At 33.3% G+C, this 144179-nt stretch overlaps 3 protein-coding genes, 1 long non-coding RNA gene and 1 pseudogene across 7 annotated transcripts; 2 read left to right on the top strand and 3 right to left on the bottom strand.

Moving 5' to 3' along the window:
- The first annotated feature begins 59598 nt into the window (after window positions 1–59598).
- Window positions 59599–69206, top strand: LOC108486329 (CBL-interacting serine/threonine-protein kinase 24). 4 transcript variants are annotated; one of them, XM_017790329.2, is made up of 16 exons: window positions 59599–59900; window positions 60164–60371; window positions 61554–61616; window positions 61700–61771; window positions 61915–62022; window positions 62119–62193; window positions 62280–62333; window positions 63312–63437; window positions 65648–65737; window positions 66276–66395; window positions 66605–66724; window positions 67138–67254; window positions 67796–67852; window positions 67960–68034; window positions 68235–68263; window positions 68708–69206. In XM_017790329.2, the coding sequence occupies exons 2-15, from the start codon at window positions 60207–60209 to the stop codon at window positions 68250–68252; spliced, it is 1260 nt and encodes a 419-aa protein (XP_017645818.1). In that variant the 5' UTR covers window positions 59599–59900; window positions 60164–60206; the 3' UTR covers window positions 68253–68263; window positions 68708–69206. The 4 variants fall into 4 exon arrangements, with proteins under 4 accessions (XP_017645818.1, XP_017645817.1, XP_017645815.1 ...); XM_017790328.2 differs by lacking the exon at window positions 68235–68263; XM_017790326.2 differs by lacking the exon at window positions 68235–68263 and having other exon boundaries at window positions 68705–69206.
- Window positions 69207–94818: 25612 nt separating this feature from the next.
- On the bottom strand, window positions 94819–96361 carry LOC108484855 (flavonoid 3-O-glucosyltransferase-like). Its single transcript, XM_017788746.1, has 2 exons — window positions 95881–96361; window positions 94819–95687 (listed from the first exon to the last, which is right to left on the bottom strand). Exons 1-2 carry the CDS (start codon window positions 96359–96361, stop codon window positions 94819–94821), a joined length of 1350 nt encoding a protein of 449 aa, XP_017644235.1.
- Window positions 96362–107214: 10853 nt separating this feature from the next.
- On the bottom strand, window positions 107215–109949 carry LOC128294099 (uncharacterized). The gene is made up of 2 exons (XR_008284355.1): window positions 109919–109949; window positions 107215–107816 (listed from the first exon to the last, which is right to left on the bottom strand). It is a non-coding gene; the product is annotated as an uncharacterized LOC128294099 (long non-coding RNA).
- Window positions 109950–110793: 844 nt separating this feature from the next.
- On the bottom strand, window positions 110794–113197 carry LOC108484853 (uncharacterized). The gene is made up of 3 exons (XM_017788745.2): window positions 113058–113197; window positions 112498–112657; window positions 110794–111126 (listed from the first exon to the last, which is right to left on the bottom strand). Exons 2-3 carry the CDS (start codon window positions 112647–112649, stop codon window positions 110973–110975), a joined length of 306 nt encoding a protein of 101 aa, XP_017644234.1. The 5' UTR covers window positions 112650–112657; window positions 113058–113197; the 3' UTR covers window positions 110794–110972.
- Window positions 113198–128246: 15049 nt separating this feature from the next.
- LOC108484852 (DExH-box ATP-dependent RNA helicase DExH17-like) lies at window positions 128247–136847 on the top strand (annotated as a pseudogene).
- The last annotated feature ends 7332 nt before the right edge of the window (window positions 136848–144179 follow it).

The raw sequence follows: 144179 nt of genomic DNA, 5'->3' as shown, positions 1-144179 counted from the left end.
CTTCTGTCAATCAGAAGCCGCCTTTAGACGATCCCAAATTAGTCTAACATCATCTTCGATCTCAAAAACCAATTCAAGACCCAAAATATGACGCTCACCCAACTCAGTTCAACATAGCAGAGTACGAAACTTACGACCATACAAAGCCTCGTAAGGTGCCATCTAGATGCTAGACTGGAAACTGTTATTGTAGGCGAACTCAGCTAGCACAAGATAATCCTCCTAACTACCATGAAAATAAATTACACAACTTCGAAACATATCTTCAAGTATTTGAATCACCCTATCAGATTGACCATCGGTCTAAGGATGGAACGCAGTATTGAAGTCCAATCTCAAACCTAAAGCCTCATGTAATTTTTTCCAAAACCGAGAAGTGAAGCGAGAATCTCTATCAGAAATAAACGAAACAGGAACGCCATACAGTCTTACAATCTTAGAGATATAAAGCTTAGCTAGCTTCTGCAGAAACTAATTCGTCTGAACCGGAATGAAATGAGTGAACTTGGTCAATTGATCTACGATGACCCAAACAGAATCCTTCTTAGTGGGTGTCAAGGAAAACCTACTAACGAAGTCCATCGTTATTCGTTCTCATTTCCACAAGGGAATCTTAACGGGTTGTAGCAAACCTGAAAGCAACTGGTGCTCAGCCTTAACTTGCTGGCACGTCAGACATCAAGCAACAAAATCCGTAACCTCACGCTTCAAACCCGGCCACTAGTACAATTCACGAAGTTCGCGATATATTTTATTACCACTGGGATGCATAACATAAGGGCTACTATGCGCTTCCCTCAGAATCGACCGCCTCAAATTAAAATCATTCAACATACAGATCAGACCTTGAAAACACAGAACTCTTTCGTTATTCAACCCAAAATTCGAAGTAATGTCACTCTCAATCTGATGAAACTGCAAACCCAGAGACTCATCCCTCAACTGCGTATCCTGAATCTGATCAATCCAAGTCGGCTTAACTTGGAACTCGGCTAATAGACCCCCATCATCAAACAGACTAAGACGAGCGAACATCACCCTCAAATTAGTCATCGTTTTACGACTTAGAGTACTGGCTAGCACATTGGCCTTACCAGGATGATAATTTATCGTACAGTCATAATCTTTGAGCAGCTCAATCCATCGCTGCTGCCTAAGATTCAACTCCTTCTAAGTAATGAGGTACTTGAGGCTCTTGTGATCATTGTAGATAATACACCTCTCACCATACAAATAGTGCCTCTAGATTTTTAACCCAAAAACCATTGCAGCTAACTCGAGATCATGCGTCGCATAATTCCCTTCATGTGTTTTCAACTGATGTGACACATAAGCCACAAATTTTCCATCTTGCATCAATATACATCCCAAACTAGCATGTGACGTACCACTGTACACCACAAACTCCTTACCAGATACAGGTTGTATCAGAACAGGAGCCTGAGTCAGAACAGACTTGAGCTTCTCAAAGCTCGATTGCTGCGTATCAGTCCAAACAAAAGATACACCATTATGCATAAGCTTAGTCAAAGGAGCTGCAATTAGAGACAACCTCTAAACAAAACGCTGATAATACTTCGTAAGACCTAGAAAATTGCGAATCTCTAATATATTCTTAGGCTGTTTCCAATCAAGCACAACCTCAATCTTCCTAGGATCAACTCAGATCCCTTCAGCAAAAACCATGTGTCCTAGAAAATTTACCTCACTCAACCAGAACTCATACTTGTTTAACTTAGCGTAGAGTTGTTTCTCTCGGAGTATTTGAAGCAGTACTCTAAGATGTTCATCATGCTCATCCTCGGTCTTAGAGTGAAGCAAAATATCGTCAATGAAATCCACGACGAACTGATCCAGATATGGTTGAAAGACTCAGTTCATCAGATCCATGAATGCAGCTGAAATATTCGTCAGGCCAAAAGGCATAACTAAGAACTCGTAATGCCCATAACGAGTCCTAAATGCAGTCTTATGAATATCAACTTCCTTAGCTTTAAGCAGATGGTACCTAGATCAGAGATCAATTTTTGAAAACACTGAAGTCCATCGGAACTGATCAAATAAATCGTCAGTCTTCGGAAGTGGATACTTTTTTTCACAGTCATATTCAAATGATGATAATCGATGCACATTTTCATGGTGCCATCCTTTTTATTCACAAACAGAATCGGTGCCCCCCACGGATACATACTAGGGCGGATAAAACCACGATCCAAAAGCTCTTGAAGTTGAGCCTTAAGCTCTATAAGTTCCTTCAACACCATTCGGTAGGGGGCGATGGATACCGAAACTGTACTCGGTAGAAGCTCAATGTCGAACTCAACTTCTTGATTCGGAGGTAGACCCGGTAGCTCCTCAAGAAAGACATCTGAAAAATCCCTTACTATTCTGATATATAGAAGAGTCTCCAGAAACAAAACATTAACGTAAACTAAATACACCTTATACTCTTTCTGAACTAGTTTCTCAGCCATAAGAGGGTCGATCACATTGGACAGATAATCTCAACGCTCATCGATCACAACCACTTATTTACCATCCTTAGTTCTTAAAACGACACTCTTAGTCACACAATTCAAACTGACTCGGGGCTCAACCAGCCAACCCGTACCCAGAATCAGATCGAACTCCCTAAATGGTAACTCCATCAGATTTTTCAGAAATATAGCCCCTTGCACCTCTAACAGAACATGCCTATAAAGTTTACTAACCCGGACAGACTACCCCAATGGACTCAGTACAGTGATCTCACTAGAAGTGCTCTCAACAGAAATCCCCAGGTTTTCAAAAATAGAACTAGCTACATAAGAGTGCATAAAACCTATGTCTATCAAAGCAGTATAATGAACATAAAAAATTAAGAACATACCGGTGATAACATCTGGAGCATCTCTATTTTCTCGGCGTTGAGTAGTATAAACCAACGCAAGCTGCCTCGCCTCAGTCTGACTAGCACCCCTGCCCAGTGCTCTCTATCCACAACCTATGCCATTACCACCCCTAGTCGGTCCACGTCCCCTAGGTGGCTGCTGAATTACCCTTTAAGGCTGTACAAAACCTGATTTTGAAGCTTGTATCTAATCAGCCCACTGTGGACACTCTCTAATACGGTGCTCAAAGGATCCACACCTCAAACAAGCTTCTAACCTCCTCCAACACTCGTCCGGATGGCGACTACCATAATCACCACATGACTGAATCCCAGTAGGAGCAATAGGAACCCCCACTCTAATCGGCCCATCAGGTCTGGCCCTTTTTTTAGGCTTCTGAATAGAACTAGAGGATTCCAACTTCCTCTTATTATTTCTTCTTTCTCGGTCCCGATTCTCGCGCTCTATGCGTTTAACTTCCTTGGTGATCTTTTCCTTATCCACAAGAATAGAAAATTTGCGCTCTCTCTGCAGAGCAATTAATAGTCTCAGATTATCTCTCAGACCATCTTCAAAGCGGACACATTTATCATATTCGGATACCACCATGCCTCGAGTATAGCGGCTCAACCTTAGAAACTCGACCTCATATTTGGCCACAGATCTATCACCTTGTGTGAGATTCATGAACGTGGCCTTCGAGCATTCACATAGCTTGCTCCCACATATTTTTCCTGAAAAACAGTTTTAAAGAAGTTCCAGTTCAGACGATCCGACTAAGTACCTTCCTTAATCGATAACCACCACTAATAAGCCTCATCGCAAAGCAAAGAGACTGAACGGCTTAAGTTTCTGCTCAGGAGTATAGTCTATATCATTCATGATCCTCTAGGTGGCCTCCAACCAACACTCGGCTACAAAAGAGGCGACTCCAGTGATACCCCTAAACAGTTCAGCACTATTGGACCAGAGTCGTTCAGTTACCGACCCATGGCTACTAGATCTCGAATGGGGTCTAACGACCTTCTCTAATATCCTCAACATAGCCTAGGACAGTACATCGTCCCCAACTGAACGGCTTTAAGACCGAGTTTCAGTAGCAGGCGAAACTGGTGTCTCACCTGTATCTAAGTGTGGCATACTGCCTAGAGAGGAAGACTTAGCTCGAGCCCCCTACGGCCTATACCATGGCCCAGAATACCACGTCCACATGTTCCACGAGCACTCATTGTAAATTTCAAATTTTATCTGCATTATAAAATTTTATGTATCAGTTCCAATTTTTATTAGCAAATATTTTATGCATAAATTATCAGAAGTTCAGAAATATTTTTAGAAGTTTCAGTCTCTAGCTATTTCAGTACAGTTTTAGAAAATACTAGCTACAGTGTTTTCAGAATATACTATCTAAGCTTCAAAATTACTTACAGGATTGACGTCGGAGACTTAGTGTACCACATGCCTTCTCAAATTATTCAAATTGTTTGAAAACTAATTCTTTTGAAACAAAATTTTGGAACCTAAAATTCACAACACGAGTTTTATAACCTGGCTCTGATACCACTAAATGTAACACTCTAAACCTGGGCCAAATGTAATGGCCAAATCCGGAGGTGTCATAGGGTATAATTTCAAAAATAAAGTCGTCTCGTCAAATCATTCGCATTTCACAATTCGTATTCATGTATTGCCAAAATGTAATTTGTAGCTGAAGTCTTAAAAAACTGTTATAACCGAAAAGTGCAGTTTGTGCTTTTAGAAAACCTTTACTTTAATAAAACCGTGTTTTTAGCGAGTTATCCAAACAAAATATTAAACAAAAATCCAAATCTCAAGAATTAAATCAAGTTTCTGGAGAGTCTAATTAATACAAAACTCCCAAAAATAATCTTTTAAAAAATAAAACCTTTAATTAAATTCAGTTCATAGACTAGTGGTCATCGCAAGACTCCGCCGCACCGATCCATCTAAGTCTGTGGATTACTTGAATAGAACAGACAAACAGAAGTGAGTTCACGTAAACTAAGTGTGTAACCCAATAGAATTGGACATTCAATACATACAGTAGTTTCATAACAGTTAGATACAGATTCGGACTTAAGTCATTTTTCAGATACAGATTTCAGAAACAAATATACAGAACAGATAAATAGAATCCTACCCCATCCTCTACACGCAAACTCAGACTATCCCATCACATCATGTGGGGTAAAAACATACACACCCCCATCCCTACGTACCATATCGTTCCATTACGACACATATAAGATAAAGTGCAGCCAAACTACCAGAATAGAGGCGAAGATCGCCTTTTAGATTACTTCCTCCACATATAAAAATCCCCCCAATAACAGATGAAGAAGTCAAATACAAAAATAACAAAGTAAACATGTTTAACATGCTTATATTCAAATAACATATATACGTAAAGCAGAATAGTCAGACATGCATAACAGTATGATACTTAGAAAAGAATTTCAGACTATCAAATCACATAGCTTTAGGGTTTGGTTAGTCTTTACCGACCCTACGGTAGGCTCACAGTAAAACGTAACGACCCGTGCAACCCAAGAGAAAATTTCAGAAATATAGGCTCACTTGCCCGTGTGGGCCCACACGCCCAAATTGGCCTTACTTGGGTGGCTCACATGGCTTGGCCCATAATCCACACGCTCAATTTTTCCGATCCCGTGTGGCTCACACGACCACGCCCATACCATCACACGATCGTGTCTTATGCATGACCTTACCTTCGTCAGACACACTGCCGTGTCTTACACACGGCTAACCACACGGGCGACCACATGCCTGTGTATCGTTAACAAAATAGCTTTTTGACTTTCGTCGAAGCTCAATTTTTCGTGATTCAGGTACACACCTGGTAAGAATTCGATGCAATAACACTTTCGAGGCTACCAAAACCTAAAATTGTCATAAAAAACTTACCAAATCAATCTAAATTCTCAATTAAACCAAAATATCGAAACCGAAAATGGTAAAATCCAAGTGTTTAATGCTTACTCGAATTCCTAAACTAAACCACCTACAATTTTGCAAGAGAAGCACTCCGTACCTCTTGATTTCTGCTGTCATAAACATACATTTAATACTATCGGAAAAGTAACCCATTCTAAACGACTTTAAACGAAACTTCTCCCTAAACTCAAGCAAAAACACATTACTACCACTTACTAACCTGTACGAACATAGTGAAACGAAATAAGAATTTTGGAAGAATAGAAGAGAGCACAAATTGAAAAAGAAGAATCACAGGAGAGAAGAATAGGGAAGAAAAGCAAAAACCACGTCAGAATTTTGGGAAAGAAATTGAATTTTTGAAAAAAAAGAAAAATAATAGATATGATAACATATCCCTTAATTTTCCCACACTAACCCACTAACTCACAACCTCGTCAGACTTTTAGTTCAACCAAAACTCTAACCGATAACAGAGTAAAAATAACATCTGCGCTCGTGTAGGGATTCGAACACAAACCTCTAACATACAATCCGAAAACTTAGCCACTGAAGCAGATACTTATTTATGTAAGATATTTACAGAAATAGAAATAAATTATTCAGGGCGTTACAAGTATAGTGATTAAATTGAAAAAATTAATAATTAGGTGACAAAAATAGAACATAAGGCATGGTTGAGTGACCATTTTTTTTATAATTTATCCTTAAAATTTTAAGTGCTTAATATGTTATTTAATAACACTTGTAACACCCCGATACCCAATCGATGGTCGGGCCCAAGCTACATTGTGCTACATTAATTACCAAAGTAATTGCGGTCAAAATATATCTGATATGTGTGATTAAACAAATAATTTCAAGCAAGATATGCATACAATATGATATACATTTATTTTAGGGTATTATACGAGCTTACCAAAGCTTTAAAACTAACCCAAAAAGTTTTCAAAGTATGATAGGTGGGTGTCATGAAAAAAAAATAGTAGCCAAACTTCCTAACCTAAGGACCAATTTGTAAAATTTTCAAAATAAAAAAATGCCAGTGTTGCTGCATTCAGGGTGTAAAGTCTCGACATCCATGGCAGAATACAAATCCTCTATTTTTTTTCAAAGTTGTCAATTTAACATAAATCAATAAGATTTGGCCCTAATTCCTCATTCATCCTTCGAACACATATAGACATGATTATTATGCTAGTTTCAAATCATTCATACCTAGTTCATACATGATCAAAATCATTTTCATAACTTCACTAATCATGCTCCAAAACCAATCAAAATTCTTTTAATTGCATAACCACTAACCTTAAGACTCGAAACCAACCATAAGAACACATTCAAGTACTAACAAAGAGTCATATCATGTACAATTTAACCATTTGAAACATTTAGCCAATAGACCCTAGGTACATGCCATACAACCAAAATGAAACATAGTATACAAACTTTGTTGAGTTAGAAACGATAGTCTGGATGCTGACTTCAAATCACGGGGCTTTAAGAAATACCTAAACCTGCGACGGAGAAAACAAACCGTACACTAAGTAATAGAACTCAATGTCACATTTATAATCCAATGTATATAACATAAGCGTAAATCAATCAATTCCAAAATAAACATGTATATATACATATCAACACCTACTTACACTTTGGAATTACCAAGCTTTGCATTAAAAATCTAAGCGTATTATGTGTATAATACAAACACCAAATCCTTCCAATCCAATACAACATTTCAAACATACCAATTTCAAAACCATCAATTTCAATTTTTTTCCTGATATGCCACTTATAATATCACACATTTTATTCGATCTTAGAGTTTACTAACTTATTTGTACTCATTTTGGCCCCCAGGGTTCGATTTCATCGGATTTACATACTCAACTATATGATTATAACATTTTATTTGAATTTAATCATAAATCATTCTAAACATTCAAATTTATAACATATTCATTTAAAATTTCAAGTTTTCATTTTGTAACCCTATTAACTTGACTCGGACTCAGATGAATATTTAGATTGTCCAACCAACACAACAAACTGGCACTGAAGTGCATCATTGGATAACCAAAGTGAGGGAAACTAGTACATAAAATGCATATTGACACATGAAGTGCATTACTTTCACACAAAGTGCATCTTGACACACAAGGTGCATCGTGGCACATGAGGTGCATCCTGGTGGATAAGCGCATAACTGGTATACAAATCAATCCTATGACATGCCAACTATATTCGACTCAGCCTGACTTCTTAATAGGGTATCAATATTCAATTGTTTTTTACAAATTGGTATACATATCATATCTTAATCATTTTCACTATCACTGTCACAGTCCAATTCAATAACATATCATACATAAATTCCATATTATTCCATAGTTTCCTACACAATTTCCATAGCACATATCATATTTAGCGCAATTCACGCTATTTTACATTTTATTTAATTTAATCTTATATTCCAAAAATTCACATTCAAGCTCGATTCAATAACTTATATCATCACTATATACTTACATTTGTACTTTCATATGCAAGTAATGTAACAACCCGTTTTTAGGGTTAATTAGAACACTGGTTTCGAGACCACAATCAAAGTCAAAATATTTATTTTATTATTTTATTAAGGTTTACAGTATGATAGAATGTTTGTGTGAAAATTTCGTAAAAAAATTTTACCGTTTGAGTGGTTAATTTGGTAAAAAGGACTCAATAGCGTGAAGCATAAAATATGAGTTCTCTAAGTTAAATGAACCAAATAGCTATAGAAATAAAATGAATGAGTACTTGCATGGTAAATATGCCATTTTTAGAATGAGTGGACATATTTAGACATGTTTTAAATGATTATTTATGTTTTATTAAAGGTTAAAGTTGTAATTAGTAAATTAAGTTAAGTTAAAATAAAACAAAAACAATTTAAAGCTTATTTTCTTATCGCTTTCACTGAAATTGAAAGAAAAAGAACGCCATGGAATCATTTTGAGGTTCGACTACTTTGGTTGCTTGATTAGGTATGATTTTGATCTCGATTTTTAATGATTTTTACGTTTTTGTGATAGTTGCAACTAGTACTAGCTAGCCTGTGTCTTTGATTTCAAAACTGTTAAAGATTTTGATAGTTTCCATTGATGAACTAGTTCTTTGATTTTTAATGGTGAAATATGAATATTTGATGTTAGATTGTCATATTTTATAAAGTGATTTTTGATGAAAATGCAAATTAAGGATTAAATTGTGAAATATTAAAATTATATGGTTAAAAGTGTGATTATTTGGAAAATGTGGGCTTCTAAGGTAATAAGAAGAATTTAGCTAAGCATGGGTAGGATAAATTGCATGAAATTGTGATTTTATGTGATAAGGACTAAATTACAAAAATGTAAAATAATAGGAGCAAAAGTGTAATTTTGCAAAAATGTGTAAATTGTGTTAAATTGATTGAATTAATGATTAAATAAGTAAATTTTTTTATTATATAGATTGAGAAAAATGAGATTCGGATCTAGAACGGGGGAAAACAAAGTATCGGATTAGTTGACCTAATTCGTTGTTACAACGAACGAGGTAAGTTCGTATGTTAATAAATGCTATTAAATTGTGCTATAAATTTATTATTATTGTTAAATTGAATTATAATGCTGATTGGAAATTAGTACGAGCACAATTGACGAAGTTATGATATTCAAAAGTTCCGTACGAACCTTAGGAATAGTATAGGATGCAAATGTCATGACATTAGAATTACCGAGATGTGATTACATGTAAGACTATGTCCGAGACATTGGCATTGTATTGTGATTACATGTAAGACCATGTCTGGGACATTGGCATCGTTATATGATTTTGCATAAGACCCTGTCTGGGACAGTGGCACTGATATATGATAACATGTAAGACCATATTAGGGATATGGCATTGTACAAGCTATATGTGATTTTCGAGTATCCTTAACGATTCTGAAAGGTTTAACGGGCAAAATCGAGTCGAGAAAGAATGTGTGAATGAGTTAAGTGACTCAGGTGTGTACGAGATTCATATATGTATTGAAAAGGGAAGTATTTGATGAATTCAATTATGATATTGAATATGTATATAAAATGAAAAAGATTTGTGTGTAAGTATGTTTTATGCCAAAATGGGTTCATTTGGCTATATGAAGGTATAAATTGGATGTTAAATAAGGCATGAATTATGTTTGTTTTAATTATATATACATAAGGTATATAACGTGCGAAATACTGTTACTTGATGATAATTAACACGATTCTCCTTGGCTAAAGAAAATGTGAGGAATGTTGGTTTGAATAAAGTTATATAGTTAGTTGATTATGTATATGTAAATGTGATCAAATTGATAAGAATGTTTATAATCTGTATGAACAGAGAAATAAATAAACTTGTGAAGCTTTGATAATTATGTTATTGGAATTATGGTATAAAGGTGAAGTCAAATGAATTTATATTATAGTATATGTAAATGCTTAATATGTGTTTATTCAATAAGATAAGTTTAATAGCATACGAGTTTACTAAGCTTTATAGCTTACTTTGTGTTATTTTTATATGTTTTATAGTGATTCAGACGTTCGCTCAGGTTGGAAATCGACAGAGATTGCATCACACTATCCGATTTTTGATTTCGATATTTATACACTTGTGACTTGGTTATATGGCATGTATAGGCTTGAGTTATGTAGAAGTGTGTTTGGTAGTGTTAAATGTGAGTTTGGCTTGTATATGATGTAAATGTTGGTGTGTATTTGGCCATTTAAATTGGCTTAATTCATGAGTTTGATAAGTGATATATGATGTATATATGGCCTTGTGTTTTGGCATGATTTGTATGGTTTTTGTGATGGTTATATGTTTGCTCAATTAGCTACTTGTCAATTGATATTTGTTTGGAAAATGGCATGTTGTGGATTGGCTTGTTGATGATGACATGGTATATTTTTATGGTATGAAATAGATGATAAGAAGGTGAGATTATGCATATGAAAGTTAGGTGAAAAATATTGGTTATGACATATTAATGTGGTATGTTTTGGATATGATTTGATTAGTGAAATGGATGATTTATATATGGCATGATATGTGTATGGAATAGCATGTTTTAGTTGTTTTTGAATGTATTAAAATGGTATGAAAAGATGTGATTTAGGTATGCTTGAGGATGGTGAGAAATGTGGCTTAAATCAAGCTTAATTTCACCCCACACGGTTGAGCACACGGGCATGTGCTTTGACCGTGTGCCTGCTGTAACTTAGTTAAAACAAGTTAGAGAGTTACACGGCTTAAACACACGGGCGTGTCTATTAGCCGTTTATAATACACGGGCTGGCACATGGGCGTGTGGCCGGCCGTATAATCCAAGTCAGTATACCCTCCAGATTTCCCACGGCCATGGCACACGGGCGTGTCTCCGGCCATGTGGTGCAAGTCAGTACATATGCCCTGTTTTCACATGGCTTGAGACACGGGCGTATTTGGTGGCCATGTGAGGCACACGACCTGTTCACACGGGCGTGTGACCCTTGAATGCTTGAAAATTTATGTGTTTCCTAGAGTTTGCAAATGTTATCGGTTTAGTCTCGAACCTCTTCCAAGCATGTTTTAAGGTCTTATAGAGCCTTATAAGGGACAATGTAAATATGTTGGATGGATTTTAATTATGAATGTATAAATGTATGTGTTATGTATGTGATGATGTGTGTTGATTGGTAATGCCTCGTAATCATATTCTGGCAACGGATGCGGGTTAGGGGTGTTACAAGTAACATGAAAAAGCAATCAATTTACGGGGCTTAAATTATAAATGTACAAACTAGAACTTTTGACTACTTGTTGACTACTTTTGCTTTTCCTCTCTTTCTCGAAGGATCCACGTCAATGTTAGCTACGAATAATCATAAAACATATCATGCTATCATTATCCAACAATTTCACAATCAATTATCAATCTACACATATTTTATAAATTATTCAATTTAGTCCCTAAAACTGAAACAAGTATAACTTTGAATCTAGAGCTTCAAATTAAAATCCGATTTCACCTATATTCATTAAGGACCCTCTACTTTTTTTTTACCAAAATTTCATAAAAATTTCATATTTTTTTCATTTTGGTCCCTAATGTACAAAACTCACTATTAAGCTTTACAATTTAGTCATTTTCTTAAACTAAGCCAATTTTCTATCAATTTAACACCTAAATCATTCACTTCTCGATAATGGAAACTTTAAAAACTTTAACATATTTATAAATTGGTACATGAGTTAGTTAAATCAAACTACTATGATTAAAAATCTATAAAAATTACAAGAAAAAGACTTGAAATTCTTACCACATTGATGGCTAAATGCATAAACCAAGCTTTTTTTTCTCCTATGGTGGACGGTTAAGAAAGGAAGAAGCTGATTGATTTTATCATCTTTTTACACTAACACATGCTTTATATACTTTAATTAATGTTTAATTAAACTTAATTAATTAACAAAATCACATTTAATTTGTTGTAATCACATTTTAATCAAGCTTAATAATATCCACCATCATCATCCACTATCCACCAATTAAAAATGGCATATTAGTCATTTTGAGTCCTATAATTGCTATTTAAGTCCCCAAGTCATTTCCTAATTAAAAATCTATAGCTATTAATTTTTTATAATTTAGTCTCTAGACCTTAATTAATTACAATTTCAGCTAAATTATTAATCCAAATTTCAATTGTTTATACACTAACTCCGTAATTATTCCTAATTAATATTTACGAAATGGGTCCCAAAACCGTATTTTTCAACACACTAGAAACCGAGTCGTTACAATAGTAGTATTATATTAAACTTAATAATTGACCATTTTATTCATTATTTTCATTATATTAGGTAATGATATTATTATGTAATAATTTAAAAAATACTTATTACAAAAATAAGCTAAATTATTATTTTTATTCTTTATTAGGGCAATAAATAAATGGGAACAACAATTTGTTTTCCATTATAAAGTAGGGATTGATTTTGATATTTTCAAGATTTTCAAAACCATAGATTATTATGCGACATTTTTTATTGTCAAAAGGTTAAAATTATAATCACTACATTTCAATAATTTCAATTAGAATCAACATGATAAATAAGATGAACTTCATAATTAAAATATATTCAAATGTTATTAATTTTATTTCTAAATCTAAAACCCACCTATGGAGAACAAAAATATAGCACATAAATAAGATAAAAGGCCCTTATACTATGAGTCAAATTGTATTTTGCTCCATCTACTCAAAAAATGGGCAAACTAATATCTATACGTTAGATGAATAAGTAAATTGGTCATTTTGTTAAAAATTTCATCAATAAAAATTGGTCTCTATACATCAGCATTAGGTACATATGGCACGGAATTTGTCACCGTTTGGTTATTCTATTAGTCACACCAATTTTTAACAATAGAAATGCATGAATTTTTTAACAGAAATGATTGGTTGCTCTTTGATTTAATGTATAGGGGTTAATTTACCAATTTTTTTTAATAAATGAGACAAAATACAATCTGACGTTTAATACAATGGCCTCATGATATTTTAACCATGATTAATCTAACATTAAGATGAAGTAATTAGAACCATTTGAAACAAATAGCTGTTGGATTTTTTAGGTATGATAGAAAAGAAACGATTCATAGCATCTAACCTCAAATTCGGATGGTGAGAAATTGTATAACAAACTCAAAATATTAGAGCTCTTTGGCAATGTTGAATGAAGTCAACAATATGAAGCTCAATTATAATTTGGTTTAAAGATAATTATGTATCTAATAACTTAAACTTAAAGTAGTCTAATTAACAGCTATAAATCTTCACATACAAACACATGACACCAATCTGAAAAAGAAAATGTCCATATTATCTTACAAGCTGCCTTTCGGCTTCTACTGTGTTTTCTTAGATTGGATAACCACATTGTATTTGTGAAAAATAAAATAAAATAAAATGAAATAAAAAAGAAAAAGAACACACAAATTTTACATGGAAACCCTTTCGGGAAAAAACCACGGGCAGAGGAGAAGAAAATTCACTATGTCGAAAATTTGAATCAATACAAGAGGAATAGACTATGTCTATTTATAGGCTTGTAAAGCCATATTCTAGTAGGATTGAAACACCCTATCCTAATCAATATAAAATAGATGGAGTTTAATAAGGTTTAAAAAACCTTATTCTAAAATAAAATAAAAGAAGTCTAGTTCTATATGAATTTTACTTTTATTTTATTTTCCATCGTATTTTATTTAAATAAGAATTTGGGTCACTTAATTCTAACAATCTCCACCTTGACACAAATTCTCAATGAACAAGTTCTTCATCGCGAACTTTCAATAAACAAGTTCTCCACCTCTTCCATAAAACTCCTTAAGGGTTTAACTTCAACAATGAACACCAACCAAGTCTAAGCAATGCTCAAACTTGGTTATAGGAAGTGACTTAGTCATCATATCTATAGGATTTTCATGAGTACTAATTTTGCTCATAACAATATCACCACGAGCAATAATATCACGAACAAAATGATACCGAACATCAATGTGTTTTGTTCTCTCATGAAACATTTGATCTTTTGTAATAGATATGACACTTTGACTGTCACAAAATACTGTACTGATTTGAAGGTCTTTATTGAGTTCACTAAAAACTCTCTTCAACCAAATAGCTTCTTTACAAGCCTCAGTAATCACCATGTACTCAGCTTCAATGGTAGACAAAGCGACTGTAGTTTGCAAAGTGGCTTTCCAACTAATTGCACAACCTCCGATTCTAAAGACGTAACCTGTAAGAGATCTTCTTCTATCAAGGTCTCCAGCAAAATCAGCATCAACATACCCTATGACTCCATCTTTAGTCCTTCCAAACTGTAAGCAAACATCAGTAGTGCCTCGTAAGTATCTTAAAATCCACTGAACTACTTTCCAATGTTCTTTACCGGGATTTTACATATATCTGCTAACTACACTGACTGCATATGATAAATCTGGACGTGAACAAACCATAACATACATGAGAGATCCCACTGCACTAGAGTATGGAACATGTGACATGTACTCAATCTCATCATCTGATTGTGGAGACAAAGCTGATGAAAGTCTGAAATGGGCTGCTAAAGGAGTACTAACAGGCTTAGCACTCTGCATATTGAACCTGCAAAGAACTTTTTCAATATACCCCTTCTGACTTAGGTACAATTTACTTGCTTTTCTATCTCTGAGAATCTCCATACCAAGTATCTTCTTTGCTGGTCCTAAATCTTTCATCTCAAATTCTTCACTTAGTTGGGCTTTGACCTTTCTTATCTCTTCTTTATCTTTTGCTGCTATCAACATGTCATCAACATAAAGAAGTAGATACACAAAAGAACCATCACTGTTTTTCTTAAAGTAAACACAACTGTCTAAACTACTTCTTTTGAAATCATGAGAAGTTATAAAGGAATCAAACCTCTTGTACCATTGTCTTGGTGACTGTTTCAAACCATAAAGAGACTTTCTCAGCAAGCAAACATAGTCCTCTTTTTCTGAGACTATAAAACCCTCTGGTTGTTGCATGTAAATTCCTTTTCAAGTTTTCCATGCAGAAATGTAGTTTTTACTTCTAACTGCTCAAGCTCCAAATCATGCATGGCCACAATACTAAGCAAAGCTCGAATCGAACTATACTTAACAACTGGAGAGAACACATCTGTAAAGTCCACTCCTAGAATTTGACTGTAACCCTTTGCAATAAGCCTTGCTTTATATCTGGGTTCTTCAACTCCTGGAGTTCATTCTTTTTTTTTTAAACGCCCATTTACAACGGACAGTCTTTTTACCTTTAGGAAGTTTTACAAGGTCCCATGTTCTGTTTTTGTGGAGTGATTCCATCTCTTCTTGCATAGCAAACATCCACTTTTTGAGTCTTCACAGCTAACCACCTCAGAATAATTAGATGGCTCTTGATTCGCATCTCTATTGTAACGTCCCCCTACCCGAGACCGTTGCCGGAGTCAAGCAGGAGACATTACAAAACTTATCATAGCACTTAAACAGTTTTCGTAGTAAACTATCCATCTGCGTCACGGTCGCTAAAAAAATCATATCTCGAGTTACGAAACTCGAAATCCAATTCTGTAAATTTTCCTGAAACTAGACTCATATATCTACTTACTAATTTTTTCTAGAATTTTGGTCAGGCCAATTAGTACAGTTTATTAGAAGAAGTCTCCCTGTTTCAGGGTTCGCTACTCTGACCCTTGTGCACTACAAATCAAATTTCTTCCTGTACAGAAATCCAATGACTATGCCATTTGTTTCAATTAAAATAGACTCAATAAGGAATCCATAAAATAAAGTTTGAGTCCTAATTCTTAATACACAATTTATGGTGAATTTCTAAATTCATAACAGGGAATCCAGAAATTGTTCTAACCCTATTTCACCAAAATGTAAATATCTCATAAAACACAACTCTTTTACCTATTTTGTTTCTTCCATATAAAATAGATTCATTAAACTTCAATTACATATTTTATTCATCATCTAATTCACTTTATACTATTTTTGGTATATTTTCAAAGTTGGACTACTGTTACTGTCCAAATCTGTTTTAGTATAAAATGTTGATAACTAAGTTTATAACATCTTCATTTCTTCTCTCTACAACATTTACCAACAATTCCTCTTATTACTCTTCACTAACATATCAAAACATACCATACTTAAGGTTTTGGTAACATTTACAAAACATACCAAAATATCATTTAACAACTTAGATACTTTCAAAATAACTTAAAGACATCCTAGGTACAATGCCATTTTCCAAAAGATAGAAACTTCACCAATTTGAGTTTGGGGATCGGCTTGTATCTTTGAGTCCTTATACTTTCGACCTAGCCTCGCACGGAAACAAACCGTCGCTGAGAATACTCTCAGTGGTATTTCTATAAACAATAGCTTAATCAACTTTAAGACATGGTAATTCAAACACATTATTGCTATTATTCAATATCAATCAAGATCTGTAATAACCTTTACTTTATTTACCCTTATTAACATAACTCGGACACTAACGGATACACGGATCCAACCCACACTCCGGGATAAGCACATAGTGCTTCATCGAACAAATCCGAACTTTAACATTATAGTACACAAAGTACTTCATCGAACAAATCCGAACTTTAACGAGAGTCGACACATAGTGTCTCATCTACTCAATGTCGAATATCCCAATACTTCCAATTCCTATGACATGTCAACTATATCCGACTAGCCCGACACTGTTAATAGGGTATTCAAAATCACATTCATTTTAATATGGTAAAAATACTTACCTCATTCACATTTTCATACAATATAAATATCAAATATAGCAATAACGATTAAGCTCGGTTTATAGAAATACAAACCACTATTTATCGAATTTAATCGATATCTTCGCTTCACTTTCTTTTCCTTTCTTTGATGACGATCCGGTGCTACGTTTGCTATTAACAATCATACAATTAAAAATCATCAATATACTAATTCATAAAACACATTTTCACTTTCTATCAAACTTTTACAAAAATTCCAATTTCGTCCTTTTTCCATTACTAATCTTTTTTTCTTTAACTTAAGCTTCATATTCTCTTTTAATCAACTCATTAACAATTTCTAACTCATAAAATTCATTATAAAACATAAATTTTGAGCTCTATTCAACTTAATCCCTATTTAAACCTAACTTAGAATTCTTTTAATAAATCACTCAATTTTCACTTCTAACTTCAATTCCTATCAATTTAACCCATAAAACCTCAATTTATTCAACTAAATCAATATCTAAAATTTTCTATTTTTCTTCATTTTAACCTCATACATGTAGAACTTTGAATTAGACATCCATAAACATAAAAATCATAAGAAAATGAGCTAAAACAACTTACCAATTAAACTTTAGGGCCTTAATCCTCAAATTTCCCTTTTCTATTTCTTTCTTTCTTTCCTTCTTTCTTTCTCACGTTTGCTCTCTGTAACTCTTTCTATGTTTCTTTACTCATTATTCTTTATTCATTATACTATATTATATTATTATTAACCTATAATAAATATATAATTAACATGTGTAATAGCTATAACATAAAATATCTTATAGCTATTACACATATATACCAACTATTACACATGTTATATCATACATTCACACACATGGCACTTAGGGTCTAATTGCTAGATTAGTCCCTTTTACTAATCTTTAATCTATAATTAAACTTTTATACCGTATGCAATTTAGTCATTATTCTAAATTCAAGCTACTTAACTTAATCAAACATTAAATAACCATTCAACTATAATTCATAAATATTTCTAATAAATATTCATGAATAAATTTCACGGAAATAGTACTCAAGACTCAATTTCCGATACCATAACTTTCGGTTCATTACATCTATCTTCAGCCAAATTTAAAGCATAAGCAACTAGATCAGCCTCGGCATACTTCTTTGGAGGTTTAATTTCTCTTCTAGTTCTGTTTTTAGCGATAGAGTATATTGGTGAAGAAGCAACTCTATTCTCAATTTTTGTTCTGGCTTGAGGAGTTGACCTGTATTAATCTGATGCTCTACTTGCTTTTGATTTTCTTTATTGGAAGAGTCTTTAAGAGATAAGTTAGGTAGCATAGCAGTTTCATCAAAAACAACATCTCTGCTAATCACAACTTTTCTATTTTCAGGACACCATAACTTATATCCTTTTACACCAGCTTTATAACCAAGAAAAACGCATTTAATGGATCTCGGTTCTAATTTTCCATTAACAACATGAGTATACGAGGGACACCCAAAGATCTTTAAATCAGAATAATTAGCAGGATTACCAGACCATGCCTCTTGTGGAGTCTTTTTCTCAATGGCAATGGATGGAGATCGATTGATCAAAAAACATGCAGTAGAGGCTGCTTCTGCCCAAAATGACTTCGGTAAGTTGGCATTTGACAATATACATCGAACCTTCTCCATGATCGTTCTGTTCATTCGTTCTGCACTGCGATTTTGCTGTGGAGTATGACGAACTGTCAAGTGTCTCATGATTCCTTCTGACTTGCACAATCTATTAAACTCATCAGAACAGAACTCTAAGCTATTGTCTGTGCGGAGGTATTTTATCTGTTTTCCCGTCTGTTTTTCAATCATAATTTTCCAAACTTAAATGCGGAAAACACATCGCTTTTCTGCTTTAGGAAGAACGCCCAAACTTTTCTGGAAAAATGATCAATAAAGGTTAGCATATAATTAGCTCCACCTCTCAAAGGCAATCTGGATGACCCCCACAGATCAGAATGAATATACTCCAACGTTCCTTTCGTGTTATGGATTCCTCTAGTGAATTGAAATCTCTTTTGCTTCCCAAAAACACAGTGCTCACAGAAATTCAGTTTGCAAATTCCTTGCCCATCAAGAAGTCCTCTTTTGCTCAATTCTGCCATGCCATTCTCACTCATATGCCCTAGGCGCATATACCAAAGTTTAGTAATATCATCATCTGACAAGGAAGAGGAAGCGACAATGCATCACCATAGAATAGAGAGAACCGCAAAACATATAACTTAGCAATCTTTCTCTGCCCTTTCATCACAACAAGGGACCCTTTGGAAATCTTTAAAACCCCACTTTCAGCTGTGTATCTGTACCCTTTTGAATCAAGAGTACTTAACGAAATTAAATTTATTTGCAATTCTGGATCAAGTCGTACGTCACTAAGTGTTCTGACAACTTCATCAAACATCTTAACTTTAATTGTTCCAACACCTGCGATTTTACACGAAGCATTATTTCCCATCAAAACAACACCTTCAAACACTGTTTCGTAAGTTGTAAACCAATCCCGATTGGGACTTATGTGGAAGGTATAGCCTGAATCAAGTATCCACTCCTCACTTACTTTAGAATCATTGACAGAAGCGACTAGAAGTTCACCATCGCTGTAGTCTTCTACAACATCAGCTTTACCGGAGTTTTCTGGTTGTTTTCCCTTTTGATTCGCAGCCTCCCTTTTAATCTTATTTTGTAGCTTATAGCACTCAGATTTAATGTGCCCTTTCTTCTTACAGAAGTTACAAGTTTTACCTCTATTTGAAGACTTCGATCTACCCTTAGATTTACCACTAGGATTCCGTTCCTGTGTCCTACCACGATCATCATCAGCATTCCGATCTTGTCTCCCACGAATAATGAGACCTTCTCTCTGAGAGTCGGGTTTAACCACAAGATGCTTCATCTTATCATACGAGGTTAAAGAATCATAAACCTCATCAACTGTGAGAGACTCACGGCTATATAAAATCGTGTCTCTAAAGGTTGAATAAGACGGGGGCAATAAACAAAGTAGAATCAACCCTAGATCTTCCTTATCATACTGAACCTCCATGGCCTCCAAGTTTGAGAGAGTTTCTTTAAACACTGTTAAGTATTCGTGTACAGACGCACCTTCCTCCAAACGATGAGCATAAAGACGCTGCTTCATATGCAACTTGCTTGTTAGAGTTTTCGACATACATATTTGTTCTAGCCTCTTCCATAATACAGCGGCAGTCTTCTCTTTCATCACATCCTGTAAAATTTCGTTGGAAAAATGAAGATGTAATTGTGTTAACACCTTTCGATCCTTACGCTTCTTCTCTTCATCTGTTAATGTCGAAGGCATCTTATCTATCCCTAACAGGGCATCCTCCAGATCCATCTGTGCAAGAACTGCTTGCATCTTAATTTGTTACAACGCAAATCTAGTGTTGCGATCCAACAGCAGAATTTCATACTTCAAAGACGTCATTACCGTGATCGAGATGAATAACCCGGAAGCTTTGATACCAATTTTTGAAAAATAAAATAAAATAAAATAAAAAAAAAAGAACACACAAATTTTACGTGGAAGCCCTTTCGGGAAAAAACCAAGGGCAGGGGAGAAGAAAATTCACTATGTCGAAAATTTGAATCAATACAAGAGGAATAGACTATGTCTATTTATAGGCTTGTAAAGCCATATTCTAGTAGGATTGAAACACCCTATCCTAATCAATATAAAATAGATGGAGTTTAATAAGGTTTAAAAAACCTTATTTTAAAATAAAATAAAAGAAGTCTAGTTCTATATGGATTTTACTTATATTTTATTTTTCATCGTATTTTATTTAAATAAGAATTTGGGTCACTTTATTCTAACAGTATTGAATAAAACAATTACTTTCATTATGTTCTTAACGAATTTAATTTTATGATTACAACTTTTGGTTTGCTTCAAACAAGTCCAAAAATTCAGCTAACGCGAAGTTAGTTTAATGGTAAGGTTGAGGTTACGAGAATTTTGATATTTGAGGTTTGAATCTCATCATATATAAATCATGAATAGGTTTTTAGTGTAAGTTTATTCGGATTTAAGTTTTACTATGTGCAGATCCTATTTAGACTTATTTTGGTCTAGCTTTAGATATATTTTGATTATCAACCTGATTGTACTTTTGCAACGGTATATTCTAAAAAAATTATTGTTCAAATTTCAATATTTACAGGTATGCTTAGTTAGATCTTAGTTTAGTTGGCATTATTACTATTTCAATAATGAGGACGACGTTGGGTTAAGGAGAGATTATGAGTAGTAGGTATAAAAAAGTATGCTCTTTTTCCATCTTGGTTCTTAAAATTATTTTATCCACTTTAATCTCTAACATTTTCAAGTGGCCATTGATTTAGTCCTTTAGACATTAAAAAAAATTATAAATTTTTGAAATTTTTTTGAAAATTATTAAGAAATTATCATAGGCAATGCATGATCGAAATACTTCCATCTTTGGATGGTTTTACTTCAATAGTTGCATCTTGGGTTTGTGAAGCTTTTGTATTTTCTGTTGAAAATTATGTTGTAGTTCAAAGATAATTGCTTTCTAGCTATTGTGGGAGTTTGCTTCATATTCTTTGTTCATGAACCAGTTATTTGTCCATAGATTTTATCCTGCTTGACGCACACACATATATTCCTGTTATTTCTATGAAGAAATATTGCATTTTTAATTTTTTAAATTTTAAATAATTTGCTAACATTACATATAAGATAAAATAGTGCCATGTCAACCTTGTGTGTCAAATCCAGTAATTAAAAGATTAAAAGATTAAAAAATTAAGGACGCAATTGAAAAATAGAGAGTGAAATGTTAAATTTGCAATTAAGCCTAAACCTTACTTAAAAATATTGTAAATGAATGAAAATGATAAATTATTTTACAATTTTTCAACATAGAAGTTACAATGTTTGTACAAATTTCAAAGAAATTTCCTCCCACCAATTCGACAACAAGAAAAGAAAATCTTAATTCTCAATATTCAGGGTAATTTTACCTCTCCCATTTAATAAAATGGTTAATATTTGATATATTGAATGTATATTTTTATTTTATAAATAATTTTAAAAAATTATCATATATATTTATATGTATATTTTACCGAGACACTTATCAACTTTCTAATCCTACTTACAAAATTTAAAAACTCAACACAATAAAATTATTATACAAGTGTGATTGTTTCTTGTATTCCTATTTTTAAGCCATGTACACAATCAACATCATTCACTTTATTAACAAATTTGTTTTTAAATTTTACTTCAATTTTCATATTAGTATTTAAAGGTTTTTCACCAAAAAATTCCTTATCTAAATTTAAACTGTCACTTTTGTTTTAGTTTATCTAAAATCTAGAACTAAAAAAACCCTTCAAAAAAATTGCGAAAATTAATTGGACCATTGGATCAAAAGTGCAATTAATTAAATTTTTAATCTAAAAATAACAATTAATTGAACCATTTAAATTGTCATTTCCGCTAAGACCCTTGACGGATTGTTAAATGCTAACGTGACGGGTGACATGGGAGGTGATGTGGCAACTGACATGGAAGGTTTAATTGATTGTTTATTTCTTTTTATGATGGCTTAATTAATTTTTAGGGATTATAAAAAAATTTAAAAAAATAAAAGAAATTATAAAAAGAGAAGTAATTTTAAATTTTTATAACATTTAATAATTTTTAATAACTTATATATATTTTTATAATTTTCTAAAGAAATTATTATATTTTATTAATTTCTAATAATTTTTAATTTTTTTTTAAATTACTACTCTTTTTTTTTCCACACATGTTGCCCTACATCATATCATAAACCATCCTTATCAACATACATTGATCACCTCTCCTCAACCAAAATTATTATTCATCACTCACCTTAAACCACCAAATACTAAATCCATTATTTCTCATACCCTTTACTCGACATCCCATCCAAGTTTTATTACCGTCACACTTCAAATTCCTATTAAAATTTAATCCAAATCTTCAAAATAAATAAGAAAAACCTATAATTTTCTTATTTATATATTTTAATTTTACAACTTCTTATACTTTCAATAAGTTTTTTATTAATTTTATAGATTTTTATCATTTTAATTATTTTTATATAATCTTCTATCATTTCTAATTTTTATAATATTTATTTCATATTTTCATTATTTCATAACATATTAATAAATTTTATAATATTTAATAGTTTTATATTTTTAAAATTTTATGATATTTAATAATTTTGATAGATTTTTTAAAATTTCAAAATTTTAAATATTTTAATGAATTTTAGCTATAATTATTTTAATATTTTAGTTTTAATTTTATATAATTTTCCATAATTTCTAAAAAATTAATATTAAAAATTATAATTTCTTGAGAATTATTATATAATCTCTAAAAATCAATTAAACCGCATAAAATAAAATTAAAAAAATCAATTAAGCCCTCCATATCAACATATTCTCACATCAGTTACCATGCCAGCCATCACGTCATCAAAATTTTCATGTCATCCACACATCACCCACCACGTTAATACTTAACGATCCATAAAAGACTTTAACAGAAATGATAATTTAAAGGGTTCAATTGACTATACTTTTTCAACTAGGGGCCAAAAGATTTTTTTAATATTTTAATTTAAACTCTAATATCAATTAATAAAAACATGACACATGATATTCTTACGTAATACCTTATATTTTTTAGGGACAAAATGGGATAAAATGCCATAAGAATTATGGTATAATTTAAGGATGAATTTGTTAATAAAATTTTGTCCTTTTTTGGCATCAACTTTCCAAAGCATCTATCACCTTCAACTTTCAACTTTCAAGTAAGTGATGTGATATTTTCTAAGAAAAAAAAATTATTGTCTCTAAATATTATTTAGGAATAATTTTAGTTGGAGTTTTCAGATTTTTCAATTTGTGTAGTATAATTCCGTTTAGTTTAGTTTTAATTTTTCCATATTAAATTTTTATTTTGATAAAATAAGTTTTATTTTATCCCTTTTAGATATTATTTGATAAAGTTTTAACAACTTTTTTATAAGTATTTCTAAAAGTATAAATTTTCAAGCACAAATAATCAATAAATTTTGTATAGTATTTAAAAATAATAATTTTTAACTTTTTCTTTTTCATTGTTTTAAATACAAAATATTTTTTACATTATAAAAATAAAATAAAATAAAATGAAATTCGATATAATTTGGGTAACTGCACTTTTTTAACTTGTATTTTATAAACCATCCAAATGTATAATTCAAATTGATTTTAAATTTTTCAATATGGGTATGGATAAACACAAGGATTGCAAGAAAGAAGGAATTGTTGCAGGTATGCTATGCCAAAACTTAAACCCTTCATCCGCACGGGTTATTCAACAGGCACTGCCTTTTAGCAACAAAGCCTTAATTCAAGAGACATATGCTATCCATATCAATATAAGTATGGTTGATCAGAATTTCAATATTTCTGATGTGCAGGATCCATTATATGGCAAGCATAGAGCATACTCTATTATAAATTCTTTGTAAACTCATATGAAGTTTTCTGAGAGGAAAATGACTTAGAGAAAAGGAAAGATCTTTAGAAAGCCATAAGTAGAGAAAACACACTGGATTTTTATTTTTGAACTTCTTCGTGGTTTTTACAATGGGAATACATCCTCCTTTTATAGCTAAAGGAGATGCAATACAACAAAATAGTAAACAGTACTCTGGATAAGCATCAGACATTAAAGCATACAGTAAATAGTATATAAAGTAAAAGTAGGACTGATATGAGACATTATTTGACATAAAGCAAAATACTTTAATTATTTAAAGCAAGATTTCCGACAAGTGATTTTCAGCTGTTTGCATTTGAATGGGGAAGCTGAGCACTATCCATTGAATCTTCACTGCAGCAAGTCATTTCTTCGTCTTTTTCTTTTTCATCGTGCAATTCTATCTTGGCAAGACTGTTTTGACTGTACTGCCACGGGTAATCTTGAGACCATTCTGTGGGGTCAGGAATTCCTTCATGATATTCACGGAGAGCTTTTAGGACTGCTTCATGATAATGTGTGTATGTCCTTGGCCAGGTGTCTTATGGTGCATCAATATCTGGAGGTGGTCATATCTCAAATGGAATAATCCTATTGAGTTGGCAGAGAAACTTTTGTAATTCTCTATATTGAACATCATCATTGAAGATTTCATTTTCAAGAGATTTATGAATCCAGGAGGTAGGAAAGGAATTGAGCTGGGTTGCTTTTCCACATTTGACAAAGTTTTAAGGCTTATAGAAGATTATAATCATATAACTTCCATAATTACCTCTTGCCTGATTGCAATGTTGCTCAATAATCTGAAGCCATTGTGGGAGAGGATGGAACCAACTAAGGAAAGTAAAGAAATTTTGTTGTTCTGGTTCAATGTTTCCTCTGATAGCTTTTTTCAAGTAATAAAGGAGATCAGGGGTATCGAATTGTATGGCAATATGGTAGAGATGGGTGAAGTACCATAAAAACCATTTTAATTCATTTGGTTGTTCAACAAATCTAAACCTTATTGGGTGTATAAAAGGATAATCTGGATGAATACCTCAAGGTTTAAGAACAAGTCCCCCAAAATTCTTGAAAACTTGAATCTGATACTCAAACATCATGTCTCTAGCTTTCTGATGAAAACAGTTCTTTTCTACAAGAGTAAAAACTTCTGGTGGATATTCAGGGTGGAGATTGGGTGTAACAGTGTAAGAGGTAGGAGAGGTAGACGATGAGGAATAAGGTCGATACATCATGATGGGTCTAGGCCAAAAAACTCATTTGTAGGCGAAAACTTCTGGATTTTCTTTGGGTTTGGAAAGTAGATCAGCAAGAACATTTTGCTTTCCCGATATATGTCTCATATCAAATTTAAACTCAGAGAACTATTCTGCCCATCTTAAGAGTTGTGGGTGAGGGACAGTTTTCTGTTTAAACTTGAGCATTTGTGGAAATGAAGACATATCCATTTCTACCAGAAAGTGATAACCCAGAAGATGGAATTTGAATTTTGCCATACCTTTCTTGATTGCAAGGATCTCTTTGAATGTGGAGTGGTAATGAATTTCTACTTCTGAGAATCTTCCACTCTTGTATCCACAGAGTTGTCTTTTGCAATTTCTTTTTTCAAGTAAGATTGCTCCCCAGTATTTATCACTGGCATCTGTTTGTAGAATTCTTTCTCCATCTGAAGGGATTTGAAGTGGAGGCAAATCCTGAGTAATTTCCTTCAATTTTTGGAGAGCTTTTGTCTGAGAAGAAGACCATGGAGGAGGGTATTTTTTGAGTAGCTTTTGTAAGGGGTTAATATACTTAGAAACTTTAGGGATAAAAACTCTAAGATAATTAACAATCCCAATAAATTGTTGGACTTGTTTGAAAGACAAATCTTTTGAAGGAAATTTGAGAAGTTCTTGAGCAATGTGTGGCCCTGGAGAGTATTTTCCTTCTTTGATATCCATTCTGAGAAACTGAATTTCTGATTTGTTGATCTATATTTTTTTTTCTGACAGCATTATCCCATATTTGAAAATAAGGGATTTGAATTCTTCGAGGAGTTGTGCATGAGAATCTTCGTCTTTGCTGTAGAGTAGGATGTCATCAATGTATACTAAAGCATTTTCTATCAAAGGATGAAAAATCTTTATGATTGCTTTCTAGAATAGAGAAGGAGCAGTCTTTAGTCCAAACGGCATGACTTTCCATTGAAAGTGTCCATTAGGAATGCAAAATCCTGTTTTTGGTCTGTCATCAGGATGAATTCCTAATTGCCAAAAACCTGCATTGAGGTCAAACTTAGAGAAAACTCTTGCTTTGGCTAGACTTGAGAAGAGTAAGTCTTTCTTCAGAAGAGGGAATTTGTCATCTTGAAGGAAATGATTAAGAGGCTGATAATTAATTACCAATCTTAACTTTCCTCTGATCTGTTCAGATTTTTTATTTACATAAAAAGCTTCACATACCCATTGAGAATCTGAGGGTTCAATCAAATCTTGATACTGTAATTCTTTACATTTTTTTTCTGCTAGCATCAGATGATTTGGATTCATTCCCTGGTGGCTGGCCTTTGTTGGATTGATGTTTTCATTTTTCTTGAAAGGGAGTTTAATGAAGAAATCTGTGTTTTTCCAAAAAGGGTTTGAGCATTTATTCAGGAATTCAGAATGAGATTCTGCACAAGATTGGGCTTTTAATTCCTGGATAATGTGAAGGATTCTTTCAGGTTGGATGACAAAAAGTTTTGGGATTCTGACAAAAGGTTGGAAAAGATTTTTGAATCTTACTCCTTCAGGGAGTATTCTAAGATGCTGGGCTTTTTTGTAGAGGTCAAAGCCTACTACAATATCTTTTCCAGGGAGTTTTGATCCCAATACTGTGGTTTTTACACAACAACCTGGGAAGAATTGGATAGTAATTGGTTTGCTAATCAGATGAGTAGCAAAAGGAACATCAGCAGCAGAATCAAAATACCTTATGTGAGGTTTCCACCATTCTGAAGGTAAAACGTCTGGGTTCATGATAGTTTCTACTGCACCGGTATCTATGAAGGCAATTATAGTAATGAGCTTACTATATTTGTCTAAATAGATCTTGACAGGTACATGAGGAACTAGGACTGTGTCAATGGTTCTGTCAACAGTCTGAGCTTTAGCTTGTATCATTTGTATATCGGAATAGTCCGATTCTGGTTCTGAAGAATGACAAGCAGGGATGGCATAAATCGTCTTGTCTGATGGTTAATCTTCAATGGAGTAGACAGATTCAATATCATCATTTTCTTGAATCTTTACTCCTGATTGTTTTACTATCTGTGCAATCTTCTTGGCTTGTTTCTTGTTCTTTGGACAATTTTTTGAAAAATATCCCTTCTGGTTACAGATGTAGCAACGGTCAGATTTTGTTGACTTTCTTTTCTTCTTAAGATATCTCCATCGAGGCCTTACTTTCTTCCTTCTTCTTGAAGTTAGAAAAGAAGAATGTTTTTTGAAATATTTCTTTTTCTTTGTGCGGCAATCACACAGATGGTCTTTTGGGCATTTGTACTTCAAGTGGGAATCATCGTAGGCTCTATCAATTCTTTTGTCGCCGTGGAGATAATCTTTGAATATCATTCTTCTGTTGCAGATATCTTCTAAAGCAACAAAGACTTCTTGTTGGAGTTCTCCAATTGTGATCTGAAGAATATCTTTGTTCTGTGTCTGGAAGACTTTATTAACTGCAATTTGGATTGGATTTGGAAGAGATGAGAGGATAACTGGCTTGAGATTTGGATTTAGTCCCAAAGCACAATATAGCTTGGTTATTATTTTGAAATGTTTTTCCAAATCTCTCTTGACATACGAACAACATTTTCTTTTGTAGAATTCCCTTCTTTTTAGTGTCAGCAAATCTTGAGGGTTTCCCACAAAATGTTGATGTATGATTCTGATTGGTTGGGCCAGATCTTGAAGAACTAGAAACTGCATTTGGTCATACTGATTAATGGAATTCCACCAATCTCTCAACATTCCTGTAAATCTGGAGACAAACTCCATAAGAATGTCGTAATTGTTATCTTCAGTAAGCTTGCGAGTTTCTAACCAAGAATGAAATTCTTGAATTCTGTATGGCCATTTTGCTGGTGGCAAATCATCTATAGTGAAAGTGGTTCTTCCTATAGAAGATTTTGGCATTTGCCTCTGATGTGCAGAAGATGATTCTGGCATATCTTGCATTTCATCATCACTTGGTTCTTCAACTTTAGTTGTTTGGAATGCTTTCTACAATTCTTCATCTTCTAATTCTATTTTTTCGTCTGATGAGGATTCAAACTCTTCAGATGATTCATCTGATGATTCTGAACTTTGGATTCAAACTCTTCAGATGATTCATATGATGATTCTAAACTTTCTCCTGAATCATTTTCAGTATTTGATTCTGGGTTTTGTACAGTTGAGATCTTAGAAATAGAAGATTTTGTATAATCCTTTAAAAATTTTGTTAAAGGATTTTAATCTTCTTCTTGGATCATCAGAGATTTTGAGACTTCTTTTGGAGGAGGAGATTTTGGTGGAGACTCCTCTAAGACTGGTCTTTTTCCCAGTTTTTTCTCCATCTCATATGCTTCACTTTCACTATCTGTTTTGACTTCTTTAGTAGCCTTTTTCTTCTTTTCTGCTTCTTGTTTTTTTATTTCCAAAAAAATTTCATACGTACTTGGTTTAGTACGTTTTAGAACTTCTAAAAAGGTTATTCATACTCCTTCTGCTGAAAGTGGATTCTTCTGTCTGATAGAGGGAAACAATTCAATTGTTTCTGCTCTATGAGTTGGTTCAGGGATTTTCCCTGTTTCTTAAAGAGTCTTAATTTGATCTTTTCATTTTTGAATTTCTTTTTCTTTTTGTGCAAGATGAGAGAAGAAATCTTGTCCTGGTGCTGCCGGTTGCTTTGCTGCTGCGTCCAATCTTTTTTGTAAAAGTTGGATCAGATCTCTGACCATCTTGGTGTTGTCATCTATCTTGGTTTCAACAGATAAGATCTTTGAATCAATTCTTTTCAGAACATGATTCTGAGCAATAGCATTTTCTGTTTGCCAATTGAGAGTAGCTTCTGCAGCACTTATTTTAGATGGTGCACCCGAAATATCAGTCTGAATTTTTGAAGGGATTTTTGGTGCATGAGTATAACTCTTTTCAGAGTATTCTTCAAGAGGTGGGAAATCTTTGTCATATGATGTTGTAGGTTGCATCATACATACAGTGGAAATTGGTTTTTGTGGAGCAAGAAAATCTGGGTTCTTCTTAACCCATTTGTTTATTTTCTTGTAACAGGGCTGAGGAAAAGGTTTTGATTTCTTGGGAATGTTTACGGGAGACTGAGTGGATGATTTTGGAGGAGGAGGAGAGGGAGGTTTACAAGGTTCAGGTGGAACCTGTGTATTTGGTAAAGGTTTGTGGGATGAATAATCAACAAAGTAAACATATTTACCATTATCCTCTCCAAGTGGTCCAATGTCTGGATCTCCATCCATCCACCTTTTGTAAAACTCGTCCTGAGTTGAATTTTTCTTTTTTCTTTTTTCCTGGCTTTGATGCAGTCATGTCCATGCTATCAACCCAAGTGGCCAATCTGTCATCTGTGTATAATTCACATGAACAGTTTAAAGCCCAAGGACAATGTCCAGTTACAGGGTCTTTAAACATATATAAAGGTTTTCCATCTGCAGAAAAGCTTCCTATTAGGCTTCTTTCTGGGCCAGGTTCACACAACGGACAACAACAGTCTAGATCATCTTGATCATGAAGTTGTGTTGGTTTTTCATTTGGTTGCATCATCAACTGGGTTGGGAATGTAACGTCCCCTAACCCCATGCCGTCGCCAGAACAGGGTTACGAGACATTACCAACAAGACAAAGACAATACGTACATTAATTAAATATAAACGTTCAGACTCATCATAATTTTAAGATGTCGTCCCTTTAATGGGCCCTCGTGGTCTAATATGAACAGTAAAATCAATTTGGAACTAATTTTGAATTACTACGAATTTTTCTTTCAAATTTCAAATTCATACTATATACCATTGCCAACCGTAATTTACTTATTTTATCAATACTTTCACAACCTAAATGACTCTCATAAGACATCCTAGGTACATGCCATTACCAATACTCAACATACTTTACCTCATTGAATTCGAGATCAGCCTGGGATGCTGATTCAACAGTCTAACCTTAACTTGCGCACGGAAACAAACCGTACGCTGAGTATACACTCAGTGGTATTTCTATAATCCGAACACTTAAACAATTATAAAACATATTAATTTTTATATATTGAACTATTCAAACTCAATGAGTATTCAAACATTCACTTTCCAACCAATGTTTTGGTCTACTTTAAATTCAAAATCATTTATTATTTTTCAATAGCAATTAATCAATCAAGAATATTCATTAACAACCACCAATCGTAACGATTATTTATTCAAGAATAGTCGGTTATTCGGTAACAATCAATTATTCAATAATAATAAGTTATTCAGTAACAATTAAATTATTCAGTAACAGTCGATCTTTCCAGTTCCTTTATTTACCCCTATTAACATGACTCAGACTCAGACGGATACACGGATCCAACCAATACACCAAGACGGCATATAGTGCCTTATCGGTCAAAAAACAAAGAATAGAATAAAGAGTAATACGGTACACAGAGTACCTCATCGAACAAATCCGAATAAGAATAAAGACGGTACACAGAGTACCTCATCGAAACAAATCAGAAACAGTAACAATAACGGTAACAATAACAATATCCGACACACAAAGTGTTTGAATCAGAATAAGAATTGAATAAAGAATGAGAGTTGGCGCATAAGTGCCTGATCAGTAAGCCAGCAAAAACCCGTACTCTTTCATATCCTATGGCATGCCAACTATATCCGACTAGCCCGACTAGTTAATAGGTATTTAATTCACTTTTCGCTTTCAATTAATTCATATTTTAATTAATTAATTATTTTTTTCAATTCAATATAATTTCATTCACTTTTCACTAATAAATATTCAATTTCACAATAAACACATGTTCATAATTATTTCACCACATTTTCAAATCAAATCATTTCAATAAAAACACAATACCAATAATTCATACTTTAATTATTTACCATAGCATTCAATTAAAATACAACAATTATTAATTAAATTCATCTTTCAATTTCAATCAATATTCATTTTATTTCAAATAATTTAATCAATGCACCTACCATACATAATAAATAATAAATTCAATAATTAAATATTAAGTTCGGGTTATTGAAATACAAACCGTAATTTTTGAGCTAACTCCTGTTGACTTTCTCTTGTCCTTTCTTAGACGAGATTTCCGGTACCACATTGACTACGAAATTAATACAATTCATAATCATTAATACATTACTAATTTATATCTTGAGTTACAGAATTCTAAATTAAGATCCACTAATTTTTCCTGAAACTATACTCACAAGTCTTCTTACCATAAAATTTTTAGAATTTTCGGTTTAGCCATTAAGTACAGTTTATTCTTTAAATTCACCCCTATTCTGCTGTCTGACAGTTTCGATCCTTCTTCACTAAAAATTAAGTATCTCAGAGTACAGAACTCAGATAATATTCCCATTGATTTCTTCTAAAAATAGACTCATTAGGGATTCTAAACATATAACTTTAAGCCTCTAATTATTTTTCTCCAATTTTTGGTGATTTTCCAAAGTCAGAACAAAGGAACCCGAATTCATTCTGACCTTGTCTCACAAAATTCATTATATCTCATAATTTACAATTCAATTGCTTATGCCATTTCTTCTATAAGAAACTAGACTCAATAAGATTTAATTCCATATTTTATTCATCCTCTAATTCAATTTATACAATTTTTTGTGATTTTTCAAACTTAAACTACTGATGCTGTCCAAAATAGTCTTAGTGCAAAATGTTGATTTTCTACTTTTAATTTCATTTTAATCCTAACTAAATTCACTTACTTTTCTATCTTAATTCATACTTTATTTCTACTCAATTTTTAACCAAACTTAGACATAATTATCTATTTTTCATCATAAAACCATAATTTTGAAATTCTTTCAATTTAGTCCCTAAAGCATAAAACTTATGAATCACTTTACAATTCAATCCTTATTTCATTTCTAACTTGAATTTCTATCAATTTAGCCATTAATTCATCATTTTACTCAACATGAACATTATCTAGAAATCTAATAACTTTCAAAATATCAACTTAATTTCATCAAAATCTTGTTCCAAAGCTTCTAAAACATCAAAATTAAGTAAAAAGAGCTAAATTGACTGACCAATTAAACTTTCAAACCTTGAAATCTAAAATTTCCCTTTTCTCCCTTTCTTTCTTTTCTTTCCTTCCTTGCTCTCTGTTTCGTTTCATTCTGTTTCTTTTCTATTTTTTTTACATTTCTTTTCTTTTGTTTTACTTTATATATATATATATATATATATATATAATATGTTAACTTAATAAATATCTAATTAATATCAAATATTTATTTATTTTACATTTGTATCCATTTATTATCCACACACTTGTCATAATTTAATATATTTATTACATAAAATCTTATAATATAAATATTTAATTAATAAATATCTTTTATAAATAATAAATATCTATTAATAATTAAATATACATATTACAAATGTATGTATTCAATTTATTACACATGTATTTTATAATTATCACACATTTGTCACTATTTTAATTTATTTCATAATATAATATAATATTAATATTAATTAATAATTATAGCAATAATTTAATTTTTAAATAAATATCTATTTATTATCAAATACTTGTATTACAAATGTGTATATTTTATTTATACACTTATATCAAATTATTTTCATACACTTGTCTTTCTTTTATTTATTTATCATATAATATTAATTTAATAATAATAAATACATTAACACTTACTTAAATAATAAGTAAATACATACATGTATTGCAAATGTATGTACATTATTTATCACACATGTATTTTATTTTATCACACACTTGGCACTCACTTTGGCTTATTTGCTTATTTAATCCCCTCAATTTTCTTTATTCTATAATTAAACTTTCACACTTCATTCAATTTAATCATTTTATCCATTTATCCTTAATTAAGCTAAAATTTACTTCATTAAACTCTAATTAACCACTCGACTAACTTCATAAATATTTTTAATAATTATTTACTAATCCATTTTTTTCAGAAACGGAGACCCGAAAATACATTTTTCTGATAACCTTAAAATTCGGGTCGTTACAGGGAAAATGTTGGGATTTTGAGAACTGTGAAGATGACTATGATCAAACTTGATTTCAGTCGTTCCATCCCCTTTGGATGTAATCTGACTTGAAGTTGACTGGATCGGTTGGCTATGCTCATGAAATTTTTCATAGTTAGTGATCCATTTCTCTGGGAGTAGTTTGATCAATTCCCTTTTTGGGATCTGTCTCGGAACATGAACACAATGAGGTTGGTCATTTGTGTTCACTGAGATGAGTAAAGAGTCATCTGTTCCATGCCTTGAGAGATTGAAGGCATGATCTTGTATCCTGTAGACAATTTGATAATGAAGGGTGGCAGAGATAGCTGAAGCAACCTGTGGTGCTCCTGCTATTTGAATTTGAACTTTAAAAGCTTTGGTGAGGTTGGGATCTGCCAATGCCATTGTGAAATTTAGGAAAAGAGTGACCATTATGAGGCCAGAGTTTAATGTTGCTTCAATTGTAGCAATACATGCATTTTGGTATTCTAAATATCTAGAATCCAAAAGTGCAATTCTTGCGACTACTGGCTTTCCAGCTGTGCCATGGTAGTTTAAAGCAAGACGTATAGCTCCAAAATGGATGTGCGTATATCCTGCACGTTTCCATTCTGCTGGAAATTCTGCTGGAATTTTGAGGGTAACAAACTGCTCTGGGGATGCTGAATATATGGGAAAACTATCAAATCGTGAGGATTGAACATATTCCTTGACTTGTTTAGCAAACCCTTTGATCAAAGTTCTGATGGATTTAGAAAAAGCGGATTTTCTATAGGCGGAATAAGGATTTACAGTAGGAAGGTCTGTAAGTTGGACATTATCTTCTTCACTTAGATATTTTATTTCATACAAAGAGGAAATCTTTTTTGCAGAGTGAGATTTCATAGGAAAATCTAGTAAAGAGATAGGTGTAGAAGAAGTAGAAGAACGTGTTAACATATTTTCTGCCATGGATGAAAAGTTTTTTCTCCAAATCTATCTATCTCTTAGATCATAACAAATGAGTTTTGTTGAACCTGGTGGCTCTGATACCAATACGGATATGGATAAACACAGGGATTGCAAGAAAAAAAAAGTTGCACAAGCACTTGTATGTGCTCTTCAACTTTGAGTCAATTATAACTTACGAAGTTCAATATCCAAGAAAAAAAGTTGCACAAGCACTTGTATGTGCTCGTCAACTTTTAGTCAATTATAAGGATGAGGGTGAAAGAATTAAGGTGTTTCAAAGGTTTTTTTTTGTTTAATATGAAAAAAAAAAGAATGAGAGAAAAAAGAAAAAAATCAAGAGAGATAGTAAAGAGGAAAAAAAAAGAAAGAATAAAAGAAAATTTTGTATTTTTGTGTTGTGTTTATTTTTTTTGTAGTTATTGAATATATTAACGATAAAATATTTTTAACTTCACAAGTGAGATTAAAAAACCATCACGAGTTTTATTTGTTTATTTTATATTTTTAAATAACATTAAAGAACATGTGAATTTTTTTATGTTTAAGTTTATTTAAAATTTTTACATTAATAATTTATTTATGTGAATTGCATGGGGTTTGTTAGTGCCAATTACATGGGCCATCTAGGTATAGGATGGATAAATAGAGGATCAAGGTATTTTAAATGTGGTTTGGACCTCCATTTATTTATGTTAATTGAGAGGATTAGCGAATTACATGATCCCATCGAGTAATTTAGAAATTTAAACAGCCAAATTTCAATTAGTTGGACCCTAACTCTGAATCAGTTAGGATGGAATCGGCTGGTTCCAAAGTGGAAGACAAAATGATTAGGACTGGATGGTGGATACGGTCGATGAGGACCGTGTTTGAAGAGCATATATATAAGGCATGAATGGAGACAAAATTTTTTGAATTTTGTTGATAAATTTTCTCCTCTCCATAGCATCGTCTTTTTCAATCATTTTGAAAAAAAAGGGGATACGGACGAAGGAAGCTTTGCGTGTAGTAGCAGAAGTGTGAGTGTAAGGCTACTAATGGAGAATTGAGGAACTGGTAAGCTTCCTTATCTCCCTCTGTGTCTAGGAGCTGAAGAAAGAAGTAGATTAAGACTCTCAAAACTTTTGTATTATTTAAAGTTTTGGGTTTCTAAGAATTACCATCATTGGTTTAACCAAAATATAGTTGTCATGCTTAGTTGTTAAGATGAAGGAGGTTCTGGCATTTAACCACTCATGGAATGATGAATGCTCGTAGCTGATTTTACATACTATGCATGGGTAGGACTGTATGGTAAATCGGTGTTTGCCATCGTAGTTCAATGTGCATGAAACAATTAGGATCTCATGTCTTAATAGGTAGCGTACTCTATGATAGTATGTAAAAGAAATGCGTATAACGTATAATATTAACGGTGGGAATTATTGACTGGATTAGATGAAGTTAGGATGGGAATTAAAAAGGTTATCCTGTTAGATACAGCCACACAGTATTGCTATATGCAAACTGTGATGTACGAATCTCTGAGTCTTGCGAAGGAGACATTGCAGTGTTTTGAGCATCAATGTATAGGATGGAGAAATGGAGAAATGGGTGGAACAATAGGAGAAAAAGAAATTGAAATCCCATTATGATTCCGCCATCTAAGATTGCTGGGAGCAAACAGTGATGTGCGAAGCTCCGTGCCCTGTGGAAGGGACACTTCTGTGTTCAAACAACTAGGTAGATATAAGATATGATGATATTGATGGATATTAGGTCCCATAGAGCAACACCATGCTGACGGTCAACAGACTTTATGGGGCTACACCACGATAGCGGTAAGGTCCTTTACAACAATGCCTTAGAGGAAGTCTAAAGTGTAAGACCATACTTGGGCTATGGCAACTAGGGTAGTTTTTCGGGATGGTAAACACGGGGTAGTTTGTCAGGACGGTAAACATAAGGATATGCCGGGACGGTAAACACGGGGAAGTCTGCCAAGCCGATAAATATGGGGTTATACGGAAAAAGTCCGTATATTGGTATACCATAGAAATTTCGTCAATGATGTAGGCAAAGCGATTCAAAAAATGTCTCAAATCAACAAGGGTAAAAAAGAAAAGTGTGTAACACCCTCAACCCGACCTGATTTTCTGGGTCCGAATCTCAGGTGTTACTATATACAATACTTAACCAGATATCGAACAGTTGAAAAACATTCATTTCTTAAGACATTTTACTTTTAATTTAATTGAGACAATTGAGACCTGAGAACAAGGGATAGTATTAAAAATAAAATTTTAATCCAAACTTGTTACAACTCATTAGGGCGTAACCCTAAACTACATCACTTATCCATTATATGCATAATATTCCACTTTGCTGCTATTTTGGCATACTCTTGGCCTTGTCCCTCCTGACAAATTCTCCTACAGTGCATAAGATTGGAAGAACACTAGTGCATCGGCTACCCTTCTAAACCACTTACTTCTATTTCAAGCGGATACAATCACAATTTCAGCATACACCTCCACGCCAATTATCATATTCTTAACGTACTAATTTTTTCTTAACTGTTTAAGTGAATATCCTTCTAGACATTTGATAAATCATAGGAACTTCTCAAAAGAATATACCTTCAGAGCCCAATTCATACAGTTCATCTCCTAACACACATAACTTCTCCAGAATAGTTGTTCACGAATATTAATCATTGGCGAATACATACATATTTGGTGAATACTTACGCAGATCTAAACACCATAAAACTACTAATCAAATCATACCTTGATTTGATACCATACAAACTCTCACTGATAATGTACTACATAGATCATTCAGATGAATTTCACATCACTTTATTTTGAAACCCCAAATACTCAGGATAACGATAACTCAGATTCCATATGATTTCAAAAAAAAAATACAACTCAGATATAGCAAGTTCTAGATAACTCATATTCAACTACCTAACTCAGACAAACTTGTATTGACAATTTTCTTATGTCTTTCGTAACCATGAATATGCTAATTTTCAAAACTAGTAGATTACCATGGCAGATACCCTTTTTGACATATAGATACATACCTCTTTTTTTAATTTTCTTTATCTAATTCGAACAAATTAACCTTAGATGCTTCATAACCTTATCATAGAAGTATTTATCACAGAAAAATCAGAATTTACCTAAAACATACTAGAAGGGCGAATAAGTATACCTTACCAAACAGACTTAGCAGAGTATGCCACAAGGGCCAAACAGAATACTCTATAAATGTATCATACAGATTCACGTGTTTACTGTCCTGGCAGACTTTCATAGAAGGTGTCATAGGTGTCTCATTTATAGACTTATACATAATTTCATGTATCATGATATGCCAATTCGATTTACACATTATTGAAGGCTACACCATGAACATATATGTATCTTACCATGGGTCTCAACCACATGGACTTATACACATTCATGTATCATGATTTGCCAATCCAGTCTTCAACTTACTGGAGGCCACACCATGAGTGTTATCATATCATACGATGCCATGGGTCTTAACTTCATAGTCTTACACTTAATTTCATATCGTGATTTGCCAATTTGGTTAGCAATATAACTATCGTACTAGAGGCTTCACAAAGGAATATTCACTTAACATTTACTTTTCCAGATTTATTCGCATTCCAAACTGAACTCATACTTTCTTTTTATCAAACTTTACCTGTATTCTTACCCTTAGACATTTTTTTTCCAACAGAACTTTATAAATATCATCATTACCCATATCTACTATTTACTATACTCATACAATTACCGATTTTTATAGATACCATAATCATTTATATATATTCTTCTACTTGAACAGTTCACATAGGAGAGTCTGGATAGAAACTCACTGGACACTTACCTACTATAGTTTAAAGCTCCAAACTCAACCGTTCTTTTCGAACCAACAACAACTACTTACAGAACATAAGATCACCATTAAAACTCATTTACATACAAATTACTATCATCTTAATCACTAATAATCCTCATGCAAAACCTTATACTTTCAACTTACTGTTCAAACACCACATACAGGCTTACTCATTCAGAACTCAATATGCAAAGTTGTAATACTTACCCAATACTTACCTGGAGATGGAATAACCACTTATTAACTAATAACAATAGCTTCCAGCTTAACGAGGAAGAAATACAATTAGACTTACGAAGAAAAAAAAGAATAAAAAATTACTCTTGAAGGAATAAGAAGAACCTTTCTCAGAACTCTTCTCACATATAAATATGTCCCATCCTAGCTAGTGGAACTTAACAAGTGTCACACATTTCAGAATTTTCCTTCTTACTATTTTTTAGTTTCTGAGAGAAACATAAATGAGTACCCTGAATTTACAAATATAATACTAATCTAACCAGTTGGTTCCTAACCAGGTTACTTTCCAACCTAACTAGCACAGTACTTCAGACAAATAAGGTGTACTATACCTTTGGCGATAACTCATATCATATTTACCCTTTTTTTTCTTAACACTATCTTTTTCTTTACATAACATAATATCTTGAAATAGAATCTTCATACACATATGCGCCAAAGTAAGCAATTGGGCGGATTATACTTCGCCAAACAATTTATTTTACTAGAATACGCCTCAATCTTAGAGCTGTCAGAATTGGGATGTGACAAAGTGGCTCTTAGGATCGGAAGGTATACCTATTAGGTTCAGTATGAGATCGACAAGGGAGGAACGGATCCACATAGTCGAAAGACTGTGGAATTAGGCTAAGCAGTAGGTTGACCCCCTAATAAATGTTAGGTTTGGGAGACCCTTTGGAGATTCTGGGAAGAAAGTGTTAGCCCAAGGTTGAATAACTGATGGAGTTTGCCAAAGCTAGTAAAAAGCAAGGGTCAGTCAGTACGCTGAAAGAAGGCGGTGGTCCTGATTGTCTATCCTAGTCTGGAGCCATATGACCAAGAGAACCCCTTCCTTCATGAAAAGATAAAAAGAGAAAGTATGGTAGAGAACACATTGTAAGCATTCTAATTCTGAAGAAAAGAGAATGTGGGGTGGAGAAGCATGTTCTGGAAGATATTTGCATTTCGGCAGACACTAATAAACGTTGAGTATCTTTTATCTGGAGAAATAAATACAGGCATTAGGGATTCTGTCCACCAATAACTCCAGGTAATGAAGGCAGTGGTCTTGCTAACTGAGTTGGAAAATTCTTCCATAAAAACCAGGGAGTCGGCTTTAAGTCTAGTGCTTTATTTTTCTTAAGGGCTATGCTAATATGAAAGTTATGTACAGATCTCACTAAGTTCTTTTGAACTTACTAAATTATGGCTTGAATGCAGGATTAGGTGAAGGGACTGAGCTAGATTCCGTTAGGATAAGTGGTACATTGTAGTTGTTCACATATATAGTGGGGCATCCATAGAGGCCTTACCTCAGAGTTAAGTTAAAATGGTCTGTGTTAGGATGTAGATCCCAAGATTGTAAACAAATAATTGAATTAGGGTTGAGAGGATTACCCACCAGTTGTTTATGAGTTTTATATTATGTAAAATACCAAAATTTTAAATCATTAAAGTCTATAATTAAATCCAGTTAAGCCATTCAATTTAACATAGCAACTTTTATCCAGACCTGACATTTGGGTCAGGTGTAGGGTGTTATAGAGCACTTATCTTGTTTGTGTGAGACTTATTCTAGTGCAAATTTGTTTTAAGTAAGTTGTTCTTGATTCAGTTTGCAACTAAGCATTTCAGGAGGAAAATGTTAGTAGGAGAGCGATCAAGGTTGAGTATAGAAGTGAATTAGAAAATTAGTGAATGATTTGAACAACAATCACATCTTGCACAATAAACTTTATAGTTTTTTATTCTTTAGGCAATGCCCCGCAAATATAAGAAGTTTCCAAATTGCGTACTCAAACTTCCGTATCAATATCTTAGTTGTATATTGTTAGTTTGAAAGTCTGTTTGCAATAAAAGGTGCATCTACAGAGAAAAGTCAATGGATTTTCAATTGGTTTTAGAGTTAAACACTTGACACACTAAGTGAAGATCATGTCATTGATTTTTTTAGATATGGAAGCTATATCAATATTGAGACCCCTTATGTTGGGTAACATGTATTATGCTTACTAGAAGGCAATGGTGAATATGTTTATCAAGTTGGTGTATGAGAAAGATTGACATTTAATCTTGATTACATAGGAACCTTCAACAATTGATGTTGATGTTGTGAAGGTATCAAAAGCAGAAGTTACTTTGACTAATCGAAGGTAAGCTAGCTAATGCAAACTCTAAAGACCTAAATGAGATTTTCAATGGATTTAACTCAAAAGAGTCTAAACATATCTCAAAGTGCACTACTGCCAAGGAAGGTTGGACCATTATCGAGACTACGCGTAAAGGAACTAATACTATTAAGTAGTCTAAGCTTCAGATGTTGAGAATAAAATTTGAGACCTTACGAATGCAAGACAAAGAGATGTTTTCTAAGTTTTATTTAAAAATGAGCACTTTAGGCACATTATTAGGAATTTTAGTTGCCTTTAGGACTTACAAGAAAACCATGAAAGTAAAATGACGTTTGGTGATGGTAAGAATGCAATAATTGTTGGAAATAAGTTCTTAATGTTGAAGGATGCATTAGCTACAAAATGTTTTCCTTGTTGAAGGTTTGAAAGTCAGTCTAATTATTATGAATGAGTGTGTGGATGAAGAAATTGTAGAACAAGAATCAAACCTAGTTACAACCGACTTTGCAATTTAACCACTACATAAGTTACATATGATTGATCAAGAAGTTGAGTTTGATGATGCTGATGATCTACAAAAGGAAGATGTGTCTAGACCTCAACCATCCTCAAGATTTAGAAAGTACTACTCACTAGATGATGTAATTAGTGATATAGATGGAGGAGTTAAGACCGAAGGTAAGTTTAGGCCTTACTATTGAGATATGGTTAGACTAGCATGCTTTACATCCTCTATAGAGCCCAAAAAGATTAGAAAAACCTTTAAAGATGTAAACTAGATCCATGCCATGCAAGAAAAGTTAAACTAGTTTGAAAGAAATATTGTGTGGCTGATAAGTGTATAAATGTCACACTCGATTTCCTTTAAACTTGGAAATTAAGAACATTTAGGGGTTAATTTGAAAAGAAACCATAAACTGGAGATCTCTACTGAAAACTAGAAAAATATAGTAATTAATTTTGGACGTCGTTGAGAACCAGGTCTGGTTCGGTTGTATTAGAAATAGTCAGTCTCTTAGTGGGGGACACAATGATTAACAATGGGTGAATTTTACATGGTTGCCTATGCGAGAAGGGCTATAAATAGCTGAAAAGTGACTTTCAAGAAAGGATTCATCTCAATTCTATTTCATTTTCTCCCCTTCATTCAACTTCTTCGTTGCTTCGAAGATGGGATGATTACAGAAAGCTCTGCATGGAGCAGAAATTAGGAGGTCTTAGTTAGAAAAATAGAGAATCCAACAAGCTTTTGTTAGGGGAATGGAAGCTCTAGTGTTCGGGGAAGCTAAGCAGGTGAGGAAAAAAGAGTATCAGGTGAGTTTCTGCACTCTAAGTATGTTTAAGAACATATAGGCATACGAGTGCCCGCTATTCCAGTTCAGCATGTATGAATTAATTGTGATTCCATGATATTTTATTTGTGAAATATATGTGATGCATGTTTATAATAGTGAAACATGTAAGGGAAACATCGCTGGGATTAGACAAAGTTAGGAAAGGAAAATGGGTGATTTTATTAGATACTGCCATACGGTGTTGCTGTGTGCACTCGTGATACGTGAAGCTACAATTCACTCAGATGGGACAATGCGGTGTTTGAGCATCAAGGTTAAGAATGGTGAAATAGATAAATGCATAAAGTGCAGTGGGAAAAATAAATAAGAAGGATCATGGCTATGCCATAAGTTTAATCGGAAACTATACGCCTAAAATGAGTAATACCATAACTGAAAGATATTATAGCATCATGATAAAAAGGAGTAAACCATAATTGAAAGACGTTATAGCATCATAAGTAAGCACGCCAGAACGATAAATAGGATTAAGTCCTAGTTGAAAGATGCTATAACATCCTTTGTCAGTCCGTTGGGACAGTAAACATGGAGTTATATTGTGTAAGATCATAGCTGAAAGACATTGTGACATTGTAGATAGTCTGTAAGGACACTAAACATGGAATATTCTGCAGTGATAGTAAACATGAGGATTACAAGATGTAGGATCATAGCTCGACTATGAAAACCAATGAAATCTGCCAGGACATTAACATGAAACCTGGCAAATAAGATAATAGCTCAACTATGGTATCTTGTGGGGCCTGCCGGGATAATAAACACGGGTGGTCAATCAAGACGGCAATAGTGAGACAATTTGAAACAAGGAAAAAGAGTTAGGAGAATAATGCAGGTGCTGACAAGCGGATTTTGAAGAATCCGTCAAATGATGCAAATGAAATGAGAAAGTGAATAGTTCATTGGAACAAGGATCATTAGGCCAGTATGGCACGGGGGCAGAAATTCAACAAGGATCGCACATAAGATATGGCGTGCTGGTAATGTCTTATACATAAGCTAGGAAAGAAGTATTACCAGTGGTTTATAGTTAAGGATCCGCCAATACGAGCCACCAAAGAAGCGCTGGAGGAAGATTTGTAAGATAGAAGAAAACTTTGGAGGGTTAGTGGGGGATTCACCTTAACATAAGGCTCGCAGAAGCTAAAGTTATGGGGTGAGGATCAAATGCTGGTAATCCAAATTGATGACTTTGGGAAGAGGGGTTAGTTAGAACCTATTATACTTGAGAGGAAATAGAAAGAATAGACTGAGTGATAAATATGTCTTTCAAGACTAGTCCTTTTAAGGGGAAACTTTTGAAGGAGTACCAAGCAAATGGTTAGTTCTGTAGGGAACCAATAAGTGAGAAAAATCATCAATTCCGATGATAGAATGCGGGATACTGTAGGCCAAAATGGCCCAGAATGGACGTATATGTTACACTCATAAGCATGGTATCTCGACTAAGACGAATTACAAGGAAGTAATTTGACCACTAAAAATCCCCAAATGGAACCCAATTTGCCGGAGTGGACCCCAATAGCCATCTCAACATATGGGGCGTCGACAAGTCTTTTTAAATTATAGCAAGATGAGGAATCCACCATGGACTAAATAGATTTAGTATGATTGTCAAGAGGAAAACATACCCTAGGACCCTTAGGAGGGTAAACTTAAGGGATTAGTTATTAAGAACATGTTGGGAATAAAAGTACACACTAGGGATAAATGGAATAAGAAATACAAGTAAAGGAAAGTATGGAGTCTGTGAAAATGGTGGGACTCCCAATGAACTATCAAGACTGATCGTGGGTTGATAGGAATGCCCAAGCGTATCTCACTTAACAATTTATCTGTAAATGGATAGGATTGGAAATAAATCAGAGCCTGCTATGATGGGTAAGAAGCTTTACTCTCACAAGTAGGGAGTTATTTGTATTTAGTTTCTTTCTTTTTAAATCCCTAAAATATGGGGCTTAATTTCGAGTAATGTAGAGAGTCACTAAGTTCGTCTGAACTTACTAAAGTGTGGTCTGCGTTTGGCAATACTTGTAGAATAAGAGACTCGATGAGGAACCAAGCCAGACAGTGTTGCATCAAGGAGTACCTTTAGTAAAGTGACATGCATATAAGAAAGGGGTACCTTTAGGAACTTTACCATAGGGGTAATTATATTGTATCTGTGTATTTCCTTTAGAGTCTGAAGTTGGTACAACAAACTTTATTTAAAAAATTGTCTCTTATGTAAGTTTATTTTATAAATAGGTAGTATAATTTGATTTTAAAATGAGTTATAATCTTGTATATGAATCAGGTTTAGTTGTGACACCCCATACCCAGATTCGAGAAACGAGTCAGGTAAGAGTGTTACAATAAATTCCAATTTATTTTTGATAATTTTCCCTTTGAATTATGCTATTTAAGTCCTTAATTATGTTATTTTGAATTATATTTTATTTTTCATGGATAAGGTGAAAAGATTAGAGAAAAGTGAGCTTAAAGAATAATTTTTGTATGTTTTTTTAGATTGGACTTTCAACTTACATTAGTTTAGTATTTTGGCTATCTCTTGAGCTATAGAACTTTAACTTGAGCTAATAATATACTTTTAACACCCTGACATCCGACTCAATTGTCGAGTTTAAGCTACAGGATGTCACATTCGTTGTCGGAGCAACTACGATTATATATATACAATTGGGTGCCATTAAACATTCAAATATGAGTAACACATGTGTATATTATGATATGTAATCATTTACAGGTCTTATTCGAGCTTACGCAAGCTTTTAAGGTAACCTGAGGTTGAATTAGGAACATATTGCAAAGATTACAAAATATCGGGTTGACGTCAAAACTTCGGGGGTTCTTCATTGAGATGCAACTCACTAATTAAGTCTTGTCATGATGACCCAAGTCCAACGTCATGATGTGATCGTCTATTTTGAAAATGGTTAAAATAGCACCAACCTGCATCACTTAAACATTCATTATTATCAACACCAATTTCTATTTCAACCAAAATGCCATTTCACACATACAATTTCCAACTTTTTTCATCATTCACATGATTATTTGCAATTCATAACATTCAATTTCATATTTGATAATTATGCAACTTCAAAACATTACCAAATCAACATATACAATTGAGTAAGAACACAAGTATTTTATCTTCTCATATAATTTTCCAAGTTTATCCATATAATCCAACTATTTTACCATTTTTAGTTCATCACTCTAAGTCCTAATCTGACTTAAGCATATAATAAACAAACTGAGTCAACCTAGGTACATGCCGTATAACGAACAAAAGAGACTTTACAAACATTGATGAGTCAAGGATTTCTGGTTGGATGCTGGAATCACTTCTCAGGACCTCGGAATGTACCTATACATGTGTACAGGAAAAACAAACCATATGTTGAGCAATAAAGCTCTATGGTATTTCCATGATTCATGTAAAAGTAATGCAAGTTTATATCAATTGCAGATATCCAATTCAAATACCATTACCAACCAATTCATATACAAATCATGCTAATACTCAATCCACAAAATAATATGTATAAACCACAAGATACCCTAATTACGTCAAATGTGTCAACTATATATATTACCTCAATTAGTAAGCTAGTTGTGTATAACAGAACAATACCATTAATGTTCACAAATTTATCCAATTTAACACATTCAATCAATTTCACATTTCATTTATGAATCGAATCAATTCAATGTTATCTTTGCATATCGACCCTCAGGCTTGCTTAACCTGTTCGCATGGTCTTTCACATACTATCGATAATTATATATCGCATATATGTACCTGTAGTACAATTTCATAACATTAATTCATTTCAAGCATCGTTAAACCAATTAAGCAATTTATATCCTCTATTAACATGACTTGGGCTTAAACAGGTACATAGATCCTAACCAACACATCAATTTGACACCCAGTGCCTCATCAGAACGTCCGAAGTAAATAGATTGCGCCCAACGCTCATCGATATAACTGAAGTAAAGGTTGTGCCCGACATTCATTGGAACGTCTAAAGGAAAATGCGCCCAGCGCTCATCGACATATAGTTGAAGATTTGGAAAATCAAGTTTGAAAAATGCATCGGAAAATAAATTTAAGGAAAAAACTAGAGTTTTAAAAAATATTTCCAAAACAAGAACTTGGTTGTGATATCTAAAGTGATAAACACTTAATAAAAATTTTACCTTTTTGAGTAGTCTTCTCCGCTATCCTTAAGTTTACGTCTCTCGAGTGTAAGCTCATTTTGAATCAAAAAAAATTTCAAAAAAAATTGCTAGTGGGGTAATTTCACAATTTCTTTAAACTTTTAAAGCAAATTGTAAGTAAGAAAATATATCTAGAAATTTTTGAAATAATTTCTTCAAAGAATTTTCTCTCTATAACTTTCTCTTGAATTCAAGTGTGTGTAAACAATGACCCAATGTTCTCTTTATATAAGGAGGGTTTAGAGAGTTCAAATATAATTAAACTTAATCACTTTAATATTAAATTAATATTAAAATAAGCAGTTCAATATTATATTAATAAAATACTTTTAAGATAAGTATTAAATTTAATTTAATATTAAATCTATTAAAATAATATTATTTTCAGAATAGTTAATCAAATCAAATTCTCTAGTAAAGTTCTAGTAGGAGTGTACCTCCATCGTAGCTACTAACACCCCGAGTTGGTTTGATTTTTGTCGGTTCGGTCCAATCCAGTGATGACCTGACTGTTCCGATCCAACCATTGGTTGGACCACCAGCCTCGTTCAACTAGCTATTGGGTCTTAGTCTCAGTTTTGGTCATTCGGATCCAATTTACGATCTTAAGTTTGATTTTCAAGTTCAATTACCCACTAGGCCAATTGTCTATCTTGAAAATTAATTTCCAAAAATATCATATTAATTTTAATTAATTTGATTAATTTAATTTTACTTTATCAAAATTAAATTTCCCAAAAAATCATTTAGATTTTCCAAGTTAGTTTTTCAAGAAAATTCTTTTATCAAATTCTCTAGTTGAACAATTCTTACGACCGCCTAATTTAATTCCACATTAAATAAATTTACTCAATTAAATTATTTCTAAATTTGTAGAATTTATTTCTAATTCAAATGTAGTCCGATTGAGATTTTGTTGAGCTAGCAGAAGGATCAATCAGACATATACAATTAGGCTTTAGTAATTGCAATTATGTCCAAAAGTATCGTTCCGATAATTCACAATTACTTAATCATGGAGTCAGTCCACAAGAAGTACCATGATTGAAAAATCTTTATTATATACTCTTTACGAAAGCAATTCATCCAACTACTTTGTCCAATAACATCGTTATGTGTATGTTACCCTCATATGGTATCCTTAATTCCTTTGAGTTAAATTCGTTCACTCAATATAATCCTATTTTATCTCATTGTCACCATTGCATCTTCTTAATGACTAATATAATCACTGTCAACAAATGACTGTGATAAATTGCTCGTTCGAGAACAAACAACCTGTGGCCACGTTCCATATTTATCAATTCATACAATGCCAATGAGAGGATATCGTTAATTCTTTAATTGAGCTATGAAATCCACTGTTGCTAGTAAAGTCATGCCATACACAAGTCATGTACCTAACATACCGACTATTGGCTCGATCATCTTTAGAGCATAAGCCTCCATTTATATTAAAGCAGGTAAACTATTCATACTCGAATGAGTACTCTGAGAATCATACCCAAGGGAGGCGAGTACTAAATTAACTTTACCCTAAACGAAAATAGATCTAATTATTACTTTAAATAAATTATATTCCGAAGAATATAAAAATAAAGGAGTTAGATTTTATAAGAAAATAAATAAATAAAATGTAAAAAAGTAAACTTCGAAAAACTAAAATCTAAACTCAACCAAATCTAGGTATAGGCGATTAGCTTGCTTCTGTGGTCATAACTAATTCCTATTTCGGGTTTCTACTTCAATCAACAAGTTGTTTTCCCAGCAGGATCTTTCGATCTTCCACTAAACTAATGAGTCGACAAGAACTATTCATCTTTCAACCTCACGTCTAGACTGGTTCGAGGGTAAGAGGTTCACGAATAGGCCATACGAATTTTGGGTTAATTCCCACCTAAATGACTTTCTAAGGTCGTCAAGCCTAGAGTTTAAGTTCTTCCTTTCCCAAACAGTTGATTTATTGAGAAAACCATGCATAACAATTAATTAATCACACATCTTGTAACACCCCTTAATCCTGAATCGTAGCCGAAACAAGGTTACGAGGCATTACCGGACATATCAAACAACTTACAAATAATTCACAAATAAAATAACATCCATAGTATAATTTAATAACTAAGTCCCTATAATAAACTCTCGAAATCTAAAAAATGTATTAAAAGTGAAATGGGACTCGTTCAAGTACTCCGAAATTTTTATATATATATATATAAATTTCGACAGCATTTCTGCTTATTTTTACATAAAACCCCCTGCAATTAAAACCATATCCATTTCAAACATAACCAATTCAACCAACTCATTTCACATACTCATTTTCTATTCTAAATACCTTCTAATCAAACTCAACCAATATAATATCAATTTGAATTTATCAATGTCCTAATTAAATTGAAATGGATAAACTTCTTTCATTATAATTCTTAGACTTGTAATACTAACATTTTAACCATTTATATTCAAAACATAATAACCTTTATATACATCCTATGTACATGCCACATTACCAAAAGAAAATATGCATCACCAAAAGTTTGTCAAGTCCAGTCCGGCTTTGGATGTCGGTTCAAGATTTGACTTCTACAACTCACAAGCATCGAAAACAATCGTGCGCTAAGTATGAATATACTCAGTGGTATCACTATAATTTAATTTATTAAATACATTAAATCACACACATACTTTTACATTACAATTATCATCACTTAATGGACAATTCAATCTTTTTATGTTATCATTTGATTATATATATATTCTTATTTCTTTATTTCAATTCTCACCTTTCACATATGCCATATCATTCAAATTTAGTTTTATCAAGAATTTATTTCATTTGTCCCTATTAACTTGACTCGGACTTGGCGGATACACTGATTCCAACCAACACACCAAGACAACACATTATACTTTAACTGCATACAGTACCTAAACAAGAATCAATAAGGGTAGCAGAATAATAATAAAGAATAGTATTCAACACACAAAGTGCTAAATCACTAATAATCAGTATAAAGATTCGACACACAAAGTGTCGAATCGGTAACAGTAACGGTAGTCGGCACATAAGTGCCTGATCAGTAAGCCAGCAAAAACCCGTACTCTTTCATATCCTATGGCATGCCAACTATATCCGACTAGCTTGACTAGTTAATAGGGTATTTAAGTCACTTTTCAGTACAATTTCCATCTTAGTTCAGTATCAAATATAATTCCTTATTTCAATCAGTTTCTCAGTATTGCAGCAATTCATTACTTCAGTAATTTCACAGTTCAATGCAGTACATATAACAATATTCAGTATTCTATAATTCAGTTCAGAATCAGTCTCAATTTCAGTACCCAATCATAAATTTATCATTTTACTAAACACTTATCACACATAATTAGTAAATTAAACACATAATAATGATAAAGTTTGAATTATAGTGATACAAACCAGAAGAATTATAGTGATACAAACTAGAATTCTCTTCGGATTTAATCCTTAACAATCTTTTCTTTTCCTTTTTGGGTCAATTCTTCAGGCTCGATATTAGCTACGAACAATTAACATGATTTCACAATTATTAACACAACACAATTTAATTGCTGAAATTTTTGTCTAACTTTTACTTTAATTCTAATTTAATCTTAACTAAACCTATATATTTTTCTTTCTCAATTCATACCTTTCTGCTACTCAATTTCTTGCCAAACTCACATTTAACTATCTAATTTTTATCATATTTTCATAATTTCGAATTTATTTCAATTTAATTCCTAAAACTCAAAATTATAACTTAGTTTACAATTCAATCCTTTATTCAATTCCAATCAAAATTTCTATCAAATAAACCCCCAATTCCATCATTTGTTCAACATAAACCCTACTAAAAAATCTATTAACTTTCAAAATTTCAACTTAAATCCAAGAGTAATTCACTCTAGAATTCCAAAAACATCAAATTTATAAGAAAAGGATTGGATTAAACTTGCCAATTAAACTTTAAGCTTTAAAACCTAAATTTTCCCTTTCTTCTTTCTTTCTTTTTTCTTTCCTACTCTGTTTCGAAATAGCCTTTACTTTTAGCTTTGTTTCTTTTGTTTTATACTTTCTTTTCTTTTTATTTCATTTATTTTATTTTATATTTAAGTTAATTAATAATTATAAATATCTATTTTAATAACAAATATAATTAATACATTTGTACCATATCATAACCTTACATTTGTCTTAATCTAACTAATTTATTAAATAAAAAATCTTATAATATAATAATTTAATTAATAAATATCTTTTACTTAAAATTTAAGAAAATATATATACAATTATATTACAAATGTACAAATACATATATTACACATGTATTTTTATCATATCCATACAATTGGCATATTTTGATTTATTTAATAATATAATATCACTATAATTTAATTATCATAAATTCATATAATATAAATTATATTTAAATATCATTAATTATATAATTAAAACAAATAAAATCTTAGATTTTATTCCCTTTATGCCACCTCAACTATGTTAAATGGCTTAATTGCCATTTTAGACTTTCACTCTTTATTTAATTTTAATTGCCATTTTAGACTTCCTTTTAATCTATAATTGGACTTTCACTCTTTATTCAATTTGATCCTTTTTCCTAATTACTTTAAATTAAGCTAAATTCACTAAATATCTAATTAAACACACTATTAGACTCATAATTACTCCTAATAATTATTTACTAATATGGAGGCCCGATAACACACTTTTTCGGTGCCTACATATTTTGGGTCGTTACACATCTAATCATTAATCTCCCATAAGAGGATTAGTTTCTCATGGAATCCACAAACACAAAAAACTTGTTAAATAGAATAAACATAAAGAATAACTCAAGAATAAGTTTTAAGAGAATCTTGATTATATTGATTGATGAAAGCGCAGAATGCACAGATAGTTGGTCAAATCTACAAATCTGATTCTCCATTGAACACGAACAAAACAAATGAGAATAAATATAAAGCCTAAAGAAATTGAAAACTAGATTACAAGGAAAATTCCAAATTCTGAAAACTCCCCATAAACAGGTGTTTAAAGTTTCTATTTATAGAGTTAGGGTTGATTGCCATCCTCACCCCTAGGTTGGCTGACGTTTTTACGTAAAAATACATTTTGCGAACCACAACGTCCTCAGCTCGTAATTCTTTTCTGTACAGGGCCGGTGTCGCGACATCTAGTGCCTGATGCCGTGACATCGATGATAGTTTGCTTGGCTCATGTTCAGCTTCAAGGGTGTGTTGCGACATCCATTGGCTGTGTCATGACACCGAAGGCAGTCTTGGAATATTGGTACTCTATCCTTAATGTTGCGACATTGGACTCCTGTGTTGCAACATGGCAACCAGCCTCAAGTTCCTATGCCTTTGAATAGTGTTCTGCAAACTTACTAAGTACGTTAGCCCACCTTTAGGCCTGATTCGGTCTTTAAGGTCATAAAATGACTTGATTTACACTTTGTATTGAATTAAAGCTAAAATAGAAAAACTAACTAAAATATAATAGAAATGCTCTTATTCAAGCTTCTTAAGTATGAAAACTAGTTTACTCTGCTACATCGAATTATGGTAGATCACTATGTTGTTTTAGTCCAAATGCTTCCCCCCGATATGACATTAAACCGCATCTTTCTATTTTTATCCAAATCAGTATAGAATTACTACAATTGTATCACACTCTTGGCTCCGTTCCCAATTAGTCTTCGTAATATCCTCTTGAGTCTCTCCCAATTCTGCTCTAAAGTTTCTGCATTCCGTTGTTTGATTTTGAACAACCCTTCATATGCGGCAAGCACATTAGTCATAGGAATATTCCACTTCAAAAACAATTAGAGAAATTCTTCTCACGAAGTAATAGTATCTGAAGGTAACATATCAAACCACTCCCTAGCTTTTCCTTTTGAAAGCAAACAGTATCAACAATAACCAAATTATATCCTTTAAAACTCCCGTATAGTTGACAGTGCTACAACCATGTTCGAATCTTTGAAGAAAGCCTATAGGATCTTCTCCCTCATTTTCAAAAAATTGAAGATTCAATCTAACCCATGATATCAATGACGAATTAATCTCAAAGTGGGGTACACCAATATCTAGTGTCATTATACTAGGCCATAACCAATTACGGCCGTACAACATGGTGTCTAAGAAAGAGGTCATTACTAATAAACTGTAGGTATTTTACTCCGTAAGAAAGCTTAAAATTCCTACAATAAATAATAGAATAAATTAAATAAACAAATCAAATTGTCCATTTAACCAATATAATTAATGTTAAATGTCATATCTATAACTCAAGCTTTGGTCACTTATCTCCTTAAAGGCATGCAATAAAACTAAAATTATTTAATCTAGCATTGGTTCCCCCACAATGACGCCAACAACTTGACTGCCTTTCACCATCCTTGCGGACCACGAGAGAAATCAAGACTAAAAATGATAAAAAATAATTAACAACTATGTGTGGTGTCTGCAAGTGTGGCAGATCAATTTTAATATTTGTAGAGTTCATAGAACATTAGAGTATTCCAAGGACCTAACTCAAAGGAGTTGGCAATTAAGTGAATTCTAGTGACCAACATGGAATTAAAGAGTTTAAATAATTACTTATTATACACTATAGTACAACAATCCATAAATGAAGTTGATTAAAACTAATAATTACCTAAAACAGAAAAGGACAAAATTATAAAGAAGGTAAACTACACAACTATCAAAGACGAGTAAATACAATAATAGAAAGTGGTTGGTTAACTTCCATATGGTTGATTGACTTTCGAATTAGGGACCTAAATTACTATTACTCTTAAATTGGCTCCATTTTACCTCTCGGCCTCAAATTTACCAAGTTAGACAAGTTAGTCTGGTTTATCTCTCGACCTCACCAACTAACTCGGGACTTATCAAACTAGTACCCAATAAGATCTCCTTTCGGTCTCACTTATCTAGATTTTCCCTTAGGGGCGTCAATATTAAGTTTCTAACTCTATTTGATGTAGTCCAATTTTGCAATTAGTTTTTAAGTCCAAAAAACAATTACCCAACATTTCCAGCAACCAACCCCCTTAAAATTTAGTTCATCATGATAAAAATTAAGCTAATAAACATAAAACAAGAAAACATAGCAGTCATTAACATCAAAATTAACAAGAAAATAAAAGTTGGAATTTTTAACTTGGAAAACTTAAAGGAAAAGTAAAGATGAGCATTCAACAGTAAAATGATGAACAAGAAACATTAACGTTTAAGTTTTTAATATATTAAACTAAAGGAAACTAAAATAACATTAAGCAAAAGAGTAAAATGTCATTACAAGTAAAATAGAAGTACTAAAAGTGCAAATAGACCTTTGCTACAGTAGTAACTAACTCAAGAAATGATAAGAATAAAAAGAAAATGCAGGAAAATTAACACTACAACTATAGAAGAAGATGAAAAATGTAAAACCCTAAAGTGAGAAGAGAAAACCTAAGTAAACTAAGAGAAAACTATCCTAAGTCTAGTTTCTAAAGTGGCGTTCTCCCTCTACCAAATATTTTGGCCCTTTTAGCAGATAGCAGACCTAAAATTGTTGACCAATTTGCCCCTGAGCGTGTGCCTTTGATTGGGGGACATGTTGGATAAGGACTACCCTTCTGGTCATTTTTTGTCTCCCTTCGACAGTGATATCGTGATACTTAGAGCTTAATGTCGCGATATCACCTCCAGTCTTGAAATGGGGGAGTCCTTAGGAGTTGGGTATCGCGATACCTATAGCTAGTGTCGCAATACCACTGAGAAAGGCCTTGATTTTCTACAACTTAGCACTACTTGGGGTATCACGAATCTAAGGCTTCAATATCGCAATACCCTTCCTTCTATGCGATATTTTCACTCACGTTCATGCCTCTAATGATTCACTATAAATTTAAATTGCTCGGTGGTGCAATTGGTCATTTCGAGTATTAAAAGCGATGAAAAGCACATCAATTCACTTATGAAGGCTACTAATGAAAATTACGTAAAACATAACAAAAACACCTAATTGTTCAGAAACAAGCTCGTTAAGTGTAATAGGGAGCCTAATTTGACATACCAAATTATAACAAATCACTATGAGAGCTGAAATGAATTCAATAAAATCCAATTTAATGTTAGAACTTGTAGACTTACTGGAATGGATAAAATCCATAAGGTGTAAGTGAATCTACAAGAGGAAAGAAATGCAGTGAATTTACAAGAGGAAAAAAAATGCGAAAGGGTACATTGAAACCTATAAGGCCAGACTTGTAGCTAAATGCTACACATAGAAACAAAGTATCCATTATGAGGAAACCTTATTTCTAGTAGTCATGTTCAAGTCAATCCACATTTTGTTATCCATCATGACGACTCTTGATTATAAGATCTGAAAAATGAATTCAAGATAATGTTTTTGAACGACTATCTTGAAGAAAACATCTATCTGAGGCAACCCACTAGTTATGTAGCTATAAGAAATAAGCATAAAGTTTGCAAATTACTACTATCCATATTTGGGATTAAGCAGACATCCTACTCATGGAATCAAAGATTTGATCAAGTAATAAAAACTTTTAGATTTGAGCAAAACTTTGATGAACCTTGTATTTATAAGTGTATTGCGGATGGAAAGGTAGTTTTTCTAGTTCTTTATGTCGATGACATACTACTCATTGGGAATAATGTAAGGACATTATCGATAAAATTATAATTAACCTAACATTTTTGCATGAAAGATTTGGATGAGATGTTCTAGGAATTCAAATCTTTAGAGATTGAAAAGAACAAAGTGATAGCTTTATGGCAAGCTTTATATATAGATAAGATATTGGAACGTTTTATGATAGCTGAATCAAAGAAGGGAACACAATCTTTTGTTTTGGGCTTTCATCTTTCTTTAGAGGATTGTCCTAAGATAGTAAAAGAAAAAGAGAATATAAGAAATGTTTCTTATGCTTCAGCAGTTGGAAGTCTCGTGTATGCTGTGTTATGCACACGTCCAAATATACGTTATGCAGTAGTGATGGTAAGTCAATATTAGGTAAATCCCGGTCCAAGACATTGACAAGTAGTTAAATATATACTTAAGCATTTGTTGAGAATGAGGGATTATATGCTCGTATACTTTGAAGGAGATTTAACTCTCATTGGATATACGAACTTTAACTTTCAAACTTGTTGAGATTCAAGGAAATTGACATTGGGTTGTGTCTTTGTTCTAGGTGGCGGGTCTATAGTTTGGAGAAGTGTTAAGAAAAGTTGTACTGCTGACTCCATTATAGAGGCTGTATATGTGGTTGCTTCTAAGGAAACAAAAGTAGTAGTTTGGCTTCGGAAGTTCCTAACCGGTCTCAAAGTCATTCTTGGTATGGAAAAAGCTATAACATTGTGCTAGGATAATAGTGTGATAATAGCTAATACTAAGGAAAAAGAAATCATAAAAAGGCAAAACACAATGATCGAAAATATCTAATTATTTAAAAGGTGATGGCTAACGAAATAATGGATATAGTCAAAATCACATTTGAGGAAAACATTGCGAATCCATTTACCAAGTTTTTGGCAGCTAGGAGTTATGAGAAGCATGTAGAAGGTATGAGAATACCAAATATGACTCATATACTTCACTAGGGATAGTGGAAGATTGTTAGGATCTAGTGCCCTAAATGTAGTTTATTCGTCATTTATACTTGTAATTTTTTAAACAAATTGTTTTGAAAAAAATTTCATTATACACATTAATATCGTTTGTATTTGTCCTCAATGGTTTTTACACGCAAAGAAAAATGTAAACAAATATTGGCTCAATGATTACCTAATATTAAGTTGCATTACGTAGTCAAATTGTAATGCGAGGAAAAACTTGTATTAGTAGACAATCTAAAAGGTCCATAGTTTGATGAATTGAAATTGAACAAATCGATTAAATGACTATTATGTCATCTACAAATCCAAATGCAAAGATTAGATACAACGAGATTAAAAACTAGAGATTAGAGTTAACAAGATCAAGCAATTAGGGTATTTGATATTTTTTTTTCTTTCCTAAAAAAATTTTAGAAAGTTTCACTCTAAAAAATTTGGGTATTTAATATTCGGTGCTTGGTTGTATTGCTTGAAATTCTTTGAGTGCTTTTCATCAATCAATAAAAAAATCCCAATTTTTTAGAGTGAAATGTTCTGCAATTTTTTTTAGGAAAGAAAAACAAATACTGAATACCTGAATTGCTTAATCTTGTTAACTTTAATATTTTGCTTTCAATCCCATTGTAAATCTACTTCCAATTTTTTTCTTCAAAAATATTAAATTTGAAAGTAAGAGATTTTTTTGAATTTTTTCAACCTAAAACTTGTAGAGTAAACTACACCCATGGTCATTTTAACATAATGTTTGTCTTATTGTGGTCACTCTAATTTTTTTTTCAGTTTAGTCACTCCAATTAAGATAATTGTTTGAATTAGTCACTTCCATTAAAAATTCTGTTAATCACTAACGGAAAACCCTAACCTTCCTTTTTGTGTCACCAATACCATCGTTAAGCTCTAGCACCATCGTTTGGTTATCATTTTCTCTCCTCTCATTTTCCAAGCTTAGCCTAAAGTAACTTTTTCAGTGGTGATCTCTTTTGATATCTCTTAATTAACACTACTTTTGCCATCCCATTCTTTCCCCCCAATGGTAAAACCGAAGTCTTGAATCATCGTCAAGCATTTGGCTCTCTTCGACCTCCTAACCAAATACCTTCGATATGCTCCCTCTACCTTTCCCATTCCATCCTTTACGTCAACACCTAAGGTAACTCCCTCCTTTTGCCCTCTATAAACCCTAACTAGACCCCAATTGAATCCCTCTCTTCCCTTTCTCGAAACGTTTCTCTTCTCTGTACAATTTTCGTTTTCTTTATTGAATCGATTTTTATTTTTGACCAAAATGATGTCATTTTGATACTTTTTGATGGGTTATTGTTTCTAATGGATCCATTATTGATTGAACCAATTAAAAAAATTAGATGGTTTAAAAGGATTCATAGTAATCGCTCAGGTATTTCAAGGAATCCATTCTCAAAGCACTGATTCAGTCAGTTGTTCATTAAAAGGGCAATGGGTTTTGGATAAATTCGAAGGGCTTAAGATAAATGGAGTGAAAAGGAATGAGTTAGAGTGGAACCAATGGTTTTCATTCCTTGCCGATGGTGAGTGTGATTGGAGAATGTAATCGAAGGTCAAACGACAATGTTGAAGCTTAGGTGGCGATGGCATTGACGACACAAAGGGGAGGTTAGGGTTTTCAGTTGTGAGAAGATTGCTGATAACCCTAATCTATTAGTGATTAACACAATTTTTAACAACAGTGACTAATTCACATAATTATTTTAATTAGAGTGACTAAATTGAGAAAAAAATTTAGAGGGACCAATATAGGACAAACCTAATTATAGAGTGATTATGGGTGTAGTTTATCCAAACTTGTATTACATGGTTAGGGGCGAAGGTAGAATTTTTTTTAGAGGGGTTTAATTTTTACGATAATAAAATTGTAATTTCACCATTTGAATAGCCTATATATTTATAAATTTTAAAGTATTAAATCAAATTTTTTTATTTTAGGAGGGCCATAGTATAATTTTATCTTTACTAATTTAATTTTTTAATAAATTAAATAACTTAAATTAATATTTTTTTTATTTTAGGCCGCCAGAACCTTTATTAATCTCCTGGCTACTCCCTATACATGATATAAGAAAAAAAAAAAAAAAGTTAAAAACAATTTAATTCTCATTAGAAAGCAAAAATAAAAAGTGCAAGAGAGAGAGTTAGAGAAAAAAAAGGCGTACATTACGTAATAATTCAATTAATTGAGTCTAACTATTAGGTCATTGAAACTAAAAAACCTAATTTTTTTCCAAATTATAACTATACTACTTATATTATTTTTATCAATTTAATTCTTATACTTTATTTTTGTGATCAATTTAGCTTTTGTACTGATTTTGTAATCCCATTATCCAACTTAAATTCTATTAAAAATTTAAACCAACCAATGACTATATATGTAAAAAAACTTCCACTTAACATTTTCAAAGATTTAACAAAACTAAAGAAAAATAATTAAAAATAAAAAATAAAAAAACTCAAAAACCTTAATGCTCACACAATCATAAAAACCTAAAAAATCATAATTCATTTTAAAAATTATAAAAATATAATTATGCAAAACTTCAAAAAATTAAAAATTTTGTGTTTGGAATTTTAGGTTGTTTTTAAAAAATTAAAATTTAATGAAACTTTTAAGAATTTTATGGTATTTTTATTAAAATAAATTCAAAGTTCCTTAAAAATAATAAAAAAATCATAAAAAGCAAAAGAATTAGAAAAAAACCCGTAAAATTCTTAAAAGTTTTGAGTAAACTTCTAAAATTTTCTAAAAGCTTAAATTCTAAACAAATGAATTTTTTAAATTTTATGAAATTTAATATTTTAAAGTTTCACATACTTATAATTTTAAAAGTATATATATTTTTGAAATTTGTAAATAATTTTTTTAGTTTTTATAAGTTTTTAAGATTTTTATGGGATTTTTAATAAATTTTAAATAACTCTTCACTGTTTTGACTTGTGGTAGCGTGTAATTAATTGATTTAAATTTTTGTTAACGGAAAATCAAATTGGGGTAATGAGCTATAAAGAAAAAGAAGGGGCCAAAGTACGGGTAGCAAAGTAATAGTTTAGCTATAGCACAGCGGCTAAATAATTATTAAGCAAAAGAAAAATAAAAAGAGCTTTTGGTTTATGTTTGCTTTACCTGGTTTGATGAACCATCAATTTACTGCCAAAGCTAACGCGAAGCCCTCGTCGAACCTCCGGCTATCTTCATTTTCTTTTTCATTTGAAGGCGAAAAGTTTTCTGGGCGATAAGTTTTTCGCCCGAATATTCGTCTAATTATTGGCAACTTCTCTTCTAGGTTTGCCTTGTTTTAGTATGTTTTAATTCATTTATTCTAATCTCGATTTACGGTTTATTTTTCTCTCTTCAAATTTCTTGTTTTTCTCAGTAAACTTATAAACTTGCGATTTTTTTTCCCCTCAAGTTTCTCAGCAGCCAAACAGAGATTGCCTACAATTTTTAGTAATAATTATTAAATTTATTAGTCCAATTTGTGTGGTGTAGTCAACGCAGCATGGAGAGTAAGCTCTCAAATTTTAATTTTCTCTTTTTTGGGTTCAGGTGTTTCTTTTTCTTTTTGGTATGAGATGATCGTTGAATAACGATGAGGAAGAAAACAAGAACAGTAGGAAAGTATGAGGTTGGACGAACAATTGGGCAAGGAACATTCGCCAAAGTTAAGTTTGCGCGGAATTCAGTCAGTGGAGAGAGCGTGGCCTTGAAAGTTTTGCCCAAAGCCACCATTCTTAAGCACAGAATGGTTGATCAGGTGTTTATTTAATTCTTTTTTTTTTTTAAGAAAAAACAAGGACAGACCCTGTAACGGCCTTTGACTTTAGAATTTGTAGTTCTTATTCAATGCTAAGTAGCTGCAAATCATTATTCTCTTATCTTGTTCAAAGTTACTGAATTCACTGTTTAAAAAAAGCTCTATTAATGCCTCTGCCTTTTGATTGTTTGGTTGAAAAATCATGTGTGGCCTATTTTGCGTGCTCTGCTTGAATTATGGTTGGTATTTGGTAAGATTATTGCTGGTATTATAAGTTATCCTTGAGAAAGCTCTGTTGTGTAGAATTTAAGTAGCAAGTTCACCACAAAGTCTAATGGAAAATTCTCTGAAGTGAATGGTGATTATAATGATTTTCAAGTCAGCATGAGCCCTCTGATTCTTGGATGTTAACTGCGTGAGGAAGTAATTTATGTTGAAGTTTCACTTAATGGTACTTCCACATTGGAAGAGCATAATTTGCTGCAACTTATAGAATGGGTATTTGAAGTCCTCTATTCTTGATTACAAAAATATCTTTATATTCATGCAGTTTATAATTTTCCGTATCCAGAGAAATACCTTGCTTTCTTCCAATTGCTTTTTTTTTTATAATGTCTTCTACTCTAGTGTCTGTGTCCTTGCCATTTCTCAATGTACTTTCTTTTTGGTCCCTTGGACCTGTTCAAAGGACACTGTTTTAACACAAGATTGTTAATGAAATTCTTTAGCTGGGGAGGATGCTAGTTGAGGGACAATCTTAGCATCTATTTTTGTGTTGGTTTTTGAATTTTTTTGGTGAAAAACTAGATCACATCACTTGTCTGAAATCAAGTAACTAAAGATTTCTGGAGACCATCTTTTCCTTTTAAAATTTGATAGTCTAATATAAATCCAACATCATATTGTTATACACTGCAAGTGTTTAGGACTAGAGAAACCTGCTGCATGCTGCATATCTGGGGGTACATGTATAGTTGAATTCATACTTCCTTGGTCTTTCAAATCTAATCCTAAGGATTTTTAACCCTTTAGCAGCAAAATATTTGAGAGCTACTAGAGCTGTGAAATTGTCCTAACTTTTTGGTTACTACCTTGATTTATGAATATCTTCGTCTATGGTTACTATGGTAATTAGTTGACTAACCCTTCCTCGGGCTGTTTTCTTTTTCCCATTGGCTTCAGATTAAAAGAGAGATATCGATAATGAAGATTGTTAGACATCCTAACATAGTTAGGTTGCATGAGGTATGTTTATACATTCCATTATGTACATCATCCATTGATATTCCTGTTTAAATTGTTGAAAGTTGCCTTGTATTGTTTTCTAGGTTCTGGCAAGTAGGACAAAAATATATATTATTCTTGAGTTTATAAGTGGAGGAGAACTCTTTGATAAAATTGTAAGGCATCTCCTGTCTCTCAAGTATTTGCATATTTTTTATTTGAACTTTTTCTCCATAATAATTTATTTTTGCCTTTTCTCTTTTTTTTGTTTGGTTTTCCCCCTAAGAAAAACATTTATCTCCTTTAACTCTTTCTTTAGGTTCACTGTGGAAGACTTCCTGAGAATGAATGTAGGCGATACTTTCAACAGCTTATTGACGCTGTTGCTCATTGTCACAGTAAGGGTGTATACCACAGAGACCTAAAGGTGCTATGTTTTGATTCAACATCTTTGAACAGCACTGATTTCATGATTCCATCTTTAATCCTGACTAACTTTTTCTTTTCCTCTATAATTTTGTAGCCTGAAAATCTTCTTCTTGACTCCTATGGAGATTTGAAGGTTTCTGACTTTGGGCTGAGTGCATTGCTACAGCAAGTGAGTATATTGACTTCTAGTTAGGTATTAAACAGCAGAGAGCTTTTACTTATAATTATTCCTTTTCTCTCTCTGCACATGAGCAGGGGGTCGGACTTCTCCACACGACATGTGGAACCCCGAATTATGTTGCACCTGAGGTACATTCCTTCAACCAACTTGAAGATCATGCAGCAAGTTTGTCTTATATTCTACCATGCTTTGCAACTGTTTTGAATTCCAAAACATAGGTCAAATTAATTGTTGTCTACTCCGGCCTCTTACATTCTGAACTACTGGGCATTGGAAATTGCTTACATTGATTTTATCCTCTACAATGGGTTTTTCTAAGTCAATGCCACTAAATAATGTCACAAATTATGAATTAAATGCCAACACAATTGCCAATAGTCTTGTCATGCAGAAGACAAGTAGAAGCCAATTTACCCAAGTCATATATGTCTCCTCAGATTTAATCCTGAAAGTCCTCTTACATGTGCGTCTGCAACTGTTTTAGCAACTGATCATCTACTTTGTTGCTTTTTTTTTCTCTATCAAATACCCATCCATTCATTGGTCAACTATGCCTTTTATAAGTTATCTCAAGTGCTGAGTCAATAAAGATATAGAAATCAGCATCACATTACAAGTGCTACGACTGGGCAGAGACTAAATAAGATCCTAAAATACTGTAATCCTTAGTTTATGATGTTTTCTGGGAATTTTTCCTTTATTTTTTGGTTGAAGTGGGGAGAGGGGGAGGGGGTTGCTTCAAATGCCTAGGGTAGCAGGGATGTTACTGCTGAATTCAATTAAAGAATGGCAACCAAGGAAACTTGGGTAAGGCTTTCAGGCTTTTTCTTGATAAGCACTTGCCTAATAAGTTCTTCTCTCTTAGTGACTTTCTATATTTTACCTTTAATTTCTTAACTATCTTTGGCGGTGATAGTTGACTTTTTTCTTTTTCATTTTGTCACTTAACTATTCTGGTAGTTTCTTAGTTGCTTAGATGCTAGAGATAGTTATGGCTGTAAATTGTAATCAAGTTTTTGTTTAGACCTGCATCAGTGCATTAAAGGACATGCATAATTTTAGGTTTTTTTTTTATGTAGTTGAAGTACTGAACCACTGCTCTTCAGGTGCTCAGCAACCAGGGTTATGATGGTGCAGCTGCTGATATATGGTCCTGCGGAGTCATTCTCTTTTTTATTATGGCTGGATATCTCCCATTTTACGAGATAGACATACCAACACTGTACAAAAAGGTTAGATAACATCAATGTTTCTGATATGGACACTTGCAATAGGAGTTTTTAGTTTTATTTATTTATTTATTATATCAGGTTTTACTAAGAGTTTTAGTTTTACTATATTAGGTTTTTGTTTCCTTCATAAACTCTAAGTTAGGAATTCTATTTTATATCAATTAGGACTCTTTCATTTGTTATTAGCAGTCTATAAAAGGCTGCCAATATGAAATAAAGAGGTAAGCAATTATTCTATCAAAAGAAATGTTATTTTGAGAGGGGGTTCAGTCAAGGACGAATCTGCCTTTTTGAGTAACCATAGGTCGAAACAAGAATTCTTTCTCGTCTAGACCTGTGACTAGATCTTACGCCAAGGCGCATAACAACTTGGTATCGGAGCCAGCTGTCATGGGTGACGAAAAAACTTTGACAGCCAAGCTGGAGGCATTCATGGAACAAATGGCTACAAGGCAACAAGCATTAGAGGAGCAGGTGGCGATATTATCTCTTTCGGTTCAAAAGACAACGAAAGGGGATTCAGAAAAAAATAATGAAGAACAAGGCAGCAATGGAGGCAAGAAAAGAAATTCAGATTCGCAACACGGTGGGGCCATGGTGCCACGATACTCTAAGATGGAATTTCCCACTTGGGGTTGGAGATCCTTTAGGATGGTTAAAAAGATGCAAAAAATTTTTTGGCAATCAACGGACCAACGAAGAAGACAAAGTCGACCTAGCTTCATTCCATCTTTTAGGAGAGGCACAATTATGGTTTGATCAAATCGAAGAAGAGGAGGCAAATCTGGATTGGGAACGCTTCAGAGAGTGTTGTCATATCAGGTTTGGGCCACCTATGAGTAATAACCCCTTGGGGGAACTTGCAAACTTGAGACAAACTGGGACGGTAGAAGAATATCAACGCCAATTTCAATCACTACTTGCTAGGACTATTGATCTTAAACCTCGACAACAAGTAAACCTTTTTACTGCTGGATTGGTAGGGGAACTTAGAATTGATATTGAGATGCAACAACCGGGAAACCTTGGAGTTGCAATGAATATGGCTCGAGCTTTGGAACGTAAACAAAAAGTTTCTTCCAAGATGTTATCTCAAACCAATCTAAACTGGTCAACTTCCCAAAACACTGACAGCAATTCAATCATTCCAACAACTCAGAACATTGCAAAGGGAGGGGGACAAACAATAGAACCAACAGGGAGCAACGGCAAAATAGGTTCTTTTGCACCATTTATTAAGAGATTGACACGGATAGAAATGGCGGAAAGAAGGGCTAAAGGGCTGTGTTATAATTGTGACGAGTCTTATTCCATGGGACACAAATGTAAAAGGTTATTTTGGATAGAAGTACCAGATGTTGAAGGCAAGCAAGATGATGATGAGATAGATGATTTTGGATAAGTTCTGAAGTTTATTTTGAATTTGAGCATGAGGACAAGCTCAATTCCAAGAAGGGGAGTAATGATATGGACACTTTAATTGCAATAGGAGTTTTTAGTTTTATTTATTTATTTATTATATCAGGTTTTACTAAGAGTTTTAGTTTTACTATATTAGGTTTTTGTTTCCTTCATAAACTCTAAGTTAGGAATTCTATTTTATGTCAATTAGGACTCTTTCATTTGTTATTAACAGTCTATAAAAGGCTGCCAATATGAAATAAAGAGGTAAGCAATTATTCTATCAAAAGAAACGTTATTTTGAGAGGGGGTTCAGTCAAGGACGAATCTACTTTTTTGAGTAACCATAGGTCGAAGCAAGAATTCTTTCTCGTCTAGACCTGTGACTAGATCTTACGCCAAGGCGCATAACAGTTTCATGATTGACAATTAATATATTATTAATTTGCAAACTGTTCATTCTTTACGAGTGAATAATTTTCCAATATATGCAGACACTGACTGCTATTGAGCTTTTTGTTTACAGTTATGCTGCAAGGTGCCTTAGGTTCCTATTTTGTTGCTTCTTATGTTATAATTTTCTTTGGCAGACTTGTGTCCTGTGCTGAAACTGAAATTCATGCCTTTGCATAAATAACAATGGAGACTGCAAACCCAAGTATTTAAAATTTGTCACTCTTGTAAACCCTTCCCATTAATATGTCTTGCTTAGTGGAACCACCTTTGTTGAACTTAATGCGTACATGTAAGCATTTAGTAAGTGCATTGATATAACTGTGAAACTAACTGTTTCTCTGTTCAACGTGCAGATTAGTGCTGGTCAATTTTCTTCTCCATTTTGGTTTTCTCCAGAAGCAAATTCATTAATAAAGAAGATCCTTGATCCCAATCCTAAAACTGTTGAGTATATTCAGCTTACTTTTTGAGTTCTAAGCTTTATCATTTGAATGACATCATTATACATAATATGAATTGCATTATCCTGTATCTCCATCTCCATGACTACCAAAATTTTTGAAAGCCTAAACAACTAAATGTATTGGCTTTGACTTCTGATCAGCGTGCTTTAGTGCCTTTACTCTGGGGTCTGGTGGATGCATGGCATATTGAAGAATCCAACAATCACGATTCAGGATCCTCCAGAAAAAAATCACTGAGCTTCCATGATCAAATGGATAGACCAAGGACTTTTTTTTTTAAAAAAAAAATCAGTTAGTTCAGGCATTAGAATCAAAGAATGAAATTTCATTACATCTGGTCTTAATAAAGCTTATTTCTAAAAAGCTCCATCATTTCACTTTGTGACTATTTTTCTCAAACTTATCGATGTGATGGTAGGCACTAGTTGGACTGATCAAGGTGAATGATACAATGTTAAGTCTTGTTCTCATGCTTGTTTCTCCATAATTTCTCCAACTGGTTCCCCTATTACTGCAGCGTATACAAATCGAGGGAATTAAAAAGCATCCCTGGTTTAAGAAGAATTACTTGCCTGTGAAACCTAGTGAAGAAGAAGTAAATTTGGATGATGTACGTGCAGTTTTTGATGACATTGAGGTGAGGAATTCATTTGTTTCATTGTTCATCTCCTTGACTAACAGATCTTCTGATGCCAGCTTTACAGAATTTTCATTTTTGTTATGTGTCCATTAAGGGATATTAGAGTTCAGCATGTTAAACAAAGCCTGATTCCATGAGAGCCTGGTTCTCTGGATTTTTATTCTTTCTATATTTATCTTTGCTGAATAATCAGTATTATTTTACAGGACCAGTATGTGTCTGAGCAGTCTGTAGCCAAAGAGGGAGGCCCCTTGATGATGAATGCATTTGAGATGATCACACTATCACAGGGCTTGAATCTGTCATCATTGTTTGACAGGCAACAGGTAGAGCAATACAAGTCAGTGTTTTCTGTAGCCATATAAAATTGCTTCCTTGTTGATTTCCTAATTTGTCATTCAACTGTTCATATTGTTGTGGTTTCAGAAGTTAGCATTACTAAAATTTGATCTCTTGCGTCATTTTACTTCACTCCAATGTATCTCTCTTTTGATTATGGTTTATTGGTTGGTTGTAGCTGATATGGTTGCTGCAAGTTATTCTTGCTTAAAATATGAAAAGCGTATAGAGTTGCTATATCTTGCATTCAGTCAATGAGAAAGGGTAGATGAGGTTGAACATATCATCTCATTTTAATCAATGCTTCTCTGTGATGTTTGCTGATAATTTACATTGAGAGAATGAGATGTTTATACCAATTTAATGCTTGTGTACAAGTTATTGACCAAGGCTTTGGCAGGATTACGTAAAACGGCAAACTCGCTTTGTATCTCGCAAACCACCAAGAGATATAATCTCAAGTGTTGAAGCTGTTGCGGAATCAATGGGTCTCAAGGTTCATACAAGAAATTACAAGGTTTGACTTGTAAACATATCTTCATTGACAAATTGCAGGTTACTGTTCCATAGAGTTATGCTTTAGAGACTTTTCCACAAAATGAAGTAATTTTATCTTTTTATGTAAAAAGTTCTCCCCATTTTATCATTTTCTTCTCTTCCAAAGAAGACAAAAAGGGGCATGCTAACATGATAGTAAGAAACCCTTGAAATGGCTCCTCTATAGCAGACACTTATCCAATATTGATTTTGGTTACTTCTCAAAGACACTCTCAGAAGTAATTCTTTTAATTTAGACCAGAGGCTTAAGATGTGCATTCATGCATAATGTATTCATTCACTTTTCCTAATAATAGTATGTATGGAAAGGTTTAATGACGAATGACAGTGTCTAGGTTAACTATGTCTCTCAATTGCTAGCAATGCAAGTAATAATTGTGGTCACTCTGTTGTTTGATTGGGAGATTGTGTTTGATATTGCTAAAGACATCTGCGTCAGTTATACTATATTAATATCATTTCGTTTTCCTTTAAGTTTGTTCTAATTCTTCTGACCTCAGACAAGACTTGAGCAAATATCTGCAAATAAGGTTGGGGAATTCGCAGTTGTCCTGGAGGTAAATGCATAGAAATTTTCTATCATTTGGTAGTTAATATATTTTTACATTGACTGGTGAATTGTAATATGACATGTTTTGAAGTTAGTTTTATAAATCTTATATAGGTTTTTGAAGTTGCACCATCCCTGTTCATGGCAGATGTTAGAAAAGCATCTGGAGATACCCTTGAATATCACAAGGTTGGTTATATGTGTCTTGATTCTCATATTTTATACACCTTTATGCTAAACTTGTATTGTCATGGTGTTATTCTTAGTTTTCTCTAACCTTCACATTGATTATTGGTTACATGCAACACAAATTGAAACTAAATTAAAGATAGAACAGAGATTTCTTGTTATTCTAACAAGTATGCACTAATGTTTTTGGTGCTGCGTAGTTGGTTCTCTCAAATTGATCCTCTGAAAGGTACAATTCAACCATTTTTGGCTTGTTATTCTAACGAGGAATTAAATTTTCACTATACTCTAGTAGCTAAATATGTGCATTTTTGTTTTCTTAATTGTCTTTCCTTTTGGTTCCAACTTGTACCTTGCACCATTTATGCAAAGTGCTATTGATCTTCTTTGCATGAGACTAAAACATCTCTTTCTAACCTTTCTCTAGCTGTTTTATTCACTAATGGCGAACTTCTTATTGTGGATTAGTTTCTAGTATTATTTCTCTAGTTTCTATCGCATGATACAGTATGCAAATGCCTAGTCTTATTTCTTAGCTGCCAATCTGTGGCCTGGCTTTGTAGTTTTGAATTCTAATGCTTTTAGCTCGTCCATGTTTGATATCTGAGTCTGACTAAGTTTTCTATGAGTGCCTATCAGCACTGTTTGATATACTAATGTTTCCTTGTAGCAGTTCTACAAGAATTTCTGCACTAAACTGGAAAATATCATCTGGAAGCCTACAGAGGATGTTGCAAATCCGAGTGTTCTTAGATCATTGACTTGCTGACCCTTTTCAATAAGATCGGCCAAAGGAAGCTATTCTCTGCTAAAGCTTCACCTATAAAATTGTGTCAGCTGTATTTGTATCATGTACCAGGTTTATGGACCATGGATTCCTTGCTTGCAAGATGCAGGATCAAGAGAATTTGTTAATCCATGTTAATATATAGATTTTGTCCTCTTCTCTTCTTCCTTTCCCCTTCCCATAGAAGGACCCATGTCTTTTAGATCCTTTTGTGCCAAATGATAGCCTGTTAATGCCATAAGAAAAATTCAACTGCAACAATAAGTATTTTGTTATAAGCTCTATCTACAGGCCAAAAATGGAGTCTTTGTGTTCTTCACTCGGATTTTCAGTTTTCACTGTTAATTAATATTGACGGCGCTTCACTGTTTGTCAAAGCCAACAATACTGCCTATACACAAAAGTATGCTGGTTTCTTCGTAGTAATCTAAGACTCCTTAATTTAAACTTTTTAAAGTCAATCATATATCATGCTAGTTTGCTAGCCGTACGACGCATAGATTAATTTTATTTATTTAAATATATAGTATTAATTTAGTTCAAATATAAATCATAATTTTATTTTTTGTAATTAAGATGTACGTGAACTGAAAATTAGAAATTTATAAAAATATTTAAAGTTTGAGAATGGTTCTAAATATAATTTAAATATCGTTTAATAAAATTCCATTCATATGTTTAGTTAATATATGGAATAACTATTTTAAAATTATAATTAAAAAAACAATAATTATCATTTTTTTAATCAATCTTTTAAGATGAGGTATGAAAGCTTTAATGATACGCACTAAATACCAAGAAGTGTTAGTAGTGGTATGGCATATTACACTCTCAAAGAAAAAACATGGGTCAAACTTTGGAGACAACATTGTTGGAGGGATAACCACAAACTTTAAACATGAATCGTAAAACAGACATGAAAAAAAAAACCTATAGGCACTAAATACAAAAATTGAATATTTATTTTTCTATTTAAATATATATAAATATAAATACTTAAAAATTACACAAAAATATACATGCTATAAGAAAGTTGAAATAAAAAATGTTTGTAAATTGAAGCTCAACTCATAAATGCTTAACTCAAAATATATTACCTTTTTTTTTTTTGGTGACATCAAAATATATTACTTTTATACTAACTTAATAGTAAGTTTGTGTTGTTACCAAATTTGACCATATCTTTTATCTCTACCACCTAATTTCTTTCTTTTTAAAAGATGTAACCTCTAATTTAATGCCTAAAAAGTAAGTAGAGAAATGCTAAAGTAGATAATGAAAATATAATAAGAAAATAGTTTTAAATATGAAAGTAAAACATGCACATAATCAAACTAATATAGTTGAATTGGATAATTTTATTTTTAAAGTTTTAATATATTTTTAATTTTTTAATTATTAAATAGAAAAAGTAGATAATGAAATTTGATTTTAAATTTTAAAATTTAATAACTTAAATGTATGGTTTTAAATATTTAATTATTGGATAAATTTGTTTTATAATAACCATTCAGAAAAGTAATAATGATATTTATAATATATTCAATGAGTTATTAGATCTATTAAAGAGAATAAAAGAGAAAAATATAAAATATTTATTAGTTTAAATTTGAAATTGTCAAATTAACTCTATTTACTCTTATAGTAGCTATATATATATATATATATATATATATATTATATTATTATACAAATTTGTTCTTCATTTTGAGAAAGAAAATGAATTATTTCAAATTCATATTAAGATTGTATGGGTAAATTACTTTACTAAGTAAAAATAAAATAAAATTATAGAGACTAATACTCCTATTAACTCTTAATAGTTCTCAAATTAATTAGTTTTATATAGTAAAAGTACCACAAAATCTCCTTTTCTATATTTTGGTGTACATTTTAGTCTCTCAACTAAAAAAATAGGCAAATTAATCTCTGTACTTTAGATGAGCGAGCAAAATAACTCTTCCGTTAAAATTTGGAGTTTATAAAAATTTTGGGTAACACCTTATTATCCTTTCTCTTAGCTTCCTTCAATGCCCTTTTCTCTTCATCAATCAAAATCACTTCAACAGTTTCATTTTCGACCATGGCATATCTTTCTTCAACAATGTCTCAACAATTTTGAGAGCCGAGCAAAACTTTTATTTAGATACTTCAATTATCATAGTTTATCTTGGTTAATTTTGAAATTTGTAGTTGAATCGTGTGTATTATCTTGAAATGGATATGAACATGGTTTTGATACAACTTGCTGGAAACATAATTAACACTTAAAGTCGAAATAATTTTATTGCTCCAAAAAAATAACTCAAATTTTTATATATTTTTATTACTAGCTATAGTATTGCTCTCGACACTCTCACCCACTTATGCTTCTTTCGCTTATGTACGTGATGCCTATTTATAGCCTTACTTAAACTGACTTAGTAGGCTGGTAGCATGTTTAAGAAGCTTCCAGCAAATCCATGCTTATCGATACATGATAAGCTCCATAGTTTTACTTCTCTTTTATTCTTATCTATTTTTTTGAATCTTCAAGAACATTGTGGACTTTCAAGTCATGCTTAGCCGACCTTGATAGTTAGTTTGACTTCTAACAATACTGGGTTGCACCAAGACCTTGAGAAGAGAGGAACTATAAGATCCACCACCAGGACTATGCTAAGTTGCATGAACAACAATAGGTAGCTTGAGTGCTTCAGTTTGTTGTCTCAACATCAAGAATAGAGACCACACCTTGCAGTGGAAACGACTCTTTGATGGCAATGATCACAGCCATAAATGGATCATACTCAGATGGAAGGCCATTGAGAATGGTGGTTATGTGTTCCACCTTAGAAATCGGCTACCACAAGCGACCAAAGTGTCACATTCATTCTTGAAACAAACTTTCTCAGAACCAAATTTCTCTTGCGCATTGCCCTTAGTTTGCTATGAAGGTTCACGATTTTGTTGTGGATGGAGTTGAAAAAGCCTCAACAGTGTACTCCAAATAGCTTTAGAGGTGTTAGATGCAGCCAATTGGGATAAAATATGAGGACTTACCGTCAACAATAACCAGGATGCTAAACCGCAGTCTTGCTGAATATGATTTGCATATGCCTTATTTCCCACTTTTTCACGATCAACATTTGGCACCATTTTTGCCGAAACAACAATAGAATCATCAAGATAGCCTTCGCACCATGATTAAGACTTACTGTTTCCACAGCAGAAAATTTCCTTCATCAAGACTGCCATTCACTCATATGTTGTGTTAGAAATTGCCATCCATGCAACAACTCTCTCACTTGATGAGATGGAAAAGTGCAAGTCAAAGTGGAAGACAATCCAAGTACAAGCCAAAATGGTGGACAAACAGTCTAGACTGCAAGCCAAAATGGCGGATAGTCCAAATGAAAGCCAAACTAGCGGACAGTACTAACTGCGAATTATTGCGAAACTTTTGATACAAGCTAACAAGTTGTCAATTTGTTTAAAAAAACTGTCAGATTATTTTATTTATCTTTAATTTGATAGGTTAATGTAATAGGTGCTTATTAGATAGAAATCAACCAATGAGTGATCTCATGTGCCTAAACATGCCAACTTGTCAAATTGCATTTGGTAAAATTTTCCTATTCAAGTGTATACTTTGTATGTAACATATGATTTGGAATGAAAAAAAAAAAAGAGCAAGTCAATTTTAATTGCTAAAATTGATCTGTCCATCTTTTCTTTCTTAAATAAAAAACCAACAACTTGTATCTAGAGTCAGTTATCTTTGAGGGCATTTGATTTGGTAAGAAAGAAGGAACAACCCCTGTTGTCTTGTTATTTTTTGCTAAAATGTCTTCAGCTAGTTTTACACCTCCTCTACCACCAGTCATTAATGGTGAAAACTACCATATTTGGATAATCAACATACATATAAGCTTATGACTTATAGGAGGTTGTGAATGCAGATGTAGAGCCACCACCGTTAAGAGCCAACTCGACAATAACACAGATTAGGCAGCTGTAACGGCCTAAATTTCAGTGATATCGGAACAGTGATTTGAAATCACTAAATCCGACATGTGAGTTTAGATATTAGTAAGTAAATGTTAAGTGTGGTTTTAGAAATAATTTTGAATTAGTGAAATTATGAATTAAAGGAAGTTGTAGATAAAATAGGATAAAAATGAGGTATCGAGACCTCGAATTCATAAACCGAGCCATAAATATTTTCAGAAATATTTATGGAGTGTTAATAAGTTAGTATTAAAGTTTCGTCAATAAATTTTAAGGTTTCGGTAGTTAATTGGGAAAAAAGGACTAAATTTGAATTAAGTGCAAAATTGTGAGATGTGATTAAATAGCTCTAGTAATAATTAAAGGAGGACTAAATAGGCAATTAAACACCTATTATTGGCTGGAGGGCATGTGTGTGCAGGAAAAATAAAAATCAAGTGTGAACAAGGGGCAAAATTAGAAATAGGGTAAAAATTTAATAGTAAAATATGATGTAGTTGGTAAATCTAGAGAATTCAACATTTTTCTTCATCTTCATCAGCTAAAAACAGCATTAGAGAGCTTTAAAGATGCTGGTTTTTATATTCTACAGCATGTAAGTTCAACTCTTGATTATTTCTTGTAATTTTTGTGTTTTTAAGAATTTTACAACTAGGTCCACTTGTTTAATTCATTAGTTTTTGATTTCATGGGTAATTTTGAAAGTTCCCATGAATAAGTGCTGAAATTTTATGATGATTTATCATGGAATTGAAGTTTTAATTTTATTATATGATAATTTTATGAAGAGATTTTCATAGAAATTAATTTTAGGATCTAATTGTGAAAGTTGTTGAAATTAGGGTTTTGTGTTGAAGCTTGGAATGTCAAAGACTGTGAAGTAGTTTGTAGTGTTTAGATAAAATGATATTTGAAAGGAATTAGTTTAATTGATGAATAAATTGAGCAGGGACTAAATTGTAAAAACTAAAAAGTTTAGGGTAATAGTGTAATTTCAAAAATTTAAGGGCATAAGTTGTGAAATAGAATAGAATCGAAATAGATGCTAATGAAGGAATGATTTTATAACTATAAATCAAGAAAACAAAGTGAATCGTGGAAAGGAGAAAATTCAAGAATAGTCCCTAAATTTCTATGACTTTTGCAAATTAGCCCAGGTAAGTTCATATGGCAAAGTTCAATGTTTGATATGAAAATATTATGATTGTTAAAGTATTTTATTGTAGATGAATATTATCAAATTGTATTAATTACTAAATAATGTGTAATTGAAAGTACAAATTAGTTGGAACAATGGATTTGAGTGCTTTCATTCTGTGACTATGATGAATTGACGGAAAAGATGAGATATGTGCGCCCGTTTAAGACCATAGTTGGGCTATGGCATCGGTGCAATGTGATATGTGTTTTCGTATAAGACCATAGCTGGGCTATGGCATCGGTGTGACATGATAATGTGATTCCGTATAAGACCATATCTGGGATATGGCATCGGTGTGTGATGTGATCTGTGTAAGACCATAGCACGGCTATGGCTTCGGCGTGTGATATGTGAAAATGTGCAAGTCCATAGTTTACTATGGCAATGTGATAATGAAGCACTCAATTCCATTAGTATTCCATAATTTGACAATGGAAATAAATGAGAAAAAGGGGGCCCAAAGAAGTTAAATTCGTGAATAGCAACATGAAAATTATTCAAAGGAGTTTAATAATGAATTTGTGATTTATAGGATAAAGTAGTAAAATTAAAAGATATATGATTGTGTACAATGTTCGGTAAGATTTGTGTTTTTATGCCTATGAGCTTGCTAAGCTTTTATAAGCTTACTTGTGTATGATATTTGTTTTGTAGATTGACTTATATACATACGGAGGATCGGATCTACAACAACGATCGCACTATCCAAATTTACTCCGGTAGATTTTGTTAAACAACTTTTTGATTTATATGGCATGTATAAGAGGTGATTTGATAATGTGATTGTATGAATGATGAAGTATGCAAAGTATGTTGAATGTGATGTTTTGTGTTTGAAAATGAAATATACATGTTTTGACTTGAAATAATTGATTGGTTGGATTCTATTAGTGTATAATTGTGTTTAGATACAGGAATTGGATAAATGAATGTTATTTGATCAAGATTTATAAGTCAATGTTTTGGGCATGAACTAGGTGTGTTTGATATGTGAAAATAGCTTAAAAATAGTGAGAAATCAGGTTTTCACACGGCCAAGTCACATGGGCGTGTGCCCAGGCCGTGTGGCAAAGTTAAAATCGCCCACATGCTAGTCCCACGATTGTGTGAGCAAGACAGATCTGCCCACGGGCTGGCCCCACGGCCATGGGAGCCCCACGGGCAGGCCACACGGGTGTGTGCCCCTATTTTCAGGAAAAAGTTTCCAAAGTTTCCGGTTTAGTCCCAAATCACTTCCTAAACATATTTTGGGCCTTGTAGGTCTATATTAGGGACTTAAAGATGAAATTTAAGAAATTTTAAATTGAAATACATATTTATGACTCGATTTTGTGTAGCACCTCGAACCTTGTCTCGGCTTCGGATACGGGTGTAAGATGTTACATTTATTGGTATCAGAGCTTTGGTTTAGTAGATTTTCGGAATATGTATGATGTGAAAAGTGTCTAAAATTACATGCCATATAAATCTGTGATAGTGTGACGTGTATGATCTGATCTAATCCTTATTTTTATTATAGATTATCTTCGATTTGAAAAGATGTCAGATAGACCAGAACAAATTGAGTAAGAAGAAGTTAACAGTAGAGTACAAACCTCAGAACAAGGAACAAGTAGTGAAGTTCCAATTTCATTGATGCGAGAACAAGAACTCAAAAATATGATTTATGGATTCATGAATCAGTGGTATAATGAGAATGTGCGAGAAAGAAATCAGACTCAGCAACCTCCTCCCCCTATTTCAACATCGGTAGTACCCCCAGTTGCTCCTTCACCTCCTCCGACAACTGAATCTGGTAAACGTTTTCCATTTGAAAAGCTCAGAAAACATAGGGCTAAAGAATTTCAGAGAAGAACAAATGATGACCCCGTTAAAGCTGAATATTGGCTACAAAGTATAATGAGGGTTTTTAAGCAAATGGCGTGCTCACCAGATGATTACTTAATATGTGTTGTGTCATTATTGAAAGAAAAAGCTTATAACTGGTGGGAAACAATAGAAGCTGTTGTACCAGCTGAGAAGATCACTTGAGAATTTTTCCAAAATAAATTTAAGAAGCAATATGTTGGTAGAAGATATCTGGATAAGAAGAAAAGAGAATTTCTTGACTTGCGACAGGGAAACAAGTCAGTGGCTGAATATGAAAGAGAATTTGTTTATTTGAGCAAATATGCACGAGATATTGTACCCACTAAGGAAGAAATGTGTATCAGATTCGAAGAAGGGCTAAATGATGATATCAGAATGATGATAGGGGGCATTGAGATACGGGAATTCATTGTTCTATCAAATCGTGCTCAGAAACTTGAAAAAGTATATAATAGAAAGATGCAATGAGATAGAAGAAGTAAAGAATCTTTCAAAAGGAGTGCATCTAAGTCATTTTCAGCTTTACCAATGAAGAAATCTAAAGAGGAATTTAGTCGAGCCACTTCAGCACCGGAAAGATCAGGAAAGAGTAGACCAAGACAATCTGATTATAAGGCATCTGACAGACCTGCTGTTAGCGTGGGTAGTGTACAAAATACCTAAAGGCCTAAGTGTCAACATTGTGGAAGAAGTCACCCTCGTGAATATAGAAGTAAGTTAGGGGTGATAAACCGTAATTTATACATATTTTTACCCCACGCTTAACGCATTTTATGGATGATTTTCCATTAGAATTGGTGAATTCGATACTTCTAATGCTTTAATTTCATGTTTTATACTTAGGAGAGCATAAGAGAGCGAAAGGAACAAAAAACGGGCCAAAAACGGAGAAAATGGGCCAAAGTACGAAATCAATACGGCCTGGACCTCCTCACACGGGCAGACCACAAGGCCGTGTCAATTTGGCAGGCTCGAGTATGGTCTGAAGTAATTGCACACGGGTGTGTCACACGGGCGTGTCCCTGCCGAGCCTAAGTTGAGTCCAATTTGGAAAAGGCTAATTTTGAGGGCTCATAGGTATTCCAAAGCCTATAAATACACCCTAGAGGAGGAAAAAATGAGACATATAGAGAAGAATAGAGGAATTACTCGAAGAAAGCCGATTGATCCATCTCAGAAGCCGGAGTCACCATCAAGACTGAAGATCTCCCCTTAATTTCCCTTCAGGAGTTTTGGGTTTTCTTTATGTTTTATATTCTTTATTATTCTGAGATGTTTTCTTATTTAGTTATAAACTAAAACCCCTAAATACCTAAGGGGAATGAAACCTAAGACGAATCTTATTATTATTTCCTGAATTGTATGATAAATATTTAACTTGTTCTTAATTATGTGTTCTTAATTCTTGTTTTGATATCCCAGGATACTGATTTAAGATAAGCTCTTATTCAAAGGAGGAATAGACCCTGTCTAAGAGTACATTTGTCATAATTAAGCGGAGTTGCTGGCGCGCCTACACATAGGGTGATAAGATTTTGCCAGATTAGGGTGAAACCTAAGAAAGGGATTCATAGATCGAGTTAATGCAATCCTAGGGTTTTAATTAGAGAAAGGTCTCAATTATTCAACCTAGGGATTAGACGTTATTAGTCTTCAATAGGGATAATAACATAACTTAGGGATCTCTACGGAACAAGTTAAATGAATAAATCGTCCGATTCGGAGCCAGAATAACAAGTACAGTCTAGGTGGATTTTTCCTTAGGTATTGTCTTAATTCAATCGATCTTCCCAAAAGCAATTCCCCAATTCTATTCGCTGTGAGTTCTTAGTTTAGATAATTAGTTAGTCAAAACAAAACCTCTTTATTCTTAGGCTAGATAATAAAAAGATAGTCATTATTAGTACTTTTAGTTCCTTTGGGTTCGACAATCCGGTCTTACTAAAATTATACTACTGTTCAATAAGTACACTTGCCTACATCGCGATAATAATTAGTTTCAAAAATGATTAATTATAAATATTTAAAACCTATCACGAAATAACGCGATCAAGGGGCTTGTTATAAATGTAGGGCCACGGATCACTTTATTCGTGATTGTCCCCAACTAAAAGTAGAAGAAGTGGAACAAAAAGAGAAATAGAAAACTCCTCCTCAAAAAGGAAGACGCTCTGGTCAGTATTGAAGCTACTCGTTCGGGTATGAAAGATACTGTTAATCGATTAGAAGTTAGGGCACCTGATTGTATTTATGCCATTCGAACAAGAGAAGAAGCAACAACTCCGGATGTAATTGCTGGTACTTTCTATCTCTATGATGTTCCTGTGTATGCTTTAATAGACCCTAGGTCTACTCATTCGTATATTTGTACTATGTTAGTATCTGAAAAGAATTTAATTGTTGAGCCTACTGATTATGATGTACAAGTTACAAATTCGTTAGGTCAAAATGTGGTAGTTAATTTAATATGTCATAACTGTCCACTGAAAGTTAAAGGGTGTATTTAATGCTGTTACCCTTTCGGGAATTTGATATTATCTTGGGCATGAACTGGTTAATGAAATATGATGCGGTAGTGAATTGCCGAGAAAAATAAATTAGTTTGAAATGTCAGACAGGAGATATTATTTTGGTTGAGTCTGGAAATTCGGTTAGAATGATTTCATCTATTTCTACTCGAAAATTGTTGAGTAAAGGAAATGAGGCTTATTTAGCCTATATTCTTGATACTCAAAGTTCTGAATCAATGTTAGAGAAATTATCTGTTGTGAATGAATTTATGGATGTATTTCCTGAAGAATTACCAGGTTTACCACCCGATAGAGAGGTTGAGTTTGTGATAGATGTGCTTCGGAGAATAGCTCCCATATCAATGACACCGTATAGAATGGCTCCAGTAGAATTAAAAGAATTGAAGACACAATTGCAAGAGATGTTGGACAAAGGGTTTATCAGACCGAGTATGTCGCCATGGGGTACACCTGTCTTATTTGTGAAAAAAAAGGACGGTTCATTGAGGCTGTGTATAGTTTACAGACAGTTGAATAAGGCAACGATTAAAAATAAATATATTTTACCTTGTATTGATGATTTATTCGATCAGCTTAAAAATGCTGCGGTGTTTTCGAAGATAGATCTCAGATCTAGGTATTATCAGTTAAAGGTAAAGGAATGTGATGTACCGAAAACAGCTTTTAGAATTCGGTATGGTCACTATGAGTTCTTAGTTATGCCATTCGGTTTGACAAATGCTCCTGCTGTTTTTATGGATTTAATGAATCGAATTTTTCAGTCTTACCTGGATAGATTTGTGGTTGTGTTTATTAACGATAAACTGATCTATTCAAGGACAAAATCTGAGCATGCTCAGCACTTGAGAATTGTACTACAGATTTTGAGGGAAAAACAGTTATATGCAAAATTCAGCAAATGTGAATTCTGGCTTCATGAAGTGGGATCTTGGGTCATATTGTGTCGACTGATGGTATACGAATAGATCCGAGCAAAGTGTCAGCAGTGATTAATCGAAAAATTCCAAAGAATATTACGGAAGTGCGAAGTTTTCTTGGATTAGCTGGTTACTACCGTCGATTTGTGAAGGATTTTTCAATTATTGCTTCATCGATGACCTGGTTACTACAGAAGAATGTTGAATTTGTATGGTCGAAAAAATGCCAACGAAGTTTTGATCAGTTAAAGAAAAGGTTGATAGAGGCCCTAGTGTTGACTCAGCCTGAATCAAGTGTGCCATATGTAGTATATAGTGATGCGTCTCTGATTGGTTTAGGTTGTGTACTGATGCAGTCAGGAAAAGTTGTAGCATATGCTTCTCGACAGTTGAAACCACATGAGAGGAACTACCCTACACATGATCTTGAGCTAGCTGCTATAGTATTTGCTCTAAAAATTTGGAGACACTACCTATATGGGGAGAAATGTTATGTGTATACAGACCATAAAAGTTTGAAATATTTAATATAGCAGAAAGAGCTAAACTTGAGATAGAGGCGATGGTTAGAGCTATTGAAAGATTACGATCTTTCATAGGCTCATAGTAGCATGTACTCAATTCATCCGGGCAGTACGAAGATGTATTATGATTTGAAGAAAATGTATTGGTGGCCAGGTATAAAGTGAGAAATTTGTGAATTTGTAGCGAAATGCTTAATTTGTCAACAGGTAAAAGCAGAACATCAAGTACCCACGGGTTTGTTACAACCTGTAATGATTTCAGAATGGAAGTGGGAACATGTGACTATGGATTTTGTATCTGGATTGCCTGTGACTCCGAAGAAGAAAGATTCAATTTTGGTGATAGTAGACAGATTAACTAAGTTGGCGCATTTTATTCCCGTCAGAACAGATTTTTCGCTTGAAAAATTAGCGGAATTATATGTGTTAGAAATTGTGAGATTACATGGGGTGCCGACATCAATTATTCCAGATCGAGATCCAAGCTTTACTTCGAGATTTTGGAGTAAACTATAGGAAGCTTTAGGTACCAAATTAAAATTTAGTACAACTTTTCATCCTCAGACTGACGGGTAATGATACGACCACGCCCGAGCGCCCTCCTTGAATAGTTCCTTGCAATCCATTGCGAGCTAAATTTGTTTGAATTTCAGCTCGTTACAGCTTGCTTGAGCTTCTTTTTAATTTTCCAGCTTTTGCGTTTAATTAATTAAATAATTTGCATGATATTTTTTGCTCGATGAGCTCGTTTCAGCTCATTTTATTTTGCATTTATTTTGCTAAAATAAATCATTTGATTTGCTGATTTGTTAAATTAGTTAAATTAGTTAAATTAGTTTTAACAATTAATTTGTCTTGTTCCAGCAATTTAATGTGTCTTAGTTTTTATTGGCTAATTAAGTTGTCTAGCTTACAAGGTTTAAATGTGACTTAATTTGCTGGAACTTATTGAGTCTTACTTAAGACAAATTTATTAGTTGCTGCTAATTAATTTGTCTTAGCCGACTTTTTGACTTAATTAATTGCAGCCGAATTTAATATGTCTTAGTTCCAGCATGTTTTTAGTTTGTCTTGTTCCTTGCATAATTTTTAAATGTGTCTAAATTAATTAATGTGCTGAATTAATTTGTGTGTACAGGTGCAAGCATGGGACGACATTAATAAGGAGCTGAAGCATTAAAGGACAAAGATGCACGGACAGATTTAATGAGTCATTGGTTGACAAATTTAATGAGTCTGTGGTGGGCCGAATTTAATATGTCCTAACTCATTTAAGTGTGGTTTAAATTTGTAGCAGCATACATGCATGGACGACATTAAATGGGGAATGTATCTAGCTGCAAACATTAAGCTAAAATTAAATCCAATGACCTTTATTTTTCTCCAAAAGGTCGTTCGTGTATTTCAACACCAATATGCTATTCACACCATATTTTCACACAAGGAAGCTGATCATTTTCGTTCTTTCACATTGGGAGGCTGTTGGAGTTCAAGTATCCACACTATTTGGGCTGTTTGTGTTCCAAAACTTCCATTAAAATGTCTGCTGCGTTCGGTTTCTCAAGGCGGATTAAAGGAGCTCATTTAAGCACTTGGCTGAACATAGACATGGCCAATCAGCTCCTAACCCTTCCAAATACATTCAGCTGACTTTTCTTCATTTAGAAGCTGTCCTATGGCGTTCCAAATGAGTGGAGAAGCATCCTGGAAGTTTCTTGAAAAATTCTGGAATTTCCAGCTCATTTAAAGGCTGAACCAAGTGACCATTCAGCTGGGTTTATGTCCATTCAGCTAGCTAGTTTTTATGCTATAAATTTGTGATCATTTTTACTTTGGAGAAGAGTGAACACTTTGATAAAACTCAATTTAATTTGTGAGAATTTCTTCTCTCATATTTCATTTTAAGACTTGATTGGCTTATCTGTTAGTCAGTGGCGTCAGTCTTTGTCTCCGAACTTATCACTCTCTTGAGTGTGGCGTTCGTCCAACTTCTTATACCTTTGGTTCTTACTTTTCTAAGTAATGGGTCAAGGTCCGCTTGCTATCCTTCATTAATCCACCTTAAACAACATAAGTTCCGGGGCAACACTGTCTATGGTGTTGAATCGATCTTGAAGTTTAAGTTCAATCTCCATTTCACTATCTATCTTTATTTTACTTATTATCCTAAATTGAGCCGTTCATATAACTTCTATTTTGTTTCTTTCCAACCAAACCTATCTTCATCATTTTAGCTTTATTTTGAGCTCTTTTGATAACTTCCGCTCCAAATAGCCAAATACATCTTTTTCTCCAAACTAAACGATACTTTCTCGAAAACGATCTGGCAACTTAAGACGACTCGACTCGCATCGCCAGGCCGGTTCGTATCAGGTAATCAGAACGAGTGATTCAGATTTTGGAAGATATGTTGAGGTGCTGTATACTCGAGTTCAGTGGTAGCTGGGAAAGGTATTTACCTTTAGCTGAATTTGCTTATAATAATAGTTATCAAGCTAGTATCAAAATGGCACCATTTGAAGCTCTGTATGGAAGAAAATGTAAAACTCCGTTGTATTGGTCAGAATTAAGTGAATCGAAATTAGTAGGAGTGGATTTAATTCGGGAAACTGAAGAGAAAATTCAGATTATTCGAGAAAGTTTGAAAGCTGCTTCCGATAGTCAGAAGTTCTATGCGAATTTGAAAAAAAGAGATATAGAGTTCAATGTGGGTGATCGTATGTTTTTGAAAGTTTCCATGTGGAAAAAAGTTTTACGGTTTGGTAGAAAAGGAAAGTTTAGTCCACGATTTATCGGACCGTATGAAATCATTGAGAGGATTGGTCTGGTAGCTTATAGATTGGCCTTACCTCAAGAACTTGAGAAAATCCATAATGTATTTCATGTATCTATGTTAAGACGGTATAGATCAGACCCTTCACATGTGATTCCTCATACTGAGATAGAGCTACAATCATATATGACTTATTTGGAGGAATCAATGAAAATATTAGCTCAGAAAGTTAAATAACTACGGAATAAACGAGTACCGTTAGTAAAAGTGTTAGGGCATCGACATGGATTGGAGGAGGAAACTTGGGAAACGGAAGAATCTATGAGATTACAGTATCCGCATTTGTTTTCAGGTACGAAATTTTGAAGACGAAATTTCCTAAGGGGGAGAGTTGTAACGGCTCAAATTTCAGTGATATCGGAACAGTGATTTGAAATCACGAAATTCGACATGTGATTTAGATATTAGTAAGTAAATGTTAAGTGTGGTTTTAGAAATAATTTTGAATTAGTGAAATTATGAATTAAAGGAAGTTGTAGATAAAATGGGATAAAAATGAGGTATCGAGACCTCGAATTCATAAACCAAGCCATAAATATTTTTAGAAATATTTATAAAGTGTTAATAAGTTAGTATTAAAGTTTCTTCAAGAAATTTTAAGGTTTCGGTAGTTAATTGGGAAAAAAGGACTAACTTGAATTAAGTACAAAATTGTGAGATGTGATTAAATAGCTCTAGTAATAATTAAAGGAGGACTAAGTAGGCAATTAAGCACCTATTACTGGGCTGGACGGCATGTGTGTGCAGGAAAAATAAAAATCAAGTGTGAACAAGGGGAAAAATTGGAAATAAGGTAAAAATTTAATAGTAAAATATGATGTAGTTGGTAAATCTAGAGAATTCAACATTTTTCTTCATCTTCATCAGCTAAAAACACCATGAGAGAGCTTTTAAGAAGCCGGTTTTTATATTCTATAGCATGTAAGTTCAACTCTTGATTATTTCTTGTAATTTTTTTGTTTTTAAGATTTTTACAACTAGGTCCACTTGTTTAATTCATTAGTTTTTGATTTCATGGGTAATTTTGAAAGTTCCCATGAATAAGTGCTGAAATTTTATGATGATTTATCAGGGAATTGAAGTTTTAATTTTATTATTTGATAATTTTATGAAGAGATTTTCATAGAAATTAATTTTAGGATCTAATTATGAAAGTTGTTGAAATTAGGGTTTTATGTTGAAGCTTGGAATGTAAAAGACTGTGAAGTAGTTTGTAGTGTTTATATAAAATGATATTAGAAAGGAATTAGTTTAATTGATGAATAAATTGAGCAGGGACTAAATTGTAAAAATTGAAAATTTTGGGGTAATAGTGTAATTTCAAAAATTTAAGGGCATAAGTTGTGAAATAGAATAGAATCGAAATAGATGCTAATGAAGGAATGGTTTTATAATTATAAATCAAGAAAAGGAAGTGAATCGTAGAAAGGAGAAAATTCAAGAATAGTCCCTAAATTTCTACGACTTTTGCAAATTAGCCCAGGTAAGTTCATATGGCAAAGTTCAATGTTTGATATGAAAATATTATGATTGTTAAAGTATTTTATTGTAGATGAATATTATCAAATTGTATTAATTACTAAATAATGTGTAACTGAAAGTACAAATTAGTTGGAATAATAGATTTACGTGCTTTTATTCTGTGACTATGATGAATTGACGGAAAAGATGAGATATGAGCGTCCATTTAAGACCATAGCTGGGCTATGGCATCAGTGCAATGTGATATGTGTTTTCGTATAAGACCATAGCTGGGCTATGGCATCGGTGTGACATGATAATGTGATTCCGTATAAGACCATATCTGGGATATGGCATCGGTGTGTGATGTGATCCGTGTAAGACCATAGCACAGCTATGACTTCAGTGTGTGATATGTGAAAATGGGCAAGTCCATAGTTTACTATGGCAATGTGATAATGAAGCACTCAATTCCATTAGTATTCCATAATTTGACAATGGAAATAAATGAGAAAAAGGGGCCCAAAGAAGTTAAATTCGTGAATAGCAACATGAAAATTATTCAAAGGAGTTTAATAATGAATTTGTGATCTATAGGATAAAGTAGTTAAATTAAAAGATATATGATTGTGTACAATGTAACAGCCTAATTTTCAGTGGTATCGGGAATAGAAATTTGAGATCACTAAATCCGACGGGTGAGTTGAAAGTTTAATAAATTAATACCTATGAGTCAAATGTGAATATAAAAGCATTTTTGAATTAGTGAATTTGGTGATTTAAAAGAATTAATTAGGTAAATTGGGTCGAGAATGAGGTATCGAGACCTCGACTTCATAAATCGAGCCATTAATATTTTTAGAAATATTTATGGAGTGTTGGTGAGGTAGTAATAAAATTTAGTCAGAAAATTTTGACGTTTGGGTGGTTAATTAAATAAAAAGGACTAAATTGAAAAGGGTGTAAAAGTTTCTAAAAGGATGAAATAGCTCAATTGTCAAATGAGGAAGGACCTAAAGTGAAAATAATCCCAAAGGAGATATTTTGGGCGGCAATAGCTGAGAAAAATCAGGAAATGGATGAAATAAGGGCAAAATTGGAAAATTGACAAAATTGGCTAAATAAAAATGGGATTAAATTTGAATATCTAGAATTCTCTTCATTTCTCTTCATATTAATCAGCTGAAAAACATCCATGGAGGAGGGTTCAAGCTGGTTTTCATAATCTAGCTTCATGTAAGTTTAATTCTTGCTTTCTCTAATTCTTGCTTTCTCCTTGACATTTTTATGTTTTTGGACTTTTACAATTGGGTCCAACTTACTATTTCATTAGTTTGTGATTCCATGTCTAATTTTTGAAGTTGTTATGGATGAGTGCTGGAAGTATATGATTATTTGTCATGGAATTAGAGCTTTAAATTTTTTATATTCTGATTTTATTGAAAGAATTGAATAGAAAGTGAATGTTTGGGACCTAATTGTAAAAGAGTTTGAAGTTAGAGTTTTATGTAGAAATTCTGAATCTCAATAGTTATGAAATAACTTAGAATGTCTAGAAAAAGTATTAATTGAGAAAATTATCTTAATTGAGGGGTTAATTGAGCAAGGACTGAATTGTATGAATTGTGAAATTTGGGGTAAAATGGAAATCAACATTTTACACTAAAACTGTTTTGGGTAGCAACAGTAGTTTAACTTTGAAAAATCACAAAAAATTGTATAAATCGAATTAGAGGATGAATAAAAGATGAAATTAAAGCTTATTTAGTCTAGTTTCTTATAAAAGAAATTATGTAAGCAATGGAATTGTAAATCATGAGATAAAATAACTTTTGTGAGACAAGGTCAGAATGATTTCGGGTTCCCCTGTTCTGAATTTAGAAAATCATCAAAAATTGGATAAAAATAATTAGAGGCTTAAATTTATATGTTTAGAATCCTTAATGAGTCTATTTTTAAGAGAAAAAACAAGGACATCATTCGAATATTATACGAGAAGATAATTAATTTTTAGTGAAGAAGGGTCGGAACTGTCAGACAGCAGAACAAGGGAGACTTCAATGAATAAACTGTATTAAATGGCCCAACCAAAAATTATGAAATTTTTATGGTAAGAATAAATATGAGTCTAGTTTTTGGAAAAATTTATGGATCTTAATTTGGAGTTCTTTGGCTCAAGATAAAAATAATTCGGTGACTATGACACAGATGGACAGCTTGAATATTCACATAAGTAGATAGTGAAAATTATGGATAATGTTACCTACAAGTGTGTTGTTTATACTAAGGATGTGGATGGAGAGGAGGAGGAGGAAAATATAAAAAATATATGAATGACTCGTGTATAAATTGATCACATGCCCGATTATAATCGATGAGTGTTGGATTAGAAATGATATAATGTTTTATTTGGTATATTTATTATGAAATTATGATTATCGTTATAATACAAAAATTGAACTTGTGAGTTTATATGGCTAAATTTTAGTGATTATTTGTTAATTTTATGAATTTCATGATGTGTTATTTTATATGTGTTGCTGATAAAATCGTGAATAATGTAAAAGCATGAAAATTGAATAAATGATCAAATTGAGCATTTCAGTTCAGTGATAAGATGAATTGAAGGAAAAGACCATGGTTGGACCATGGCAACAAGTGATAAGTGATAGCTTCGGCTACACTTATCGATCAAGAAAAGTGAAAGTGATAAGTGATAGCTTCGGCTACACTTATCGATCAATGACAAATGACAAGTGAAAAGTGGTAGCTTCGCTGCGATCGATGAAAAGTGGTAGTTAGGCTACGATCGGTGAAAAGTGGTAGCTCGGCTACGATCGATGAAAATGGTAGCTCGGCTACCGATCGATGAATAGTGGTAGCTCCGGCTACAAGTGACAAGTGACAAGTGATTTCCGTATAAGACCATATCTGGGATATGGCATCGGTGTGATATATGCTACTGTATAAGACCATATCTGGGATATGGCATCAGTGAGATGTGTGATTCGTGTAAGACCATAGCTGGGCTATGGCATCATTATGTGAAGATGTGTAAGACCATAGTTGAACTATGGCATCTAGAAAACGAAGTACTCAATTTCGTAAGACGTTCACTAATTTGACAAAGTTTGGTAAGTGTTACATGGAATTATGTGATACAAGGAAGTACGAGTTGATAAGATACGAGTATAGAATTTGGTTGATAAATGAATTCATTTGTGATTATATAATTGTTCATCTTGAATGTACTGTCCATATGTATTGATAATTCAAATGTTTTAATGAATAAAATTCCGATATGGAATAAATTGAACACAAGACAAATAATTATGAAATTGAACTCGAAATTCATGAAAATGACGGTTATTGATAGATGGAGACATGAGACATTGATATATGAATATGGAAAATTTTTGATAAATGTGTTTATTCATAATTATAGAATTATATACCTCATGTGTACTATTTGCATAAAGACGATATCTCAAATACTTTGGTTATTTAAGCTTAAATAGGAAATAGTCTGAAATCAAGATAAATTGTTATAAAAATATATTTAGATTACAGAGATATGGCTGATATATGTTGTATGATTACATAACGTGAAATTGTGTATATATATGAGAAATTGAATGAAAATTAAGCCCATACACGTTTCTTGTTATTTATATAAAGTGTACGACTGACAAGGGTGATGAAGTTATAAACAGAGAGTTACACGGGTTGGAAACACGAGCATGTGACTCTCCAAAGTGTGAAAATTTTCTATTGCAAAAGTTTCATATGTTTACGGTTTGGTCCCGAACCACCCTGAATGTATGTTTTGGGCCCCATAGGCCCATATAAGGGATGTTAAACATATGTATGAAAGTTTTTAATTTAGAAAAAAAATTTATGGCTGATTTGTTTTTACACGATTGATCATATTAAGTTTTGGTAATGCCTCGTACCCTATTCTAGGCTCGGAATACCGGTAGGGGGTGTTACATACAATGTTCGGTAAGATTTGTGTTTTTATGCCTATGAGCTTACTAAGCTTTTATAAGTTTACTTGTATATGATATTTGTTTTGTAGATTGACTTATATACATACGGAGGATCAGATCTACAACAAGGATCACACTATCCAGATTTACTCCGGTAGATTTTGTTAAACAACTTTTTGATTTATATGGCATGTATAAGAGGTGATTTGATAATGTGATTGTATGAATGATTAAGTATGCAAAGTATGTTGAATGTGATGTTTTGTGTTTGAAAATGAAATATACATGTTTTGACTTGAAATAATTGATTGGTTGGATTCTATTAGTGTATAATTGTGTTTAGGTACAGGAATTGGATAAATGAATATTATTTGATCAAGATTTATAAGTCAATGTTTTGGGCATGAACTAGGTGTGTTTGATATGTGAAAATAGCTTAAAAATGGTGAAAAATCAGGTTTTCACACGGCCAAGTCACATGGGCGTGTGCCCAGGCCGTGTGGCAATGTCAAAATCGCCCACAGGCTAGTCCCACGGTCGTGTAAGCAAGACAGATCTGCCCACGAGCTGGCCCCACAGCCATAGGAGCCCCACGGGCAGGCCATACGGGCATGTCCCAGGCCATACGGGCGTGTGCCCCTATTTTCAAGGAAAAGTTTCCAAAGTTCCCGATTTAGTCCGAAATCACTTCCTAAGCATATTTTTGGCCTCGTAGGTCCATATTAAGGACTTAAAGATGAAATTTGAGAAATTTTAAATTGAAATATAGATTTATGACTCGGTTTTGTTTGTTTATTAGTGTGTAATTTTGGTAGCACCTCGAACCCTGTCCCGGCGTTGGATACGGGTGTGGGGTGTTACAGCAGCATAGTGATGATCATGCTAAAAAATTCAAGGCAATTTCATGTGTTCAGAATGGTGTTTCTGATGTAATTTTCACCAGTATTACGGTCTGTGAGACTCCAAAACAAGCTTGTGATAAGCTAAATTGAAGAGTTTCAAGGTACAAACAAGACAAGATAGAAACAAATTATCAACTTGAGGAGGGATTTTGAGAACTTGAAGATGAAGAAGTCCAAAACTATTAAACAGTACTCTAACAGAATCATAGCCATTGTAAACAACATTTGCTTGGAAATCAGTTTCCTAATAGCAGGTTAGTCGAGAAGGTGATCACTACACTTCCTGTGAGGTACAAATAAAAATATCCTCTGTAACAACCTATTTTTCAGTGAAATCAAAATAGTGGTTTCGGGACCACAAATTCGACCCCAAAATATAAAATTTATTTTTATTTTATTAGATGGTCCGTATTATAATAGACATGTCGTGTGAAAATTTTGATTCGAAAATTTTATCGATTAAGTGTTTAATTACGGGAACGACTAAATCGCATAAAATGCGAAAGTTGAATTCTAGTAGCTATAAGGATTAAATAGATATGGAATTCAAAACTAGAGGTCCTTATATGGTAATTAGACCATTAAAGAAACTATGTAGATTTTTGGTGCCTCATCCATGGAAATTTAGAAAAAGGGAAGGACTAATTTGGAATTTGAAAAATAAGTAATTAATTAAAAGATGAAAAGAAAATATCATCTTATTTTCTCATCTTCTTCAACCTAAAATTCATGGAAACCCTAGGAGAGAGAGAATAAACTTTCATGGCCTAATTGGGTAAGTTCTATTGTCCCGTTTTTAGTAATTTTGATATTTTTGAAACCGGGATAGCTTAAACTATCTATTTGGGGGATTAATTTGAAAATTTATCAAAGTATGGAAAATGGGTCATGGATGTATATGCTGAAAATTAGAAATTTATGGTAGAAAATGAAAGGTTGTTGATAGATAAACAACTTTTACAAAGTGATTTTTGATGAAAACATGATTCAGGTACTAAAATGTAAACTTGTGAAATTGAAGAAAAATTCTGAAATTTTATGAATACTTGTGCTGTAAAATTTGTAATGGGATTTTGGTTAGGCTTGGAATAGGGAGTAAATTATACAAATTTCATTTTTCAAACCTAGGGACGAAATTGGAATTTATGAAAAAGTTAGGGGCAAAATGGTAATTTTGCCTAAGACATAAATTAAGTCCAAATAAATATGAAATATGTAAAACTGATGACTAAATCTATTTATATAGAACCGAACAATACAAATTCGAAGTTAGACTGAGGAAAAGAAAAGGTTTTGGATTAGTAGATTTTATACGCAAACAAGTGTCGAGGTAAGTTCGTGTAACTTACTCGGTATGTTTAATTGAATGTTGTGTTCATTGGAATGTGACTTATATTGATGTACATTACTTGAATGCTATAATGAGAAATTTAATACATGCTTGATATGGTGAAAAAGGGTTAAGTCCCGATTGAATATTGAATTCCGATGAATATATGCGCTTTCCTGAAACAAATAAGGTCCTGCATTTGTTACAGACGAGATTTAGCTCGGGCGAATAATCCTATTGACCTTGTTATAGAAAGAATTTAACCTGGACGGGTAATCCGGATATAATACCTCTCGAGTATACGTTATGATTAGGGTTTAGCCTGGACTGGTAATCCTAATCGAACTCTTTTGAGCATACTTATATAAAGGATTTAGCCTAGATTGGTAATCCTATTATACGATATGTGACTCAATATTGTGTTCCTAGATTAAGTACCCTAATGGGTACTCTTGAATAAGAAATTGACGGATTATTGAATCGTATACGTTGAGTGTACTATTTGAGCATCCATCGAAATTTCAATGATTCAACGAACATAAAACTCTTGACATGGTATGAGAATTTTGAGATGAAATGATAATGACTTGAAAGAATATTGCATGATGAGCTCATCTATGTTTACTTGATTGTTATGAGGATTTTTTTGGTGACTAACATGTTTGATTGAATGCATGTGTTTAGGCAATATTGCTAATGGATGGAAAACATGATATTGTATGCTTAGATTTAAATAACGGGATTGGTAAGTTTAGATTCCGTTATACGAACTTACTAAACATGTAATGCTTACTCCATTTTATTTTCCCTGTTTTATAGTGCTCGAAAGCTCGTGAAGGTTGGAAGATTATTGGAGCATCATCACACTATCAACTAGTTATTTTGGGTATACTTAGCAAAATCATTTTGGTATAATGGCATGTATAGGACAACTTGATCATTAGTGGCTTGATATTGATGTTTTGTAACCTAGCCATTGGAATGGCTAGTAATGGCTTATTTTGGTATGATTAAGTAGGTTATTATGATATATTCATATGCGATATGTTAAGTATATGTGATCAAATGATGTTAATGCCTAAGTTAATCCAAGGTAAGTTTATAAACATATATGCATGTAATGGTATGCCATGATGAATAATGGAATTGTTTAATTTGAATGCTTGGATTGGTTTGTATTGGATGTGTGTTTCAAGTACAGCTATTGGGTGAAATTTTGGGTGAGAAATGAAGCTAGAAATGGCTTCATTATGTCCACACGGGCAGACACATGGGAGTGTGTCTAGACCATGTGTGACACACGGCCTGGTAACATGGGCATGTGGTTAGGCCGTGTGTTCTCTACACCTTAATTCTGAGAAACAGAATGCTCAGAATTAAGCACACGGGCAGAGACACGGGCGTGTGTCTTGGCAGTGTGAAACCTGCACCTATTTTCGAATTGAATTAATTGACCACACGGCCTAGCACACGGGCGTGTGGCATGGTTGTGTGCACAAGTTAGAGAGTTACATGGGGTCGAACACTGCCTGCAGCACAGGTGTGTCCAAAGGTACACGGGCGTGTCCTTTGGACCACACGGGCGTGTCAGCCCTGCGCTTTGGAAAAATTTTGAAAAGTTACAAAAAAATTCTTAGAGTTCCCGACTAAGTCCCGACTCGATTCTACTACTCGTATTGGGCCTCGAGGGTCCAATCAAGGGACATTTTGAATGTTCTCGACTAATGATTAGTAATTTACATAATTTGTTTGAAAAAAATGTTCTGAAAGTTTTGGTAATACTCCGAAACCCTGTTCTAATGACGGATACAGGTTAGGGGTGTTACATTCGAGAGACCTATCTGCAATCTCTTTATCGGAGTTTATAAATGCCTTGTACGCTCAAGAAAAAATGAGAACTGTAAGGCAAGAGGAGCATGTTGAGGGAGCCTTTCAAGCAAGAAATATGGAAGGCTTAAGCTCCTTAAATAATAGAGGAAAGAAAGTTTGCACAGACAAGACAGAGAAAAGTTGGAGAGATGATGGCAAAGAGGAAATTCCACCATGCTCTCACTGTAAAAAGACTACTCATTTGGTGAGGTATTGTTGGTTCAGACCAGATATTCAATACAGAAGTTGTAAACAATTTGGCTATATAGAGAAAATATGCAAGGATAAGGGGCAACAACAGCAGCAAAACCATATTTAAGCTCAGACTGCTGATGAAAGACAAGATCAAAAGAAGCATCTTTTACTTCCTTTTGCTCTGCATCAAGAAACAGAGTCGCAAAAGGTTGGTTGATAGATTTTGGATGCACCAACCATGACCTCAGATGAAGGCATCTTCAAAAAGATTGACAGAAGTTGCATTTCAGAAGTCAGAATTGGAAATAACAAATTTATTGAGGTTAAAAGAAAAGGTGATATGTTGATCAATACGCCATCAAGTACTAAATTAATTTCATATATTATTTTAGTGCTTGAAATAGATCATAATCCCCCTAGTATTGGTCAACTACTTCAGAGAAATTATAATGTTGTGTTTAAAGATAGTTGTTGCACTATATTAGACTTATTGAGACAAGAAGTTGTTACAGTCTCAAATGAATGATAGAAGTTTTGTGTTGAACTGGAACTTGGTAACCTCAAGACTATACCAGTTCAGTGGATAAATCAAATATTTAGCACAAAAGACAAGGACATGTTCACTTTAAGTCCCTTAGTTAAGTGTGCAAGTCAGAATTGGTTGAGAAGATGGTCAAAGTTGAAGATGAAGCTGAAGATTAAGGCTTTGATGATCTTCTTGTTAAAGGCACTAGGCCTATTGTTGAAGCTTATCATAAATGTGACTTAGCAGTATTGGAGCCTGCACATTTTAAAAAAGTTGTACGAGAAACCAAATCGATATCTGCAACATGGAGGCCAAGGAGGAGTGTTAGAAATTGGCAATCCATGCAACAACTCTCTCACTTGACGAGATGCAAAAGTGCAAGTCAAATTGGCAGGCAATCCAAAGTACAAGCCAAGGTGACGGACAATCTAAGTGAAAGCCAAAGTGGCGGACAGTCTAACTGCGAACTGTCCCAAAACTTTTGATACAAGCCAACAAGTTGTCAACTTGTTTAAAAAGTTGTCAGATTATTTTATTTATCTTTAATTTGATAGTTTAATGTAATCGATGCTGATTAAACAGAAATCAACCAATAAGTGATCCCATGCATCTAGACATGCCAATTTGTCAAGTAATAGTTGGTAAAATTTTCCTATTTAAGTGTATGCTTTGTATGTAAACATATGATTTGGAATAATAATAAAAAAACAAGAAATCAATTTTGATTGCTAAAATTGATCTGTAATCAACATGTTGGTGAATGCCAGTTCACCTTTGACGTAACAACGAATTCAATGGCCATGAAGCTAGAATTAGGAAGAATAAGCACCTTTCGAAGGATTACAGCACACAAACAACAAGTTTTGATTCCATGATGAACTATCACAAAAACAATAAGAATCAATGAAAATCAAGAACAAAGTAATAAGAAAGAAACTGATCTCATTATGAATAAATCAAACTCAAAACTTACTAATAACAATTACTTTAACCTATTTATAGTCAGCAATAGACTAAAGTCGGTGGAAACCAAATGATAACCAACAACTAATACCCTAACTAATTAAGAACCCAAGCGACTACCAGTAATTGCATTGACTGGAGTTTCGACCTTGGGCTACGTGTTGATATCATCAACAATGACTGGCTAACTGGGATGTTGCATCAATAGTTTTTATTATGGGTTTGGTTTTTGTTAATTTAGATATTCAATTAATTGAATATTTTATTTGGAAATGGATTGGATTTTTTATTTTGTAAAATCAGTTAGACTGGATTGAGTTATTTTGTTTAAATATAATGAGAGAGTTTGGGGTATAGGAATTGAGATTCAATTAAAAATAGTTATGATATATCGTAATTGATATAGTGTTTATCATAAATTTTTAAGTTATTGATAATTTTTAAAAAATTTGAGTTTGTAAAATCTACTTTTTAGAGAATTTTTAGATATTTGAACTTGCGAATGTATAGAATAATTTAGAGGTAACTCATTTTATAGTATCAATCACTTCAGTAAAGGAAATCACACAAAGATTAAACTCTTTTATTTATTAATTATCTCATATTAATTTAATTAATATTTATGATATGACTTCACTCATGATTAATTTTGTATGACACATTATACAAAAAAAAAAATGATTTGCCTTAAAAGAAAAGTAGGCAGAGGAAAGGCTTCAACTGCAATCCCTAACCTCAAAGACTAATTTAATAAAACAAAATTTTGGCACAGGATACCGAAACTAAACCAAGAAAAGCATCAATCACAAATAGAATGGTGAAGGCAGTTTGGGAGGGAACCTAACATGATGTTCATCTTGAACACTAGACATAAAGTTAAAGCACTTGATCACTTAACTAGGTGTCACTGACAAGTTTTACTAGTGTTTTGAAATTTTCAACTGAGCTACCTTTGGGCTGTACTGCCGTGTAAGCCCGCTCTCTTTGAATTCCGATTTTCTCTCTCATTTTCTTTCCTTGTTCGGTGCAGAGTATCAACTTCAAGGCTTTCTTTGTTCCTTCTTTTGTCAATGTTCCCCCCTCTAACCCCAACCCAAATCCCCATACAACCTCCACAGTTCGAGTGTTCAATATTTGGTCTCCATAAAATGGCCTAAAGATCATAGGAACCCCTCCGACAATACTGTCCAAGATTGAATTCCATCCACCATGACTTACAAACACCCCCACAGACGAATGTTGTAGTATTTTCTGTTGAGGAGCCCATGGAACTATCTTCCCTCTCGACCTCGTTCTTTCTAGGAACCCTGGTGGCAATTGCTTTTCAGGATTTCCCTTGAAAGACCAAAGAAATGGAAACTCACTTTCCTCTAGGGCCTCCGATAATGCTTCTAGCTCGTGGAGCGGTGGTGTTGCCACGCTTCCAAAGCTGATGTATACCACTGATGATGGTTTGTGCTTGCTCAACCAATCCAAGCAGCAATGCGAGTCATCAATTGTGAAACTGGAAACTGATGATACTAGATTGAAGGGACCAACGTTGAGAAACATATTGAACTTTAATTTAAGCATGTTGACAACTTTATTATCTACATCTTCGAATGAATTTGCAGCAATTGCAGTAGCGCGTGACAGTTCTAATCCCATTTTATACAACATTGCAGCCATGGGGGCATCTAGGTCCCCACAAGTTATTCCACCAGGTAAGTCAGAAACACGTATACCAGAAAAATCAGGAAAAAAATCAAGTGATTTGTCTTGAGAACCTACAATATTAAGAATATTCTTAGAATTGCTCTTCTCATCAACTCAAGCAACATCGTGCACATCATGAGATATAAATGACAAAATTATAATAAATAAATGAATCATACTCTTTTAAGTTAAGCATACAGCTAGCAAAGAACTATAAAGAAATACATATAATATGTATGCATGCATGCATTCATTCATCCGTACCATTAATTCCTACAAGCTGACGAATAAAATCGGTCTCAGCATGAACGAAAAGTGTCCTGGGCGCAGCCGTCCAAAGCACCACCCAAGGGATGTTCAGCTCATCTGCGATGTCACCCCCAAATGCATAAAACGCATCTGTTATCAAACAATCAATTGGCTTACCAGTTTCAGCCACAACCGCACCTATAGCCTCTATAAAATTGCCAGGTGTTGCCTTAAGGAAATACTCGACGGGCTCATTAGGATCCCCCCTATATATATACCCTTCAGGTAATCCATCCCGTATATTAAAAGGCTTGATTTTGTGAAATTTGTTGGGAAAGTTTGAGTTGTTTGATTGTTGGGTGCTAAGGAAGGAAAATATGGTGTTGGGGCAAGCATCCGATAGTTGATGGATGATGTTGAGAAGAGGGGCAGCATGGGTGCCAAAGGGGAAAGGCAATACCACTATGTGTTTAGAGGCATTCTTGTAGTCCTCCATTGGGTTCCTTCTTTAACCTTTGACAATTAATGCACCAGACTTGTTTTTATTCAAGCTTGTGAGTTATAGAAATGAGATGAAATGTAGTACTCAAAATAAAAGAAAAAGAAACAAATAAGTTGATAATGAATATTCCTATTTATGGATTAGGTTGGTACTTCTGAAAACCAACACAATCATTTTAGTCATCAATAAATGTCTATCTTCAAACAACTAAAAACCAACATAATCCTTTAGTTATTAATAAATATCATCATCTAACAATCGAATCTAATTACATCTCCTCATAAGTGAGTATTAGATTATTAGTGCCCCAATTACAATCCTACCTCTGTCAATCCATGAGCAACAACATTATCAACATCATTCAAACTGTCGAGACAACCCATGCCATTTTTCCACCAGACATGCACTAATAAACTGGTCTAGTTTTTGAAAGGGTTAAACAATATTTAATTAATAATAATCAAACAAATTTATTTAATTTCTTATGAAAAAATTTAAAAATAATAAACTCACAAGTCTCAGCGAATCAAATTATTGTGAAAGAATTCACATTTAAGTATTTAAACTAGAACTTTTTTCCCAACTTTTTTTTTTTGTTTTTTTCAAATGGATAGTTGTTTCAAAAAAAGAAAGAAAGAAAGACTATGGCCACTTGAATGGTATATCTATGTCAGCCGCTTTTTGTGCCCATTTGTTCGCTTTACTCAACTCATGATTGCACATATTCATCGATTTAACCATTTATATCAAAGTCTTTCATCGCTACTTTAATATTTTTGAGAGCAAGATTAATGTCCAATTTGCTTTTGATATTCTTGTAACAATGTTGCTCCACTTTTTGTCCTCGTTCAAAAGCTTATATTTTGTCCATTCTCTATTCATGCTTATGTACAAAATTCAAATGCACAACATAAATTCTTGCTTGGAATTGGGAATGTGAATCAAGTTTTCTACATTCAAGTTATTCCTTAAAATTGATACTATTATAAATTTCACAATTCAACTGCATTTTTCATTTCAGTTTCAATTATATCCTTATACAACCTTTTCAATTCTAAATTTATAGAAATTTTATTTCAGTCTTGACACATTCACAAATTAGTCACTAAATGCAAAACTAATAAAAATTACTTAACAAAATAGTCATTGAACATCTTCAATCTACCATTTTCTATCAAGAACATTTAAGATTTATTAATGGTAACTTTTAAAAACGAAGATACAAATTAGTTATATCAAACTACGACGATCTAAAAAACATAAAATTTACGGAAAATGAACTTTGGAGTGCTTAACATGCAAATACACAAGCTTGGCCGAACCTTTAAGTTCTAAAAATGGAGTTTTTGTTTTCTATTTCCGCTGAAAAGAACAAATGAAGATGATGACATTCATGTTTTACTAATTTAATTCATGTTTTACTAATTTAACATATTTTATTATTAATTTAATAATATAATAAATTTATTTTGCAACTAAACACTACATACAACTGTCCATTATAATGAAAAAGTGACTAATTGCCACATAAATCCCTTAACATTTGCTATTTAAGTTTTTTAACTAATAAAAGTCAATAGCAATTAAAGTTTTACAATTTTTATGATTTAGTCCTTATACTCTAAATAACCATCTGATCATTAAGATTCTTGGACCAAAATTCAATTCATTTTTATAGTAACTCCTCTGTAAATGTTTAATAAGAATATTTACAAGCTCGATTTATGAAAACGAAGTCCCAATACCTCATTTTCCAAAACTATTGACTTTAGGGTGAAACCATTTGTACTTTGACTAATTGACTGATTAGCAAAATTTATCAGATCAATACGCAATATAACATTATAATAGACTTGTAAATATTAATAAATAATGTTTGCTGACTCGATTATCAGAATACGGGGTTTCAAAATCATTATTTTTGATACCACTAAAAAAAGGTTGTTACATTAAGTGCTTTCAAACTTTCAGCCCTTGAATGGGATGTTCAATTTAGTCATTTTCTAATAATTTTTATGTTTTTGAGGTCGTGAGAGCTTGATTTAGCTAGCCCTTGTATCAATTTGTAAAACTGTTAAAGTTTTTGAAAGTTTCCATTGATGAATTCTTGAAGAGATATATGTTAAATTGATAGATTTTAAGCTTAGATGTGAAAAAGGACTATATTGTAAAGTGTAATTGTTAGTTTTGTCAAAAAGGACTAAAGTGCATAAATTGAATTTTTGGTGTGAAATTTTTGTAATTTTAGATAATAGAGGATCCTAAAAGGATGTAATTGAGATCAATTTCAAACTCAAAGCCCAAATTTGAAAGATATTGTAATTTCGATTTTAGACACTAAATTGAATCAAATGTAAAATTGTAGGGGCATTCGAAAATGAAATGGAACTGATTCATGCATAAAATAGAATGTTATAAGATGTTTAAAATTGATAAGTTGAACTGAATTATTGTATAGATCAGGAATTGAACCAAACCAAAGGTAATCGGCAAAAAGGAAAAATTGTTGATTAGTCCTTAAAGAATTGTTCAATTGTTATTTTTCCAGGTAATTCATATGGAACTTACTATTTTGTTTCATGTTAGGTTTGAATTGTTTATTTTTCTTATTAGTTTATTTAAATATGAATTGGTTGATTTTGTCATCAATTGGACCAAATTGCAAAGTATGAAATCTCTGATATTTACGAATAGGTACAAGGTACCAAAATGAAAATGAAATGTTTATATTAATGGTATGACATGTATATGTTGTTTACAAGGATTGAAATGCTACGATTGCAATAATAATTCCCGTGTGAATTTAGTAAAGGATTAGGATACATATGGCATGTCATTAGGTCTAATATGAAATTGATCAAGGATTACATGATTATACGAGATCCAACATTTGTTGCATATTCTCAATTCATAAATGTCAACTTGTGTGAACAACCCTAATCATTTTCAGTTTGTGTGAACAGTATAGTCCTATGTATCCGACTTCAGTTTACTAAGGTTTTCTTGGGTGAGAAAACTGTAACCTAATGGAAACGAACTTGTTGAAATGATATAAACATGAATTGGATTACATATACTTTCAAATTGGATATGAATTGAATGATATATGTTACTAGATGGAAATTGTTGTATATATATATGATTTGCGTTATAAGTTCTTGACATGTAAATGAACCAACCTATTGGTTGTATTTGTTGAAATACATATGAAAGTATAAAGATGCCAAAGGATGCCATGTTATATACCAATGTGTTTAATTAAATTGTTGTAATGTTAAGGTAAGTTAAGTAATTTCTTATGGACTTACTAAGCATTCAATATGCTTACTATGTTGCATTATTTTTCCTTGTAGATTGTCAACCTGTGGATCGTGTCAAGTAGATCGACTAAAAGCTCACACTATCTTGTTATTGATTCATTAGTCTTGCAATCATTTTAAACCTCGATTTTGTGTCATGTATATAGGTGTTAAGCACTTGTTGAGTCTTGAATGATAGTTTCAAACCTTTCTGATGCTTGATTTTAACAATGTAAATGTTTAGTTGAAAATGGTATGATTTGGTAAATGGGTTGGTATTTGAAATGGCCATTTTGAATGTAAATTGGCATGTTTTGAAAAGCTTGGAGTTAAGTAAACGTTTGGTAATTTCCAAATGGATTAGTTTGAATGCCATGGTATTAGAATGTCATGTTTAGTGGTTGAATAGGTAGTATAGTTGATGTAAAAATGATTGGGGATGTTTATACATGTTTCGATGTGTTTGGAATGATTTTTGTGCAGGTAAAGTTGTGCAAATATGCACCAAATTTAAATTTTGGAAAGGTAGACATGAAATAGGTACTAAATAGCTCAAATTTTACCTAAAATAAAGTCTAAGTTCTGACAAGCAATCTTCCTCGTCACAACGTCGACTGATAGTGAATCACATCGCGACATCAAATGGCCTGAGGTCACAGTGTGACAAAATGTTTGGCAACGTCACAACGTGGAGGAAGTGATGTCACGATGTCAGCCCCAAAATTTTAAAAATTTACAATTTAGTCTTATTTCATGCTTCGGTAACAAAAGAGCTTTCATTAGCTCGATTAAGGCTCAGATTTATTTGAGTTTCATAATATGAATGTGTTTATGACATGATTGTATGTTTGAATGATTTATTTACAATGCATTTGACATTAGTTATTCTAACAATGGATGTGGCATCTTGTAGCTTAGATCTGGCGATCGACTAGGGCAAAGGGTGTTACAATTGACGTTGCTTTGTTTCTGCAAAGAAATGCATGGTTTTTGTTGTTGTATTATGCTATGATAATGGTAGGTTTGTGAAAGGCTTAACAAGCTATATAAATCACGTGGGGAATGTAATAGCACAATTTCTAGTGGTGTTGGAAACAGTGATTTAGGGACCAAAAATTCGATGAGAGAGTCTGTAAATATTATTATTTAATATTTATGAGTCAAATATAGTGTAATAGTAAATTTTGAATTGATAACTGTAGTTAATTGAATGATTAGTTAAGTTTAAGTGGGATTATCTCTAAAGTCAAGTGGTTTTAGAAAATGAGGTATCGAGCCTCATTTCTATAAACTGCATCTCGTAAATATTTTTAAATATTTACATAGTGACTATATAGGTGTATTAAAATTTGGTTAGGTAATTTTAACATTTAGTTAGTTAATTAAAGAAAAGGATTAAATTGTAAAAGATGAAAAATTAATTATTATTGATTTATTTTAACATAATAGTATAAATAATTAAAGTAGGGAATTAATATTGAAATTAGACCCTAACATTTGAATATAAACGGTTTTGGGTTTGCAAATTTTTATTTTACATGGTTTAGTTAAGGGCAAAGTGGTAAATATTTAATTAAATTATAAACAAATAAAATAAACAAAGGCTATCGTATCTTTCCTTTGTTTTGGCTAAAAATGAGAAGAAAGAAATAGCCATGGAAGTAGCCTAAGTGCTTGGTCATTTGGTGTATTGCATGTAAGCCCATTTCTTATCCGATTCTCATGAGGTGATCGTTATATTGATATCTAACTAGTTTAGAGACTAATTTGTGAAAATATTAAACGTTTAAAAATTTATCATTGATGATTTTGAGTGTTTTTTATATTATGTGATTTTATTGAAAGCTTGATTGTTAGATGAGATTAAATTTGTAAAGTGATTTTAGTATTTTTTTGTGTTTAGTGATTAAATTGAAAATAAACTAAAATAGAAATGGTTTTTCTCAATAATTTCAAAATTTTAGGGCTGTTTTAGAATGGTTAAAAATTAGGTTCAATGGGTTTAAAGTTTAATTATGAGAAATAAGCTTGTTTTGGTCTTAAGGACCAAATTGATTAAGTGTAAAAGTTTTAGATAAATGTGTAAAAATTGTAAATAGGAAGTTATATGTATTAAATTGAATGGTATGAAATTGAGGCTAATAATTGAAATAAATTATATTATAGATCAATATCAAATAGAAAGTCGAGAAAAAGGAAAAGTTGCTAAATAGTCCCTGAACTGTTGCAAACTCTACAGTTTAGCCCTGGAAAGTTTGTTCGGTTTAATTTACCATATTTTAAATTGCATATTGAGTGAAAAACTTGATTGTTGAATGTTCAATTTACTAGATATTAGATGTTATATTAATGAGAATTAAAGTAGTGAATCGCTTATAATATTGATTAACAATGATAACTCCTGTGTCGGATGATGTAGGATAGAGTAAGATTGGCATGCCCATAGGTTATAGTGCGCATGGTACAGGTATTGATTGGAGACGGGATGATGATTCCTATCCTGTGATTTTACACTTAATATACCGAAGTCTAGCATTTGTTGCGAACTATTGTGATATATTACAGGGATTCTGGCGTGTTACCAGGGGCGAATATAAAGCCTTCGGGCTTGGCACTTAGTGCCCAAGCGTGTTTTCGGAGGGATGTTAGCGTACGGGCTAGGCATTTAATGTCGAGGCATGTTGTCGGTTGGATTGGCTCGTTTGAGCATATGGCGTGTTTCGGATGAATAACTGTGTACTCATATCCATATATCGTTCATCGGGCAATGTTTCTTGTGTTAAATATCTTGCTATTGAATTGTTGAAAGATTATTCATGAATCTTCTAATAGCATTGTGGCTTGATAATGAGTGATCCCGTACTTATTTATGTATAAACTCACCTGTTGTGAATTGTGGTTGACAGGAAACTCTGACTTTTAATCTTGTTATTAAAATTGTTATGTTTAATTCGGTAAGCTTTATTGTGTTAACCGTTGAACTTACTAAGCTCTAGTGAAGCTTACTCGTGTTCTTTTATGGAGTCAGACGATCGGATCAACTTAAAGATCACACTATCCAGATTCATTTTGGTAAATTTTGATATGCTTATTTTGGGTTATATGGCATGTAATAGGTGTTTTTGTATATGTTTAGATACTTATTACAAATGTTATGTTTTAAGCTTGGTATAAACTTACTTGTGTATGTGCCTTTAATCTTTGTGTGAATATGTTCATATAAATTTGTTTTCGTCATGTGATATAAACCTTATTTAAGTGTTTGAATCATGGCATGAATGAATATGAATGATTAAGAATAAATGATGAGTTTGGTATGAGTTTTATATATGAACTTATGAATTTGAATGCAAATTAGTTGATGTGTCAAGTGAATTGAGGTTGATAATTAAATTATGGTGTCAATGAGGACACATTGGTTAGGCACTTAGGTTGATTGTTTTGGCATGTTTTAAGCTTGTTTAAATGTGTTTTTGAAGTATGGAAATGGTTGATTTTAATTTGGCTTGGAACCTAAGTGTTGGATGAAAGTTTTGTCTTGTTTTGGATCCTTTTTAAGGTGCACACGGCCTGGGCTATGTTACACGACCTGGTTACATGGCCATGTGTCTTATTAATTTTTAGGTGTAGGATTTTTCACATGATCATAGTTAGTTACACGGCCGTGTGACCTCTGTTTCTAAAATTTTCAAATTTTTGCATATTTTTCTGTTTTGATTCAAATTAGTCCCAGATTATTCCCAAACTATTTTTAGGGCCTCGTAAGCTTGGTTTAAGACTCGTAAGTGTATTTTAACCTGATTTTTATAAGCTATTGATTATTGTCATTGATTTTATATTTTGTTTCTGTTTGATGATAATTGTCCTGATTTGTATTGTAACGCTCCGTAACCCCAACTCGACGACGGAGACGGGTTAGAGGTGTTACAGGGAATTTTAGATTCGCTAAAATTTATGCTATAATAGAGGCTTTATTATGGCTCTGTAGAAAGGGCGTGGATTGTTTAATTATGGAATCAGATTGTTTGATTGTGATTAATGTTTTAAATAAGAAGGGTGTTGGTATGTCTGAGTTCGGATTGCTTGTTCAAGAATGTATTTTTCTTCATTCATAGTTTATTGTTATTGATCTATCCTTTCTTTGGGAGAAAGGGGATACAAATAAGTCGACTCATTGCTTAGCTCGAGTGGCCTTGTCTTATACATCTCTTTTTAAGTTTGAAGTTCTTTTGGATGTTTTGTTACCTATTATTAGTATAGACGTTTCTTCTCGTCAGAGAGGATGGGACGAATAAGACTAGATGTATGAGGTAAGCCTATTGACTTGGGTTTAACTTGTTTCCCCCTATAAGCTTCTATTATGTTCGGTTTTGTTTTTCTAATGAATATGTACATTCCTTTAAAAAAAGTCTATCCACTAGTAGGATACTGACTATATTGATTCATAAGTTGGGCCAAGTCCAAATCCTGTATAAAATCAATATCATAGATAATTACTCAAACCTACCCAAATCTATTCATATTTATAAATAACTAAAATAAACATATTTAAACATATTAAATTATTATTATTAAATAAAATTAATATTGAGTAATTACTAATTATATATAAATTTCTTTTACTATCACCATTTTTATTAAATTTTAAATATAAACAATATTTTAAAATTTTACATTATGGTATAATTTTTTTTAAATTTAATATGACATAAATTAGTTAATACATAATAATCAAAAAATTAATACATAAAATGTGTTCAAGCTAGCTTGAATTAGGATTTTGAATACTAAAACCTAAACACGTCCCATATTGGGATAAAACTCAAAATTACACATAAACTTTGATTAAATTTGTATTCTAATATATCAATTTTAATTTGATACAGTTATACACATGAAACTTTTTTTTTTTTGAAATCAATTGACTGAGTATATTATTAGAAAAGACTAGAAAAAAGACATAAAAACCCAACAAAGACCCTTGAGCCCAGGCCAATTACATCAAACCTAATTCAAATCCGGCCTCATTATTTTATGGATTAATAAAGCCCTCCTAAAAAGCTGTAAAAATAAACGTAACTTAGAAGAAACAATAAACAATAAATGCGTCTGAATAAAAATAGGAAACTAGTTGTCTACTCAGTCATCTCAAACGGCTGGCCTCCACTACCATTAATTGAGTTGTCATTTCCAAGCCCCTATTCGTTTTGACGATAACAATACCAAGGATAAAGCTTTTATTTACTATCCTTTTTTTTTTGAAATCAGATTCTTCATCCTCTCCTTCAGTCTGGCCTTCGTGCCCATTTTCCCTCCGAGACTAAAGGGTGTCGATTCAGCTCCTCTCCCACAAAGTAAGAGATCTCTCCGCTTTGTAGAGTGTGCTTTGCGAATCTGTGTGCTTGCTAGTTCCCTGATCTATGGATGTGCTTAAAGATAATTTCTTGAAAGCATAAATTCTTGTTCTGAATGTCTTTTATAATCGCTCCAATCTCTGATTATCTGTTGAAGACATCTGACATTTTTTAATTACGGTTCTGGAATCCCATATTATTATAACCGATTGTATACCCATTGTTATCCCTAGCTTTATACCTTCCAAGCATGCGAATGCTTTTGCTGGGAACGGGGAAGGGATGTTGTTGTGAAGGGTCGATTTTAAAACCAGGAGTTCGCCTATCAGTCTCTAAACCACCAAACCTGTCGTTGATTTTAAGTTTCGGTTATCGAACACAGCATCAAACTGGATCGTTATTCTCGGTATGTCCTCTTAAACTCTGTAATTTTTACTTGTGTTTAAAAGGGTCTGAGTTTCTCTCACTCTTTCATTTTCTGCCATATACCCCTGTATTCGTTGGACAAGTTCTCTCCCTGTCGTCTCTTTCCTCTTGTGCATGAGCTGATATCTGGAGAACCAGATTAGCCATAAAGCAATACAGAAAAGGCGGCATTGGTCCTCAGTTCCTCTCTTGAAAACCCAGGTGAGCCACTTCCATAGAGTTTGATTCATATTGTTCATGACCCAAGATAGATGTCAACACTACCACACTTCTATTGTTACAGGACATTGTCTAAAAATATGAGGATTGTCTTCAACCCTAGCACGGCAACGGGTGCATCTGTCACTTGCAGTAATCCTTCTATATCTGAGATTTGCTAGATGGGGGATGAAATCCTAGGAGATTCACCAGATAGTTATAGTAATTTTTGAAACCCCATAATTTTTTGTAAAAATTTTTAGTTTCGATTTGTAATAAGTAATTACTAGGATCCAGATTAGCCCCTTGTAATAGTTTGTAGGCACTTCAAACTGAGAATTCCCCGGACGGTTCTTCTTTCCAGACTTGAATATCTTCATGATCCACCTCTGCAAGTGGGATCTGTAAAATTTTTTTCGCAGTTTCCGTTGAAAAGGTATCATAGATCAGCTCTGTCTTTAACTTTTTATTTTGAATGTCGATGAGATCTGAATCTGACTGTAACTCCTTATTTTCTGTTCTGTTATGTCCTTCCACTTTGTCGATCCCCTGAATCCACCTATCATCCTAAATTGAAATGTTATCCCCTCTGCAAACTCTCCAGCACAGCCCTCTTTGGAGAAGTCCCTTGGCAGCCCAAATACTCTTCCAGGTAAATGCAGGTAAATTTCACAACTCTGCATTTAGAAAATTTGATCGCGGATAATATTTTGCTTTTAAAACTCTAGCCAATAATGAATTCGGATAAATAATAAGACGCCAACCTTGTTTGGCTAATAATGCAATATTGAATTGACCAAAATTTCGAAAACCTAATCCACCATTTTCTTTTAAAAAAAAAAGATTTTTCCAAACGCACCAATGAATGCCCTTTTTTCCATGTCCCTTTTGCCACCAGAACTTCACAATGATACTTTCAAGTTCATCACATAGCTTTTTAGGTAATAAAAAACAAGTCATCGTATAAGTAGGTATGGCCTGGAGAATGGATTTTATAAAAATTTCTTTTCCGCCTTGAGATAAAAACCTATTACTCTAATTATCAATACATTTTTTGAGGCGATCCTTTAGATTTTGAAAAGATTCCTTTTTCCTCCGACCCACCATATTCGGTAATCCTAAATATCATTCTAGTTCGTTCGAGCTTCGGATCCCTATTAAGTTGACAAATAATCTTCTATCTTCCTCCATAGTATTTCTACTAAAAAATACCGTTGATTTTTTAAAATTCACGTATTGACCCGAACACGATCTATATTCGCGTAAAATGTCTTTAGACAATTTTGCTCCCCTAGTTGGAGCCTCCCCGAATAAAATACAATCATCAGCAAATAGAAGGTAAGAAATCGGTGGAACACTTCTACTAACCTTAACACCTTTGAAAAACCCCTCATTTGTAGCAAGTCTTAGTAAGCTCGAGAGACCCTCTCCACATAGAAGAAAAAAGGAACGGACTTAGAGGATCACCCTGTCGAAGGCCTCTGGTGGGCAGAAACTTTTCTCCAATATTCCCATTAATGACCACTGAATAAGAAACCGTAGTTACACATTTCATAAGATCATCCACACATTTTTGGTCAAATCCCATTCGTAGCATTATCTCCTTTATGAAATTCCATTCAACCCTATCATATGCTTTACTCATGTCGAGTTTAACTGTCATAAAGCCCTTCTTCCCCAATCTCTTGTGTTTTAGCATATGCAATATTTCATAGGCCAATAAGACATTATCTGAAATTAAGCATCTTGGCACAAAGGCACTCTGCGCACCATCAATACATTTCTTAATAACCCCTCTAAGTTGATTTGCAATTACCTTCGCTAGAATTTTGTAAAGTACATTACATAGACTAATCGGCCTAAATTGCGTCATATTATTGGAAACTTTTGGAATAAGCATTATATTAGTAGAATTAAAAGAGCTCACGTCCATGTCCCCATTAAGGAGTTGTAAGCAAAAGGAGGTGACATCCTCTCCAACAATATGCTAGCATTTCTGATAAAAAAGACTTGGGAATCCATCTTCTCCTGGTGCCTTTATGGGTCCCATGGCAAACACTGCTTCTTGAATCTCCTTTTTTGTGTATGTTGTTGTAAGCTTCCGATTGTCCTCCTCATTAATACACCGATCAATCCCAGTCATCAAATGGTCATAGTTCCCCCTATCCCCTGCTGAAAACAAATTTAGAAAATAAGATCGTGCAGCCCCTTCAATTTCCTACAAGGCCTCCAATTCTCTCCCATTTTCGTTTCACAGCCTATGGATAAAATTTATCTTTCGACGCTATGTGGCTTGACTGTGAAAAAATGTTGTATTTTTATCCCCAAATTCCAGCCAATTCAATCGAGCCCTCTGCTCCCAATAGCGCTTATCTTTCTCGATCTCCAAATTTAAATAGATTTTCTTATCAATCAAATCAGCTAAATTGTTATCATCCCTATCAGCTTCAGTCAGCTCGGCTAATTTTTCCATGAGAACTTATTTTTTCTTTTTCCTACCTGCTTGAATTTGCCCAGCCCACTGTTTCAGCCCTATTTTTAAAAACTCCAGCTTCTGCAAAAGACCATCTACAGGCTTCTCCCATAGAACCTGAACTTCACGAATGAAAGAATCCTCTACAACCCACCAAACTTCAAATTTAAACGTACAATTCCTCAATTGATCTTTATTCTTTCTTGTATCAATTAGAAGAGCGCAATGGTCTGAAAAAGAGTGTACCATGTGTTGAACTTTCACCTCCAGAAACAAAGTGATCCATTTTACATTAGCAACTCCTCTATCCAATCGTTCTTGAATATTTGTCTCCGGTAAATTACCTCTCTCCCAACTGAACCAATGTCCTGAAAATCCCACGTCATTCAGTTGACATTCCTCTAAAGTTCTTCGAAATTGTTCCATCCTTCTTTCATCTCTAGGCAGCCCTCCTTTTTTCTCGAAACCGTACATAATTTCATTAAAGTCTCCGCAAACCAACCAAGGGATATCCATATTAGAAGTCAAACTTTTCAGAACAGCCCATGAATCATTCCTGTCTTGTGTGTATGGGGATCCGTAAAATCCTGTAAATCTCCAATTGGTTCCTGATTTATTGTCTCCAATTAACATATCAATATGCCTTCTAGAAAAAATTTAAAGTGTAATATTAGCATCAATCTTCCAAGCTAAACACAACCCACCCCTCGTACCATCTAAATCGTCTTCAATACCATTAACAAAACCACAACTTCTACGTACTCGTTCCATCTATCTTTTACAAAGCTTTGTCTCCATAAAGAAGACAATTTGGGGATTATGAGACTTCAAAAAATGTCGAAATCTCCGAATCGTTCGTGGGCTCCCCAACCCACGAACATTCCAGCTTATGATTTTCATTGCACCCGGTCGGCTTGCCTTGTAGAAGCCGCCGATGATACAAAGTTAAACTCAACCATTCTTTTGTTCCTTGCCGTGTCATTGTCACTTCCTTTCCTGTCAGACCTTCCATCTCCCCTCGATTACGCTTTTTCCCCTCTTCCCCTATTAAAATACTATATTCCAAGTCATGATCCATGGCAGTTTGCATCTGATCCAGCCAAGGTTTCTCCCTCCTTTGATCAAGAGATGACACTCCCCCTTTAATGTTAAAACCCAAAATCGGATCAATAAATGTCCCACTTCTTTCTTTGTTTGCCCTATCCCATGATCTGCTTCCCAGAATCCGGTTATCCTGCCAGCTACCTTCCCTTTTTCCTTCACCTTCTTCTCGTAGCCATATGCTATTCATTGATGCAGCTCTTCGTGATTGTGCCCTTAATGATAAGTCCCAGCCTGTTTCAGCGATTTTCACCCCTAATGTCATTTTTGCCTCATAAAAAGAGTCGCTATGCCCCAGACGTCCACAATAGAAACAGAAAAGTGATAATCATTCATACTTAAATTTGACATATGAACATCTTCCATAGCACATGACCTTCTTCTTCCTTTTCAAAGGGCACCTAATGTCAATATGCACTCTTACTCTCATGTAATTTCGATTTTCTTTCCCCAAATTTGATCCATCATATTCTCAAAAAACCCTACAAAATTCCTCAATTATATTGCTACCTTTTCAGAAAACATCCCAATTGGAACATCATGAATTTGTACCCAAAAATGAGTGAAAATTAATGGTACTCTTAATGGATCCTCCCCCGTTTTTAATTTGTAAAGCACCAGTAAGTGATTATTAAAAGTCCATGGTAAACCCTTCAAAACCCTTTTCATATCCATAATGTGAAAAAATTGAAAAAGGTACCTTTTATCTCCCAGATCTCGAATTTGAACCCCACGAACAGGATGCCATAGGTTTACTTTTCATGGCTGGGAAGTGAATTATACTAGCTGTTAGGAAACAGCCTACTAGTTGAAACTCCCTCACTTCTCTATTTGTATTCAAATCTGCTTCAATCTGCAAAATTTCTTCCTCTTCTTCATTAATTGTCAATTAGGCTAATTCAACTTCCATAATTGCAAGTTTAAAGGCCAGAAGATAAGACCAAATCTTTCTATATCGTAGAAGGAAAAAAACTAGAGACGCCGATTGCAAAAAAACTAATAAACAAAAAAGAAACAGATATTAGACAAAGAACAAGAAAACCTAAAAATTCATGCCAATGGCGACAAACAATATCATGCTAGGATAGCAAACCTAACATTTGCTTGTATATAAATTTGTAACTTTTGAACCACAAACTCAATCGTTATACACATGAAACTTAATTATAATTCAATCGTATATATGAAACTTAAATTTTAATTAAATTATATATATTTAAAGAAATAAATATATCAAATTATATTTACATTGAATAAATATAATTATTTGTATATACAATATATAAACTTTAAAAATTCAAACTTGAAATTTGGAACGTAACTAGAACGTTCTAAAATTTAGGAACCAATTTAAAACGAGTCATAATTTGGGAATATCTGATGCAATTAACACTATTCTTGCTCTCTTAAATGCTTCTTTAGGATAAAAGAAGTCAATGAAACAATCGGTTTCAGAACACACTACCAATTTCTCAATAATCCGAGGCAACACTTGGTTGTCATTGGGGTGTATAAATGCATCAAAAGAGTAAAACGGCACTGCCTTTTCACCTTTACCTGTGTTCCAACAGATGATTTAGGAATGCAACATCATGTATAGCATCATGATCAAACAAAACACCAAACATAGCTCCAAATGTATCATCACTACTCAATATAATTGCAATTGAAAACAAAATCATAGAATCCTAGTTCCCGCAGAATCAGTTGAATATTAAGTAGGCGACTGTAATGTATCTCTTTTTGTGGTTTCCCTAATTGCAGCGTTTGAATATGAGAGATGCCAGGTTAGCCCTCCACCCAATAATCGATGAAGACGGCTCTTGCATTTTAGGAATAAGGGATGCTAGTCCTGGCCGCATGCTGTAACTGGGAATGATTGGATGCTTGACATTTGTCTCTGCCGTCCTGGAAAAGATTCAACAAGTACATTATCATATCAACAAAGCATTGCTTGATTGCAAGTATCAATCTTCCAATAAAGATTCACTAAACAAACTTGTGCAGAGGCTAGGATAGGCATTTAGTAGCGATTGGCTTACTACGGTAAGCCAATTAGCTGGTAAAACACAAACAAAATCAGATCAATATCCCAACTTGAGAAAGAACTGCAAGCATTCTAAATTAATAATGCATGGAACAGGCATGATAAAAAGGAACGGAAACACGGTATATGAGTATGAAAAGTTCCTAAATCTTTAAATAAGATTTAAAGAAAAGAAAAGAAAATATTATAAAATTTAAATCAAAGGCATTAACAACTTCTAATTTTATGACATGACAGAAGGTTATGAAGTCTATAATTGAAGATGATATCTGTCTAAAAATTAAGATTAACCCTGAAGCTTTCAAAAAAGTTTGATGCATTATATTGAAGTAAATCCTGTATAAAAGTATAAAATCAGTAACCACAACAGACATACCACTGCAAGTCAACTGCTACTTTAAGGGAGCTAAATTCACATGCAGTAAAGATTAATGCAAAAGTTTTGTGCCTTAACAGTGTCAGAGCAACAGGCAATATCATCAGTTAGATAAACAGGTCCTTATTAGCCCAAATCATAATGCTATCAATTCTCCAAGTACTGAGATCTTCTGATTCAAACAAAGATTCATTGCAATTGAAGATGTCACTTGAAACCCTTTTAAATTTTAAAGAAATTAAGAAAGACAAAACTTTCCTATGTTATCTTCTTTGAATATCAAGGCCCCATTCAACTAGATAAGAAGCTAATGGGCTTTAAATCAACTGGTCAAATTTTACCAGAGTAAAGATAGTCAATCCTTCCTTCTTCCCACAAAAAAAAAAAAAAATCACCCATTAGGTGTTGTTTAAAACAATGAAATAACATGTACTTGGCACATGGTAGGCAATATTTTGGACAGGACGGCCAAGGCACTGCTTGCTGCTCAGAGCACAGAAGCTTCAAAAAAACTTGTAAGGTAAAAAGGTTCTCTTGGAGAAGCATGTATCCTACTTAATTAAGGATTATGAAATCATATTTGAAGAAAAAATAAATCATAACAAACTGAAAGTAATACATCAGCCTATATTTTCTGAAAACAAAATTATGTGTAATTTCATCAAAATGAAACTAACAAGTAAACATAACAATAACTGAAAAATACCAGCATTCAAATTCAGATAACAAATATCATATTTGTTTAAAATTTAAACTGCTTGAAGTATCTGCAGAACAATGGCAGTTAACAGGACTGAAATCTAGGCTGAAAAAAAAAAAACGAAAAGATTAAGTAACTGCAATGAGAGAGGCATACGCAGGGGGCAGTGTGCCTTCAGAAGCAAATGTGGAAATGCCTTGTCGTTGCTTATGCTTAGGGTTGGAAGTGCATAGTACATATACCCGTCCGCGGCGCTTAACGGTTCTACAGAACTCACACATCTTTTTCACTGATGCTCGCACCTTCATACTTAATGCTGCATAATCCAAATTAAGATATCATCAAGTTCCATGAATCATACTCAACCATAACATAATAAATTAAGGTTATAGCTTGTAACCATGGAAAACCCCCAATTAGAATATCATCGAACTCCCAAAATCATATACAACAATACAATAATCACAAAAGTATTAACTATAAGTGAGAACAGATCAATGAAACGGATATTAGCAATTCGAACTGTAACTCTTTACAAGATATTTAATTTCAGTCTCAAGAAAAAAAAAAACCCTAGGAGGATGTAGAGATTAAAATCGTGAAAGGGGCAGTCCGCCACCGCTATTTTACGATAGCGGCAGCAATAACTCAAAAGCCCACAACTCAAGTAGAAGTCATCATCAAGTTGAAGGTAAGGTTAGGTTTTTAAAGATTACCTTATTCAATTTCCTGGGCTATTGGAAAGTTGAGAGCAAGAAGAGAGTTAACAGCGATAGTGGAGAGGGGTTTGTTTGGCAGCAGGGATGTGCGAAAAGAGGGTGGGTCGGGAATTTTAAAAGGAAATTGTTAACAAATATATATTAAAATTATTTTATAAATTTGTATAAATTATTTAACAAAGAAAGCAAGATGTTTGTCTGAGTAAAAAGAAATTATATCTTTCAAGTTTTATATTAAAAAGAATATATGATGATATAAAGTTAGGTAATTAAATTATTAGGATTTATATATAAATGTTTTAAAAACATAAGGATAAAATATTTAAAAATTACTTTACATTGCAAAGGCATATTTTTTTCCTCTAAAAGGCATATTTTAGATTTCCCTTTAATTTATTTCTTACTTTACTTAATAAGAACAAATAACATTAAAAATAATAAAAATATTAGAGTATACATTAAAAACATATAAATATATATTAAAGTATTAAAAATTAGGTAAAACATAAAAGTAAAGAAAATTATTACTTAATAAAAGCAAATTTGGAATGTGAAAGATATAAGTAAACAAAAAATGGCAATGAAAGTTACAAGTTGGAAAAAGATTTTGAAGTTATTTTTAAATATATTTAAGATAATATTTTCATCACCTGCGATGCATGGATAGATTGCATTTATAATTTTTTTTATAAAATATTTATAATATTGAATGAATGTATTATATTCTTTAATGTTAATCAATTTTATTCTTAATTTAATATTTTAATTATGTAATTATGTTATAAAATAAGAAAAATGAAAGATAAATTATAATGTTATTTAGGAAATCCTTTTCAACTAAAATTTTATTAGTAGAATATATTTGAAAACTTAAAATTAAACATAAATTTTAATGTAATCGGAAAAAACATAATAAATTTAAAAGTGATATGTAGTTGAAAAAATTTGTGATTCTTTATGTTTTGAGACTCGAGACAAGTTTATCTTATTTTCGTATTTCAGTTTCGATGTTTGGATGTCTTGAGACAATAGGTTCTTGTCTCGAAATTTGGAATATGACAAAATGAATATAGCTTCGATGTGCCCATGTCTTGAGATAGCTCGAGAAAAAGACCATTCTATTTCAAAACTACCATCAACTGGCCACGAAATAAATACGGCAGCCCATTCTCCATGTACCAACGTTAGTAGTGGACCGAGTGCATAAAATTAAAAATAAATGAATCTAATCGAGGACTCCTCTCCATCCAGGCGTTCCACAATGCACTATAAATTTAATTATGTGGATTTTATAATTTTCACATAATTTCCTTGTTAAATGAAATGGTGTGTTTTACACCAATAAAAATCATCTGTTCCTCTTTCTCCTTTACACTCTACTACTCTCTTTAAATTAGATTGAAAAGTTAAACTAAACCCAAAATCTGACACCAACAAATTTCAGGCCACTGTACCCCACCACAAGTTTCACCTAAACTCTTCAAATTCAACCTCTGTTTCAAAGTTATTTTGTGCCTAAGTACTTGAAAACGCTTAAAAGAAAACGTAAGCTTTGTTATAATGATCATTACTGTAGGACTGCGTGTGTGCATTTATTTCTAAATTCAAGAACCCTGCAAAGAACAGTGAAATATTAATAGAAGAACAAGAAAGTCTGAGACAAAAAAAAAACTTAAATGGAAATTTATAATATTAGTCTAAAAAATGATTTGGTGTTATTTTTTTCCTTTACTATAAATGCATCTTTTTTTCTTCAACACAGCTTCTTTACAAATTTTCTATTTATGAGCATTAATGGAGTTAAATGGAACTTCCTCTCTCTTTTAAGTCAAAAGCAAAGAACCTGAAGGTGAAGATTACTCACTACTTTCTATGCTATGGTAACTGATATCTCCATGTCAACTTAGCAATGAAACTTTGGAAGGTCAAGTCAAACAGTTTAAGAGTTATGATTCGGTTTAACTGTGAATAATACAAAGGTTGGATTTGAAGAGATTAGGTGAAAATTACTAGGGGTCAAAGTTTTGGATTGACTTGTTGACTGCCTCTCCCTGGCTCTTCTTTGCAAGCAAGTAAAGGAGAGATAAATAAACACTAATACGATAATCAAATCAGAATAATTACATACGAAGTCTACAAGAGTGACAGGTAAGTTGTAATATAATTTGTACAATGGGGTACAAGAGTATTCTAAGTATCGAACCCATAGAAGTCAGTGATTAAGTGAATTATAGCTAATAACATGCAATTAAAGAGTTTAATAGTACGACAAGCCTTTAATTGAGGGTAATTGTGCTAATTAACAAACTAATAACTAAAAAAGACTAAATCGTAAAGCATGCAAAGTTGTAAAACTATCTAATCAATAAAAACAATGGTTGGTTGACTTCAATGTGGTTCATTAATCATCGAATTAGGTATCTAAAATACTTAAACTCTTAAAGTGGCTCCATTTTACCTCTCAGTCTCAATTTTACTAATTCAGACAAATTAGTTTGGTTTATCTCTCAATCTCACCCAACTAACCTGAGAATAATGAATTGGTACCCAATAAGATTACCTCGCAGTCTCACTTATCTTGATTTAGCCTTAGAGGCATCAATCTTAAATTCTAAAGTTCATTCAATCTAGTCCAATTTAGTCCCTTACCCAAAAATTAGTTTACCCACATCTCCATCAACAAACCTTCTAGGGTTTAGTTACCCATTAACATATCTAAGCTAATGAACATAAAAGAAATGCACATGGAAGCCATTAATATAAAACTTGAACAAAAAGATGAAAGCTTTAGTTTTTACTTTGAAAGAGTCAAAAGAAAAGCAACTAGCAACAAGATAAATGAATAAGAACAATAAAGTTGAGATTTTTAACGGATGAAGAGAAAATCAACTGAAATAACATTAAACTAGAGATGAAAATGGCATTACAAACAAAGTTAAGGTACTAAACATGTAAATAAGCCTAAGCTATAGTGCTAACTAACTTAACTAACACTAAGAATATGAAGGAAAACAAATAAACAAGCAAAAAATTAAATCAACAACTAGGAGAGGAGAAACTAAAACCCAAGAAAATGATGCGAAAACTAAGAAAACTATCCTAAACTTGTGTCTAATGCCTCCTTTTTCTCTCCAGCCAATTTTTGGCCTTTTTTTAACAACTAGCAAACCAAAATTTCTTGACCAAAATACCCCTTATTGTGTGTTTTTTATTGGTGTTACGGTTGGATAAAGACTACTCCAGATGTCAATTTTTGTCTCCCCACAACAGTGATATCACGATACTTAAGGTATGAATATTGTGATATCGTTGACAGTCTTGAAAATGGGGTGTTCTTTTGGGAGTTGGATATCGCGACACCCAAGGCTGGTATCGCGATATCTTTGTAGATGGTCTCTATTTTCTTTATTTTAGGATTGTCAAGGGTATTGCGATACCCCTTTCCTTGGTGATGTTTTCCTCAAGTTTGAGCCATCATCGAGTTCCTACAACATCAATTGATTGTTAGGGTCCAAATGACACATTTGGCCAATTTGGGTCTCAAAATGAGCACAAAATGCATTAAACACTTATTAACATGAAAGAATTAAAATTAAGTAAAAACTATGAAAAAGACCTTTAAATTGCTTAAGAATAAGCTCTTTAAGTTTAACGGGGAGCCTAATTTGATGTATCAAATTACGGTAGATCACTTGCAATGGGGGTACAGTGGCTCTTTACTTTAATATTTCAATTCAGTCTATTATTAGCGAATTATACCAAATTCCACAACATTTCAATTATATAAAAACATTCAAATACTAAATTAAATAAAAACACACATAAAATACTAAGTAAGATAGTAATTTCCGTATGAACTTACCTGTTCAAAATACAAAATGAGTGGATCCTTCAGGGACAAATTTTTAATTTTAGCTTTTCCCTTATTTGCTCCACTTTAACCCAATTCTTGATCTATACAATAATTTTATATACCAAACATTTTTATACTATTTCATGATATGCATGATTCCATATAATTCCATTATTCGATTTTTCCTCATATTTTACATTTTATTCAATTTAGTCCCTAAACTCGGGATAAGCATAACTTTAAACCCCCAGCTCGAATTAAAATCCGGTTTTACATACTTTCATTAGAGACATTATACTTTCTATTTATGATATTATTTCATGATAGATTTTACGTCTACTTAATTTGGCCCCTAATATACAAAGTTAACAATTAAGTTATACTAACTTTACAATCTAGTATTTTTCATAATCTAAGCTTAAAATCTATCAATTTTGAGCCTAATTCTTCAAGAAGTCAACAATGAAAACTTTTAAAAACTTTAACATTTTTACAAATTGGTACATGGGCTAGCTAAATCAAAGCTCCGATGACCTCAAATCTATAAAAATTACAAGAAAAGAACTTGAATTTACCTTAGAATTAATGGCCCAATGTTTAAGAGTTTTCTTAGGTTTCCCCTCCCATGGACAGAAAGAAGAAAAAAAATGGAGAAGATGACATCTTTTTCCATTATTTTATGCTTTTACACCTTGATTAAATTTTAATTAATTTGGTTTAACTAAGTTTAATTTTCACTAATCTAATATTAACTAATGTTAAAGATTTCTCATATCATCATCCACCAACTTTCAATTATAAATGGTTTAATAACCATTTTGGACCCTTGGTTAATTTCTATTTTAATCCCCCAGTGTTTTGTCAATTAAAAATCTATAGCAATTGAACCTTTATGATTTAGTCCCTGAGCTTTAATTAACTATCAATTCGGAAAAATTATTGGCTCAATCTTTAATATGTTTTTATATTATCTTTGTAAATATTTTTTTTAATATTTAAGGACTCAGTTTATGGAAACAGGGTTCCAAAACCGTATTTTTTGGTACCATTAAAAATCGAGCCATTACACAATTTGTTACCATAATATTGAAATTAATTAATTTAATATTCTTCTAATTTTAAAATTTTATTTTATATTTCTAAATTAAAATGAACTCAAATAACTCAACTTTAATAATTATTTATAAACTCAAATTTCCTTTAATTATATGGTCTTGTGTCTTTCATTCTAAGCTAAAAAAAATTTCTTACAATTATAATTGAATTAATTAATTAACTAATTTTATATTCCATACCAAATGAATTAAAACCCCTTCTTTACCCAAACAAAGAACAAACATTTAATTTAACTAGTTGCATTGATTTCTCTTTGCTTTTAACTTAGTATATAAGATTCAATATTATATTATAGATGATAGAAATTTTTCACCAAATACAAAGTGCCATGTATCAAGCCCAAATTATTGTGACCAAAGTTAGAGTTATCATAAGTGCAAATGATGACATCATATCGTGTCATAATATTTTTTCTATTTAATTTTAATTAATTAAGAGATAAATATTAAAATTTTATATTATCACTAATTAAAGGTAAAATAATTAAATGATTTATTTTATATTTAATTAATCAACTTAATAAGAGATAAATAATAAATAAAGGAAAACAATCAACTGGAGCAATCAAATGGAACAATTAAATTATAAACAAATACTTGTCATTATAAAAAAGGATCACCCAAGTCATTTTACAGGTTCACAAGTTCAAGAAGCCTAAAAAATCTCTACATAATTTTTTAAAGAATCTGAAGAACTTGAATAAATTCTAAAGAACGTCATATTAGTTCTGAAAAAAAGTCGCTTTCCGATCCAATTCAACTGTGGAGAAGAAGTCAAAAGTCGTTTTTGAAGAAAGCCGCCTTTTAATCGATATCGATTGAAAAAATGAGGTCCAAACCCGTTTCAAGAACAATTCAACACAACACTTAAAGCAATCTATATCCATCCAAGACCAAGTCAGACAACCTTTGGATCGAAGTCAAATGGGAGAGAAGAATTAAATGGTATTTTATGTATTCAAGAAATTTCTAGAGATTATAACTTTTCTATCAAATTATCAATAAATTTGACTTCAAATTTTCAAGTCAACTTTTGACTCAAAATTTGTGTGCACATATATAATAAAAAAAATTTAAGTTTCTTGGACAATTATTAAATATGAGTTATTTGAGTTGATTTCATTAAGAATAATTTAGAAACATTACATAAAATTTTAAAACTTATTTCAATATTACGAGTTACAAATCAACTGACATTATAAATGGATAAAAAAGTTCAACAATTTATTTAATATGCTAAGGCTTTACCACTGAATCAATAGGCTCATTCTTGATCATTTTCTATCACATTTAATATATATACTAGCTTGACTTTGTTCCTAGTTGTTGAAAAATAAAATAGGTAAAAATGAAAAGAGTTAGATTTGAATTTTGGCTCTCTATGCAATATCTTAAGTTCTCTACCACCTAGACTAAGGCTTCTTTTATAATAATTTTATTAATTCTAACCCTATAATTTTTGGGGCATTACACACTACTTTTTCTAGTGTACCTTTAAGTCTATTTAGAGGAGGATTTCATTTTTAGCAAGGTTTTTAAAAATTTAAAAATAAATTTATTTGTTTGAGTAAAATAATGGAAAATTTTAAAATTTTTAAAAAATTTCAAAAAGAGCTTTGAGTAAAATTTGTGGCTAGCATCTACCCCTTAATGGGCTCACAGAATATAGATGATTAGTTACTAGACTCGCTTCGGTAGATACCTTGAGAAATATAAAAAATTGTTGATTTTAAAATTCTTTTATTTTATATTATTAAAATTGTTTATATTTTTTATAAATCTAATAATATCCATATTACATATTTTTATATTATTTATTTTAATATTTTTTCTTTTATAATGATTTTTTAACTTATTAAATTTCATTAACTTATTTTTTAAATATTATTTATCCAAACGAAATACACATAAATACTAATATTTTGAAATGATACATTTCAAAATGTTAACACTGAAAATCTTCAAAATTGTAAATTTTTTTTATCTAAACCCAGGTTGAATAAAAAAAACCTACATTCGCAACCTAATTTCCTTCTTTATCATTTTTTTTATTTGGCGAACCCCTTTCATTTAATTGCTATTTTTAATGGTTTTTATTTTTTAGATTTTTGAAAATACATGTAAAAACTTTTTAAGCATCAACATAACTTTAATTTATAAAACTTTCATATTTTTATCATTAATATAACTTTAATATTAATTATTTTTATATGATTAATATATTTTTATGTAAGATTTATTTTTTCAAAATAATATCTTAATTAATATCTATTATTTTTATTTTATTTAAAATAGAAATAATTTTACTAAAATTTGAAGGAAGAGATTATTATAGAGAATAAATTTAGCAATGAATGTACTTTATACTTTATGGTTGTTTCTATTATATATAAAAAAGTTGTTTATAGATGATAAAATGAAAAATAAAAAAATAAAAAGTTGATTCTATAATAAACTTTGTTGTTATAATAAAATGATAGCATAGAGTATGACTATTATAGAGAGAGCGGACTAGATTATGTCAGTTGAAATTTAAAAGTTTACACTTAAAATGGTTGAAATTGCCTAAGAAAAGAGAGAAAATTCTCTTCATTCTAATTTCAATAATATTCAAAGTTTATTAAGATTATAAAAGGTGGTTAATGCTTTTTTTAAATTATGCTAAAAGTTGGTAAAAGTCTATATTTAGGCGATTGCATTTAAACTCCTTTAATGAAGAAATAGATAAATTAACTCTTATATATTTGAAATGTGTAAATTAGCCCGTAAAATTTTACTTGTTAAATGATTATTTACTAATTTGATCCCTAAACTATAGCTAAAATATCATTTTATTTTTTTAAATTCTTAACAATAATAAAAAATCTTTAAAATAAATATAAATTATTTAAAATTTTGTTAAATAATTAAGATAAATATTTTTTAATAATTTTTATAATTATTTTAACATAATTTAAAAAAGAATGGGAGAAGAAGATATATGATTCATATGTTGTTCAATCAAAAGAGTTTGAGCAAGCAAATGTTTCACTTGAAGATTCCAAGCACCAAATCAATTCTCTCCCGGAAAACTTGCAGAAATGAGAAAACCCATCAAGTGTTTCCTCTCAAACTTCCATGGGGATGACCATTTAAAAAGACTTGAATTGGAGTTTCAATTTATCAAAGAGAAATTGATTCGTGCGCAAGAAGGTGAGCGAGCTTCTTCATTGTTGATGCAGAAGAAAACAATAATAAAGCGATGGATGATTTAGCCTTGGCATTGAAAGAAGTGATAACAGAAGCAAATGAAGCCAAGAACAAGCTGTCCGCAACACTATTTGAACTGAAGAAAACAAAAGGGTTGGTAGAAAATTTGAAGATGAAGCTGAAAATGGTGAAAGGAAAGTACAAGGAAGCAAAGAAACATGTATAGTATAGGGATCAAATTGATAATTAAATATTTAAAGGACGGTTAATTTACATGTTTCGAAACGTATAAAGGTTAACTTATCTATTTTTGTAATAGAAAAATTGAAATGCAATTGCCTCTAAATACATTTTGTTGAACTTTGGCCTGCAATACAACAGGAAACCAGCATGCGGACTAGCATCGAAGCTGAACTAGTGGAGCAGCAGCATTTTGTTTATTTTGTCCATTTGTAACTTGCCTTAGTTGCTTTGTAACTTGACTTTAAAGTTAGTAGGATTTGTTGTTGATTTGAATTTGATGTAATGTCTGATATGTCAGCTTCCTTTGTATATAATTTAAGCTAAGTTTTAGTCATGTATTAGTTGGAGAAATTATACATTAGGTAACTGCCATATTTCAATGTAACTTATATGTTTTCTCAACTTAATGAAAATTAGATAAAGATCATTTTTCAGCTATCTTCTTGTTCAAATTCATTTTTGCATTGTTCTTTGCTTCAATTCTCCTTTATTTTTAGTCAAAACCCAGCAAATGGTATCAGAGCCTATCATCTTTGAGGGCCTATTGTTGGTAGCTTTCTTTGAAAAGAAAACTTGAAAAGAAAAAAACTAAAGCTGTCGTTTTTATTGATACAAAATGAGTTTCACACCACCACCACCACTTGTGTTTGTTGGTGAGAATTACCATATTTGGGTAGTGAAGATGAAACTTACCTGTAAGCACATGACCTATGGAATGTGGTCGAGAATGACACTGAACCAGCTCCATTAAGGGCCAATCCCACCATTGCAAAAATTAGATAACATGGTGAAAAGTGTGCCAAGAAGCACAAAGTAATGACATGCTTGCAAAATGGTGTATCTGATGTGATTTTCACTAGGATAATGGCTTGTGACACACCAAAGCAAGCATGAGAGAAGCTGAAGGAAGAGTTTATAGGGTTAGACAAGACAAGGCAGCAGCAACTGATCAACCTCAAGAGGGATTTTGAGAACTTGAAGATGAAAGAGTCTGAAACCATCAAGCAGTGCTCTGATAGGATAATGGACACAGTCAACAACATTAGGCTCCTTGGTGATCATTTTAGTGAGAGCAGAGTTTTTGAAAGGTCATCACAACTCTCCCTAAAAAATTTGAGCTAAAGATCTCCTTATTGGAGGACTCGAGGGACTTATCAACCATCTCATTGTCTGAGTTGGTAAACTCTCTATATATGCACTCAAGCAAAGAAGGGCCAATATACTGGAGGAGCATCCAGAAGGAGCTTTCCAAGCAAAAGCCAAAGAAAGTTCAAGTTTGAGCTACAAAGGGAAGAAACCATGGCTTGACAAAAGGGAGAAACCAAAGAGAGATGTAGGAAAGAAAAAGTTCCCACCATGCATTCACTGCGAAAAGACCACACACTTGGATAAGTACTGCTGGTACAGGCCTGACATTCAGTGTAGGAGCTGCAAACAGTTTGGTCATATTGAGAAAGTTTGCAAAAACAAAGGAATGACACAAGCTCAGCAACAAAATCAAGCTCAAGCTGCTGAGGATATTCAAGCTCAGTAGGAGCATATCTTCACTGCATCCTACTTTGTAGTTTCAAGCAAAGTTAGAAGGGACTGGTTAGTAGAAAATGGCTGCACTCACCATATGGCATATGATGAAGGGTTTTTCAAGAATCTTGATAAAAACTTTGCTTCCAGAGTCAGGATTTGGAATGGAAATCTCATTGAAGCCAGAGGCAGGGGCAATGTTGTAATCAGTACACATTTAGGTAACAAAGTAATTTCAAATGTTCTTTTTGTAGTTGATATAGACCAAAATCTGCTTAGTATTGTTCAATTTATAGAAAAGGGGTATTCACTTGTTTTTAAGAATAACTCATGCATTATTGAAGATCCACTTGGTCAAGAACTAGTCAGAGTAGCCATGACTGAGAGATGCTTTGTGTTGGACATGAATCAGTTGGAAATTATGGCTTATACTAGTGTTGATGATACATATAGGTTATGGAAAAAAAGGCTAGGCCATGTCAGTTATAGATCACTTGGTTTGTTACACAAATTGAACTTGGTTGAAGACATGTACAAGTTTGAAGTCAATGACAAAGTGTGTGAAATTTGTTAGCTTGGTAAGCAAATGAGATTGTCTTTTCTAGTTAAAAAGGCATAGAAAGCTCGAGACAAGCTTGAATTGGTCCATACTAACATATGTGGACCAATGAAGACTTTTTCTTTAAATGACAGCATATATTTTGTGCTGTTCATAGATGATTTTTCTAGATTCTATTGGATCTATTTTTTAAAGCAAAAGTCTGAAGTATTTGAGGCATTTAGCAAATTCAAAACCTTAGCTGAAAATCAGTCAGGTTACAAGATTAAGACCTTGAGATCAGATAATGGGACTGAGTACTTATCAGAGAAGTTTCAAACATTGTGTAAGCAAGCTAGAATTCACCATCAGTTAACAACTATTTTCACCCCTCAGTAGAAAAGTGTGTGTGAAAAAAAAAATAGAACAATACTCGACATGGCTAGATGCTTACTGTTTGAAAGCAATTTGCCAAGCAAATTTTGGGCTGAAGCAGTGAACACTTTAGTGTATCTACTTAACAGGCTACCTACTACTGTTGTCAAAGATAAAATTTCTTTTGAAGCTTGGTATAAACTCAAACCAACAGTGTCACACCTAAAAGTGTTTGGTTGTATCTGCTATACTCTCATACCAGCTGAGAAGAGAACCAAACTTGAAAGAAGAACTGTGCCAGATATCTTTGTTAGTTACAACAGCACAAAGAAAGGCTATAGAGTGTTTGATCCTTTAACAAAGAAGATCATGGTGAGTAGGGATGTAAAATTTGATGAATGAAGAGTATGAAACTAGAGTGATAAAGATGCAAGTCTAAATGAAGAAGATCAGCAAGACGTCAAACTGCAACCAGCTGAAGAAGAGCCAATTGGTGATAATTTTGATGATGAACCTGTAAAAGGCACAAGAACCATTGTTGACATCTATCATAGATGTGATGTTGCATTACTTGAGCCTAGTAATTTTGATGAGGCTTCCAAAGAAGGACGTTGGAGAAGGGCAATAGAAGCTGAAATGCAGATGATTCACAAAAATGACACTTGGGAATCAGTTGACAGACCAGACCAGAGAGGGTTATTGGTGTAAAATGGTGTTTAGAGTCAAGTACAATGCTGATGGCTCTCTAAACAAACACAATACAAGACTTGTGGTGAAGGGATACAGCCAGCAGTATGGCATTGATTTCATGGAAACATTTGCTCCAGTTTCAAGGCTAGACACAATAAGGCTTCTATTTGCCTTGGTTGCTCAGAAGCAATAGAGAATACACCAGCTGGATGTCAAGTCAACCTTTCTAAATGGCTTCCTCAAGGAAGAAATTTTCATTGAACAACTAGAAAGGTTAAAGGTTCCTGATGAAGAAGACAAGGTTTACAAGTTGAAAAAGGCCCTATATGGTCTGAAGTAAGTACCAAGGGCCTGGTATGATAGAGTTGATACTTACCTTTCTAGGCTTGGGTTCGAGAAAAGTGTGAGTGAACCTACACTTAATGTGAAGAAATCAGAGAATGAAACTCTACTGATTGTATCACTCTATGTTGATGACTTGCTGGTAACTAGAAGCAAAAGGAAGATGATTGATGAGTTTAAAATACAAATGCAAAACGTTTTTGAGATGACTGACTTGGGGGAAATGACATATTTTCTTGGCATGGAAGTAATTCAAACTGACCAAGCCATCTTCATAAATTAACAAGCTTTTGCACTGAAGATCTTAAACAAGTTTTGTATGTTCAATTGCAAAACTGTCAGCACACCAGTGGCTCAAGGTGAAAAATTAACTAGCAACAACAGTCATAAAAGAGTTGATGAGAGGGAGTATCGAAGCTTGGTAGGTTGTTTTCTTTACTTAACAGCTACAAGGCCTGATATCATGTTTGCTGCTAGTCTCCTGTAAAGATTCATGTATTGCTACAATGTTGTTCACTTTAAAGCAGCTAAAAGAGTTCTTAGATATGTGAAAAGGACTTTGAATTTTGGAGTGAAGTTTGAAAAGGTAAAAGAGCTCAAGTTGATTGGTTATTTTGACAGTGATTGGGCAGGATCCATTGATGATATGATGAGCACTTCTGGCTACTTCCTCACTCTTGGCTCAGGTGTCTTTTTTTGGAGCTCAAAGAAGCAACAAACTGTTGCTCAATCAACAGCTGAAGTAGAGTACATTACAACTGCTACAGCTGTTAATCAAGCCATTTGGCTTAAGAAGTTACTATGCGATTTGAATGAAGAATAGATTGAAGCTACTTAAATCAAAGTTGATAATCAATCAGCAATTGCTATAGCGAAAAATCCTGTTTTTCATGGCAAGACAAGCATTTTAAGATTAAATTTCATTTTTTTCGAGAGGCTGAACAATTAAGGGAAGTGAATCTGATTCATTGTAGCTCACAAAATCAGTTTGTTGATATTCTAACCAAGTCTCTCGATGCTACAAGATTTGATGCCTTAAGAAGAAAGATTGGTGTTTGTTGCATACAGTCCAAGGAGGAGTGTTGAACTTTGGCTTGCAATGCAACAGGAAACCAGCATGCAAACCAGCATCGAGGCTAAACTAGTGGAGTAGCAGCATTTTGTTTATTTTGTTCATTTGTAACTTGCCTTAGTTGTTTTGTAACTTGACTTTAAAGTTGGTAGGATTTGTTGTTGATTTGAATTTGATGTAATGGCTGATATGTCAGCTTCTTTTGTGTGTAATTTAATCTAATTTTTAGTCATGTATTAGTGGGAGCAGTTATACATTAGGTAACTGCCATATTTCAATGTAACTTATATATTTTCTCAACTTAATGAAAATTAGATAGAGATCACTTTTCAGTCATCTTCTTGTTCAAATTCATTTTAACATTGTTCTTTGCTTCAATTCTCCTTTATTTTCTGTCAAAACCCCAACACATTTCCTCTCTTGATTCTTTTACTGTTAAAAGTTTAATTAAAAATAAGATATCTAAAATGTTGTATCATTGAAGTAGAGATTTAGGCTCCCTTCGGATGCAAAATAAGCTATGGTGAGATGGAATGTTGAGAGAATATTCTTTTTCATTGTATTGTTTTGATATTTAGATATCTAATAGTGAGGTGCGGTTAAAAATTCTTATCTCACTGCTGGTTTCATTTTGGATTGGAGCTAAAGTTACCAACAGGGATGTTCAAACAGCTGGTTCGATTAATACCCAAATCGAATTATTATTAACCAAATTATTCAAAATGTAAAATTTTTTAACCATTTACTGAATCGAAATATTTCGGTAAATTCAATCGATTAACCAAAATTTAATTTTTTATCTTTTGATTAAAATAAATATAAAATATATAAAAAATACATTGCTAATGTTCATTTTTAATAGTTCAAAAACATTTAAATGGAGGTCAAAACAATAAATAAGGTATTAAAACACTATATAAATATTAAAAATTAGCCAAACAAAATGTTAACAATTATATATAATATATATTATTTATTTCGTTAATTATCCGATAATCAAAATTTCAAAAATCATTAGTCGACCTCTGACCAAACTAAATTCGGCCACCGACCGATTAATTGAATTAAATCGGTTCTGCCGATTAATTCGTTTTAACCAAAGTTTGAACACCCCTGACTACTAGTGGAAAAAAAATGCATGCAGTGGAAAACTAATTTCCCATTATAACCTCTCTGTTTCTTTTTTTTTGAGTTTTATAGAAAATAAAAGTATTATTAGATATTATTATATAATTTTATATAAGAATCTAATAAATATATAAGTTTGATTATTATTTATAAAATAATTTAAATATATTTTATTATTTATTATGAATATAATTTAAAATATTTAAATTTTATTATTTATGATTTTAATGTTTTTAATTATCATTTATAAAAATATAATTTTAATTTATGTTATATTATTTAATATAAATATAATTTAGGTCATATATCAATTTATGTTTGCCTAAATAATGAGAAAATTTGTTACAGTTTAAATCGATTTAGAAGAAACTTGTATATTTTTGTCTTTGTACTTTGACTCTAACATGCACACTCCATGCAAGGAGAACCCGACATGTTTGATTGTTTTTTATTATGCTACTGTGTGATAGATTGATAAAACTATTAATTTGCTTGTAGTAATGTAATAGATTGATAAAACTATTAATTTGCTTGTAGTAATGTAATGTATCTATGCTTGCATGCATCTTTAAGCTTTAACTTATTCAATCCCATGCATAGGTACATAATATATCTGTAAACAAATGAGTAGATGTATATATACCATGATATCTTAAGACATATGTTTGCTTGTATTTGTTATAATGGTAATCTTTAAATGATCCTTATTATGATATATAAATTTATGGTTTTATGTCAGTTGACATTTAAAAAAATGGCCAATATTAAGAGATATTCTGAGTTATTGATTCAAGATGCAAGTTTTAATTGTTATTGCAACAATGGTTTTGCATAATTACATCTGAAGACATGCTTAGTTATATTAATGAAACTTGTTATGTGTTATGTTATTATATTTTTCTCTACTCTCGTTCCTGCTACTTATCTCTATCACCATATTCATGCTAGACATATATTTGTATTTGACACTCAGCACTCAAGTTTGAGTGATATAAGATTTGTTATTCTTGACTTCTGCAATAGTGCGTGCCTTCTCTGAAAATTGGGCCATATCTTCTAATTGTGTGTTTCGCATTTGTCTTACCAATGTAGGTTGCCCTCGTGCTTGGCGGTGCACTGAACTTCAGAAATAGTTCAATTGACCATCTCTGACATCATGAAGGCAATTGAGTGGATGAAGTGCTCATATTTATATGTGAGAATGAAAAAGGCATGTATATAGCCATATTTTGAATGATATATAATTTGACACCTTGAATGCACGATCAGAATCTTAGGAATTATGCAGTTAAAAAAGAAATTCTTTCCATTTTGATTTATTGAGTTTGTTTTGACATCATATTACTCATCAATGTTGTTTAAACCAGAAATTTGAGTTCAAAATGTTAATGAGCAATCATGCCATCAAATGATCCAGACTGATCAAGATGGTTTTGCCTTGAAGCCACAAGGTATCTTAAAAATTTTAAGCATTCTCTTAGCTTTCCTGAAGTATAAACATATCATTAATTCCTACCCTTACTTTCACTTTCTTTTTTCCAGAGCCAGGAAGAATGATGACAATGTACTATTTGAAATTTAACACCATGAAACACATTATGCAAGCACCATCTAGCTGTAGTTTGGAAAAAGTACTACAGATTATATGCCATGCTAAGGAGATTGCTTATATGTATCCCTATCTAGTAATAGTTGTTTCTTTTTGGTTAAAAATTGTTGTTTTCTCGATGATATTTGGATTCAGGTGTGAATATTGGATATATATATATATTCGTTATGAGTATGCATAAAATTTCTATGTATTCAAAGGAGTTCTTGGAAAATCATAGTATCTATGTCTAGATAGACATGTTTTGTTGAAGTTGGCCAGCATATGACACCAAGACCAGCAAGCAGCAGACCATCCAGCTCGAGCCTAGCAGATGCAGCTGAAGAAACTGTTTCATTTTGTTCATTTTGTTACTCTAAGTAGTTGTTATGTAATTTGGTTTGATTTCAACTTGTTACTGATGTATTTGATGTGTTTAGGTAGTGATTGAGTTGAAAATCACCTTTGTTTATATGAACAAGTTAGTTTAACAAGTTTCAATGTATTTTTAGTGGAGTTAAGTAGATGTTTAGGTAAAATTTACTTGTAATGATCAGCCTATGTCTCTTATATGTAATGGCTTTATGCCAAAGTTTTTTTTTTTGAATGAAATTCATCAGATTTTCTTTCTATATGCTCCCAAATATTTCTTGCTTTCAATTTTGTTCTGCTGTTTAAGCTCAAATCACCTCACTTGAATTTTCAAGTTTTCTTCATTCTTCATCCGGATTCATTACATTGTTATTTAAGCTCCAGGATGAAATCTATACTTCATCCGGATAAAGTGTCCCAAAACACCAACAATTGGTATCCAGAGCCATTGTCTTAATGGACCTGTCATTGAACATCTATAAAAACTATGTCTTCATCAGGCTTTTCTCCTGCAGCACCACCAGTCTTCAATAGTGAAGGGTTTCACATTTGGGTGGTCAAGATGAGGACCTACCTGCAGGCATTCGACCTATGGGAGGTGGTCAACTCAGATGTTGAACTAGCACCACTCAAAGCCAACCCAACAGTGGCTCAGATCAGGCAACATACTGATGAAAGGACCAAAAGGCATAAAGCCATGTCCTACATTCATAACTGTATCTCAGATGTGATCTTCACAAGGATCAAGGACTGTGAGACACCAAAACAGGCCTGGGATAGGCTGAAGGAGGAGTTTTAAGGGACTGAGAGAACAAGGCAACAGCAGTTTCTGAACTTGAAAAGGGACTTCGAGAACATGAAAATGAAGGAGGAAGCTGTCAAGCAGAACTCAGATAGAATTATGGCTGTGGTAAACAGCATAAGGCTCCTTGGAGAACAGTTCAATGAAGCAAGGATAGTGGAGAAAGTGATCTCTACCTTACTAGAGAGGTATAAGGCAAAAATATCATCCTTGGAAGATTCAAGGGACCTAACTAGCATCTCTTTGATAGAGCTGATTAATGCTCTCTATGCACAAGAGCAAAAAAGAGCCAGTAGACTAGAGAAGAACCAGGAAGGTGCATTCCAAGCCAAAACAAAGTCTGCTTCAAGTTTTTCTATCAACAAGGGTAAGAAGACTTGGAGAGACAAACCAAAGTCAGATTCTCTAAGAAGATGGGATAGACCATGCAGGCATTATAAGAAGCCTGGTCATCTAGAGGCCAAATGCTGGTTTAGGCCAGATGTGCAGTGCCAATATTGCAAAAAGATTGGCCATGTTGAAAAGGTTTGCAAAGAGAATGGGTAGACCAAGGCAGAACCAACAACAACCAAGGGCTGAAGCTCGGGTAGCTGAAAAAGGCAGTGACCATGAGGAGTAAGTCTTTACAGTCTCTTGCTCAACTGCTCAAGAGAAGGTCTCAAATGGGTGGCTCATAGATAGTGGCTGCACCAATCACATGACACTAGATGCTGCCATTTTTAAGTAATTGGATAGAAGTTGCAAAACAAAAGTTAAAGTTGGAAATGGTCACTTTATTAAGGCTGAAGTAAATGAGATGTCCTGATTTGGACTCCTACAGGTAACAAGCTCATCACAAATGTGTTGTTAGTTCCTGAAATTGACAGAAATTTGCTAAGTATAGCTCAACTACTAGAGAAGGGCTATTCAGTTGTTTTCAAAGGCAGTGAGTGCAAAATTATTAGTCCAAGTGGATCCATGCTCATGACAGTAGCCATAACAGATAAAAGTTTTTTTGTTGATTGAAACAAAGCCTCAAACTCAGCTTATACAACTTCTATTAATGAATCCAAGCTTTGGCATCAAAGACTTGGCCATGCAAACTTCAGATCAATGGCTCAAATGGTCAGAGACGATTTAGCTGAAAATTTCACTGGTTCAATTGAAAATGATGTAGTTTGTAAAGTGTGTTAGCTAGGAAAGTAGGCCAGATTGCCATTTCCTTCAAACAAAGCCTAGAGAGCCCCAGAAAGGCTTCAGTTCGTGCACACTGATGTGTGTGGCCCTATGAAGACTGAATCACTAAATGGAAGCAGGTACTTTGTCCTGTTTATTGACGATCACTCAAGATTTTGCTGGATTTTCTTCTTGAAGCATAAATCAGAGGTGGCCTCAATGTTTTGAAAGTTCAATACTATTGCTGAGACCAAGACAGGCTGCAAGCTTAAGACCATAAGGTTTGATAATGAAACTGAGTACACCTCAGCTCAATTTCAAGCCTTTTGTGATGAAGCAGGTATAAAGCATCAGCTCACTAACACTTATACTCTATAACAAAATGGAGTAAGTGAAAGAAAAAATAGGAGTTTGATGGACATGGCCAGATGTATCATGTTTGAGAAGAATTTGCCCAAAAACCTGTGGGCTGAGGTAGTCAACACAGCAGTGTATATTCAAAACAGGCTTCCAACCAAGGTTTTGCCTTACAAAACACCATTTGAAGCCTAGTTCGAGTTCAAGCCATCACTGGCTCACCTGAAAGTCTTTGGTTACTTGTGTTATTCACAAGTACCAGCTGTAAAAAGAGGCAAGCTTGATAAAAAAAAGCTCAAGCAGGCATTCTGGTAGGCTATAGCTCAGTCAAAAAGGGCTATAGGATCTTGGATCCTTCAACAAATAAGGTTCTTGTAAGCAGAGATGTGGTATTCAATGAGAAAACAAGCTGGAATTAGGACAAGAATGAGCCAGAGGCAGTTTCTGAAGATCTTATGGCTGATCAGACTGAAACTGAACAAACTGGTCCTGAAATGGACATAGATAATGAGCCAGTCAGGGGTACAAGGACTTTGGCTAAAATTTATGAAAGGGCCCATGTTGCACAAGAAGAACCAACCTGTTTTGAAGATGTTGAAGCTCATGAAGGCTGGAAACAAGCAATGGTTGATGAGATGACCATGATTGAAAAGAATCAGACATGGGAATTGGTTGAAAGACCAGCCAACAGAAAAGTCATTAGAGTGAAATGGGTCTATCGAGCCAAGCAGAATGTTGATGGGAGTTTGAATAAACTGAAGGCTAGGCTAGTTGTGAAGGTTTTTAGCCAAAAGTATGGCTTGGACTACCTGGAAACCTTTGCACCAATAGCCAGGTTAGACACCATCAGGCTATTGGTTGCCTTAACAGCTCAGATAGAGTAGAAAATCCACCAGCTTGATGTGAAGTCTGCTTTTCTTAATAGTTTTCTTGAAGAAGAGATCTATGTTGAGCAACCTCAAGGCTTTAAAGCGACAGATAAGGATGACATGGTCTACAGGTTTAAGAAAGCATTGTATGGCTTAAAACAGGCACCAAGGGCCTGGTATAGCAGAATCGATAGGTACCTGCTCAGCCTGGGATTTCAAAAAAGCTCTAGTGAGCCAACATTGTATGTTAAGAAGAAAGAAGCTGTAACACAGCTTATTGTATCTCTGTATGTTGATGATATTTTGGTCATAGGAGGAGATCAAAAGATGTTGGCTGATTTCAAAGCCAAAATGAAGAACATGTTTGAGATGTCTGACTTAGGCCAAATGACATATTTCCTAGGAATAGAAGTGTTCCAAACAGAAAATGGAATCTTCTTAGGACAGAAAACTTTTGCTGCAAAGATCCTAAGTAAGGTTTTTATGGAGAATTGCAAGGGAATTGCAAGGCAACAAGTACACCTGTGGCTCTTGGAACAAAGTTGTCGAGCCAATGAGATAATAAAAGGGTTAGTGAAACCATCTACAGAGGCTTAATAGGTTGTTTGTTATATTTGACAGCCACAAGGCCAGACATTATGTATTCTGTCAGTTTGCTCTCAAATTTTATGAATTGTTGCAATAAGGAGCATTTTCGATCAGCAAAAAGAGTACTCAGGTACATCAAAGGTACCCTGAGTTATGGCTTGTTGTATAGCAAGATTGATAGACTAAGGCTAGATAGCTATACTGACAGTAACTGGGCAGGCTTAAAGGATGACATGAAGAGCACTTCAAGGTATGCCTTCACCCTAGGCTCAGCTATTTTTTATTGGAGTTCGAAGAAGCAAAATGTGGTTGCTCAGTCAACTGCTGAAGCTGAATATGTAGCAGCTACTGGGGCTGTGAATCAAGCTATATGGCTAAGGAAGATACTAGCAGATCTGAATTTGCATCAAGAGAAAGTAACAGGGATTATGTGTGACAATCAATCCGCTGTCGCAATTGCAAAGAATCCAGTTTTTCATGGTATGACAAAACATTTCAGCATTAAGCTTCATGTTGTGAGAGAAATGGAGCAAGCACATGAGGTGAAACTGATTCATTGCAGTTCAGAGGAGCAACTTGCTGATATTTTAACAAAAGCTCTTAGTGTGACACGATTCCTTCATTTGAGAGCTAAAATGGGAGTATGCAACATGCTAGCCAAGGAGGAGTGTTGAAGTTAGCCAGCATGTGGCACCAAGACCACCAAGCAGCAGACCATCCAGCTCTAGCCTAGCAGATGCAGCTGAAGAAACTATTTCATTTTGTTCATTTTGTTACTCTAAGTAGTTGTTATGTAATTTGGTTTGATTTCAACTTGTTGCTGATGTATTTGATGTGTTTAGGTAGTGATTGAGTGAAAATCAGCTTTGTTTGTATGAACAAGTTAGTTTAACAAGTTTCAATATATTTTTAGTGGAGTTGGTATATTTTGAGGTAAAATTTACTTGTAATGATCAGCCTATGTCTCTTATATGTAATGGTTTTATGCAAAAAAAAAATTTTGAATGAAATTCATCAGATTTTCTTTCCATATGCTCCAAAATATTTCTTGCTTTCAATTTTGTTATGTTGTTTAAGCTCAAATCACCTCACTTGAATTTTGAAGTTTTCTTCATTCTTTATCCAGATTCATTACATTGTTATTTAAGCTCCAGGCTGAAATCCATACTTTATCCGGATAAAGTGTCCCAAAACACCAACATGTTTGTTGAAGTTGGCATGCATGCAGCAGATAAAGCAACCAATGAGCAGGCCATGCAACATAAGTTATGCGGATAAAGTATGAAGAAGCAGATCAAGCCGCACTTATAGCACACAAAGTACATACAGTCCTAGTATTGTGGATGAAGTATGAAGATCAAGTTGCTGTAATATTTCCGGATAAAGTACAGGCAGCTACTGAAGTTGATGCTACTGTTCAATTTCAGTTTCATTTTGTTACTTTAAGTAATATTTTGTAACTTAGTTTAATTAGAACTAAGTATGTAATGTATTTAATGCATTCGGTGCTGATAAGATTGATAGACCAGCTAACCTAATTATGCAAGTTGTGATTTGCAAGTTGCAATGTGCAAGCGGTGCAAGTAAGTCTAAAAATAGTAAGTGAAACCTGTCAAAGCTAACTAGCTTATGACCAGTATATGTATTGGTAGTATGCCATCTTTTTTAATCAATGAATTTCAACAGAAATCATTCAAGATAAATACTCTCTCAATTTTTGCTTTCTTTTACCAAGTAAAATTCTGTTTGTTTTTATCCTGCAAATATCGAGCCTTTTGAAGCTCAATCTTCCTTCATTCTTTATCCAGATTTATTACGTTGTTGATCAAGTTTTACACTAAGCTTCATACTTCATCCGGATAAATTGTTCAAAAACCCAACAATGTTACTTAAAAAACAGTAAATTTTGTACATGTTCTCAAGAAAATATGAGAGTGATATACTAATGTTCTGAAAATGAAGGGATACAGCTTAGATGCAATGAGAAGAAACTTATGAATGACATAAATGGAGACAAATATGGCCACCTCTGTTTTCATGTCAGTGGTGATAAGGAAAACGGAAAAAACGCATTCAAACTAGAGAAGAAAAGATATTTGTTTTGGGAAATGACTGCTTAACCAGGGATCCTTTAGTTCATGATTTATCCATGACACAGGTTTATTAACCTCAATTCGATTATCCTTTTACTTCAATTATGAATATAACCTTTTTTAGAAGAATTACTTCAAAGTTTAACTGATGAAATTATGAATTGGCTTGTTTTCCTTAATATGCTCAAATGGGGGTAGAATTCCCAAAGAATATTATATATACAAAAAGAACTATAGAGAAGCCCTGAACTCATCCCTTTTAGCCAGTCGTTATATCAGAAACTCTAGGATAACAGTCTTTACCTGTTAAAATAATTACCTGGCATTGGCATGGTGACAGCAAAGGTTTTCTTTGACGAGTATTAGTTTGTTTGATAATGCTACATTTATTCTATCTACCTATGTTACTTGGACCAAGATGTAGGTGTTGGGTTTACTTAAAGAATTCATGGAGTGTCATATCCTCGTACCAATGTCTGGATATGCATTGGACAAAGATACTTGGGAAAATGAAAAAAGCAGTGAGAGCAAACAAGGATTTCTAAATATTTTTTAGATTCAATATCCTCTCATTATAGTTATGCTTTTTATTCAGGCGCTGCATTCAACAGGAATTAAATCATTTGAGACATTAGCTGAAGCTGATCCAAGGAAGATAAAGATAGTTACTGGTAGAAAATTTCCTTTTGGAAATCATATCAAGGAGTTTCTCACATCATTGCGTCCAAAAGTTGAGATTAAGATCGAGGTAAGTGAAGTCTAAGTTAGCAGTAAGATCTCAAGGGGTCCAATCAACTAAGCGACACTATGCTGAAATGGTACGTTATCTAGAATGCTTCTTCATACTACTTAATTAGTCATTAATGAAATATAATTTACTAAACATATTCTCTTACAGATCGTTGCTTCAGAAGAAAAAAACCTAATTCTTTTTTATAAGAAGATAATGTGCTATTTACATTAATTTGGATACTATAGTTTTGAGCAATGATGGTGTTTTTTGTCAAACATATTTCTTATTTAATCCAATATTTTAGTCAAATAAAAGTTAGAAAGACTTTTTGTTTTCCTGTATGGATTTTGTTATGCCAAATGGTGGAAAGCATAATTCTAGATGCTATCTCTGCTTCTTTCCTCTATATTACTTATCTGACTTGGTTGTAGCAGAGTGGATGAGTTTTTAAGGTATGCAATCTTCTTCTTGAACTCTTGTCACTTACATGATGACAAGTGTATAAATTTAACAATTTAAAATGTTTTGAGTCTTGTTCGTGTTACTTTTTCATGTTCTATCATGTTTTACTTGTTAGCTATAAATTGGAAGTATAAGTTTAGAGTTCAGACGGTAATGAATGCCTGTTGAGCATTGGCCTGCAATGCAACATGTGACCTGCAGCTCACCAAGCAGACCAAAAATGAAGTAGAACCGAGTGCAGTAGCTTCTTCAGTCCATTTTGTTTTATTTTGTTCAAATGTAACTTGTTTAGTTAGCTTGAAATTTGTATTCAAAGTTAGTAGGATTAGTTTTTGATTTGTACTTGATGTAATGGCTGATGTATGAGCTTGCTTAAGTTTGAAATATAACTTGTATTAGTTGTGTATTAGTGGGAGCAGTTACATTGTTAGGTAACTGTCCAATTTCATGTAACTTTCACATATATTTTAATTTCATTCAATGAAAATTGTTATCCGGTTACATTATTCAAGTTTTCAAACTTTCTTCTTTCATTTTCTCGGTTCTTTTGCTTTTGTTCTTGTTTAGTTGCTACCAATGTTCCAACAAATGGTAATCAGAGCCTACGTCTTTGAGGGCCTCTATTTGTTGGTTGCTTTGTTGAGAAAATATAAGCTTGAGAAGGAAGAAATCGAAGCTGTTGAGTTTGTTTCAGCAAGATGAGTTTCACTCCACCTCCACCTCTAATGTTTGCTGGTGAAAACTACCATATTTGGGTAGTCAAGATGAAGACATATCTTCAAGCTCAAGACTTGTGGAGTGTAGTTGAGAATGACATCGAACCACCTCCATTGAGGGTCAATCCCATGATTGCTCAAATAAGGCAGCATGTTGAGGAGAGTACAGAGAAGCACAAAGCCTTGGCTTGCTTGCAAAATGGAGTGACTGATATAATCTTTACTCGAATCAGGGCCTGTAGCACACCTAAGGAAGCATGGGAAAGGCTGAAGGAGAAGTTCATGGGGTCAGATAAAACAAAGCAGCAACAAGTTATTAACTTTAGAAGAGATTTTGAGAACCTGAAAATGAAAGAGTCAGAGAGCATCAAGCAATATTCAGACAGGATCATGGCCACTGTCAACAGCATAAGGTTGCTAGGTAAAGATTTCAGTGATAGCAAGGTTGTTGAAAAGGTTATCACCACACTCCTTGAGAGATTTGAGTCCAAAATCTCATCACTTGAGGACTCAAGGGACTTGACAACCATTTTTATCTAAGTTGGTGAACTCTCTTTATGCATTGGAGCAGAGAAGGACAACAAGCAGGAAGAACATCTTGAAGGAGCCTTCCAAGCAAAGGCCAAAGATGGTCCAAGTTCGAGCCAGAAAAGAAAGAAGCCTTGGCTTGATAAGAGGGAGACCAAAGAAAGATTCAGGCAAGAGAAGGTTTCCATCATGGGTCCACTGCAGGAAGATCACATATTCTGAAAAATTTTGTTGGTTTAGGCCAGACATTCAATGTAGGAGCTGCAAGCAGTTTGACCATGTTGAGAAAGTGTGCAAGAATAAAGCAAAGGCACCAACACAGCAACAGATCCAAGCTCAAGCTGCTAAGGACCTTCAGGCTCAAGAGGAGCATGTTTTCACATCCACAAGCTTTGCTACCACAAGCAAAGTCAAATGCAATTGGCAAGTGGATAGTGGCTGCACACATCACATGGCAGCTGATGAAAGTCTATTCAAAGACCTTAACAGAAGCTATGCCTAAAAAATCAGAATAGGCAGTGGGAGTCTAATTGAAGCCAAAGACAAGGAGAATGTAGTGATCAATACTGGTTCAGGTAACAAAGTCATTTCAGATGGGCTTTTTATACCTGACATTGATCAGAATCTGTTGAGTGTTGGTCAGTTAGTTGAAAAAGGGTATTCCCTAGTTTTCAAGAATGGTTCATGTGTTATTGAGGACTTTCATGGCCAGGAAATGATTACTGTAGGCATGGTAAACAAATGTTTCATGCTTGATGTGAATCAGCTCGAGAAGAAAGCTTATACAAGCTTAGCTGATAATGCTGGCCTATGGCATAGAAGACTAGGCCATACCAATTTCAGATCACTTGATCTATTGTACAAGCTAAATTTAGTAAAGAATATGTCCAAGGTTGAGGCAATGGACACTGTTTGTGAAGTTTTTCAGCTTGGTAAACAAGCCAGATTTCCATTCCCAGTGAACCGGACATGGAGAGCTCAGAAAGACTTAAACTGGTGTATTCTGATGTTTGTGGACCAATGAATTCCCCTTCATTGAATGACAGCAAATATTTTGTGCTGTTCATTGATGATTTGACCAGATTTTGCTGGGTCTACTTCATGAAACAAAAGTCAGAAGTGTTTGATGCCTTTAACAGATTCAAGGCACTAGTAGAGAACCAGTCAGGCTGCAAGATCAAGGCCTTGAGAATTGACAATGGGACTGAATACTTGTCTAAGAGGTTTTAAAAGCTTTGTGAGCATGCAGGGATCCATCATCAGCTAACCACTGTTTACACTCCACAGTAACATGGAGTTTGTGAAAGGAAAAAAAGAACAGTGATGAATATGGCCAGATTTTTGCTGTTTCAAAGCAAACTTCCAAGTAAATTTTGAACCGAGGCTATCAACACCTCAGTTTACCTACTGAACAAGCTTCCAACTCGAGCAGTGAAGGAAAAAACACATTTTGAAGCCTGGTATGGATTCAAACCATCAGTTTTCCATCTAAAAGTGTTTAGATGTATGTGCTATGTGCTTATTCCAGCTGAAAGAAGAACCAAACTTGAGAAAAAGTCTGCTCCTGGTATATTTGTTGGCTACAATAGTACCAAAAAAGGCTACAGAGTGTATGACTCTTCAACAAAAAAGATTTTGGTGAGCAGGGACATCAAATTTGATGAGGGGAAGTTTTGGAGTTTGAAAGGTTCAGATGCAAGCCAGTTTGATGAAGAACAATTTGACATCAGCCTAAAGCCAACTGAGAATGAACCAGAAAATGCAGACATTGATAATCCTCCTGTGAGTGGAGCCAGAACCATTGCTGACATTTACCACAGATACAATGTTGCTATAGTTGAGCCTTCGAGCTATGAAGAAGCTGCAAGGGACAATTGCTGGAAAAAGGCTATGGAAGCTGAGCTTGAGATGATCAAGAAGAATGAGACATGGGACTTGGTTGATAGGCCAAACCAGAAGAAAGTCATAGGTGTCAAGTTGGTCTTTAGAGCCAAATTCAACTCTGATGGCTCTTTAAACAAATATAAGGCAAGGTTGGTGGTGAAGGGCTATAGTCAGCAATATGGCACTGACTTTATGGAGACATTTGCTCCAGTAGCAAGGCTTGACACAATCAAGCTTTTGTTTGCTTTGGCTGTACAGAAACAATGGAAGATTCATCAACTTGATGTCAAATCAGCTTTCTTGAATGGTTTTCTCAAGGAAGAAATTTACATAGAGCAACCAGAAGGCTTTAAAGTCCAAGGACAAGAAAACAAGGTTTATAGACTAAAGAAAGCCTTGTATGGCCTGAAACAGGCACCAAGGGCTTGGTATGACAGGATAAACACTTACCTGTCTAGACTTGGATTTGAAAAGAGTGTCAGTGAAGCCACACTCTAGTGAAGAGATTAGAAGGTGAAACCTTATTGATTGTGTCATTCTATATAGATGATCTACTTGTGACTGGAAGCAAAGATGAATTGATCAATGAATTTAAAGAGCAAATGCTGGAAGTATTTGAGATGACAGATCTAAGAATCATGACATACTTCCTTGGTATGGAAGTGAACTAGTCTGATTAAGGCATTTTTATTAGCCAACATGCTTTTTCATTGAAGATCCTTGACAGATTTTGCATGTCAAACTGCAAATCAGTGAGCACACTAGTAGCACAAGGGGAGAAGTTGTCCAGTGATGGGAATGAAGTAAGAGTTGATGAAAAGGAATATCGAAGCCTAGTAGGTTGCCTGCTTTACTTAACAGCAACTAGGCTTGATATTATGTTTAGTGTTAGTGTCCTATCAAGATTTATACACTGCAATGTGATTCACCTCAAGGCAGCTAAAAGAATCCTCAGATACATCAAAGGGACTCTAAACCAAGGAGTCATGTTTAAGAAGGAAAATGAGCTCAAGCTATCAGGATATTCTGATAGTGACTGGGCTGGTTCTGTTGATGACATGAAGAGCACCTCTGGCTACTTCTTTACTCTTGGTTCAGGAGTTTTTTGTTGGATTTCTAAGAAGCAACAAATTATTGCTCAATCCACAGCTGAAGCAGAATACATTGCAGCTACAGCAACAGTGAATCAAGCCATTTGGCTTAGAAAGTTGCTATGTGATCTAAATGAAGAACAACTTGAACCTACTGAAATCAAAGTTGACAACCAATCAGCAGTGGCTATTGCTAAGAATCCAGTTTTTCATGGAAGAACCAAACATTTTAAGATCAAGTTTCACTTTGTTCGAGAGGCTGGGCAATCAGAAGAAACCATTCTTATTCATTGCAGCTCACAAGATCAATTGGATGACATTTTAACCAAGCCACTTGATGCAACAAAGTTTGAGGACTTAAGAAGCAGGATTGGTGTATATTGCATACAGTCCAAGGAGGAGTGTTGAGCATTGGCCTGCAATGCAACATGTGACCAGCAGCTCACCAAATAGACCAGAAATGAAGCAGAACCGAGTGCAGCAGCTTCTTTAGTCCATTTTGTTTTATTTTGTTCAAATGTAACTTGTTTAGTTAGCTTGAAATTTGTATTCAAAGTCAGTAGGATTAGTTTTTGATTTGTACTTGATGTAATGGCTGATGTATAAGCTTGCTTAAGTTTGAAATATAACTTGTATTAGTTGTGTATTAGTGGGAACAGTTACATTGTTAGGTAACTGTCCAATTTCATGTAACCTTCACATATATTTTGATTTCATTCAATGAAAATTGTTATCCGGTTACATTATTCAAGTTTTCAAACTTTATTCTTTCATTTTTTCGGTTCTTTTGCTTTTGTTCTTGTCTTGAATGTTAAGTTGCTGCCAATGTTCCAACAATGCCCTTAAAACTAATGCTTTTTCAGAATAATTTTTCCTTAAATACAGTGGAGTTTTTACAATTACAGAACCGATTGCCAGTTGTACTTGATTGAGTTCATGAATGAATTTAGTTCAATTTGCTAGGTCTTTAATTACTTAGTGTAGAATGTTTGGTTATACTTGCAGCCCCTATAGCACGCCCCCTCGGAAAGATGACCATAAAGGCTGATCTTGTTTTTGAAGAATACAGCTAAGTTCCTAAAAGTCATAAATACTCTGCGCATAAATTCCAGTTTTAAAGACTCATTGTTGCAGTTTTATCTATGCAGTTGGAGTTGATCTCCACGAAAAACTTCAGCTAGTTGAGGAGAGCAATTCAAATGCCAATCTTAAACATGCAAGGAGACCGGCTCAGTTTTTTGCTCTTGAGGAAGTTTATGTTATAGAAGATGACAATAAAGCCAAACATAAATCTTTTGCCCAAAGACCTCCCGATTACATAAATCTTTTGCCCAAAGACCTCCCGATTCGATTGGATCTAAAAGGGAAAGTTCTTCAATGTGAGAACCAGAGAATTCTTCTGGATTTCAAGTAGCTCATTTCATTTACACCTTTTTATCTTGTCATCTAAATCTTTTTTTATTGCGGGCCCAGTTTGAACCTCTTGGATGAAGAACTAGAAGGTATGGGATTATGCAGTAATTTTCATTAGATATCATAGTATCTTTTGTCCTATTTCACGCAAAATTTCCGCCTAAAAAAATTTCTGTAGGAGAGCTTGCTTCTGGAATTGAAAATGATGATTGTAAAATCATCACTGAGTAATCAATATTGGACCATATACGAGAAGAAGCCAATAACTTTCCTCTCTCAACTCCAAACAATGCCTATTCTCCATCATCTGGAGGCTTAATTCTCACAAGAAAACGCTCTTCTAACCAAGAGAAAAGCAAATTCGTCAACAGATATTGCTTGATCCTTTGCCAGAATCCACAGGGACAGAATAGATTACTGACGATCACAACAACAATCTAACCGGAAAGCATCATATTACTACTGGGAGCTCAGTTACAATTAATCTCACCGATGAATCAAGTGCATTTTTTACGGAAATTTTGTACGTAACTCATCATTTCTTATTCTAGTTTGGTTTTTAAAACGTTACTTGGTGATAGAATACTAGAAGAACAGCAAGATAGAACTATAGAAAAAAAGAAGAAATATTCTCAAGGTAAAGAATTTTAACTCTGGTCTAATCTGTTTACAATACAAGCTTATATAGAAAAATGAAGTCTAAACTGCTACTAACAGAAATATAACAAATACCAGCTTTGTAACTATCTGCCTAACCACTAAGCTATTTACACACTAATCACATGTGTATTTGATACTATAACATTCATCCAACTTCCTTAAGTGGGACGACCCGAAGAGAATTACGAAACCGTGTAAAGAACGACACAGATAATGGTTTAGTGAGAATATCGGCCACTTGGTCACAGGCAGGAACTTCACCAACAACCAACTCTCCACTAGCCACCTTTTCCCGGACAAAAAACAGATCAAGTTCAACACGTTTAAACTTGGAGTGCAGAACTGGATTGGCTGCAATAGTAACGGCACTAGAATTATCACACCATACTGTGAACTTAGTTTTAACTCTGTTAAGAGAGAAGTCAGCCAAGCAACATCACTAATGGCAGCAGCTAAACTACGATATTCAGCCTCGGCCGTAGACTGAGAGACAACTTGTTGTTTCTTGGAACACCAAGATATAGGTGTATGACATAGTACACAAAGAATCCCGTAGTGGACCGATGATCATCAAAATCAAGCCCCCAATTAGCATCGACATAACCGACCAACGAAAGTCGCTCAGACCGCCGAAAAAGTAAGCCATAAGAAAGAGTACCACGCAAATACCGAAGAATACATTTTAATGCTACTATATGCAAATTAGTGGGAGCATGCATAAATTGACACACCCTATTAACAGTATAGGCAATATCAAGCCGGGTTAACACAATATACTGAAGAGCACCAGCTAAACTACGATATCCAGTTGAATCAGTAAGATAATCACCCTCATCCTTTGATAACATGGAAGAGCTGACCATCGAGGTATGAACACTTTTGGCAGTAGAAATAGAACTCCGGGCAAGAAGCTCTCGAATGTATTTGCGCTGACATAAGTGAAGACTACCAGAGGAAGATCGACTAACCTCAAGCCCCAAAAAATAATGAAGGTCACCCATATCCTTTAGAGCGAACTTGTTGTATAGCTACTGGACAAAACAATCTATTCCATCAGATGAACTGCCAGTAATAACAATATCATCCACATAGACAAGCACATACAAAGTGTAATCAGAGGCAGAATGAACAAACAACGAGGCATCTGATTTGGACAATGTAAAACCAGTAGAAACAAGAAACTGTTTTAACTTGTCAAACCAGGCACGAGGAGCTTGTCGTAAACCATATAAAGCTTTAGTCAGATGACACACCAGTGTCTCACCACTAGAGCCATATTGCATAAAACCTGGAGGCTACTGCATGTACACGTCATCAACTAGATCACCATTCAGAAAGGCATTATTGACATCGACTTGCCGGAGTGGCCAGCCCTTGGTTACAGCAACAGAGAGAATAACACGAATGGTAGCAGGTTTGACCACCGGACTGAATGTCTCTGGAAAATCACAGCCAGGCACCTGTGAACAGCCCTTGGCCACTAATCGCGCCTTACGACGATTAATTGTGCTATCAAGATTTTTCTTTATTTTAAACAACCACTTGCAACCAATCGCTTTTCAACTAGAAGGGAGAGAACAAAGCTCCCACGTAGAGTTAGCTATCAAAGCATCATATTCAGCCTGAATAGTCGACCGCCAATCTGGATGAGCAAGAGCCTCCTCAACAGAACTTGGCTCAAGGTCAATATTGTCGGCACACAAAGCTTTGGGTTTAAAAATACCAGCTTTAGACTGAGTAAT

The sequence above is a fragment of the Gossypium arboreum genome, chromosome 6 (assembly GCF_025698485.1).
Source record: "Gossypium arboreum isolate Shixiya-1 chromosome 6, ASM2569848v2, whole genome shotgun sequence".
NCBI classification, from domain to species: domain Eukaryota; kingdom Viridiplantae; phylum Streptophyta; class Magnoliopsida; order Malvales; family Malvaceae; genus Gossypium; species Gossypium arboreum.
The sequence above is the reverse complement of the archived record's forward strand: the minus strand, read 5'-3'. Positions and strand labels throughout refer to the sequence as shown.

What these genes read in the sequence shown, in the direction of transcription:
- LOC108486329 (XM_017790326.2), top strand. Translation starts at nt 60,207, where the DNA reads ATGAGGAAGAAAACAAGAACAGTAGGAAAGTATGAGGTTGGACGAACA. An exon ending in TATACCACAGAGACCTAAAG is followed by an intron (nt 62,023 to 62,118) that starts GTGCTATGTTTT and finishes ATAATTTTGTAG; the next exon opens with CCTGAAAATCTTCTTCTTGA. An exon ending in ATACCCTTGAATATCACAAG is followed by an intron (nt 68,035 to 68,704) that starts GTTGGTTATATG and finishes GTTTCCTTGTAG; the next exon opens with CAGTTCTACAAGAATTTCTG.
- LOC108484853 (XM_017788745.2), bottom strand. Translation starts at nt 112,649, where the DNA reads ATGAAGGTGCGAGCATCAGTGAAAAAGATGTGTGAGTTCTGTAGAACC. An exon ending in GAAGGCACACTGCCCCCTGC is followed by an intron (nt 111,127 to 112,497) that starts GTATGCCTCTCT and finishes AATCTTTTCCAG; the next exon opens with GACGGCAGAGACAAATGTCA.
- LOC108484855 (XM_017788746.1), bottom strand. Translation starts at nt 96,361, where the DNA reads ATGGAGGACTACAAGAATGCCTCTAAACACATAGTGGTATTGCCTTTC. An exon ending in TCAGCTTGTAGGAATTAATG is followed by an intron (nt 95,688 to 95,880) that starts GTACGGATGAAT and finishes TTAATATTGTAG; the next exon opens with GTTCTCAAGACAAATCACTT.